The sequence below is a fragment of the Pelecanus crispus genome, chromosome 9 (genome assembly GCF_030463565.1).
Source record: "Pelecanus crispus isolate bPelCri1 chromosome 9, bPelCri1.pri, whole genome shotgun sequence".
Classification (NCBI taxonomy): domain Eukaryota; kingdom Metazoa; phylum Chordata; class Aves; order Pelecaniformes; family Pelecanidae; genus Pelecanus; species Pelecanus crispus.
Genome location: NC_134651.1, coordinates 38,159,201 through 38,293,504, shown reverse-complemented (window position 1 = coordinate 38,293,504; position 134,304 = coordinate 38,159,201). Strand labels below are relative to the sequence as shown.

General features: G+C 42.2%; 2 protein-coding genes across 11 annotated transcripts; one reads left to right on the top strand and one right to left on the bottom strand.

Annotated features, from left to right (window-relative positions):
- The first annotated feature begins 36,752 nt into the window (after nt 1-36,752).
- Nucleotides 36,753-105,038, top strand: FNBP1 (formin binding protein 1). 9 transcript variants are annotated; one of them, XM_075716067.1, is made up of 16 exons: nt 36,753-36,862; nt 41,985-42,041; nt 44,637-44,784; nt 57,291-57,353; nt 58,188-58,292; nt 72,822-72,950; nt 74,703-74,849; nt 80,722-80,919; nt 82,302-82,484; nt 91,515-91,529; nt 95,433-95,542; nt 98,398-98,530; nt 99,524-99,645; nt 100,116-100,252; nt 100,712-100,870; nt 103,597-105,038. In XM_075716067.1, the coding sequence occupies exons 3-16, from the start codon at nt 44,677-44,679 to the stop codon at nt 103,629-103,631; spliced, it is 1,644 nt and encodes a 547-aa protein (XP_075572182.1). In that variant the 5' UTR covers nt 36,753-36,862; nt 41,985-42,041; nt 44,637-44,676; the 3' UTR covers nt 103,632-105,038. The 9 variants fall into 9 exon arrangements, with proteins under 9 accessions (XP_075572182.1, XP_075572186.1, XP_075572184.1 ...); XM_075716071.1 differs by lacking the exon at nt 103,597-105,038 and having other exon boundaries at nt 82,389-82,484; nt 100,712-103,513; XM_075716069.1 differs by lacking the exon at nt 103,597-105,038 and having other exon boundaries at nt 82,332-82,484; nt 100,712-103,513.
- Nucleotides 105,039-110,962: 5,924 nt separating this feature from the next.
- USP20 (ubiquitin specific peptidase 20) lies at nt 110,963-129,908 on the bottom strand. 2 transcript variants are annotated; one of them, XM_075715990.1, is made up of 24 exons: nt 129,800-129,908; nt 129,355-129,408; nt 128,589-128,651; nt 128,309-128,440; nt 127,624-127,720; nt 127,365-127,434; nt 126,655-126,768; nt 125,437-125,515; nt 123,655-124,096; nt 122,589-122,726; nt 121,214-121,326; nt 120,592-120,764; nt 120,021-120,115; nt 119,422-119,455; nt 118,915-118,960; nt 118,466-118,646; nt 117,861-117,987; nt 117,582-117,751; nt 116,868-116,949; nt 116,379-116,487; nt 115,885-115,987; nt 115,550-115,621; nt 114,362-114,546; nt 110,963-111,109 (listed from the first exon to the last, which is right to left on the bottom strand). In XM_075715990.1, exons 1-23 carry the CDS (start codon nt 129,878-129,880, stop codon nt 114,386-114,388), a joined length of 2,736 nt encoding a protein of 911 aa, XP_075572105.1. In that variant the 5' UTR covers nt 129,881-129,908; the 3' UTR covers nt 110,963-111,109; nt 114,362-114,385. The 2 variants fall into 2 exon arrangements, with proteins under 2 accessions (XP_075572105.1, XP_009487050.1); XM_009488775.2 differs by lacking the exon at nt 110,963-111,109 and having other exon boundaries at nt 112,379-114,546.
- Between the last annotated feature and the right edge of the window lie 4,396 nt (nt 129,909-134,304).

Here is a 134,304-nt window from a genome sequence, read left to right as displayed (position 1 = left end):
GAAGATCTTTATTTTTTTTCATGTAACTCCCCACCAACTATTAGGATATTCTAGTAAATGTAAGTTTCCCACTTACCTAGACTAAATAATCTCAAAGTTAGAATTTACAACATGTTTATTTTGGCTATGTATTTTGCTAAGAATTTGTATGTTAAAAGATGTCTATACTTAAATTCACATCCCTATCAATATGCAAACTGGCTGCTGTCTGTAATGAATATGCTATGACAGCAACTCTTATCATTACATTGATATGTTTTACTGTAGCTTCCAGACAAGATTCGCCTTGTTCCAAATGTGCTGTTCCTAGCAAGTACAGTTATTCTCAGCTGTGGTTAAATATATTCAGCCTGGATATCTTTTTCCTTCTTCATTGTATTTTCACATGTACCCAAATATCTAATGAGAACATTTCGCAGATTATTTTTTTTTTTTTTAAAGTGTATCATGGGCAACTATTGAGATTGGGTGGAAGGCATCAGCAGTGTCAGGGAAATCTTAGCATGGGGATAGCCTACAGGTACACCTCAGGCCAGAGTGAAATAGATTTAAGTGTCAATTTAAGCAGGGGTAAAGACATGTTGTGGGGTAGCAAGGGCTGGCTGTTCGCCGAGGGACATGGAGTTGGGAGATGAGCACGATAACACAGCCAGCAGGGCAGGAGCCTCACCATGCCAAGTCCAGTCCCACAGTCCCCAAGCAAGGTGAGCAGGGCAGGCCCAGGGATGGCAAGCTGGGAGCAGCCAAGAGTCCAGGTCATCAGGCAGGCTTATAGCAATGAGACAGCGGCAAGATGGAGTTGAGAAGTCAATCCACAGTTGAGGTGATGGTAACCAAAGTCAGACACAATCTAGTGATGGCTAGACAGGTCCACAGGGATCAGGCATGTCTGAGTTCAGCCAGATATGAGCCAGGCTCCATATCAACAGGGTCTGGAGCCAGGCATAGCTATAGCTGTGGTAGAGCTGGAGACCTCTACAACAGAGCTCAGAGACTGAACCCTCAGGCCAAATCTTAAATGGGGCTCCCGAGTCCATGGGCAGAGGGTGTGGGTGGGAGGCCACAGGTGAGACTGGTCAGGGCCATTAAGGTTTATCCGGTCTTAATCAGGCCTTAATTAGGCCCCTCTGGGCACTGATAGGGCATTTAAAGAGAACCCGGGTCCCCTGCTGTGTGTCTGAATGATCTGTAGTGTTGTAAGAGCAGGAAGGAAACAGCTGTGATGGGGATGGCCTTAGGGAAAGGTGTGTCCTCTTCCTTTCCTGGTGCTGTTTCAGTCCTAGTGTATGAGAGGTTACAAGCAATATCTAGGTTCCTTGTCTTGGACGTGGATGATCTGGGTAGAATTATAAAACTAAAAGGGAAGCAGCTGCGAGGGTGATAACTCCAGGGGGGAAAGGTGGGTCCTCTTCCTCTTACATCGTGGAAGCTGGAAATGCTTCTGAAATGTGTTCTGAAAGTTGTCGTTTTTCTTGCTTTGCATGAGTAAACAAACCCAGAGAAAAGGGTTTAGATTGAACTGTAATTTAGGGATTTATTTTATCATCTTCAAATATCTTCTGAATCATTTAGCAGCTAATCTGGCTGTTTTCAAGTGGGATTGGGGTTTCCTAAACAAAATCCTGGCCTTCTAAAAAGAGAATTGCTTCTACTTGGGTTTAGGATCTGCCTCTGGGAATGTTCTGAATCATAACAACAGGAGAGGTGAACACAGAGAATTTACAGGAATAGGCCCATATCTAGATAACAGATCTGCATGGTCTTGTTCTCAGTGCTGCTGAAGGAAAACTCCCACCAGCTGCTGTGTTGCTCAGGTTTGGATTGTGTGAATTAAGTAATAGGTATAATTTCTAAGTGTCATTTTGAAATATTCTTTTGAGGCTGGGACCTACTGCGCTTTTCAGCCTCGTACTTCAGCATAAAGGGCTCTTAATGCTCCCATCATTGTTAATTACACTAGTAATTAGGGACCAACCAAGCTGCAGGCCCTGCTGTTTTGGGCACTGTATGACTGAAAGTAATAACATAAGTGGCAGTCCCTGTCTTGGAGAGTTTGGGGTAAATAATAAAGACAAGCAAAGACAGGGAAAAGTCCCCTTCCAGAAATATCTGGAATTAATTTCATTGTCTGTTTGTCTTGAATCTCTCTCCACACAAATTTTAATAACTTTTCATAGGTTTTGGCATGGTTGTTTCTAATGTACCATCATAACACAAAACTTGCATTTCTCGCCTTTATCTTTCTCTAACTGGTTAAGCATTTTATCTTTCAGTGTGGACAGGTTTCCCTGCCTGTGCTGGTGTAACAGGTTTGCCTTGTTCCCCTCCCAGCTCTTTGTGCAAAAGGAAATTCCACAGCAAATTTACCTCAGATGATACTAGCACTGCTTTCTGTTTGGTCCCCCTACATTCTTTTTGCTCAAATATTTATGGCTTAAGCTCTCAAAAAGTCGCGATGCAACTGTGTTGTCTGGTTTTGCAATGCATTCTGGATGGATGTAGGTCTAAAGGAGAGCAGGCTTTGGTGCCCCTTCCCTGAGGGCCCGTGGAAGTACAAACCATTGGAAGATTGTGGTTGTGCTTTAGGCAGCATGGCAGGCTCAGATATTAAATATGTTGGCAGTAGCAGGAAGAAGTACTCTGTAAAATGAGTTGAACAGCGTGTCTCTTAGCTGTTACGAAGTCAGCCCTTAAAAGTAGCAACTTTTTAATGATGAACAAAAGTGTTGCCTGTGCTCTGCCTCCCTTCAAAGACAGCTGTGTGAGGAGCAGCATTCTACTTTCATGTTCAAATCAATTGAACTAGGATAAAAATAAATGCAGTTCAGTTATTGACACTTGTCTTCATTGTTGTTCTAAATGTTGGAATTGGTTAATAAGTGACTCTTTTCTTGTCCTTTCAGGTGTAGGGTAATAGCCAAGCATCAGTGGAAGAAGCGCATTAATCTAAAGGAGATAATGCTTGTAGCACCTGGTCAATTTTTATCTTCTGACATCAGAAGGATCCCCACCCTCTATTAGCAGACACCTTTCTCCTCAGGTGAATAAATGTGCTTCCCTTTTTTTCCCCCCCATGTAAGTCTTTCATGAACAGATGCAGCGATATAAATACCAGTCTAAAGCTCTTTTTACATTTCTTGTAGATGAAAACCAGAAATGTAGAATCAGATTAAGTGACACAGCTCAAATAAATGCTGTTACAAAGGAAGATGAGCACAAAATAAATCTTATTTCTCTGGCAAGGAAATGGGCCATTTTCTGCAAGGCCTGCAATTATGCTAGAATAAGCCGCATTTCTGCGAAAGCAGATAATTTGGTTATTTTTCTGCTTGCTCGTTGAGTGTGTTGGTGACAGATGGTGGACTTAATATTCCCGGATTTGGGTTATTTTGGGGGTGTGTGTATAACATATATATGCGGGTAGCTGAGTTTGAGTAAGTCAGCCCTCGCAGTCGGTTTTAAGGTTGTGGGTTTCCTTCTTCTCTGGGGCGGTTGCCCCCCTTCCAAATGGTCAAAACAGGAACATTTGCTTAAAAAAAAAAAAAAAAAGCCCCACCTCGCTCGGGGGGAAGGCGGTAAGAACCGGGGAACCGACACCTGAGGGCGGGCGGGGATCACCGCCGGGGCTGCCCTCCGGGCGGGGAGCGCCCACTCCGCCCCGCCGGGCGCTGCCGCCGGCCCGCGCAGCGGCCCGCCCCTCACCTCAAAGCGGGGCGGGCTGAGCGCTGCCCGCCGGGGCCCCCTCCCGCGCCGGGACCCCGGGGGGCGGCGGGCACCGCGGCCGCGCTGACCGGAGGCCGCGCCTGCGCAGTGGCAGCCTCCCCCGCCTTCCCCCCCCGCCCCGCGCCGCCGCGCCTGCGCAGTGCGCCGGAGCTGTCAAGCGCCCCCCCCGCCCCGCTCCGCCACCGCCTCCCGCGCGGCGCCGCTCGGGCCATTTTGCGGCGCGATGAGGCGAGAGCGGCGGTGAGCAGCGCCCGGCCCCGTCCCGCTCCGCTTCTCTCCGCACCCCGGCCTCGCCCAGCCGGGGCCCGACCCACCGTGTGCGGCGAGCGAAGGGGAAGGAAGCTCCAGCCCAGGGGACAGAGAGACCCCGAGCGGCCCCTCAGCGCCGGCCCTCGGCGGCGCGGCGGAGCCATGAGCTGGGGCACGGAGCTGTGGGTGAGTGAGCGAGGGAGGGAGGGAAGGAGGGAGGCAGGCTGCGAGGGAGGGAGCGGGCTCGCCGGTGCGGCGGTAACCGCGGAGCGCCGCGCCCGCCCGTGCCATAACGGTCCGTGCGGAGGGGCCGGCGCCGGCCCCGCTGCGGCGCGGTGCGGGGGGCCGGGGCCGGGCTCCGCCGTGCGGGAGCTCCGCCCGGGGCTGCTCTCTCCGGGGGGGGGTGTGTGTGTGTGTGTCTCCCTCTTTTAGAACTTCTACGTGTTGCCTCCGCAGGGAATTCTCAGCGGAGACTTAGTAGTTTCATTTATTTTCTTCAGTAAAATCTAAAGAAAAATGCTGGGCAGCAGAAAAAGCCAGCGCGGTTGTCGAGCGGAGGGAGGCTTTCAGGCAAAGGCTGGGGTGGGTTTTGTGTGTGGCTTCTGCAAGAGGCTGGAGGAGAGGCTCCGAGGTGGATTTCTGTACGAGGGGGTCCAATTTCAGGAGAGGGAGCTGCAGGGAAGAAAAGCCAGATGATAAAATTTCCTTTCGCTGTTGTTAAGGGTTTTTCTCTCCGCGCTTGTTTTGAAGGACGGAGGTTTTGATTAGAAGAGTTGTCTGTTGTGTGTAAATAAGTACGTTTTAATGGTGGGAGGGTTTCAATGTATAAAGCTCCTTGATTGTTTTTGAAGTGAACCTGGAAAGTGTAAATGCATTGGGTTGACGACGGCACGTTACTGCAAAATATCAAACTGTTAAAAGGAATGAAAAGCGGAGAAGAGCATGTGAAATGGTCCCTTGCTAATCTGAGAAAATATAAGGGTGGGCAGGTAAAAGAAGTCTGGAAAGGCAGAAGAGATACACATATTCAGTCACAAAGAGGACGTGATGCAGCCATGTTTGGCAGCGTGATGGTGGAGCGTGGAGCAAAACCTGTTATCCAGGGCTTGTGCTAGTGGACAGGAGACTCTGCAAGCGGTTGTGGGACATGGAAAATCTTAGGACAAATCTGCACTCGGGAGGGGGGGGAAGAGGAGAACGGAAATAGTGTTTTGGATGTAGAAGTCAAGAATGAGTGGCAGAGGGTCATCTGGATTGCAAAGCACTGCAGGATTTCGCTCCTGTATTTGTGGCTAAGTAACCAGTGTGAGTTAAGATGTAAAGCTGTCTGAGCTTTGAAACTGTCTCTGTATAGAAATGGTTATTTTAGATGTGCTAATTGCTGTCCTTTCTGGATGCCTTACTGGCCTGTTCTGGCAGACAGTTAAGCATCCCGTTTTGCTGTGACATTGTAGTCACGTTATAGCTAGATCTGGTTAGAACTAGATAGTAAATTAGGGAGCAAATGCTTACTGAGAGGTTATTGTGGTATGTTTGTATATTCCAGAGAAAGAAAGGTGATCCATACCGATGAAATATTTTAGTGATGCTATATTGATTCATCACTATATAAACAGCTCTGCTGCATGGGAGTGTTTATGGGGAAATCTGCAGTTGCCTTCTTTTTCTGCATCTTGGATGCTTTGGGGGGAGATGAACTAGTTTGAGTGGAATTAAAGTAAAAGTCAGTATAACAATTTTGAGGCAGGAAAATACATCCTGAATTCTCAAGATGGACTTAGTTATTTTTGCCTTCTTAAAAGTGTGCAAGTGATACTGAGATGTTTCTGCACAAGAACAGTAGTAGTAGAGTAGTGCTTATAAATAGTTGTTTCTGTTTTATGTAATCTTTGCAGGTGTGTATGTAGTCATGTATTTGTCTTCTGTAACAGTTATAAAGTGCTTTTGTAACGTACTTCTTTTTTTCCCCAAAAAATTTTGTTGGTGAAATGATTGTCTTCAGCAGCATCAGTTATTTTCATGTCTTCAATGTAGTACTTTGAGAAGCATAGCAGGGTACTGAGGAAAAGGGTTGGACCAACAGATTAAATGATTCTAGATACAAAATTGGCAGGAGTTGCTTTATTTTAAATTGGGCAGAGTTTTGAAAACACATCGGTTTCCAGTGCTCTGGGTATTTAGGCCAAAACACTGGTTCCTCTCTCTGTGTTCTCCCTTTCACTGGGAAAGGAAACCACACAACCAACCTGTATTTAATATATGCTACCTCCTTTTGTTGATCGTGGCATGCTTTTTTTTTTTTTTTTAACACAATTAAATTTCCATTTAACTTAGAACTCAGTATTTCTTTTAAGTAGTCAGGGAATGGGTATTTAGGAACAGGCGTTGTAAGCAACAAATGCCTATTTTAGGATGTGACTGGTATATGATTTGGTGCAACCATTTGATGGACTGAAAGTTGAGGCAGTAACAAGTGTTTCCAACTGTAGAAGTTTGAAATTTGCTAGAAAGATTAGTTAGCATTGTTTGATCAGGCTTGACTTGAACTCCTATCTCCGATGTGCTGATCTGTCAGACTGGATGCGTGTTCATGATTCACCCCTTTAAATGTAGCAAAGGAGAAGTAAAAGCAAGCACACTCTTTAAAACACGTAGTATGTTAATGTGTATGGATTTATGTAGACTTTCTGTTCATTTCTGGAAAAAAAAAACTGGTTGCAGAAAGCCTCACACTTTAGTAGCAATAAAATTCCTTTGGCAACATGTAAGTTATTCCCAAGACAGACTTTTAGCCTTGTGCTGTGAGTGTATTCTGTGCCTCTGGCTTGCAAATCCTGTTGCAAAGTTCCTATTGATGTTTCACTTGAATCTAGACTTCTAAGTTTCATTTTAGGATTGGCCCTGTGAGTGTAAATGGACCCATAACCAGCAGAATTATTAGAGGTACTAACGCAGCTTTTATATCCCGTTATGGGGCTAAATGCTCGGGATTAATGAGATCATCTGGGGCCTCCAAGCAATCCAGCATTACAGAGCAAAAAACCTGAAGGTCTCATGTCACTGTCTGGGAGTTTCTTGTGCGTAAGCACGCTGTACAGGGTGGCAGCGCTGTGCAGTTTGTCAGTCTACCCAACCCCTGCAAAAGTCTTTTTGCCTGTTATATTTGAAACATAGAGGAGCTGGAGGCAGAAGTGGTGGGTGAAGGACACAGTCATAGGACCGAACCATTTTGTTTTTCACCCCAGTTCATGAGTAGCATTAAGGGCTAACAGGTAGGAGGAGGTAGTAGATACTTCATGTCTGATTCTTGACATTGGCTATGTTTTCCAAGTACTTAGCTAATCTAAGTGGCAAGTAAAGATTATGTGTGACGACCCAACTTGTACCTTCAGTCAACTATGCTTTGGGACAATAGGCTGTAAAAGCATAGTTGGATCTCTTTCACCCTTTTTCTTTCTTGGGTAATGGGGAAGAACATAGAGCATAGCACATACAGCTATGCTGAAGAGTGCTTTAGTTAGTAAAAAGTTAGTGTGCTACACTTCCCACCAGTGTCCTTTTGTGTACTGTGAAGCCCTTGAAGCAAGTGGTAGGAATTACATAGCAAACTAAGCTAAAACTAACCTCAGCACTTCGGTCCTTGTCTTTTGAGTGGAAAAAGCTCTGGCTGCATGGTTGGTGTATTGAAGGGAATGAACTTTCTTGATTATGAGTTTTGGTACAGTATGTAGTTTGGGGGGAGCTACGTGGAAATTTGTGGTTAAGTGGTGGAGGAAAAACTCTTGTCTCTTCAGAACGCTGTCATACCACATGGCAAGTGCGAGCGGTAAAGTGATTAAATGTGAGAAGATGAATCTTTTTGTTATGAATGTTTCAGAGGTGCGCACACTGTGGGTTTGTTGTTGGGTTTTTTCCACATTCAGTGTAAAGCTTAAAAAAAAGCCTGGAGCGGAAGGTGATTTAATCCAATTTTTCTTCGACCTTTGAAAAGCTGAGTGTCTGCTAACAGCTGTCACTGTCCTTTTAACCTGTGAGAAGGTGAATATTCTGTGTTTGCAAAGGACTTAATTTGCCATCCTTATGCGAGGGGCTCTGTTGGCCAACTCCTCATGTGACTGATACTTTGGGGACTACGCCTTTTGTTTGTAGAGTGTTCCAGTATGCTTTAGTATGAAAAAATACAATTTGTGGATATGGTTATTTTTGCCTTATAAAGTTCATTCCACTTGTAAATGTGAATTGTCTTTAAACTTTTTATGGTTTAGAAAATTACTATTTTCAGTAATAGTAATTTCTTAATTCACAGTATTAAAACAAGTGGGATTCTCGTAGACCATGTTCTGTTAGCTACGTCCTCATTGTCAGACGATGAAACATGGGTGCAACTCTGAGTCGAATGTGAAGGCCCCTCTTGCTGTCTGTAACTGATAAATTGTTTCCTCTTTCAGTACTTGTGTCTCTATTTCACCAGCACAACTTCTGTTTAAACAGCTGTAATCTTGCATTTCTTAAATGTACTTGAATGGGGTATTGTTCTTCAATAGTATTTATAATATATGGATGTTGCATATAGTGGTGACTCGCATTCGGAAACTGTCTGGAGTGCCTAGGTGATTTTGACCTTGGTGCCATTACATAGTGGTGTTATCTGGGCACAGTAGTCAAAGGTGATCTTAAATGAAGGCTCTGTTCTTGTCAGCTTGTTCTCTATAAGAGGATCTGCAGAGCTGGATATAGGTTTGGTGTATTGATTCTTTTCTTAAGCCAACATCTAGTTTTATTGTATGCACCACTGCAGTTGATTGCAGAATTCTGTTGTAACAGAAATCTCTGTGTGTGTCATCCCACCCATCCCATTCTCACCCCCACCCACCCCTGCCCGTTCTTTGGTTTTGGGTGTTAACTGTTCTCTCCAAGATTGAAAGGAAAAGGAGTTGGTTTCTGATGGGACAAGGACACAGATTGGAAGTATTTAGTCTTGTGTGCTAAATCACAAGTTAACTGATTATGAGTTGAGAGTTTCCATTATATAAGGTAATGGGCCTAACCTTGGAAGGTGGGTGGGTGAATTGTTTGCAGCTTAGAAAATCTGTGTAGTGATGGCAAATGCTCTTCTGAAAAGTGTGTTTTATTGTAAATTGGCTGTGAATTGTTGCATCTTATTTAGCATCATTCAGAAAACTCCTAGAGGCAGAGCTGTGCATCCCTGATGCCTTTCTTTTTGTGTTTAGTAGAATCCTGGTTTCTATTTAGGAACATGTTAAAACTTCTGTAGAGGCTGGAATTTCACCCATAAAAATATACTCCCAGAGTAAGGCACCCTAAAAGTAAATACAGTGAGAGGTTTAAAAGAAAAAAAAATGAGGTCAGGAATAAATGCATCATATTTATTGGCTTGGTTATTCTAAGGCTCTTAGTAAAAGTTGTTAACAGAGTGCTGGAGATGGGCACTTCAAAGCAAAATACACTTTTCATTAGCTAAGTATTCTGTGTAGTTATTTGGACAGTTTTGAGGTAGCAAAATTGTCTGACATTAATATCTCCTTATTTCATGGCAGAACACTCACTGTTTTAAGTGGTCAGCCTGGATATGCAGATTACTGAGTGAGAAATTGTTTATAGAAGTTGAATCATTACACAGTATCTTAATTCTGCAGCGTACACCTTTGTGCATTTGCCCAGCACAGGATGGTAGTTCAGGCTACTGCAGCCTGTAAGTATGTGCATTTTAAAAGTAGTGCTATCGTAGTCCTTTTCATTAGTTTAAAAATAGCTGATTTTTTAACTTTTAAGATGTGCTGTGTGGGAACTCCCCTGCTGGTCACAGGAGCTGGTGGGTAGGAGAATGGGGTTACGTGTGAGGTCCCTGTGTACAAACCCTTGGTACTTCCAGGCACTAGGAGTAGAAAGACTCCATTCTGGTTTCTGAAGGAGTTGCTGGGTCTTCAATGTATGAATGTCTGAGTAATTTCGTTTACAGTTCTGCTTTGCTTTAAGAAAGAGGTTTTCAGTAATATTGTCACAGACCTATTCTTGTATTTCCTACCTATTCATTACAGAATGGGGGGTTTACGATCTTTCAGCATCATTCAAGACTGCAGAATATCTTTTTTTTCCTTTTAGTCATAGACTCTTCCCATTTGTATTGTGGCTGCTCAAGATCCCCCGCTTTCTTGAACCATATGGGAAGGCAGTCAAACATGAGACGATGTTTTTCTGGACTCTTTGCAGCTCATTAGTGTTACTCATGTTGTGAAACATTCTTTTAAAGCAGAATTTCAAAAGCCATACTCCACATGAAGAGTAGGAGCCACTGCTGCACTGTAACTTAATAACATGCTTTACATTATTGTCTTTGTTGATTGCTGGAAAGGTAACCTGCTAATGAATTTTTGAAATTCACTTTCATCCTGTTTGAAATAATGCTTATGAGATTGGTTATACATTGAATCCAATCCAGCAGTCAAAATCCAATGCTCTGTTGAGTTTCCTTAGTGTTCATATAAATATTTTAAAATAACTTCCCCCTTCAATATAATTGTGTGCTTTTCAGGTGAAACTTGTCTTCCTTCTTCCACCCCTAGAAACTCTGCTTTTCTAGTTCACTCTTTTTTTTTTTTTTTTTTTTTTTTTTAAACAATGAGCTGGTTAAATTGGTGAGAGGAAAAACACTGTTGTCTCTTGGCATATTTAAGTCTTTGTCCTTTTTAAACAATGGCTTTGGCTCTAAAATACAAAACGGGAAAAAGTAGTATATATGTTGTGTGTATGTGCATATGTATGTACAGGATATGATGGTTTTGCTCTTTCTTCTCAAGCAGGTGTGGTAAGGGTGATTTCAATTCCTTTGGAATTTTTATGTGATTGCTTTGTCTCTGTGTTGTCAGGATAACCTTATTAACCTGGTCAATAATGTCTTCTGGCTCAGCTTAAGAATGGTGTGTTGGCATTATTAAATAAAATGTTTCTGTTTGCATCTAAAAATGGAAAAAATGTAGATGGGGTTTCTAGATTACTTACAGCACAGAGCAGTGAAAGTGCAAGAATGAAATGTTGATTGCCCAGTGTTCATTGCTGATCCCTGAAGTAGACATGCATGTTATAAAGCACGTAAAGAAGCAGTTCTGTTGCAATGTTGTCCTTAATTTATTTGGGGAAAGAGTCAGCCTAATTGGGAAAACAACTAAAAGAACAACAGCAATCCTCCCAGACACCCTTAGAAACCCAGTAAAACAATAAAACTTGAAACGGAGTCTCTCAGGAATTAATGCCTGGTTTAGAAGAATGGTCCCCAGTGAGCTACCAAGTCATCCAGATAGTTTTTAATCCGAGGAAATGCCATAGTGGATTATTGTTCTTGTTGTAGCTGAAATAACATAGGTTTCTTACGTTAAATATGCATCACTTGGCTGTCTCTTGTCAGTATTTTTCAAGTGCTTCTGCTTGGTACGTAAAAAGGTTTTAAAGCAAATCCTTGATTTCCACCATTTTAGTGAGGCTGGTACCAGTGCCGCTAGTAGCATTTATATATCTGAAGGGGAAGGGTAGTTTGTAGTGTTTTACTCCTTTGTGAACAGCAGGTACAATTTATCCCATAAACTACTCATTTTATAGGTCAAAAATTTTACTTTCATTGAACTGAGTCTGTGGATATGCAGATAAAGGAGTATTACCTATGTGACAGGAGAATGATCATCTTGCATTGCCAGTGAGAATACTGCTTTTTACTAACTGGACTCCTGGAGTCAGTTCAGCTTAGCTCTGATTAACTCTGAGAAATTGCTTACTGGGTGCATTGGACAGTTTTCTCTGTCTCAGCCTGATTGTAGACTGAGCTGGTAGCTCTTCTTCTTATAAAGGTTATTTAACACTTTCTGTTGAAGTCATCTATTTTCTGCTGCTTAAATTTTTTTCCAAGTTAGTGTGCTCAGACTGCAGTTTTCTTTTTTCCCCTGCGCCTGCCTCACATTTTTTGTATTTCAGAGTGGTCAGGACTATTCATTTGTTACCAGGGCTCGTGTCTTGCACATACTAAACACGATGCCTCTTCAGTTTTGGAAAGCTGTAGTGTTCCCATTCATTGGAGCAAGGTTTTGAAATTTGGCAGACAATAGTTGTTGAACAGGCATATGCCTTGTGCTGTTCTTGAGAAAATCTGCCCAAATTAGGCAAACTTGTAAGTGTTTGGAAAAACACCACTTTGAAAGTACTCAGTGAAGATATTAGTGCTGAAGTCTTCAGAAGTTCCAATGTGTGCTGAGTGCGTTTTGGCCTTGGAGGGGTTTTTGTGGGAGAAGATGATGCAGTCACCCACAGAATAGTTGAACATGCTTCAGTCTGGTCCTTGCAAGAGTGCAGCCAGACTTTCCATGCCACGGCTGCTCAAGGCCAGGGTGGAGTCAGGCAGCCTCTTCTGCTCTCGGACTCCTTTATTGGCACCCAGCGGTGCAGAGGAGGAAGCTGGCTGGAACACAGTCCTGCACGAGTGGGGTCTGGGCTGTATTAAGGGAGGATAATGTGGGTCAGTGAGTTGGGAGGAAGTTGGACTACAGCTCAGAGGGAAAGGGGATGGAAGGCATGGCTGCACCGAGTCACGCTAAAGGTCCACCTGACCACCTATGCTTCCTTGGTGGTAGCATACTGGTTCTTCTCTTGTTATGGACTGGTTCTTGTTGTGTTCACCCGAGGGTGAGGAATGGGGAAAGAGATGCTGCGGTTGGAGAGGAACCTGGCTGATTCAAGAGACCAAATGTGGTGGGGAAGAACTAGAGCTCAGACTAGGATCTAGCTACAGAAACTTGGAGCTGCTTGTCTAGGAATGGTTCCTGTGATTGGAGTGCCAAGAATGATGGGAGTGGGGTCGTTTGAGGAGAGACAATTTGAATTGGCAGTTCTGATAGTGAACTCGGGGAGGATGAGAGAACTGGGGCTAACTAGGCAAAGGAAACAGCAGAAAGGAGCTCAGGAGGAAAAAGAGAATTTAAACAAAAAGCCAAGGAGCAAGGAAACGGCTTGGATAAAGAGTATGTGGGGAGAGCAGGGCTGGGCTCTGGGTAGGACCGGTGGGATTGTGACTTGCTGTCAGACAGGATGTGCAATGGGATTAGTGCATTAGGAACGGCAAGTCAAGAGGTTGATGGGATCAGGAGAAAGTGTAGTGGGTGCAAAAGGGGAAGGAAGGAAGAAGCATGGGGCAAAGGTTGAAGATTAGATAATAAATAAAACAGAAAAATTGTGAAGGGACTTACTGCCAGTCTTCTTTTGCCTGCCTGGTTTTGTAGCATTGCTACTTTTATGTGGCTTTTTCCATGTAATATTTAAGTAGAGTTGACTTACTGGTTTGAATGTATGTACATTGATTTCTGTGGTTGCATTTTGCATCTTTACTTACTGTGAAAGAATATTTGACCACATCTCTAAATGAGAGCTTTATCCAGAAGTGTGTGCACTGTTGCTTTTCATCCACTCATTCTGTGCAGAAAGCTTTGAGGAATTGTTTAGCAAATAGGTTTAGAATGCATTTAGATAATATTTTTCACTCTGCATTATGCTTTCTCTTATGCAGAGATAAATGCTTTAACATGTTTATCTTATATTTACAAAAGCAAAAAAATGATTGGTATGCAGCAGTGAGTGAATGGAAGTGTGTTTTCTCAAACAAAAGTTGAATGGGGAAGGGAAATATTTCTTGCCCTCTTGAGGGCTGTTGATCTGTCAAACTCTTAACAGGAGTGGCATTCATTAAGAATGTGTAACTAAGGTTTTGCTGTAGTAGAAGAAAAACTGGCGCTGGATGAACCGGGAGAGCTGTGATAGAGCACTACACAAATACTTTCTTCACCTATCCTGCCTCTCTCTCCCAAGCATAACAGTCTGAGATACTTCTGCTTGTGTGTTGTCACTGGAAAAGCCAAAACATAAAGGATGAGAGGAGAGGGTTGTGTATGCTGGTCAAGAGCCTTTATTTCCTTACAACTCTTTGGAGTTGTGAAACATCTGTGTTTCACAGAGCATGCTTTTTGGCATATGTTCATAACTTAACATGTAAAAGCTGAAAAACTGCCTAGCACAGCTTCACTTCGGTTTTTGGTGTGCAAAAAAACCTCTGAGCAAACATTTCAGTAGTGTATATATTGGTTAGTAGCTTCCTTGCTAATTTGCTTGAAGACACTGTCATCAGCTGATCAGAAAGGCTACCTTCTGCTGAGGGACAGACTATACCCATGGTGATCAAAGCATTCAATGCTTAAAGATTATTGTTGCACGCTTAACCCTCAAACCAGAATTGTCAGCTGAGCAAATGCACCAGCCTATCCTTTAGGTAATGAGAATGCGTATCACATGACATGTGTGACTTGGTTCCTATTTAAATCAGTGCCCTGGGGATTTACAGCCTTATTTTTGGAATGGGGGGGATAGCTAGGTTCCAACTCTATTTAAAGACAAAATAATGTTTCTCTGGCTGTGTGGCTGCATGCAGTCTTCTGAGATGCAATGAAGTAGCCCTGGAAACAAGCCTGGAAGGGTAGAAGCGTGCATCTGTTCCTGGTAAAGCACGATATGAACTGTGAGCACCTCTACACCACCTCTTCTGGATAACTGTGTGCTGTTTTTTCTTTTTGCGTTGTGTGTTTTGCTCTGATTCTTGTCTGTGTCATCTTTATACTTTTATTTTGTATAAAATTGTTGAAGGCTCCTTTCCAGAGGTTCAGTATGATTGACATGAAACTATCTTGAAATAGGAAAGCTGTAATTTTTGGAAGAAGACAATTTTTGCAAGAAATGTGCTGTTGTGAAACATGCACCTAATTTAGGCATCTTTGGAGACTGAGATCTGCGTAGTTGTTGATGCTTTTTGAACATACTTAGTCTTGAATGGAAAGCCTGTGTATCATACTGCCAACGTTTAATGTTTGTGGGAGTGTGTTGAATTGTTCCAGCTGACAAAAGCCTTCGTTGAGCTAAACAATATAAATATAAATGTTTCCTTGGTTATTAGCAGTTGAGTTGAAGTACTTGATGGTTAGGAACAGCATGACAAAGTAGCGCGCTCCATTCACACAAAGGTCAGAAGATCTTTTCTTTTATATGATATGTATGGTTTTCATGCATATGATTACAGCAATTTCTGTTGACTTCAATGTTGAACCTGTTGTTGGCTTGGTGTAGTTATCTTTTGTGGTTTGCTTGTGGGTTAATCTCTGGGAACAAAAAAAAAATTTGGAATATTGACAGAGTAGTAAAAAGCTAGAATCCATGCTTCTTGAAGAGTTGAACAAGTAAAAAACTGTCAAAATAGCCGAAATTAAGAACCTATTTTATCATCAGAATGCAAGAATTAAGTGTTTTTTTCTTTCTTCGCGATACATTGGTGCATGTGTTGTTTGGAAGTTGCTGGTCAGTGTAGCAATACTGATTTCCCTCTGGGGGGCGAGGCATTCATCTAACCTTCTCGGCAGGGGGTGAGATTGATTCCTTAATCAGAATAGCAACAATCCATCCTGAAGCTTCCTCAAGGTATTAGGGCTAAATTAAACAGTCTGGGACTAATATGTATGCCCTAATGCACTTCAAGAGGCTTTCTTGGATAAAGAGAATTTTGAAAATAATCAGAAGATGAACCCAAAACTAAAAAAAAAAAAAAAAAAAAAAAAGCCACAGGCTCAAATCACCCTTAGAGAAGGGGACTGTAATACATTTTCTTTGTGTGGTGCAGTGCTTAATGCTCAGATTCTCTTAGGGAACAAAAGAAAAAATGCATGAACTATATAGCTCTATTCATGGCACTGCATTTATAACTTGTTTTCTCTCCTTTGTGTATGTGTTCCATAGCAGTTCCAAAAATAGACATTGTCACAAATATTCAATTAGTAGAATTAAGCACCTTAAAGGCAGGAAATGCACCATTTTTTAACAACAGTCACTACTGAGGAAATGTGGGTTCCTATGCATACTGTATTATGTCTTAATTTTGCAAAATTTTAAGTTTGTGTTTACTTGTGTGCATTTACAAAGACTACAATTATGCATGAATTTCTTGAGGATAAAAATGTCATGGTTGCATTCAGCTTTTCTGGAAATCCTTTCATTAACTTGAATGAGGAATGAAACAGTATGGCTGAGCTTTAGTTTGTGTATTAAGCACTCATAAGCAAGAATTAACTATAATAGGTCAGTTACCTTGTTGGATATGCTTACTGATCATTACGAATCTCATTCATATACAGGAGTACTAAAAAAAAAAGTGGGGTAGACCACATGATGTTTCTTCAGTCTTGCTCTTAGTTCTTAGCCACTTTGTCCATCTCAGTCTGCACACCAAGTCAGGTAAGCAGTAATTTTCTTTTTACAGAATATTGGAATCTTTTACAAATATATTCAGAAGGCCCGAGGGCTTTATAAAAGCTGGAATGTTTTAGGGTGACTCTCTTTGTTAATAATGTCTGTGAATACATACTGAATGTCCCTGGTAGAAGTTGGCAGATGCTCTCATCTTAAAGACCTCTGACTTCAGAGATGCTCTACCAAAGTATTCTACCATAACATAAACTTCCTTAGTCCTACCAGTTCATGGCCCACCAGTTTGTGTTAGCAGCCAAAACTCCATTATTTGGGGAGATGGGTTTAAAATGTAGGGTTTGTGAAAAAATAAGCTCTTACTTTCCCTATCTTGGCTGAGAGCAATAGCAGTTTCAGTCAACCTTTGGACCAGGGTTGTAGCTTCCAAAGATTATTTTAAGTGGAAGGTATTGTCATTATGACAAATGAAGAGCACCAAATGACCTTGTTGTCCTTGCTGTGGGAGGGGATATTCTTGTCAAATTGTGAGAAATTCCTTCACCCTCTGTGTACATAGGTAGGGATGTGTTTGTTTTCCTCTTTCCCCCTCCTCTGTATCAGTCTGGTTCAGAGGCCAAGCTTGCTTTCCCTGCTTGGCAGATAGAACACCTAGTAGATTCAAGTAAATATCCTCTTTCATATTTCTGTAGATTATTCAGCTGCTCATCAAGCAAATGGTCTATCCCTGTGCTATAAAATAGTTGGGGAGTCATGGGACGTTCAGGGAACTGTGCCCAGAAGCTCCAGTTGCTGTATGAAGATCAGTAGCTCCGATCCATCCAAGTCAAAGATTGGACAAGAGGTTCCTGTTTTTTGTTCTTCAAACAAAGGCATTTCTTCTGTGTTCGAGCATTCTTTAATCCAACAGGCAAAGCTGCAGCAATGTAATGGATAAAAGCTGAAGTAAGCAAAGCATAGATATGAGGAAGAATGAAAGGGGAAGAGGAGAAGGGCTGGCACATTGTAATTTTTAATAGCCAGTTTATACAGATTGCTAAGGAACTGGTAGACTTTCTGTCAGAAGGAGCAGCTGTATATTGAGATTAGAGTCTCTAGGCCCACCGTAAGCTTTGGGGATCCTTGGTCCTGTTGTGCCAGCGGTCGCGTGGGATCGCTGCAGCAGTCGCCCTTCAGCTGTGGGCTCTTCCCCTCACAAAGTTTACGAACCTCCGAGCTCCCGTTTGTCAGTCCTGCAGAGCCGTTTTAATCTGTGTGACTGCTCTGGATTGCTTATGATGATATTGCTGGATGCTTACAATAGTGACTCGTTCATTTGGGATATGATAGATGCTTATATTGCTTTCTCAGCATGAACGTTCGGAAGATTTATTTTGGGGGTTTTTGTCTTTTTTCCCTAAGGCAGTTCAGTTTACCTAAGAATTGTATTTAAGTCCAGATTTGGAAGATGATAATGATCCTATATTTCAAATTCCCATTAAAAAGAAAATAGAACAAGGAATGTATTTTTGATCTTCCTGTCCCAAGATAAAATGTTAGTTACTGTTGGATAAATGAGACAATGTATGTTAACTTAACATCTGTGTTTTGAAATATTTGATTTAAAGTTTGTAAACCATGTGATTTTCTTCAGTCTAGACGGAAAAGTGCAATGGAATAGGAATTATAAAGGTGTCAAGAAAGCAAAGATACGAAAAGTTTATATAACTTTGAGGATTTTATCTGTGGTGAAATGTATTTTTGCCTAAATTACAGCCTTATAATTTTAGAGAGGATAAACTAATGAGATTTATTTTTACCTTGCCACCACTATCACTTCTAATACAAAGCCCTTATGATGAGCTTTGTCTTGCAAAGCACTTGCAGAGGTGTAAAATGTTGCTTAGACTATTTATCTTTATTAGTGTATTTGTTATTTTAGAAATTGCTTGTATTTTGTACCATTATTCAACTAAAACACATTTTATAAAAGACTGAACCTTACTCTTCGGCCCTTAACCTTATGAGTAATTTCAATTATTTCAGTGCAGTTAAGAGCTGAAGCCCTGGGCTTTTTGTTTACGCACCCATTGTGTATGTCTGCATTATGAGTCTTCAGCTTTTTTCCAAGGTTAATAAGAAATTTAGATCATCGTGCTTAATTTAGTAATGCTGACTCTGCTCTCAGAACATCTGTCACTGTTTGCATCAATGTCTGTGCAAGGCAGGGCAATGTTCAGAACCTTTGGTCTCATTTCAGGCACGTGTTTTTCTAAAACATTTGTGTCTCTAGTATTGTGCCTAAGAAATTTTTCTCCAATACATGCAGATGCCTTGCACTTTAGTCAAGCTCTGGTAAATTTTCTCTTTTCGGATGTTCTGCAGCAGGACCAGTTGTTTTGTTAATATCCCATTATCTTCCGCTGTCCCCCCATGCGTCTTACTTTCCATGAGTTAGATTATTTATTCTCAAAGACACTGTTCTTTTTTGTCTGTCTCTCTCTTGCATTACTCATAAGATTAACTCATCTCATCCTGTACTTTAGATTTTGCAGTGTATATTTCAAAAAATGTCAACTAGAGCGCAGTTTGATAACCTCTTGCAGGCTTGAGTCCCAACTCAAGAAGTGTCATGTTTAATGAAGGAAGGTGTCTTATAGATCAATTTAATATACATTGAATTTACCAGGTGTCATAGAAGCAGCAAATAACTTACTCTAATTATAAGACTCCAGAGCACTGGAAGGAGGCTTGCTGATAGTAACTTGGTATTTTAATATAATGGCAAGACTCTCCCCCCCCCCCCCCCAAAAAAAAAAAGTGTTTTGAGGTGGGGAGTTTTCCCAGGTTACAGTTCCTCTGATGAACTGTAATATCCAAAGCCAACATCTCTTACACCAAAAATAAGAACTTTGTCTTTAATATCTTCTGCTTTGAAACTAAATACTCTAATACCGCCTCATTGCAGTAATAAATGAGTTAGAAGTGCATCTAGCAAGACTTTTGAGGAGTGTGTCTCAGTGTAATTTACAGGATGTCAACCCTTGTGGCACATAAACATCTGCTGTTTTAATAAGTGCATTACTTAGTGTTGTGCTGTTCCAGAAGTCCCACTTAGCTTTTTTTTTTTTTTTTCCTCCTTTATTTTATGAACCTGGGAGGAGTCGTCATAGCAGTTGTTGCTGGAGATCCCATCCACATCGTGCTAGGTAGACATTGTGCAGTTCAGGCATTGATGGGCCCTGTCTTGCAAATTCTGTAGTGCCATTTAAAGACAAGCAAGATTGGAAGGATGGAGCGCATGTCACTCAAGGACGTGGAAATCTACACAGGTCTTACACCTCTCCCATCTCATGACTCTTCTGGTCTGGGGAAAAATATAGTAATTTCTCTTGCACCCACGTTTTTTATGAAAGTCCATATGTGTTGTGAAATTTTAAACTACTGAGTAGTTACTGTACTCTGAGACTAACTTAAGAACAATAAAATAGATACCCTCTATTTTACTATCTTCTTAGACTGAAAATCAATATAGTATGCTGATAGGTACCCAAAAGTCAATTCTCTGTACTAGAACACATTTCAAAGAATTATTCTTCCAATATACTAACTAATTCCTTTCAAATAGTCAGGAAAAAAAAAAAAAACAAACCATCATCATCAATATTTAACTGCATCTGCTTAAAACCCTCCTGGTCTATACTTTTGAAGTTGCGCGGGGGTGATATTCACACATCCCTGATAGAGAGGATGGAACGTGTGTGTGTCTGTGTTTTCTTTTCATGTAAGGAGTCAATTAAGATGTAATTGTGAGGTGCCCTACATGGCCCTGCTGAAAAATAATGGGTTGTAGGAGATGGCCTCATCTCTTTGTAGGCTGTTGCACTGTGAATACACATTTGGATGTCACAAGAAAGAGTTTCTGTTTCCTGGATGGGATGAGCTGGGCTCTGCCTTTCAGCAGGCAGGCTCTTCCAGTTGAAGCAAGTGTGCAGAAGTGATACTGAAAGCGGGCTGTAATTTTTCCTCTTGCTTCAGGAGAGAGTGAGCCCAAGTGACCGACATCTTATTCTGCACATCACATTGTTTCCTGTTCTGCTGAGCAGCGCAACTACAAGCTGACCTAAATTTATGGTTTTCTTGCGAGATGCCAGTCTACTCTTGTTTGCAGTATTTTTGTAAGCAAACTGGCTGTATTCATTGTTACTGCTGTTATCAGCTGCTTATTTTGAATGGCAGGCTTATGGAGAAGTGAATTTTTAACAGATTTTCATATAATTTGTGGGCACTGTTTATTCCAAATAGACCTGCAGAGTTGGGGAACCCATTACTTTCTGGAAATGAAGTGAACATTTGTTAGATTTCCTCCCACAATAGCAGTAGAAAAGAGCAGCACTGTGCTTGCCATCCTCTTTTGATACTTCATGGTTTGTTATTGCTGTGGTAGGGAAGCACAAGTAGCACATTATAATGTAAGCATTCCCTCTGTTTATTTTTTTTTTTGTTGCGGTAGCCTTCTACTTGATCTTCCAAGAACGTGAGAAGCCTGGAAATCGGGATCCTGTAGCTGTGTAGTTTTATTCACAAAATTTCACTGCATATGCTCTGTGCGCAGCACGTTTTTCGATGACATAGTCTTAGTAAAGCAATTAATTAAGAAATACTCCTGTAAAACATGCCGTGCTAGAATACTGACTCAAAACTTGACCAGCATCTCTCCATTACTTCTATTACGAAGATTTTAATAACATTGAACCATAGTTTGGGTTAGTCCTTTAATTAATAACATCATGATTTATGTGGTGTGGTGGTCTTGGTTTTGTTTGTCTTCAAGACAGAATGCTTTTTGTCACTGTCCCAGTAATCAGTCCAAAGTACAGCAAGCGGCTTTACGCTTTGAAAAGCTGTAGCACCCTTTCAGAAAATATCTTTGGTGCCTCAGATTTTTTCAGCTTGCTAACACATTCAGAACACAGGACAAGCAGCTTAAGATCTGAATGAGATTGTTCACCAAACGAGTTGGTGCAGCATATTAATTTGCTAGCACTTCTAAATGCCTGCAGTGTTACAAGAGCCTGCGATGTCACTAAAATACCAGCAGCTTTGTTGGTTCTAAACTCCTTAAAAGAGAGTTTTAAATTCTTGTCTGATTGCCGTAGCCTTACCAGCTTTATAAAGAATTTCAAGATCTGTATTTGAAAAATGTTGTGCATCCTAGGCTTAGCAAAGTTAATAAGAATCTTTTCCTGGTACTATTAATGGCCTTGGAGTTTAATTGTGCTCTAGGTTTTACTGTATATCTCACCATTATATGTGGCTCCTATTAGAGCTTTTATCTAAGTGCCAGTGGATGCATTTATTGCATGTTTTGATATGCTTTTAATCTCAATGGACAGTCTAGGATTTATGTTGGGAAAAAATAAGTTGCTTTTACAGTTAGGTAAATTAACATAATGTGATTTTAATGAGGCTGGATGCAGTCAACCTGACTTTTTCAGGTGTACTTTCCATTCCATCTTAAGCCCATAAGTTGGTATTTAAATGCCAGGGTAGAACTGATATGACACTAAATCATTTTTCCTTTTTCCTCTTTGTGTGGGAAACCAACCCATCCCTCCCCCCAATACAGTACTCTGTCTGGGAGTTCTTGGAGAAGAGGGATATGAATGGGGTTTTAAAACTACAAAAAGTTCCAAAATTTTTAGAAGCCCATTTTTAAAATGGGTGCTTTTATTCAGAGATTGAACCCAAACATTTTAGTAAAAGCTGCATAGGAGGCTAAAGAATAAGTTTATTACCTGCTGCAGCACAAATTCTATCTGAGGTTTATGAACCCGTACTGATTGACTATTCAGAACTGGGAACTGAATATAAAGCTGCATGCTTAGGAATGGAATTAAAAAAAGAAACACCCCCCCCCCCCCCCCAAAAAAAAAAAAAAAACCAACCCCAAAACCCAAACCAACCAAAGTGTTTTGTGCTGTCCCCTGTTTCACTGATACTGGATTTAGGCAAATACGTAGCACTAGAAGATGGGATGGGCGGAAGGAAGTGGTCAGACTGGTGTGACATATGTGTGGCTTTTAATCTTAGCTCCAATAAGTACTGTTTTAAATCGGGTAGTGCTTTTCCTCGTGTGTATGTCTAAAAACTAGATTAATAGAAAAAGACTGTTTACTGATGTAATTCTCATTAGGGTTGTGAAGATGCATGCTTATTCGAGCATTGTGAAGGCTTGAAATCTGTATCATGGTACCATCATTGCTGTTATAGCATGGGTTATAAAATACTCACATGGGTTTTTTTGGAACCCAAGGACATGAGATTGTTGTCGCAAGAAAACTAAATTACCCCTTTTGCTCAGCTAGACTTGCCTATCCAGCTTATGAGCAGAACATCCTTGCTGAGGAAAGCAGTCCTTCCTTAAAGGATCAAAGGATGTTGCTTTTCTTGCTCAGGATGTTGAAACATTATTTATTCCTGCTGCTTAAGTTTCCAAGTCATATTGGTCAAAAGAGAATGTAATTGTTGATTAGTTTCCATAAAATGTTCTGACTGTTTTACTTTGAGAGGCCAGAGGCTTTGTAGGGAGCTGGGCTAGGTGGTTTTGTACAGTCAGGCAGTCAGTAGATGCTCTACATTCTAGAAACTGTAATTTTAGGTTATCTTGGTCAGCACAGTATGGTTAGCACACTGAACTTGAGCTTTGTCTGTTGGGGCTCAGAGTGTGGCCTTGTACAGCATCTTTGTGGGATAGTCAGCAAACCACTGTGTCTTGCTTGTGCTGTGATTCCCTGCTTGTCTCAGATTTTATATTTTTTTTTTTTTCTCCTGTGAACTGGTCACTGTTTCAGATCTGCTAGGTGTATAGGCAGCACTTAGCACAACAGGGCTGCTGTTAGAGCTGGAGGATCTTTGCTGCAGCTACAACTTGCTTCAAATGCTCTCTCATCAGGTGTTTGGGCACTTAAAATTTATGGATGGTAGAGGTATTTGTGTTATAAAACTCTTAATTCTGTTTGTTTCATGAATGTCACGTTTATAGAGTAGGAAACACTAATTTCTTCCCACTTTACAAAGCTTGGTGACACATGATCTCTATTCTTCTTGTACGAATATTTGTTTAGTGTGATGGAGTTAAATTTACCTCTTTCTCTTTAGAGGCTTGTAATTGTCTCATGTCCTGTGGGGAATCCCAAATATCCTCGAGTGAGTAATGCGGGTGGCTCCATCACAATCCACAGGGCATTGTGCTTGGCTGTGTGCGTGCTGCTCTATTGACTCTGCGAACCTGAAATGTGTGTGGGAGAACTTTCTCTTGTATTCTAGCATGTAATTTAATTGATGTTTGTTTGGTAATTTGCCTCAGATTAAATTATTCCTTGTCACTACTGAACAAATGCTTTGTGTGCTTTTGGTGGGTCAGCATTTTGCATGATATTTCCCCTTCTTTATTCCACCTACTTCGATGCATTCATTTATTTTTGCTGCGATCTTATTACTGAGAAGTGAGAGAGGCTTCTGTTGGGAGGAGGGGGAGACCCAGTGGAGTTTCAGAGAGGCTTTATACAGTGATTATTTGGTTAAGGGAAATGCGATTACTTTTCCTCAGATTTAAACTTTGATTCAACACGAGTTCACGCTGTAATTAATGGGAGTTGTTACCTGAGGATAAACTTTATAGAAGTGGGATAGAACTGAGCGTGTGAGAATATAAGTACAAGTTCTCTCCCTCCAAAGGAAAAGAAACTTAAGTTATCTGAGAATCCTTGTTTATTGATAGCAGTATATGCTTTGATGCACAGGTGGATGTTTTTCTGATCCCTAGCAAGACATGTCAGCGGTACAGCTGCCACCTTAGTCTTGGTTTGACCATATTTCAGTTTGTTAATCATAGATTAATTCTGTGGCCATATAGGTGATCGCCTCTGTTGTAGAGGGGACGTGGCAAGATTCAGCTTAAAGTTTGAGTATTTTCTGCAAGTGGGATCAGTCTGAAACAATGTTGTCAAAATCAAGACAAATGGCCTGACTGAGGTACTGCAGAGCATGTGCAAATGCGGCAGGGTTGGTCCCTTTTCTGAAGCGTTCATCAGCTGAACAGCTGAGATGAGAAAGGTAATAGGAAAATATTTGACAGGATATTAGCTGAATGTCTTTGTTGCCATTTTCATAGTGTCAGGAAGAATTGTGTCTTATTGTAATAAAAAAAGCTGTGTGACAAACCCCAATAGATGGATTTAAGGAATAGTGTCTCCAGCTCTTTGCTTATTTTCTATTTCTGGCCTAGTTGCAGAATTATTCTATCTTTTTGCCAGTGTTGCTTGACTCCACAGAGTGGAGTGTATGAGTGGATAATACTGAATTATGAAATGCACTTTGAACAGAGTTTGTTAACAAATTTTCAAGTGATCAACTTTTGTGTTTAAAATTTAAGTTGAATTTATGCCTAGGTTTGCAGACATTTACAATGCTATGTACTCAGAAAGCCAGTTTCATTCTATCTATTGTATTAGATTTCCTGAAGCATATATATCTCTCTAAGAAGTCTCCTGTTTTGTAAACTTAACTGTTTTCTTGGGTCAGAACAGAAGCACCAAATTTAACTTCTGGGTTAAAAATGGAATGCAATGGCAGATAGAAATACTTAAGGCATAGCAGTAATCTTGTTTGGTCCTGAGTGTGAAGTGGCTCTTGAAAAATCTAGGACTGTATTTGTAATGTCATGGTATTTAAGATATTAAATGCTATTTGAACCCCATCTACAAAGGAGTACTTTTGTCTTTTTCAGCTGTTAGTTCCATTTAATTTGGAAGAGAGAGGAGGGAACAGTCAGTTTACAGATTTTCACTTTTCATTTGAACTTCAGGGATGGGCTTTGGACACGCTTGGGGTGGGGCTTATATTTTGACCCTAGGTATTGCCATTGCTCCAATGATTCTAGGAGGCAGCCTCCATCTAAGTAGAATTACAGTGACTTTGGCAACATTTTGCTTTTCCAGGCATCTGCATAAACATCCCATAAGGACACGATGCCTGCAGTGGAATTTGGTAGTCAATTCTCAGAATGCTTCACAGCCAGAGGAGGTGGCGAAAATGAGTCAGAGGAGTAAAGGCTGTTCTCTTCCGTTTGATAAATAAATACATCTTTGCATTAGCATCTGTGTAGAAAAGCAATTCACACACATGCTCCATTCTATGCCTGACAGGTGATTTATTTAATGGAGATTAGATGATCAGAAGTTTTGCTATTGACAATACCAGGCATACCTGGTGAGGCCTTTAATATTTTCTTTTTTTCCATCTTTTTTTTTTTTTTTTCCCCCTTAACATAGCCCATATGGGCTATATTTAGATAGAGGGAGATCAAGGACTCTTTATTTTGCAAAGTTTAACAATGTCACGGCTTTTGTTTTTTAAAGTGGTTATATAAAAATAAGTTAAATCCCCCCCAAAGCCAAAGGAGAAAAACCCTCAGCCAAATATTAGTCCTCCAAAGAATTCAACAGAATGGGATTGAAATTCAGGAGTTCCTAAACTCCAGCTGTGTGCTTAGAGCAGTATCGTATTTGAAAAGGTTTGATGTTGACGACAAAGTTGTGCACTTTGAGGATGCATAGAACAGCTTGGATATTCTATGTGATTAATCCAGTATGGCGTTGGCTTACGAAGAAGTTGGGCAAAAAGCTAGTTTCCCCAAAATACATTCCCACAGACGACTACAGTTTGAAGTATTGTTTTTGTGGATAAGATTCTACTATTGTAGTTCAGTATGGTTTTGGATAAGAGGGCAGAATTGTCTTTTGTGTGTGTCTTCTTTTAAATGGATCATCAGGCTTGTTTGTTTTTCTATTGTAGTTATCCGTGCAATAAGCAGAAACACTGTATGGTTCATTTTTAATAATTAGTACACAGCTGCCCAAAGGGGAAGCTGTATGGGCAAGAGATCTTGTTGATCTTTGTTTTAACAGCTGGTATTATTAAGGGAGAGCATTGCAGAATGGAAAAAAAAAAAGAGGATGAAAATCAGTCAACAGTTAATCCGAAGATGTAGCCAGGCACCAAAAGATTTACTGGGAATTAGTTTTAAAATTGCATTTGTCCAAATTATTTCAGAATAAAAGAATGGGTGTGTATTGAATCAGGGAAGTGGGATGGTGCTGGGGAACAGTGAAAAGTTGCAACATTGTCAACTGAAAAATCGTACTGGAACAACAACAACATATATTTAGCATTGTTACCATGCTGCAACTCCTGAGGGGAGGCAGCTCGGATCTGCAGCTCTTCTGTGGCTTGTGATTTATACCATCCCAGCAGCAGAGCGATACACACCAGAATCTGCTCATTTTCAAAGCTCTTGTTTATAGCACAGAACAGAACAGTGAATCCCTGTGGGTCCTTGCAGCTTTCAGTCTGCAGCTCTGGATACTGTCAGCAAAAACCAAATCTTTGTCCCGTTCCTATTCCCATAGGATGAGCGGAAGGAAGAGGTTAGGATTGCTTTGTTTTGTTTCTTTGTTTTTTAAATGAGTTTTGTGGGTATCATTAATGCTAATGGTAGAGATGCATCATCTCTCTGGGCCCCAGTAGATTTTAGTAGTTATGAGCCTTTGTTTAGTTTTTGCTTAGCTAACGAGTCTGGATTTTAAGGTCTAGATTCTGCTGCTTATCCCCATACTTAATAGGAATAAATTCACTTAAATCAGTTGAATTGTACTAGTATCACCAAAAGGAGAAGCAGCATGTGCGTGTTTGTATAAATAACTGAACATGTACAGAAAAAGGCTGAAATGCACTCAGTCCTTCAATAAAAATAGTTGGTATTCCTGACCGCACATCTGGCATTAGTTGAGGTTTCTCTCTTATTATCTTGCTCTTTAAGAGCTTTCTTATATTCTGGGTTGTAATTTGCACATTATCATGTATTTTGAAGCAAAACTGTGTCCCATTCTGGGTTTTCTTGCATGTATTTTATAAGCAGAATTGTATGCTTGAAAAGAAGTGTTCATTTCTGAATGGTCTGCTTATGACAGATGGTTCTCATTGTGGCGAAGTCATGCAGTGCCTCAAACCTCAAAACGTATAAACTTATTTGAAGGAAATGAATTGCTGCTGCAGCATAGCCATCTATGAAGAGTATCCTTGGACATTGCAAACAATGGGTTTTTTTTAAACCTTGCCTTCTCCTTATTTGAAGAAAACGATAATATTGATTTTTCAAGAGCAGGAAATTTAGATACCTCTAAGATGCACATTTCCTCTATAATACTCATTTTCAAGAGCATGAAATTTTGACAGCTCTAAGATGCACATTTCCTCTTTCAAGAAATGTAACACAACTTTCTTAGAAGTGTCTCCCACTGGTAACAGCAGATGACTTGTGTCAAGTCTCTAAACACCTCTGCATGACCTTTTCAGGTATATGGCCTTGTTTGAATAAAAATGGAACAGCACCTGTATAATGCTCTATACTAGATGGACTTATGTTTTTCCATGTGTACCATCGAGGGCATGTAACCTACATAATTTCACATCAATTTCACATCTCCCTTGTTCCAGGCTTCCCGTTAGCCGTTTGCCTGCAAAAGGACCATCTTATTGTCCCTAACCATGCAGTATCCTTTGATTCACTTGCTGTTTCTTTTAATAACCTATTGCTCATCAGCTCTGTCCTGTTCCAGTTGAGCTGTTCACATCTTCCTGCCTTCCCACTCCCCAGAATTAATCATTCCTCTCTGTCGTCTTACCTCTCGCAGCATCTTTTTAAGCTGCTGCAGTGCCAGCAACCACATCCTCCCTCACATGGCACATTCTCTCTCACCTTCCTTCCTGGCTGCTGTGTTAGCACTGTTACTTGCCCTGTTGCTATAGAGGGACCACAAGTTCTGCTTTACCACATCCTTTGTAGGATACAACAGGCTAAGGGGGAGGAGAAGGCTTGGTTTGACACCAGGATGGCGGAGGTGGAGGGTTTGGGGGTCTGACAGGTTTGGGCTCCAGTGAGGAAGGCTGTTTGCTGTAGTGGTGAGAGCAGCCCATGGAGCCAAGAGCAGGAGGTTTCTTGCAGGAGCACCTGCTCCTCCCGGAGCTCCGCTGCTCCGGCACCTGCGGTCGGGCAGCAGCGGTGACTCAGAGGCTTCTGGCTGCTGCAGGAAGGAGCAGTTTCAGTTCGTGGTTTAAGCTCTGAGAGGAGAGAGCGCTAGACATTGAGAGCGTGTGTGTGTGGTGTCTTGGCAGTTGATGATGCTGGTTGTACTCACACAGGGAAGTGTCCTCCTGTGAACCACATGTCTGGTTTTGCAAGGCTTTCATAATAGGTGCGAAAGGGGATCACCAGCGCGAGTGCTGCGGCTGTGCTCCTGCTGACCTGTGGGGCAGGTGGAGGTGTCTCATTGCTGACCTGATGCTCTGTGCTGCTGCTGGGGGAGTCGCTCTCCCCCCCCTGTCCCTGCTTTCAAAGCTCGCTAGTTGGCTTTGCGCTGCAGTTTGTCATGCTCTCTGTAACCTCCTGCTGTGTTTTAGAGTCTGGGGTTGTGCATCATCTTCTCTACAGTGAGGTCGTAGGCTACGCTAGCGTAAAGACAAGCTCGGCAGTTTCATTAGTGGGGGATGTACCTCTGCAGCTTTACTGTAGGTGGGTCTTTTTGTTAGATGTTGCAATTTAATTTGTTCCCTGTCAACCCTGACGGTCTGGTTGTACTCCCAGAACTGGCCTTGCCTCAGTATGGCTGTAATAGTCATTTTGCTCTCCAGGTGCTGGCCTCTGTGCCATGTGCTCAGGTGGCGTTTTTCAGAAGTGCTTCTTGTTTGACTTCAGTCAGGTTTCCATCAAGGTAGGGTTAAGGTATGGCCGAAACCTGCCTGTGAGACAGCACTTCTGCTTAATTAGCAGGAGGGGTCACTCTTGTGTTTGTGGAAGGTGGTTTTATGGGTGGGGATGAGTGTAGTTGGTCTCAGGAGCAATTAAGAGGGTTACTCCCTGTTGCTACCCTTTGCTGTTATACTGGGGCAACATTATTTTAAATCCAAATTAAAATTGGCATACATATTAGAACTTTGCTTTACAGTTTCAGCAAAATGCTGAAGAGAGTAAGCATTTCAAGGCTGAAATATAGACCAGAAATGGCCTAATTCATAATGTTTATCGGAACAGGTAGGACAATTAGAGGTGAATTTAGCAACATAAAAGATATTTCAACATAAAACAGTCTGTTTCCACTCTTGATTTCGGGGGTTCCCCCCACCCCCCAGTTTTGAAATGCACTCAGTTGCCTAATGATGCGGCAAAGAATCTTATTTTTGTTTCTATTTTCTCCTAACTAGATCAAGTTCTGAGGTGAATCAGAAGAGATAAAAGAATAGTTAAAAGCCTTTGGGCTTTATGGAAGAATGAGTTTAAGGGATGGTGATGAAGGAAAGACAGAGGTGGGAAAGTAAGATGGATTTTTTTTTCTGGGGTATTAGTCAGCTCGAGTGGAAATATGCCTGTTTAAGGTGAAAGGTCAGGAAGAATTTATTTAATACGTAAAGGGTAAAATGAAATGAAACACGTGGATGAATAGGAGATCCGCATGAAAAGCGCATGCTATCATAAATAGTTTTGTGAATGAGAACCAGATATACAGGGGTAATAGAAGGGTAGATTCATAAAACAACCAGTAGAGCCACAGCATTGTTTGAATGTAAACCAAGAAGAGATGGTCTCCCTGTCCCATCGGTATGTGTTCCATGGTGCTATTAGTCCTCCTTGTCTGTACTGTGTGAAGGAAAAGGTTAGTGTCCTGTACTCCATTTCATAGTTAACATACTTTACACATAAACACAGATGTTTGTTTAGTTGTCATTAACTGAGGATTTCACTGACTGTAGCTGACAAATTTTGTGTGGGAAGTTGCCTCTCATCAGTAGTGGCTGAGTCAACAGATGCTGAAGTGCTTTCGTATTTTTTGCTCATCTCTTGTTTTCTGGAAGGCTCTTGCAGTGGTAGCCTGTACTTTATGCATTTTCTTTCATTATTAATTTGCCTGAAGACTGTTAACATTTGCATGTAGCTTTATTGTAGGTCTCTGAGGATCTGTGATCTGAATTCTGCTATGTTCTGCTGGCACTATAGTGCCATATGGGACTTAACCGAGCCTATGAAGGTCTCGTCATATTGTTAATTATTTTTATAATTTGAAGTTGTTAAACCATGGAATCTAAAGTAATTTAAAATTGCAGCACTGTAATGTGTTTTTGATCTTCACTTTAATTCCTTTTTGCCTATGGAAATGGGTGAGAGCGTTTAAAAATAGAGGTATGTGGGAGGAGAAGGTATGAATTGGAGGTGAAAATTAGTGTTTAATTCCCCTATTCCTACTTATGTTTTAAGGCCAGTGGATAAACAAGTAATTTTGGGAGGAAACAGAATTGAAATCCCCAGAGAATGAGGCAGTAGAAAGTCTTCAAATATTCTTAATGTTTAAGAATCATGGGTCTTTTATTACATTGCCAGATGAGAATTATAGGACAAATATGCTAAATAGAAAGGCTTTGTTTTTCTGTTATTAGCATCTGAATTTTCAGCATACTCTTTCTTCACTACTTAATCTATGTATTAGCATTCTTCTTAAATTTGTACTCTGCACCACTACCTGTGAAAGCAGCAAAGAGAGTGACAGAGGGACAGCTCAGCCTGGTTACTGGTATAGGAAACACTGCCACCTAAGTCTCATCTGAGCAGGTTTGACACAATGATTAGAATTGCAGAATGAATTGGTAAAGTCTCCCAGAATCTAATGTTTTGTTCACACTTGAAACCAAATAGAAATCCCAAGACTTCTGGCCTAGTTGTGTGGTGCAGCTGATTCCATGTCATCAGCCTTTCTGTTTGTGAAAAGCGCTTACCGGACACAGGGAGTCCAGCGACCTGAGTGAGTGCTGTCTGGCTGCAGAGAGACTGAGACCATAACTCAAGGGAAGAGTGAGGACACCCCCTTTATTTCAGTAGATGTCAATGCTGAAGCCCCTTGGTGGCAAATTAAGGTTCCATCCATCACTGGATCTGAACGAGCCTTGTGTTGAACTATTTCGCAATAGATGGAAGCAGTCTCGAAAGAGGAAGGAATATCTTACTGAGCTGATCTTCAAAGACCACATGAATAACACTTTCTTTATTGCACAATAATTGGTTGTACTCCATGTTATGTGGCTTAGAAATGGGAAGAAAGCTTTTCTTTCTTTTGTTTTTTTTAATGGCTAAGTTTCTTCTTTCCAAAATACTTTGCATAGCTGAGGAATGTAACTTCAGGATAACAGTTGAGAAGTGATGGGATTTGACAGCTCAAAGTAGCAGTTTAAAATGAGGAAAAGCACATAGGCAGCACTATTTCCATTTTAAGCATTTTCAGTGTAACAAGCATGCAGCTGAGTTTCAGCAAGAATGCATGAATACGAGGTTATTTGGGCAGCGGTAAAAATACCAGGAGAGAATTAATGGAAACAGAAATGAAGTTAGAAACACGCTTTGCCTTAGGGATAAAATTTTCAAAACACTCTGGGTACTTGCTTGTCGAATTCCCATTCAAGTTAATGACCAAAGTTATTCTTTCCTCTTTTGAGCTTTAACTTTTGAGTGCATGCTCAAGAATGTGTTAAGCTCTGAACAAATATGAAGATGCTGTTTGTTTCAAACAGCTTGCAGCAGAGTCTCTGCTTTCCCACCCACGTAAAGTCAGGTGGGTCAGCTCGTATATTCAAACTCCCCCATCACTTGGGGAAGGCATGAAGTGTTTGTACTGGCATGTGTTGCTGTCATTGGGAAGCTGGTGGAATCTGATGAAGAGGAATAAGTTACAGCTGTATGAGTAGTTCAATTATGTGCACATCTTGATTGTCAATTAAAAGTCTGTTCTTTTTAATAAGCTGTTGATATCACACTGAGTAAATATATGGACCTGAAAATAGGAGAACGTGAGATTTGGCAGGTTGGAAGGCCAAAGGACATGGACAATAACATGAAGGCTATGGCAGGAGCCTGCTGAGATACATGACTCATTGTCAGTGTGGTATTTTGCTCAAGAGTGTTCTTGCATGTAAACCAGTCTCTGAGTCAGAGGAAAGTAGTGAATGCTTCTACAAAATGTTTTGGTGTTTTTTCAGAGAAAACAGGTGCAAAGTGACCTTTTGTTTCCCCCCTCACTGTGGTCTGGTGGGAGCATTCTCACTCAACATTGTGTCATGCTTCTTGTCTTGTTTTCTTGCTTTTCTTGAAGAATGCTAAAGCCTTGTGGAATTCATTGTTTTCTAATGTCATCCCTAACTGGAAGGGTGAGGAGGCTGCAAAAGCAAGCAGAGGAGATGTACGTAGAAATCAAAAGCTGAAGCAGCAGCTCAGGGAGGTACCTAAGCCAGCTTCCAGCTGATGACTGAACCTGCACAGCTGTCATGGCACACTTTATCTACTAAAGGTGGATCCAGCAGGGATGGTGGGCTTTGTGCTGAAACCATGTGCTGCTCTGATTAGACTTCTCCTGGTTGTAAAGCCAAGTTCCTTCAGGGCAGAGACAGATAAATCCTCACAAGCTGCACTCTTGCTTCCTTTTGTAAGGTAGATGTTTCCCCAGCCACTAGCTTCTTGCTGGCTTTCAGTGTAACACTGCTACCTTGATCTTTGTGTTTGAAAACCACCTTCAAGTTTTACTGTTTGAATATGAGAAGCTTCTTATGCCTGGTGCTACAAGTGCTTAAGTTAACCAAAATACTAGCTAATTTACTGATGGCATTGTCCTCATCATGAGATCTTTTTTGCTGGGATTAATTACTATGAAGAGCTTGTTTTAAGCTATAAAATTATTCTGGAGCTCATTGAAAACTGAAATGAAACATGGTACTGAAGTTTGGGAGTATTTTGAAGAACGTTTCTAGCCATCTGCTTCTGGGAAATCTTTTAGGGGAAGCACTCTATTATGGAGAATGATGAAAATCTCATTGTTAGGATTACTAAAACTAGTCCAAATTTGCTACCAAATAGTTGAGGGGTGGTGGTTTTTTTGGCTTTTCAGATTCCATGTGATAATGCATTTTTGTAATAAGCTTTGGAAACAATAAAGTTTAAAAAAATAATCTTTTAAATGTTGATTGATTGAAGGGATGACATTGTTGATAACTACTCTCAGAAATCTCCTTTTTACAAGTTCTGGTTTTGCATTGGTGGCACATATCCCTGGACTTTGGGATTCCATGAATTAAAGGTTATGCTTTACAATCAAAGCATTCTGTGTACTCTGTCATCCATATGATTCATTAGCTTTAACACAGAGCCTTTGCCTACCCTGAGCTTGCCGAGTAGATCCATGGAACAAGGAGGACACATCTGTGTTGGGTCCCTCTGGCTGCGCTGCCTTTCCTTTGGAATCTCATGCTCAGCAAGTGATGGTGTTGCCAATTTTACTGACTTTTTCATCCTTAAGGAACACAGAAAAGAGAACAGATAATGGAATACATGATCCCGGTGTAACACACTGTTCTGGGGGGTGGCTGCTTAGTGAAATGGCACTCGGGCCAAAACTGTTCTATGCCCTGAAAATAACAGAGACTCTTCTCTTTAGCAAAGTCTGCAGAAAGCTAAACTTTACGCTGCCTTGCTTTTTGATAGCGGAGGTCTGGTCTGTGCTTGTAGTTTATCTGGTTGAGGTTCTTCTGGTTACTGCTCAGCACAGGACAAGTGTCTCTGCTCACTTTATAAATAGAAAGTTAGCATCTTCCACACGGTTGGTCTGACAGCTGCACCGTGGTGTATTCATTCGCCTTTGCGCTGCACATCATGGAGTTTTCTCTTGCCAAACTTGGTGTAGTGAGGCCGCTGAAACAGTCCAGCAGACTCATCTATGGAATAACAGACCAAACTGAGGCAGCTACCTGGAGCCATTTTCAGGTTTTTATTCATCTTCTTAACTAAATGATACTTTGAGAATTGAATCAGGGTGATGGTGGAGGAAGAGGTTTGGACAAGCCACCACCAGGATTGCCTTTCCAGGGTGAACCTGCTTCATCTTTCTGTGCAGTCAGCAGTCTGAATTCTCTGCAAGGGTAGGATCTCCTTGAAAAGCACTGTTTCCTATGGGAAACTGTGACCTTTCCTCTTTGAATGGAGATACGGTAGGATGCTAAGTTAGTTTATTGCTGCGAGTATGGTATATCTGATAAGGGTGGTTTAATTTGCTTGCAGAGATTAGGGAGTGGATTTCCCTCCCCGAGATTTCCCTTCTCAAAGTTGGGAGTGTGTGTGAATGCATGTAAACTTGTGAGTAATGGACTGCCTCCTGGGGTATTTAATTTCTATGCGTTTGTTAAATAATGTAAATTGTGGAAGAGCAGGGTGTGGGGTAGGTGCAAGACCTCTTTATCAGAAACCTTCAAAAGGCCATGTTTGCACTACTTTCTTGATGCCAGCATAATCTGAGAGATGCAGAGGTTGTATATTTGAAGCAGAGCAGAAGGTGCCTCGTCTGGGCCCTCTGGGAGGAGGAGAGGTTCGTGATGTTACCCATGTCATTTTTGTATTCTCCCCAGCTGTGAAATTGTCAGAAATAAGGATTTGTCTATATGCAAATACGTACTGATTTAGTACACGTCTTCCCTTTCTACAGACTATGTACATCCTCTTTTTGAGTGAATTGTGTTATATTGGTTTAAGGGTCACTTATGTTGCTGGAAGTCAGGGTTTTATTGTGTGTACTTTGAATATTTTTTTTTTGGTCGCCCTTAACAACTTTTTCTTAGTTCCTGGAGCACGGGGCTTAGAAGTTCTCTACTATTTTTGTAACTTTATACTATTGCCCTTTTGCTGTTCTCCCCCCAGTGCCTCTTTAATTGACTAATACTGACATAATTTAAACTGAAGCCTAGTCTGGTTTGGCTGAATTGGTTTAAAACAGAACCTTATGCTAAGCCAGAGCAAATATGCAGATATACAAACCTTGTGTGTCCTATTCCATGCGTATTACCTGCTGTTTTAACTTGCTTCTTGCTAGGGTTTTGCAAATTCCTCCTCTAATTTGGTTTCTGTTTCTCCCCTTCAAAATACAGTTAAAGCAGTTTTGTTAGCAAATAGCAGCTTCTGTGTACATGACTCTCTTGTTCAGTGCTGGAAGAATCTTTCCTGATATGGATCTAACTTACTGTCAGAGATGGATAAGCTACAAAGCAGAAAGTGGTATTTGTTTAAAAGCAACATATTCATAAACTAGGCTTTGCAGTAGTTTTCTATTATTTTTCTACTCTGTGCATCTAAGGAAGTGGGCTTCTATTGCTTTGATACCATTTGATGATAGCTCTACAGGCTGAAACTCACAAGACCAAATCTTGAGCAGACAGAAAGAAGCATAGCTTCTGTCAGAAGCTTTAATTGTGTAGCTAAGCATCTGACCCAGATCTGTTGCTGTGTACAATATTTTGGAAAATGTGGTAAATCTAACCTTTGTACTGCAGATGTACGAACTTATTCTCTATTTTCCATGTGAAACACAATGGAACCTGATGCCAAATAAGTCAGGCTGATATTAAAGACCTTGTTTACGCTGTGTTTCTGTCAGGATAAGAGTGCAGTGTATCATGGGTTAAAAAATATTTTTCAAGTCTTGTAGAAAAGTTAACTTCTGAAATCCTGTATGGAATGGATGATTATGGAATTTGAGTGTTGTTGAAGTAACCGAAATTTAAAAATAAGGTAATTTTAGGTTAAATCTGCAGCTAGTAATAAGCTGGCTTGGATAATTAATTTGGATTTGGAGTTGCTTAATTTCTCTTGGCATTTGCAAATCCCAAACTGACTCGTGGAATGTTCTTGATTGAAAAAGATTTTATTGAAAACATGTGTGACTGTGGTTTTTGAGGGCAACAATATTTGAAGAACAAAGTAGCATCTGTACATAAATGGAGGTAGACAAGAAAACTTACTGTAAACATAGCTAATGTCAATTTTTGTGGCATCATTTGTTAGCATGTCTTCTGGTTTACAACAGAAGAGGCTACAGGGGAAGTAAATTCTGTTCTGCCCAAAGATCGTTAGCTGTTCTAAATGACACTTTAAATTCGTAACACTGACAAAGCTTGAGTATAAATCTGTATTTTTCAGACTAAAATAAGAATTACTAATTAGGAATAGACCTCAAATTCATGGAACTTCTATTAACTCTTCAGAGTAAAATAGTGGCAAGAGTATCCATTTCTTATCCTTTGTCTAAGTATGTCTTTATATTAGAAAACTGTATTTAGTAGAATTGCCAAGACTTCTGAAATGAAACTGATTCAGAAGTAAGGAATGAAGAATGGTACTGAACTGTGTCCTGTTAAAAGACAGATTTTTGTTGATTTAAAAACCTGTGTCACTACAAAAATGTCTAACTGTGGTAATGGAAAATATTAATAACACTTTCTTTATGGTGATACACGCTTTGGAAGTTATTTTTAGTGATCTCTGTTCAACAAGATGAAACTATTTTTTTGATTCATTGCAGGACCAGTTTGACAACTTAGAAAAACACACGCAGTGGGGTATTGATGTTCTGGAAAAATACATCAAGTTTGTAAAAGAAAGAACAGAGATTGAACTCAGCTATGCAAAGCAGCTTAGGTAAGTTGATATGTAAAGTTCTGGACTTCTGAGTTGCATCTGTTCAGAGCCTGTAATCATCTCTAAGTTTACTGTTGCAGTGGTGGTAATTTGTTTGGTTTATAATAATGGCTTTTAGAGAATAGCTTTAATTTAGAGAATTGAAAGCTACAGTTAATTTAAGATACTGTTTTATTATCTCTGCTGAAAATCATATGCTTTGTAAAAAAGAAGGTTATTTAGGTGACTGAGTAGCATACTAGGGCTTACTCACAATTTATGCATGATTAATGGCTCAGGCTTTGAGGATAGCATTGTAATGTTTTCCATGAAATTAGGACTGCTGCGCATAAATGCTGAAGGGTTTAAGAATTCAGCAGAATAATGATCATTTGTGTAAGGCAAAGTTTAGGGTTTCTTTTCGTAAGACAGGCTCTTTATGAACGCGTGTTGGAGAAACTGCAGGTCAGAAAGTCAGTCTCAGCTCTTGGAAATTTCGGCTCTGTAGTTAGCTGGGTTGCAGCTGAAATTTGAATTTTGACAGTTTTATAATCTTGCCAGTGTTCTTGTGATGTGTCTCCTGAACAGAGCAGAGATCCTGTGAATTTATCTCAGGTAGCTGCATTACCGGAAATGCCTGCTGTGTATGGTCTACGTGTCTGGTTCGACCATCAGGTTATAGGTAGAGATGGGTGTATGTGAACCAGGCTCCAGAAAACATATTCCTTGAGATCAGATACACTGTAAATGGGGAAGGGGGACAGGAAAGGGTGCTAATAACCCTCCCACCATGAGTAGCTCCTACCCTGCTTTTCCCAGTGTAGGGTAGAAAAAAAATGAGAGGTGAACAGGGGTTAAAGGGAGTACAACACACAGGCAGTCCTGCTGCGGGGAGAGGCTGTGGTGCAATACTGTTGGCAGCCGCTAGTGTCCAGGGTGACAAACTGGAGGTGGTGGAGCTAAATGGGGCAGGAGTGCAGGACTAATCCTTCCTAACCCTTCCAGTAAAGCCATAACTTTTTTTTTTGCATTACTATAATACACATTACAACTCCTTGCATCTTCTCAGTATTTATAGGTATTGAGATCTGAAGTTCTAGTTGATCTGTATATATCTAAAGCACAATGTCTATTGAAAAAAAAAAAATATCACCCAGAATTTTTGATCCTTGTGTTAGAATGGATTTGAGATGCACAATAGCCTGTTATTTATGAGGAACCGGTAGTTGATAAAACCCTGCCTTTATGGTTATGTGCCCTCTCAGGGGAATGCCACAAGGATTCCCCAGGGTTTCTGCTATAGACAGGCAGGAAATAGAAAATTACTTGTGCAGGAACAAATTGCTCACATCCTAAATGGAGATGAGAAGAGATTGAATTACAGAGGCAAAATGAGCTGTAAGAAAGAGAGTATGACTGGACTGGGAAATCCCGGCAGAGTATCTGTGTGAGCAGGCCTGTCTTACAAAGAATCACACACTAGACTCAGTGAATTTCTTAGGATGACAAATTTCAGGTGTAAGGAGCATAATTATGAAAATAAACACACAAACAAAATGTTTAAGGAAAGTGGGATAGTTTTACCTTGAATATGTAGAACCTCTGAACTCATGAGTTTTATTTCTTATTCTGTCCTAGACTGCCAAAACAAACTTGGTCAATTTGTTTCTTCTCTCTGTATTTTAATTCCCCATGCATAGCTGCATTTGTCTCCCCCACCCACGGGTATGATTTGAGGACAAATACATTCATCCCTGAGGAGCTCTTAAACACAACACTGTTTGGGGTCATCTAAGATGTTAGAGGTATAAAAGAAAAAACAAAAATGTAGACTTGTCAAATGTTGAGATAAAACAGTGCTGGACATTAAAAAAAAAAAAATCATCTGCTTTTAATAAGTCTCCTCAAGCCTGGTGCAAACCTTTCTTGTATGACATCCATTTGGTCTAACAGAGCTGCAGCATATCACTGCATGTCATAACATGCAGACATACTATTAAAAAGGGACAAGTTAACACAAGACACTCCTGTGGATTTAACTCAAAAGTTTTATTTATAGTGTAAGTAAAGCTGCTGGACTTTATTTTCTTTTGTGGAACTTGTGTTTCTGCTTGGTCTCTGGGCTCCCTGGCTAGCTATTCGTCCTGTCTGACTATCTACATCTCAGCCTCGTGATCTGTTGAAGTTTAATTGGCCTCTATTTAAAAATGTTTTTTTCCTTCCCCTTTATAATTCTGCAGATATATATGTAATATTTTGTTTTAAAAGTGTTAATTTAGATTTACGTACTCGCAGGATGCATAAAATTTATCTCATTACACCACTGGGAGAAACTCTGCAATGTCACATACCTTCTACATTGTGCCTGCACTATTAAGTCCTGCTTGTACCATTTACAGTCGGCTCTGGTTTGAGAGTCCAGTTCAGATTTGACATGATTGTTTTCTTTATAATTGTTGAGTCATTAAATTAGGCTGGGGAGGAAGGGATGCAGAAACTATGGTAGGGTGCTCACTTGTTGCTGTGTTTTCTTTTGAACTTCTGTTGGATGTGACGTGCTGGATGCTATGCTCTGAGTGCTGAAGTGGTGTTTCATTGTCTTCCTTCCCTAGTCACTGCTTAACTTACAGCGCACACTGAGCACCAAAAGGTGTGTCAAAAGCCTTGTCTAATGTGACGATGGATAGATGGCATTGAAGAAGACATACTGGAAAAAAATGCTTAAGATATCAGGATAATCTGAGAATCGGGAGCCTCTGATGATAATGTGAGAGAAAGAGTAAGATGTCAAAGAAGTGGAAATAAGGGAGCAGAGAAACAAGCTGGAAAGGCAGAAGAAATGATGCAGTGTGAAAGTCAAATAGTGAATTGGAACAGGTGCACAGGCTGGCATAGAATCTTTCCAGAATTGCTGTTTTGACTGCTGATCTTTGTTCTTACGTGTTAGTGCCCTCTTTAATCACTATTAGCTCTGAAGGTGTCATTGCAGGGAAGTGCTGGCGTCCTGGTCATGACACTGCATGATTGCATGCTGAACTTCAACGTGAGAGAGTCATATTGACTCCTACTGGATTCAGTATCACTTCTAGATTCAGTATCACTTCTGGGTTGGTGGGGTTTTTTTGTGTGTATCCTGGTTTAAAACCCTACGTATGTTTTTGATTGAAAAAAGGCGGGGGGGGGGGGGGAGATAAAAAAACTCAAATATATAGATTGTGTATTTTATGTGTTTTATAAAGCACATAGAAAAAAATGTTTAACCCCGATGCTAATCCTTGTTACATGCTTTCAGAATCTTTTTTTTTTTTCATGTGAAAGCATACTGTCTGCATTTTCTTTCCCTAGCTCTGTAGCATTTCTACACCTTTAAAGGTTCATAAGAAGGCAATAGCTCTGTATGTCAGAATTAACTGGGCAGCATGACAGTGCAGGGACATGTGTTTAGAGTGTGTGTGAAAATGCCTTATTAGTGTAGTCTTCTGCGCATGTTTTCTTGTGGTTTTTCCTTTCTTCTTTAAGCAGGTGTGTGGAGGGAGGCATTCCCATGGCATACGAAGAGTGCTGTAAGACTTAGTGTAATCATGCAGAGCAGTTTGCAGAATTCTTGCCATGCTGGTATTCTTTGGTTGAAACTGCTGTACGCAGAACTAGAGAAAAGTGCATTGTTTCAGAGCATCCTCTTTTCAGAGAAGGCAGAGACTGGAAAGGAGATGCTCATTTGGATCCCTTCCCATAGGGTTACTTACATTTTGAGAAACACATGTTTGTCTGTGCAAATCTGCCACGGTTCTGGCTACTACTCTGTTTGGGCAGATGCTTCTTAATTCCTTAAGGAGAACAAAAGGAATAAGAAATGTGCGACAAGAGGCCCTGCTGTCTCCTAGTTAGCAGTAAACCCAGCATGCAACAGGGAGTGGGTTACACCTCTGAAAAAGCAGTTTCTTTTCAGCTGGATGTGTCCTGGGAGTCCTCCAAAAAGTTTGGCACAGATAGGTCAATGAAACTTGGTAGTCCTTTGGATGATTCCATCAATACCACTTGTATGTTATTCTTAATCGCTGAAGCAACTTTGTAAAGCTAAAACAAATGGCTTCCACTTCACAGTACGGTAACAGAGACTGCAGGAAGCCATGCAGTAATAGGGCTGAGTTTAGAATAGAGGAGATCCCAGTGCTGCAGCACTGAAAAGGTCTTAAAATTGCTAAGTCAGATTTGTCAGGTTTGCATTGTTGAAAAGATGCGTGGTGGTGTATTGTGCTACAGTGCAATACGCATCGTAATGTTGAGGTTTAAGTATCAGCAAGGTATGGACAGCACACATTCATTAAACCCCTGATGTGCTGCTGGCCAGGGACTTGCAGTCAGTACTTCCAGGACCATGGAAGCTATATGCTAGCTGTCAAATGTGCTAACAGAGTTATCTTCACATTTCTTATTCAAGATATGATCACTTGAAGAGCATATCAATATTTTAAAATTAAATCATTAGTTGGATGTGGGGTAATGAGAGATGCAAACAGCTGTGCTAATTGGGATAATCAAATTTCATGTCTCCCAGCATCAGCTGATAATCATAAAATGATCCCCCTTTTGTCATCTCAGTGCAGCTTCCCACAGCTTTATGAAGCTTTTTCTCTTCCTTGGAAGCATCCCGCTAAAGGCAGGCAAATTTGCCTGGCCATGAGTGTTATCTGCTGCAGCAAATGATACTTTAATGAGCTGGCTGACCTTTGGATATGGAGTAGCACGTTCTACTGGGTGGATTTTGTAAAGCATGTCTGTGTGTGTAAGCACCAGTATTTTTACTGTAAAAGCGTCTCTCCTTTAGATCAGGTGAAGGAGGCTTGTGCATCAGCAGAACCAGAACTCGGGTGTATTGAATTCATGACCTTAATTTATTAACTTCTCAGGTTCAGAATCTGCTACTTATTGCAGTTATAGAGACTGAAGCACTGTGCAGCCCATCCTTTGAGTGCTACTACAACGCAATCAAAGCCTAATTGCAGTCATGCTTCTGAAAAGGTGTCTAGTCGCTGCAAATAAAAACTGAAGCCCCACAGAATGTGTGTGCATGCAAAGATTATCCAGTTAATGTAAAGGACATTTTAAATTTAATTTTATGTATATGTATTTTTAATTTTAGGAATCTTTCAAAGAAATACCAACCCAAAAAGAACTCCAAAGAAGAGGAAGAATACAGGTATGTTCATGATCCACTGCTGACTCGAGCATGCATTGGTGGAGGAAGGGGAGAAGTTTGGGTTACCAACTAGGATTTGGCTTGTAAACCAAGGATTTTGAAGTCATGTACAAGAGTATAGAAATTAGAGATGCAGAAACAGATTTATATGGTAGATGCTAAGGAGTGGATTTTCAAAGTTTGGATTTGGTCTGTAACTACTCAATTCCCTTTATGTGTTATGGTTTCTGGATGCCTGGTTTGGGGTTTTATGTTTTGGTTTGTTTTTTTTCATGTACTTTAAAAACTTTAAGCCAGACTGTATGATCCTGGCTCTTTGACGTGAATGAGCAAACTCTTAACTACTTTCAGCAGGAACAGAAACAGTTGTTAATTTTAGCATGAAACTTGAGCAGTCTGCGTAAGTATTAAATTACTCAAATGGACTGACAACACAGATTAGTAACTTACTAAACTTTAGTAACTAAAGTTACTAAAATAAAAATTATAACAGCACAGAGAAAACAGTGGTTCTTGAAGAGTAAGGTGAGGGATGTAGTTTTTACTCCCAGTATCCTGGGGTGGATTGACGCATGACTTGCTGCTGTTGAAGGATGCTGCATAGCCTTAGCTGTCTGCTGTGGATTCACGTATTCAGGCTGTATCTTGCTGGTGGCAGGGGACTGATGCAGTGCTCACAGACAGCAACTGCAGTGTCAGAGCACAGCTCCTTCACTGAATGATGCTGAGGACGTGGATACAGGTGATGATAGACCACATGCTGTTAAGGACCACATTCCTGCCCTTGATGAGATTAAAGATACTCTTTGAAGAGAACTTTCTAGAGGAGGAGCTTTCCAACAGACAGGCTATAAGCCAGAGCGAGAACTTTTCCTTAGAGCACTCTGAAGTTTCTCAACGTCAGTGTTTTGTAATGCATCAGCTTTGAATGAAAGCATCGCAGAGTCTGACCCTGCAGCCTCACATTGCAGGAGGCTGCTCTGCCTCTGGAGAGCCCAGCAGCAGACTCAAACCCTTGACCTTGAAATTTGAAACATTTAAAATAAGTTTGGATACAGGTCCAACTGTATTATTGTATTGATTCAGATTTTTGGGTCACGCCCCCAAGATGCTGTATACAGCTACTCTAGTGGCTTGTATTAACAGAGATAACAGCCTTTTCATTTTCTTTTTAATTTATTTTTAGTAACATTGTTTGGAAATCTGTTATTTATGCCATTGTTCCCTGAGATAGTGATATTTACACAAGGAAGCTTATGTTTCCAGCACATCAGCTGTTTTGGTCTGTACCCGGGATTAGGAATAAATCTGCCTTTGGGTAGCTATACCATAAATGGGTATTTTGAGTTTACTGCAACCTTTTTTGACACATCTTTCATTGCTGGAAAAGGATATTGGAGTTAGATGATTCATGTAATGTGGCACAGAAGATCCTGTGTATCCTTTGCCCTTTTAAATGTAGTGTTCACCTCAGTATAGTTTCCTCATGTCTCTAAACAATGTCTGGGGATTTGTGATGTGACCTTTGGGTGCCTCGGACACTGCTTTGAGACAGCCCGTCTAAAAATTACCTGTTTGCAAGCTTATTGTCAGTCTGTAGTCCTGCAGCTTTTATCCCCTGTCTTTCGCAACGGGGATTTCTCTTGAGGCACCACAGCTTGACTGTGAATGTGGCTGCTTGCACTGGACTACGTTTTTAGTCTCTTTTTGAGTTTTGTGTTTTTTTTCTGATGCCTTTTTCATCCCTACTTGTACCAATCCCCTCTTCTTTCCTCTAAGTCTCTTCCTCTTTGCTTTGCTTTTTCACCTTTAGGTGATGTTATCAGTGCAGACTGCTACCATTTAATATTAATAGTTTTTCTAGTATGTACAAATGCAGTGCTTCAAAGCTGCTGTCGTCCAGTTGACCAGAACAGCCAGCTGGGGTATTTAAATGCAGCTCTGTTGGCTCTGTGTTGAATATGCTAGCGACATAATCTGCTGTTTTGAAATTGTGTGCACAGATGTTTGTTTCTTCCTTTTAATAATACATGGAATGCTGTATAGGAGATTATTTTATATGAAAAATAAACCTTGCGATGGAAGGTACTAAAAAATACGGGTTGACAATGAACACCTGGTAGTAAACTCACTACCTTTTGAAAACTGTATAAAGTATAGCTGATTTAAATCCAATTTACACTATGAAAAGTTTTCTTTTCTGCACTGTGCTAGCCAAAATGTTGGTTGCTTAGGATTTTGCCAGGCAGATTACACTGATGACTGTGCGCTGACTTGTAGGACTTGAAAGAGTATAACTAGAAATGTTTGGTGAATATAGATTAGAATAGTGCTGATAAAAAAACCTGGCACTCTAAAACTGTGATATTTTAAGAGCCAATGTCAGACTGTCTAAATCGAGATTAATTTGTCAGGTAACTGTCAGTGTGGGGGATAGGCTTCCTTTTGAGAAATTCCTTCAAGTGAATCTGTGCTAATCCATATTCAGTCTCATGTAGCAATACTAAATGCTTAATAAGGATACAGCCTCCCTTTGCAGCGTGTCTTTCTGAAAAGAAAGGGACTAAAAGCAGAATGCGTTTTTGTTCTCTGCAGGTACACATCAACTAGAGCCTTCCTAGCCACTTTAAATGAAATGAATGACTATGCCGGACAGCATGAGGTCATTTCAGAGAACATGACCTCTCTTATCACTGGAGAGTTAACACGCTATGTGCAGGAGCTGAAACAAGAGAGGAAATCGGTAATTGATCATTTTTTATTATTCACAATTAATTGCCATTTAAGACAGATAATTAGTGGTAGGGGAGTTCAATGTTAAGCAAAGTTTATTTGTAGTTAATAAACATGAGCTTTGTTAATGAACCAAGCATTAAAAAAGTGGGTTATGTGCCCCGGCCAAGTCACTGAACCATTTGAATCAAATGTTATAAAATCAGACAGCAATGCCTTCAGGAGGATCCCTGCTAAATAAGGCCAGAGACCCATCTGTGCTTAAGGCTCTGTTAGCCAAAAGCTTGTTTGGGGAAGAGTCCAGCAGCACTGTGTAAAGCCTGAAAGAAACAGAGAAACTGTATTACTGAGACTGATTGAAAGAGTTATGAGGATCTTGGTTCACATTTTCCTGCTTCTCGGCCACATCTGGTCAACAGAACTTTCTGAAAAATTACTCTAATGAGAAGTATGGGGTCTGTCTTGTTTTGTGATGGTGGGGAATCTGCTTTTCAACCTGTTACCCTTCAAGACTGGTAGAATTAGGAGCTTTATTATGTTAGTACTCTATTTTAGCTAGCAGTTTAGGAAGCTGTGTGCCTGCTACAGTAAATGTTCAAAGCTGATTAATTTGCATGTCACCAGCTCTGAAAAGCATATAGTTGAGATGTGGTTTTTCTTCCTTGCCTTGAACCCTTTTATCCCTGGGATGAGTGGGCATAAAATAGTGATTTTAAGCATTATTGTTACAAATACTCATAATACAGGTATAAAATGACTGAGCAAAGTGCCACAAGGCAGGGGAGCAGCAGGGCACTTTATTTCATTTCCAAACTGCTGGTCCATTATGGAAAGTGCAAAAGTACTCTTGCTCAGTCCAGCAAAATTTATGCATTTATAAATAGTCCCACTAAACATTAAGCTTGTGTTGAAGTGCTGTGCAGGATCAGAGTCCTTGAAATTACCATCTTTTCCTAAGTATAGTATTAGGATGGTAAGTCTGTCAATAGGCATACCTTTAATTTGCAGAATGATTTGTAATCTTTCAGGGACGTAGTATTTTGGCAGCAACATGGAAGGATGTTTTACATATAGCTGTGATGAGAATGTTTTCTCAGCCACTTCTGTGACCTTTTATTCAGCATGGACTCTGTACAGTAAGCAAAGGGGGGAAAAGACATTCTAGTATGGCGATTTTCTGTCACTCCTAATGTTTTTACCTAGTTTTTCAATTATATGGGTGTATAAGGTGATTTTGGAATATCTATTAGACATTTTAAGTATGATGAAAGAGGACTTGCTGTCTTTCTTGTAAAGAATGTGAGCAGTAACTTTTGCTTTTTTTGTTTGTAGAGTTTTGAGGTAAGTATGGCTTGTATAAGTAATGGGTGCATGACAGGAAAATTATTTTAATATTGGTTGAGTGATAACAGCAAAAAAACCAACTGGTAGTGTATTTAAACGCTGTTGTGGATAATTCTTAGCCTTTACCAGAAAAGCTGTCAGTCATGGGTGGTTGTTTTGCTCTTGTAACATGAATATAAACCATATGAATTATGAATCCTTGTCTGAGTCCTGTAGATTTCTCATAAATGAACAAATGGTGTTGAAAAGGAAACTACTTCTGCCTTCAGGCATTTTTCATACATAGCTTCTTTCACTTCATACCATAAACCACAAATGCATCAGTCATGCTGGGATCTGCAGGAGGGGCAGGTGGTTGTTGGGTAAATATTACAGAGGGTCGATGCTTTGGCAAAACCTCTTATGATACAAATTGATGAATGGCTTGGTATTTTCAGAAATTTAGCTGGCAGAGTTCTCATGCTTGCTGCTTGATACGTCATCAGCTGTTATGCTACAAGTTCATAGAATCATTTATGTTGGAAAAGACCACTAAGATCATAGAGTCCTATCGTTAACCTAATACTACCAAGTCCACCAAGTTGCTATAAGAAAAGATGATCACTTCTGGGGCTAGGGCCACAGAATTGGGAAGAGGAGGAATTGGAAGACCCACATTCTTGTCCACAGAGTCTTGTATTATTTGGATTAAGTCATTCAGGTGTCGAAATACCTGTGAAATGGTACACATTTCCAGTGATTTCACTATGACTGGGATAGATAAGCACCCTTGCCCTTTTTGTTGTAATTTCTCACCTGGAAGATGGAAATTATACACAGAGGTGTCATAAGGATAAATGTGTGAAAGATGAACTTGGGTGCAGCAGAAAGTGGTCAGGCAAATATCAGACAAGAGCTTCTGTTTCTAAAGGAAACCCCTTTGATATGCAATAGGAATTGTGCATTTAATAGTCATAGGGGAGGAGGGTGGTGATCTTTAAACATGTGGGGTCTGATGCATGCCTGCATTACCCTGTTTTCATGCTCATTTAGCTCTATTGTTTAAAGTGGAATTACACCAACAGATGATTGGGATCACATGCACTTCTTTGGTTTTCCTTGACAAGTACAAGCCCATAGCCTCTGCGTAGCGCAGAACCTGGTAGTGTATAAAGCCTTACATTGATTTTATGCTGCATAAAATTCATTTGGCATGCAATTTTTACGTACATTGGATTTGTTAGGCTACTGTGAAAGGTGTATTTGATGGCTGCCTATGTCATGTTTTTTCATATAGGTAGTTGCTAATGGTGAAAAAAGGGAAGAAGCATCTAATCAAAAACAGGCAGGACAGTCTGGAGGCTGGACAAGTGGGATGACTGGCAAATTCACAGTGGTTTGGCGCTATTCAAAAGACAGATATTTCCTCTGGCCTGGTGGAGCTTGGGAGAGTTCTGGGTTACCTTTATGTTTTTACAGATAATGTGCTTTGCATGATGGTTTTTGATCATCAGAAAGTGGGAAGAAAAATCAGGCAAAGACTCTTTTTGTGAAACTTGAATATCTTCAGCAACAAAGGTCAATCGGTGCATTAAACTTTATCGTATTACGCATTCTTCTTCCATAGGATAGCCCTCGCTGATGTACCAGATGAGGTTTTTTGCCCTGACAGTCACTGAAGTTACACGTACACCTCGCCTGCTTTTCACACACAGACTGCGTGCATGTGAGAGGGAGAACTCCTTGCGCTGTTTCAGTTCTTCCCAGCTGTCTAGTGAAGTGAAACTCTTTGTAGTATGGTTCCTCACTTCAACTTCTTCTTGTATTCTCTTGATCTTAGTGCATCCGTGCTCTCACGTGAGTAATTGTCATCTTGAGCCAGGATCTTGCTGGCTGCTTCAAAGCTGAAATTTCATTTCTATGCTACGTGTGAAAGTCATGCCCCATCCACCTTCCTTCTGAGGTTATTGAGGTGGGATGCATGTGACTGAATTCCCTTTCACTGCACAAAGGCCTCCATCACCAAGCCTCACAAATGAGTTGGGGGTCACCTCTCAGAGTGGTTCAGGGAAAGAATGCGGTTCTCTGGTCATTCTTTGTGCCACACTAATGTCACCAAAGCCTTACTTTGGGGTAGCTGTAGAAGGTGTCAAATTTGAGCTGGGGGCCCTGCAGTATTAGAAAATGGGGTCTTAATCTTGCTTGTCTGTGACAGAAGAAAAGGAGATTATCCCAGTAATGTCAAGAGGGATGTTCTGACTCTACTTCATGAGCGCTAACAGGTAGTACATTTCCAGGTTGGAGATGTACTCAAGAGTTGTACTCCCACCCATTGTGACTGTTGCTGGTTGTGATAGTAGCTCCTAAGCAGACCAGTTACTCTCTGTATGAGAGAAAGATCACCAGCATTTTGATTGCTTGGGTGAGGGAATCTGCTTCTCCACATTGCTTTACCTGCCAAGTTACTCAGCATGCTTTTTTCTTTTTTTTTCTTTTTTTTTCCTTTCTTTTTCTTTTTTTTTGTTTCAAATCTAGACACTGGGGTTTTTTTGCTACCCTCTTTTTGGGTGACACCTAAGAGGACTTCTAAGCAAACATGTAGCCAGTGCAGCCCAAGAATTGAGAATTTCTTTTTTTTTTTTTCTTCTTCTTGAAGCTTCACAGGAGATAGCTTCGTTTAGGTATTTGCTCAACTATGGCTGAGGAAAACCCTGAATACCATAGCTTGTCTGGATAGAAATTTCTTCCTGGGACAATTCTGATTTAGATCTGTGGTCACAAAGTAGGTCTGACTCGTGGTCTCCTCTGGCAGCAGCTGCTCTGTGTAGCTGTTGCTCATGTCAGCTTTGCTAAAAATGTCTTTGGGAGTCATGAACTATCCCTCTTATTACTGCTGCTGCTTTCACCTCTACCTCCACCTCCCCTCGGGGGTAGGCTGGCTCCATACAATCAAGCGTGAAAGTCAAGTACAAGCCAAGAGCTGAGCTTTGCAGACTGAACTTGTGTAGCACTGGGATTCTGTGGTTGGGAGAGAATTTACCTGATGTCAATATGTTCCATTTTGTGTCGAGATAGAAGGGGAAGGGGGAATGAATGCATCCTTATGGGTACCGTGAGGGCAAAAATGGTCTGGTTCTTTATGGTGGAGTGTGTGCGCCCTCCCTGTGTGTATTCATCCAGGGGGTGTACATGTCAGAGAACTTTCTGGTTTTTGTAGGCTCTCAGGTGTTGATGAAAAATAAATAATTGGAGGAATTCTGCCACGTTCATTCATTCTGAATAGTGCCCTGTTCTGCAAATAGTCCTGTGGTTTTCAGCAGGATTTCTCACGGTGTAACACACTGTGCAAGCATGAGGCAGGGTGGCAGAATATGACCATGTCAAGTGCACAATGGATTTTTCCCTGTTGCATTTTGGATGTGCCGCAGGGTCTCCGTGTGTTTGGAGCACAGCTGTGCTTTGTGCTGCAGAGGTACAAAGAGACATTGCTGCCTTCCAGAAATTACAAACTAATGTCAAGGTGGGTAGGAGGAAAAGAGAGACAGTGAAAGGAAATGATTTGCCAAACTTCAGGTTGATGAGATTTAAACTGAGCTTTCCCTAGCTCTTGTTCTGTGACTAACCCACTTCTAGCTTACTGCCCTATGAATGGAATTAGAAATATTTAGTTTTAATCTAAGTATAAGGGTATAAAAATTAAACATCAGTAAATAGTTATATTGCCAGGTAGAAGCTTTGCAGGAGCTATTTATGAACAGAAAGAAAACTCTGGGCATTTGTGGGAGATTTTGTTGTGCTTGATCAATACACTGCACAACCACCCAACTCTGCATATTCATAATTTCTTTCTTACAAGATATTTCAGCTGTATTTCGTTAAGTTAAATTGTACCAGTAGAGTGTTAACTAGTAGCTATAAGAAATGAAAGAATGTGGAAAATTGTTTAGGAAAGATGATAATAAATACTGTATATTTTAATTGAGTGTGTGTTGGTTTTCCCCAAACTATGGCACAAATTTAATGAAACTGTATTAAATATTTGTACATATCATCTAATTGTTCTGTGAAAGGCTGTTCTGGAGTGGGAAAAGCAAGTGCTTATTACAAAAGTTTCCAAAAACATTTTTGTGGGGGAAACTAAAATAATCTAATGTGAACTTTGGATTTAGCAGGGTTAAAGTTGAGACCACTGGACTTAATATCCTGTTCTTCCCAGTTTTGAACGGGTACATTGAACTATGAAATAATAGTTAAATAAATAAATCAGCTTCTATTTACTACATGAAGGATTCTGATTGGGAAACAAAATATGATTACAAACAAATGTAGTTACGTTTTCTGTGAATTAGCCTGAATATTGCACTGCAGAGCAACAGCCTGTTAGAGGGATGAGAGATGTCTTCTATCAACAGTAACATTTCCTGCTCAGTGCATGACTCTGAAACGCCTGAGGGTGAGAGAGGTTGAGCATCAGCAATGTACATTTTTTTTCCCTTTGTGCTCTATCCAGAAAGCCGCAGAGATGGGCCTAAAATGAAAGAGCAACAATAAAGCCATAGTAGTAGAGCATGCCTTAACTGTGTGTGAATGCTGTTTATCTGAGGCCTGAGGTACGTGATACACGTGGGCATGTTTAGCTGGCATTTTAGTTACCATTCAATATTTTGTATATCTGATGCAGGTCTTAACCCTTGTGTGTGAGTATACGCGTACATGAAGGCTATATGGAAACAGCTAAAAGGTTGCAGCTATTTAAAGAAATAAGAAGTATTTCTTTGCCTGTTGAGGCATTAACTTATGCATTTTCTAGGTTTCTTATCACTGCAAGAGTTGTACAGGACTGTCGCAGACCATTTCTATGGAGGGAGGAGACATTTTGTTGAGATGGCATCTCTTGGTTGTGAATCAGTGGAAGAGAAACTTTGTGACAAGACTGGAAACTAGACGAGATGGAAGCTAGAGTAGTATGCTCCTTTATTCTCATTGAAGGATTTAAAAACACAAATATCTTTTCTTCATACCTTAGTTTTTGGTAGTAATGTTGGATCTCCCTTTGAAAAGCCCATAGGTTTGCTCTTGTGGAGCACTCTGGTACAGCTGAGTTTTTAAGGACATGATTAGCTCCCAAGGATGGATTTGAGAGCAGGGTACATGATCTCCAAAAAAACCTGTCATACCTGTGTTTGTGCTCACTGAATCCAGGGCCTTCTGGCCTGCTGCTGCTGTGAGGCCAGATGGTTCAGCAGGACCACTCAGAGTTTTGGCCAGTGTAGCAGAGTGCTCTTGAGGATCCCTGTAGCTTTGCTCCCATGGAGTTGTCCTGCTAAGCCATAGGAGTGCAGTGCTGCTCGGCTCAGAGGGGAGCACAATGCATGGTTGTCTCTGTGCCTGAGAAGTTACTCTGTTCTGAGTTACGATTCCCACATAAGGACTTAATCTGTCATACGTAGCATGAAATGGAAAGTTACCGTAAATATTCCTGCCACAGTGTCTTTTTGGTTATGCTGATCACCGTCATTCTGTTGTCACATCTCCCAGTAGGCATGAGCAGCTAGTTCTGGTTGTCTTGTGCAGCTGATCTGGTCTTCGTCTGAAGCCTGAGAAACTTTGGTCTTAGTGGTCTGTAACTGGAATTCCTTGGGAATGCACCGCTTCAGGAAGAGACAATTCAAGCTGAATCAACCTTGAACAGATACTTTTATAACCTGCTTCAGGTTTGACCTAGCTGATAGGTACATATTAAAAATAATGTTCACATGGAAGGTTGCAAAGGAGAACAGGGTTATGCTACAATATTAAGTAGTAGCACTGATGAACATGTGTGACGATAGTCATGTGTTTCATGTCAACATTCACAGGACTGTCTTATGCTACTCTTATTACAAATGAGAGCGATAAGACCTCAAGAGCATGTTGCTATTCTTGGAAACAAAGATTGCTTCTGAGGAGACTGTTTCCTGTCTTTGCAGCTAGGGAAAGAAAAACATTTGACAAGGCTTTTTGCAAACTGAGCCGAGAAAATTGAGGAAAAAATAATGTTCCATCTCTGGTATGCTTTAATCACTGGCCATTATTTTAGGAATCACTTGTAGCTAAAATGGAGATAGAGTTTGAACTGGAGGAGGAAGTACTACATTGCTAGGACTGTGTTTGTATTAACTAACAATATTAGCTGAGAGTGCCAGTTACAGAAGTCAAAGGTAACTTTTTTCACTGTTATCTAGTTTGAAAACAGAAAAGAGAATGAAGCAGCCTTGTCATACATCTCTTTTTTGAAAATTCTTAAATAGGTTGTTGTGAAATGAACCATATGCTATGCATATAAACTAAGATTATTTTTCTGACCATTTCTAATATAAACAGACTGTACATGTGCAAATCTTAAGTTTTAACTATGCAATCAATTGCTGTTTACTTCCTTAAGAAAGACAAGGCTGGCTTGTTACAGCCTTTTTTAAAATGTTTCACATGGTCAGTTTTTGATACAGCATAAGCAGCCCTATTGTCATAAGATGCTTTTAACTACATCTTGCTTTTCTACTACTCCTCTCAAAAGGTCAGAGGGAAGATAAGAGGCTTCTTCTAACAAGCTTTTGTTGTCTGCTCTGTGAGCTGTGTGGCTGTGTAAACCCTCTTGCATACCAAGAAAGTTTTGCAAAAATATCCCACTGCCACTAATTGTAATAGTGTTGGCAGTAACAGGCACTGTATTGTAGGTAGTTCGCTCGCTGCTCCCAAGCGTTTTGATCAACATGGGTGAAATCTGAGCCTAGCAAAAGTCAATGAGAGTTTTGTCTCTGATTGCGCAGCAGCCAGGATTTCTCTCCAGCTGTTACAAACACAGTCAGCATGGTAATGAGGAGAGCACACCGATTGGTATGACTTGATGTAAAAAGGAAAAAACTCACGCATACAGTGTGTCTGTATGTGGATTTCCTGCTCTCCCTAAAACTCTTCCTTTACTGTAGCTGAGTATTCCTTGAGCTGGGAGTTTTTAGAATATAGTGAATGCTTTTTAAAAAGTTGACCTAATCCACAGTCTTCATATAAGCAACTTAATACTGTGCTGAAAATCTCTCAAGTCTTTACAACTCTCGTGAGATCACCTAAAACCTAGATTATTGGGTCTTATCCTGTGAGCATAGAATGGATGGAGACATCCAGTCAAAACAGGGCCAATTATGGATTGTTCCGAGCACCCTGCGACATCCTAACTGCATTGTGCTTTAACACACAGGAAAAAGGACAGTTGTGGTCATGCAGGCAGTATGGTTGGAGTTTGGGTAATGCTGCTATGTTTTAAGCTATTTAGTAGGTCTAATGCTTGTATAAAATACTTTTCACGGAAATCTTAAAGTTGGCATGGTGGTTGCTACCCTAAGATTCCAAAGTATAGATTAAAAGGTGATTTAGGGAGATGGAGTGATGAACACTCCTAAAAACAGAACTTTCTCGTTACCATGGTTTTAATGTGTGCTTCAAATGCTGTAGATATGGCTAGAAAGTCTAGAGGAAATCATGGCATGTGAACAACCAACACCGCTGCTGCAAGTGTCTTACTGGCACGCTTGAAATGTGATTCATTAACTCGGTATCTTGCTCGTAATCTGAGGGGTTTTTTAAATAGAAAACCTGATTAGGGTGCACTAGTTGGGGGGGAAAACAAAGGTGATATTCTATATTGTATCAACTACTCTAAATTCATCACTGGGTGCTGCTGAAATGTGTGTGACTAATTAAGAATGGTAGTTTTCCATATGGTTTGCTAAATCATTTGTCATGTTCCCATTTGCTGAACCATCAGATGTAGAATAACCAATTATTTCATTTGATTAAAAAAAATCTTTTAATTAGAACTTGTATCTTGAAATCTTATAAAGGAAGAGTTGATCTTAAAGTTATTTTTTCTTAATTTTTTTTTTTGCGGGAGGGAGGAAGCTAAAGATACTTGGTATTTAAGAAGATTGTAAAGGAAAGGAAATGAGTTTGCGGAAGTTGAAGATAGTAGAGGGTTTGAGGAAACTGGAGGCTTCCTGTATGACTTTGAGCAGATCACTTAGCCATACAGTCTCGATTTGCCCCATAAAATGGGGGCAATGAAGAAATATAGGTAGTTGGAAGGTCCCACTTAGTTGCTTTATATAAAAATGAATGTTTGGAAGGCAGAAATCATCCTTTGAGGGGGGAAAAAAGATTTGCAAAAGCAGAAGTGCTCTCAATGCATATCATATCTGTTATCACGTGTAGCTTTACCTCTCATAACAAGGACATATATGGGATAACACAACAAGAATTGGGGGTTATGAATATATTTAGAAAATGGTTGAGCTAAAAAAAGGCAATATTGCACTGAAATCTCCAAAATGTGATGCACCTGTATTTATCAGACTGTCACTTGACATGGGTTCCTCAGTTTCACTATTTCATAATCCTCAGTAATGCCTATTTTACATCTCAGTGCTCCATTTCTGTAAAAGAGCTTCTCAAAAAAAAAAAAAAAAAAAAGAAGAAACCAAAGGAAAAGAACAAACAAACAAAAAAACCAACCCCAAAATGTGGCAAAACCTGAACAAGATGCAGCCATACTGCTCAGGCTTACTGCTTCTTTCATATGTACTTCCAGCAGCTTGTAGAGCTTACTTTACAGAGAAGGCAAATTTGGAAATAATACGGATGGCTTGTGCAAAATGAAAAATTACATTGATTAACTACAAAGTGGTTTAAAAATACGAGCTCAGGTAGTCCTGTTATCTGATAGCTTTTGATTCCAAGTTCATCCTTCAGCCCCTATATACAATTGTGTTCTGTTAAATTAACCCGGCATGTTGTTTTCCTAAGGTTTATGGGTCATTGACAGTATTAGGTTTCATGCAGGCCAGCTGCTCCCAAATCCAGTCCTGTCCTACACTCCAGCAAAGTCGGAGCCAGCGAAGAGGGGAGCACACGCACAAAGGCTGGTGGAGGCAGGAAACGCAGTATGAAGACAGCCAAGTAGTTTGACTTGCAGCTTTGCTGTTAAAAGATTTTCACAAATTCCACGCTCATTAGCAAAATGTTTTTCAAAATGTAGTGTTAAATTACAGTTGTTCCTTCGGACTGTTTTTGTTGCTCCTTGGGACTGTTTTCCTAAATTCTAATTACAAAGGCAAGCCTGAAATGAGGAGCGTTTCAAAGCCCCCTGGCAAGGAAGATGCAGTATCTGTCACACACAGAGTTGAAAGGAAATGGGGATCTACAAAAGGAACCGAAATCGACTTGGAGCCTTTCCCCACCACCCCAGCAGTTTTACAGTTATGTCTGGGTTTTTTTAATGTCATAATGCGGTGACTGAGTTTTTGGAGAAGCCTAGGATGGTAGGCGGGGGTCTGAACCGCACAAGCACCATCAGGGTTCATGGCAGAAGGTGTCTGTGCCCAGCCGCGGCAGTGCCAGGCTGTCAGCTCTGCTCCTTTCGGCCTGGCTGCTGCACGCTCTCCCTTCTCGGCAGGCAGGAGCTGAGCACAGCACACGCCTGGGATTAAAAGCGTTACTGACATTGGGCCTCTCCGCTCTGCTTGGAGAATTTTTGTGCAGAGGTAAACACTATCCAGAAAGTTAAATCCATAGAGTGCCCCTATGTTCAACTACAGGCGAGCATCCGTCCTTAACAGCCGGTGTTTGGGACTACAGGTAATAGTAGCCAGAGCACTCGGGACAGCGTGGTGTCCCTTCTGTTCTCGCGGACAAGTTGAAGGTTGTCATGGTTTTTAAGGCACTGCAAAGCCTATCGGACATGGCGTGACAGAGAATTGCAGTTCTGGGGCTTTTTAACTGGCGTGTCTGGTGGAGCTAGGAAATGCCTCTAGCACGTTTGCTCCAGAAACCTGCCTCTCTGACAGGAAAATACCGGTTGCTTTAGTGGAAGATGCAGGAAACCTAGTAGCTGCCAATTATAAAGTGCTTGCAGGCACATTTTTCTAACTTTGGCAATTCGTGGCAGGCTACTGTTCTCCAGTTGGAGCTTTTCTACCTTAACAGACTGTTGATATCATGTTGCTTAAGATATATCTAATGTCTGATTATGTGCAGGCCTGGGAATGCATGAATTCTAGTGAGTTGCAGTGGGATTATCTGGCAGTATCAGACTTTTATTTTTCAAGTTAACTGTGTGAAACCGTTTCTGTGTTTCAGTAAAGCATCCTAATTGCCAGTAAATAATACAGCAGAAAGGCAACTCTCTTCCTATGTGTAGTTTGCTGTATTATTTCTTTACAAGGTGGTTCGTAAGGGGGTAACCCATTCTAGCGGTCAGTTGGCAGCCGTGTTAACATTCCTATTTAGAGCTGGGTCATTGACTTATGCAATGATCTTGAACGAATTGCTTCTCTTGATGAAAAGTGAGGCATATGGAAGATAGAGGGGGTAATATCAAAGCATATTAGATCCTCTGAAGAGCATCGTGTAAGGGCCAAGAGCAGTTATTTAAACCAACTGCAATTAAGAGTCTTGCTCCAAAAGGCATTTTGGGAGAAGTTGCTTGTCATTTAGTACATAGCTGACATCTCATATTTAAAACTTCTGTAACACCTTAGTGTGTGCACGCATGCACGCACCCAGTGCGTGGGAGAAGAGCATTTCTGGAGGGACCCAAAGAATTGAATCTCTCTCGAGAAATGAACAGCTGGCCTCGCACACGCAGCCAGTAACTAGGAAGAAGAGGGTTTTATATTGAGTCTGAATGAAAATCAGGACAAACATCAGTTGTTAGAATGTGCCAATCAAGGGCATCTTGGTGAATTCCATGTAGAGAGAAATTTTAATTTAGAGCTAGTGTTCAGTCCGTAACCAAAGAAATACTCTTCAGATAAAAGTGCTTCAGATTTCATGGTATGGGAAACCAATAATTATGAGATCCAGTGAACAATACAAGGTAGAATTGCTAAAGGGATTAATTAGCCTTAGTCTAACTAACCACTATAATTGATGCAAATATACATCTGCAGCCTGCTGAGACATTAGATAGTCACCATACACCTGCTCAATTTACCAGTGTTGCAGAACACAGCTGTCAGAATCATTTTTGGTTGTTGGTTTGTTGGGGTTTTTTGGGTTTGGTTTTTTTCTTCCCCCCCCCGGAACTCCTTGAGCATAATTGACTGTTTGTTCTTTTGTTGTTCAAAATGCTTTCTTTTTATCTTTTCTTTTTCTAAACAGCACTTCCATGATGGCAGAAAGGCACAACAACATCTTGAAACTTGCTGGAAACAACTTGAAGCAGTAAGCGGAAACTTCCTCAGATGTGACATTTAAGTCACTTGTATACTGTTTTTGTAGAGATGGTTCCAAACATTATATTTGAAAAAAGAAGGGTGTATGGATATAAGCTGTAGAAATGGGATTTTTAAAACTCTCCTGTCTTAAATACACTGGTAGACATGAAAAAGTCTGCTTTAATAGTACATTTGGCTTTCGGTGGGATCTGTGTCTATCATGAGTAGCATTTAATTTGATATGACTTGAAAAGTGTGCTAAGCGTTGCTGGAAATGCAGAGTCCCTAAGGGTCCTGTTCAGATACTCTACTCTAAGCTGAATAGCTTCATACTGCGTGAATAAATTGAATGGGGCCATCTCTTGAGTAAGGTGCTGTTTCTCAAAAGTAAATACATTGGAACTGTTGTTCACGTGATGAGTGAGACTGTAACTAGAGGAGAGGATAAAGAAAGCGGACATCAGTAACCGAAAGTCCTATTTGCAATTGTATGAATCTTAGTAACTCCCTTGTTGTGCATTGTAAAAATGGGGGAGTTCAGTGCTGGAAGGGAGTGATTTTTGTCTACAAGAGCAGAAGAGATGCTAACGGGGAAAAATGTTGAAATGCTAGTCATGTTGGCAGAATCAGGCAGCCTGAAGAAGGTAACAAAAAAAATGTGGTTTTGGTAACTTTGGTTTTTGAAGTTCTTTAATATGGAAATGTATTCCAATGTAAACAAGCAAGTCCTAAAATCTGAGAGTTGTTATAGCAGATCAGTTTAGGGGCTGGTATTGATTTTAGGTAGATTTTGATATCATGTTTCTTTCCCACAATGAAGGCTTCTATTTTTCCTTTTCAGAGTAAAAGGCGGTTTGAACGTGATTGCAAAGAAGCTGATCGAGCACAGCAGTATTTTGAGAAAATGGATGCTGACATCAATGTTACAAAAGCAGATGTTGAAAAGGTAAGCCAGAGGGTAGAGAGACTGTTTGTAAACATGGAGGTTTAGTTCCTCAATCCTGCTGGCAGGATAAACCCTCTGAGGCTTAATACCTCACTTAAATTAAGTCAGTCCATAGGTTAATTAAAAATAGGGAGATCTCTGCAGAGACCTATATTTGCATAAAAATACTAAACAGATACAGTCGGTTTTCTTCAGTAAGGTGATATCTGAGTTTAACATAGCTGACGTGGCTCTAAATGAGCTTGTGCAAAATCAGTTTTAACTAACACCCCAGATCCTGTGACAGTCAAGCTTGTGAGGGCTCCTTGGGGGCTGCTTGCAGCTACCACACGTTGTTGGTCAGTCTGTGATCCATTTAGAACTAAACATCCTGCCTTTTGAGGAACTCTTCGAAGGTGTCGCAATGCCATTGGTTGCAATGAGGTATTATCTGGATTGTTGTTCATGGTCCTAGGTTTACAGCAGAACAGCATTTCATGTTATGCAGAATCCTGGAGTCCGTGCTTGTCACAGATGGCACATAGCTCTTATTTTTATTTCCCAGTTTTTGTCTGGTTGCAGAGTCATTTGTGGCTTTTATACATTGATCCCCATTCAGCAAAGCTGTTGAACTGATGCTTAATTTTAAACATACATTTCTCTTTCGGCATGTCCGTCTTGAAGTATTTTTTTCTTTTTAGTTTCATTCAGAATTTGATGTGCAGAAGGATGCTTGAAGTTTAAATGTCCAAGTCCAGTGATGTACCTGTAACTTAAGGAAGCAATGGAGAGGGAGAAAGCGTATTTAAATTGCTTCTCTTTTTGATGTTACACATCTGCTCAGAAGATGCAGTAATGTAGATCAGAAACACCATATTACAATGTGTAAAGGCAGTTTGTTTTCCCTGAGTTTGATTCATATAGGTAGAAGATAGCCAGAACCTTTGAAAAGGTTTGTTTCTTTAAAAAAAGAAGGGGTAACAAAAAAGCAAGAGGAAAAAAAAAAGCTGAAGCTTAAAATACACCAAACATTTTGTTGCAGGGACAGGAAAAGAAACTGAATTATAGGTAAGGAACTTTTTCTAGTCCAAGATAACCCTTGTAAAATGTAGGTTTTGCTCCTCAAGAGATCTGCTGCATTTTGTTCTCAGTTAATTCAGTCCTGGGAAGCTATCAAATACAAATGTTTCTTTACGTTTGTGGGATCTTAAGATGTTTCTAGTATGCTGAGCATCATGGAGGTTGCGTAGCAGATAGCATCAAGGATGCTATTAGAAATGAGAACAGTAAATGAAGAAGCAGCTCAGAAAATTTCCCCAAAGTGCTATTGCATATCAAAGGAAAAAAAAAAAGCTTCTGTGGTCTTATAATTTGCTTGGCTATTAGATGTAAATTCACCATGCAGATTTGATCCTTTGTTACCTTCTGGATTTGCCAGGGCACTTTATAGATGAATGCTTGTACAGGATTGTTAAAGACTTAACACCACATGTGGGTTTTTCTGACAGAGGAGGATCATCTCTGCTTTATCTGTATAAAGTGATTTTTAGAATACATTTGTTTTTTTCATAGATAAAATTAGGACTTGCCCTAGATTCCTCCTCCCCCCCCCCCCCCCCCCCCCCCCCCCCCCCCCAGCTGAGGCCATGTCAAAGGGATACAGAGACAGGACTTACTGTTTGAAATACAGGGCTGAAACTCCTTACTTCTACATCCCTGTCTAAGGCTGCCCTTTTCCATTCAGAGTGAAAGGCTGTGTATTGGTGGTATATAAATCTGATAGCATTAGGTAAATTCTGGGAAGCAATCCCTACCCTGGTGTTCTTTGCCTATAAAGTGAAGCAGAGGGGAATCTCAGGAGAAGGCAGTAGTCAAGTCAGTCAGCGGAGTAGATGGAGAAGGAAAAGGTTATCAAAACGAGTGGAATGTGAAATAATATTACTGAACAGAGAGAACAGTGTTTTCCGAGTGCATGTGTTAAACTGGGTTCATCCATGTCAGGCTGTGAATAATGCCCTTTCTTTGCTTCCCTCTGCCCGTGTGACTGGGACCCGCTCTTACATAACTCCCAAGTGCAAAATAGGATATTGTTTAACCAAGCGCTGCTGTTGGGGCCAGCTCTTGCCGACTCGCTCCAGGGAGATGCAGAAACGGCTCAGCTTCAAATGAAGCAATATGATGACTTTTACCTCCTCCTTTTATTGCAGTGGTTCTGATTTCTCTTGCCCCTTATGGCTTGGCAGCTGCACTCTTACTCCCAAAAGCTCCCAAAAATCGGTCTGGCCAGGAAAGCAGACAATTTGGCTGTGTTCAGAGCCAACGCTATTCACTTTGGCGGAGCAAGGTGCTCTTCAAGCAGTGGGATTGGTTGCCCTCATTTCTTCAGCTTGAGAATGACACCTTGGCTTCTTTAGCTTGTACCTGCAAATGTGAGCAGACCCTAAAGCTATTTTTTGCATCATGCATTATAGAGTAATGAAATTAAAATTCTGCAGTGATCACAATGACACATACCATCAGAAGAATATATAGCTGCAATTCCGTAATGCACCTAATACTAAGCTGTGTAAGGCTCTGAAATGCTTTCATCTCTCGATCTTTCAGTCCTTGCGGCCTTTGACAACTGCAGCAGGAAATTCTATGACAGAGCTGCCAGCTACCAGTGTTTAACATGGCCTTGCCTAAGGGATAACTCTTGGTATTACAGTTTGCTAGGATTAAGTAATGAGAATAGTGGCAGGGAAGCAGATTAAGAGTTGCTTTCTTCCTTATTTCTCCAGGATTGTTTTGCAAAGGGCCTCCGGTGTGCGCTTAGAGGCAGGGCTGGATGTGCAGTATGGGTGTCTTGCACCTAGCCCAAGCTCCTTCTGTAGGATCAGCTCAGGTTCAATATGTAGAGGGCCCAGGCTTTCTGTGCCACTTCTATGGCCAGTGTGGGCTCGATTATCTTTGCAGTTGGCCAGTCTGGTAGCTGATCTGAGAGAGAGCAGGGTGTTTAGCTTTGTTTGCTCCCATTTCCTTTTTTGGTGGTAGGAACCTGGAGCAAAGGCTGTGTTCAGTCTATGCAATGGTCATGGTCTTTATGCAGAAATCAAAGGAGAGTGGATTAGGGCCCCTGAGCTCCCTTCCTGTGTTTGCACGGAGCCTCTAAATTACCAGCAGCCGACACTTGCAGAGAGATGTTTAAGTGTCAACGCAAAGTGCGGTTTGGCACAAAGGTTTTGTCAGTTCAGTTTAGCAAAGTCAGGGTAGGAAGCTTACTGTGTTGCAGAAAGCTGTACTGTGAAAATATCCTTATAAACTAAGAAACTGGTGCAACATGCTGACGCTAATACCGGGAGGCCTTGTAGGTATCGCTGTAAGCTTTAGCTTCATTTGGATCGCAGTGGGGCGTGTGTTTTGAAGCAGTTCTCTTTCAAAAACCACAGTGGAGCTGTTTCAATTTTTTGACCATTTTGGGGAAATGGTCTCTGTCACCAGCGCAGAGCTGGTGTACATATAAGGAAGCGCTCTATTGTTTGTTCCTTCTCTCTAGAGCTGCAATCACTAAAAAGCTGACATCTTTATGGGATAATGTGGTACCCAGTGGTGCCTTTGCAGACTTCTTGCAATTTAAAAAAAAAAAAAAAAAAAAAAAAAAAAATCAGCTTGCTTTTCTAAAGGTTTATTTTCAAAGTAGACTTTGCAGAATATCTTTTTAAAGAGGAAGTGGCTGAGGTCAACCATAGGAAGGGGTGAATGCTTTGCCTCTTGATTTGCACAGCAGTTGAGGGGGAGAAGGGTGGTTTGAGATACTCTGTGTCAGGCAGGATCTGTCCCTTTGCTGAAGAGTAGCATAGTTGTATGTTGATGTCCTAGGTAATAATTTAGCCAGAAAACAACTTCAGCTTTGAGCAGTAAAAAATGAGCTGTGTGTGAGTCCCAGAACTGCTGTCCTGAAGTCAGGGCTCATCACCTTGTTCTGGTTTTTTTTTGTTCCTGTTACGTTAGGAGGGTTCCACCTTGAGTGGTTTTGAGATTAATGTAAAAGTGTTGTGGATTTAGAAGGTAGGTTAGAAGTAGTAGATTTAGGAAGACGTGAAGTGCAAATTTGACCTCAACTCTCATAATTCAAGAAGCTTCTGACACTGCTAAAAACATGGGGTGGGTATTTTGTTTTGCTGTGAGTTTTTGACTGACTCATCTTTAGTAAGTCTTCAACCTGCACTCAGAAAGGATGAGCTTGTATTAAGATTTTATTTGTATCCTGTGGCATTCGGACATCTTTTCTGGGTCAGTGGGGTTTTCCTACTGAATTTACTTTCTTACGTGCTTACAGCTGCTTGAGCTCATTGCAAGTCAGCTGTCAGTTTGAAATCAACGTTACTCCAAAATTATCCAAACTTACATCCAAAATTATTACAGAATTATCAGTCCATTCCTTCCTCTCTTCTCTGCCCAGTCCTGTGTCATATCTAAAAACAAAGGAAATTAAAAAGTTGATGGTTCTATTCCTGTGCTGACTCTGAGATGCTTGTGAGTTTTGGGTGTACTGGCCTTTTTTTGTTTGGTTGGTTGGTTTGTTTTTGAAGTGGAGAAACTGAGGGAAATAGAAGTAATCTCAAGTTTATTGAAGTCTCTAGGAGCTTTCCCCAATGCTTTGTGACTTTCAGATGAGGTTATGTCTGCCGTATCCAAGATTTTTTGAGTCCCAGAATAGCTTAAGATTTGCATAAAGGCATAAAACCTCATAATATATTATCACCATGACATTTTTTTTTTAGTCTGTAAATATAACTGCAGAGAGATACTGACATTTCACACTTGAAGTTTCATTTTTCTTTTCTCTTTTCTTATGCCACGTTCCCTGGGTGCTCACCATCAGTTTCAATGCAATGTAAAAAGTCTGTATCTTCCTTCTTACCCATAGAAGACACGTCCACTTACATTGCCTTGGGTAGTCATGAGCTGAATCACTGGCAAAGTGATTCACTAGCATTACTGAACATGGATGTAGAAATACTGCTACTTAGAAGGATTCTTGGAATAAGCTTATCTTCCTGCCTGTGCAAACGCAGCTGTGCTGTCAAGTAGTAAACTGCTTTTCCAGCCTGTAGGCTGCTGCGCTGCGGGATGCGAATCTCTTCATTAAGAATTTACACATCCTTACAGCGAAGGGTGCACTAAGCTATTTTTACTTGGCCTTTGGAGGAATCTCTGATCTGTGTGTCAGCACTACCCTGCATATGCAATTTACAGCATGCTTTGTCAGAAGAGCAGTCAAGTCACAACAGAGCCGGACGCAGCACGTATCGCTGAAACCCCACAGACAAACCATAGAGGAACATCTCCAGCTCAGTGCTCTGTTGTTGCATCATGTGTCACTGAGGGTTTAGTCAGTTAAGACTGTCAGCAGTAAACTCTGCAGCATAACGCGAGATTGTGGGTGCCTGCCTTCTGCAGACCATAACTACTTAATGGGCCTAATTTTTCAGGAAATGCTGAGTCATCTGCCCTGTGACAGTGGGGCTTGTTCTATCTCCTCCTTATCCTGCCCACCTGCTGGCATAATGAACTTCTCAGCAGTTTGGAAAATGTAGCGCCATGCAAAGGTAATGCTAGAAGGTGGACAAGCTCTGCAGTGTTTGTGTCATAAACATGGTGAATACTTACTGCAGTGAATAGTTCCGGAGGCTTTGCTTTTCCTGTACTCTGCCGTGAATTTATAAAAGTGCAGCAGCAGTGTCTCCGTGAAATATGCAGGCAAGGCACGTAAGGCTGAGTCCTGAACATAGTGCAAGAGCGCCTGGCCTGTGCATTTCTTATTTGAGAGTTAGATATTGCGTAAGATTTGCCCACGTTCTCTGCGTGGTGGTGAGTTTTACATACTTGGATTAGGCAGCTGCTTTTCTTTTGCTCCACAGATGGAGCTGGCTAAACCCTTCTGTGCCTTTGCTTGTGACGTGGGTCAAATTTCTCATCGATTCAAGTGCACTCTGTTCTTGGTAATGGGATTTAAGGCCATTAGATTCACACTAACGTTATTTCTCTGGGTTATGCAGACCCCAATCTCCTTCCTGAACTACTTCCTTCCTAATGGATGATGTAGTGCATGAATATAGGGAGTACCTCAGGACAGTCATTTGCATTTCTGGAAGAGTAAGCCTTGTTTACAACCTGCCATCTGTGACATGGTATATAGCAGCTGTTTCCCTTTTGGAATTATGACTAATTTAGGAATTTTGATTACTAGTCAATAAAGAGTTAATGACTGCAGCAGGAGTGGCTGGAAAACTTAATAAATATCTGTATGTATCCCACGTGTACACTGTGTTTGCTGTTAAGAGATCAATGAACAGAAGCAGCAGTCAGTTTTAGTGTAAGATAAGGAAATCCGTCTGAAGTTATATTTCCTCTTAGCAGTACTCCTCTGCAGTAATGCTCTACATAGCAATTTGACTGAGTTTTGTAACAATACAACTCTACTGGGAGGTAGATTGCTCAAGGAGCAAACAAGTTAGCGGGGAAAGGGGGTGTGAAGGGGAGGCTTAAGAGCAACTTCTGAATTAAGGATCAACAGCAGTTTGAATCAGAAGTGTAATATAACCTGAATGCAAAGCAATTAGTTTATTCTATACAGTTGGAAAGCTTGTTTATAGTCATTCTGTCAAAATATTAGAACAGGTATCTTCACCTGTTTAAGAACTAAGGGAAAATAAAGCAGACACTTCAGAATTTAGCTTAATGTTTGTAAGTTGTTCCGTTTAAGTGAATGTATTGTACCCATAAAGTTGGGTTTTAAGGCTAGCAAATTCATACTGGTAACTTTCTTCAACCCTGACTCTCCATTTGCATTGGCTGTGTTTGTAAATTCTTTCTTGGAGAGAGATGACTAGAACTGTGCCCAGTATTCAAAGTATGAGCTAAGCAATCTATTATACAGTCCTGAAATAATTTCCATTATTTATATTCAATACTTCCATTTATACACTGCAGAATTTAATTGCTTATATTAGTACATCTAAACAGATGTCCAGAAATCATTTAAACATCGTTGGCCACTGCTCCAAATACATCTTTTCTTGTTACCTCCTCCCTCAAGTCCCCATAGCCTTCCACCCACTGTGAACACCTCATTCTTTTGTAATAAACTTCTGTTAGGTATCCTTGTGGAACTGTGTTTCTTCAAACTGTGTGGCAAGCTACTGGATGTTGGCAAGGATTTGCAGTTTGGTCACCCAGAGATTTTGGATATTTGGTATTTGTGACATGAGAATGGCAGTGCAAGGAGGCAAACGTTTGGATTCCAGGCACAGTTACTTCACTAGGGCCTTGGAGCAGTGTGCCAAGAGGCACTTCTCCGGCGCATGGCATGGTGGTGCTTGCTGCCGTTCTTAATTCTTATGTAACAGTCCTTCTCTTACACAATGTTTAGACTGCTCTGAATGCTCTTCAGGCCGAATTGAGGCAATTGGATGTGGTAGAAAAGAAAAAGCGATACACTTGTTTTATAACTGGGAAATACAGCACTCAAATTTGTGCAAGAGAGTCTGCAGCAGAACTGAAGTCTAAAGCCAGGCAACCAAAGTCTTGGCCTCATTCACTTAAGTAAAATTTCAAGTAACCTCTAGCTGTCGGACTCCATTAATCAGCAAGCAACTGTGCCTTTAGTCATGCTGCAGGACTGCTCATATGAGTATAGCATTGTTGGGTGAGTGCTTGTTGCAGTATGATTTTTTTTTTTTTTTTTTTTTTTTAAATAGTGACCAGAGCAATTCAAGAGCTGTGCTAGGGCCTTGTGCACTGTGCTTACTGTGTTACTGTCCCAGCTCCGTTAATTTGGTCTGTCTGTCTTGTTAGAGCTTCAGTGGTGGTTTGTTGCTTTGCTATATCTCTTGTTAGTGTGCGCTTCTATAGTCTGGCAGAATTATGTGGAATGCAACTGCACTAGATAACAGTTCCTGAGATCTGGTGATGAAGATTTTCCATCCCCTGTCAGTGGTTTGCTCATTTGTGTATTGTATTCAGCCAAAGGATTTGAGGGATCTACAGATTCTCAGATTTTTCTTCCCACTTCTTCTAATGTTAAAAGTAAGGCTTTTTCTCTTTGTGTTTTTTTCCTGTATGTTATTTTGCACCCCCCATTCTACCTTCTTGCTTTCAGGAAAGCAAATTTCAAAAACCTTTTTCTGCTTGATGATTCAGAGAGACCAAACTGGTTATTGTAAAACAGTAAACAATGGAGCTTGATTTGGAGGCTATGTAAATCAAAGCCTGAAATCCTGGCCCTGTTTTGAAGTCCATGGCAGAATTCCCACTGTTATTAATGATTCTGCAAACGCTGCCAGTGTTGCTGCTACCAAGAGGCGCCCCGCTGCTGTTGGTGATGGTGCCCGCTTGTAACAGAGAGCGGCTATGTGAGGTTGTCTGTGGAGGGAGGACCAGAGCCTGCAGCTAAAAAATCTGTGAGCAATTGAAAGCATTCCTGAGATTGGTGAAGTGTTTCTGAGTCTGCCTTTATCATTAAGTTATTTTGAAGGGATTGGGTAGTTGAGGGGGGGCAGGGGTGATTTTTTTGTGTGTGTGTGTGTGTGTTTGCATTTTAGTCTGATCTTGGATTTACCAAAGATGGATCTATTTTGGCAGGCAGTGGCCTGGCAGTGATGCATCTCACATGCTGTCTGGGTTTAAAAAAAACAAGGGGGGGGAATGGGAGAAAAGAAAGAAGAAAGAAAACTACACCAAAGTTTTGACTGGAAACTCTGCCATTCTGGACAAGAGTGACTGCTGAGAAGTTGAACTGTTCCACTTAGTGTGGATCAGCTGAACAGCAGCCAAAGCTTTTTTCTGCCCTTTTCAGTTATTCATATCACTCCCACCATAACAGCCTTGAGGAGCTGCATTTTTTGTCTGTGTAAACCCAGAAGACAGTGTGTCTATTGACCCTCTTGCTGTTTCTGGAATGTGTCTTAGAAAATTGTTCTCAGCAAAATATCCTTCATTCTTTTCTGTATTGGAGACCGAAATGGCAGAAAGTGTACTTGTTTTTTAAAAATTTCTCCTACACTTAATCACTAGTTGCCTTTCATATCAAACTGGATTTTGGGAGGGTGAAAAGGTGTATGCAACTAACACTATACAAGGATTTATTTTTTTAATTCTCTAAAAGGCAGCATGTGATGCATAGCAGCTTACTAACATTTTCTCACACCTTCAGGATTGACAGTGCTCATCATAGAGATGTCCATATCCCCTTTCTCTGTTAAATTTTTGTTTTCTGACTGCTGGTCAAAGGCATAAAGTACTAGGATTGACTTCAGATCAGTATATAAAGCTTTACTAGTACTGCATGTTTGCAAGGACTATGGAGAACTTTTCTTGTCTGTAATTCTTTTGTCTCATTCTGATATGCAGTGATTACTTAAGTTGCATCATATTGCTAAACTGCAGGATTTTTCAAGCAGGTGATGAGTAGGTTCAGACTAAATATATCTCCCTAACATGGGTTACTTCAGAGTAAAAGCGTTGCAGGGTTAACTTTCTTCTAATTTCTTATTTTAAAGGAGAAAGAAATGCTTCTGTAAGCACTTCAGTCACGAAAGATTTTAGACCATCCATGTCCCACCCTGGCATCTGTCATTTAGCTTGAATCTGCCATCTCTGGACTCCTGGTGGAGTCATTTAAACATTTGGAACTAACTTTTGATGCTATTTGAAAGTCTGTTTTTTGCAACACAGTGGTTAGGTAGAAAATCTGTAGGAAATGTGGTTAAAATAACCTTGAGAGAATGTTTGGGTGTTTTCCTGCTGCCTTGTAGAAGAGCTAGAAGCTATAGTATATGTTACCAGTTCAGATGGCTATTGAGTTTAGTGTTGTTTTTCACATAAGGTAAGTGCTGTTGAGGCCTGATTTCTTTTTTTTTTTTTTTTTTAATTTTTTTAAAAGCACTGAAGACAGCCACAGTTCTACTGACTTTTAAAAATCAACACTTTGAAAGTTATTACTGCCCTGCAGTTAGCTACTGCCCTGCATTCTCCCCCTTCAACTAGGAAGCCTGTCTAAAGAAAGGAAAAAAGATTGGTTTTGATTAGGTTTAATGGCAATTCTGTATAGGTTCTGTGAGAGAAGAGGTAGTACATAAACAAGCCTTACCTGCTGCTAGTGTGCTTTTAAGTAGTTCAGTATATCAGAGCTATGCTTCCTTTACCTAGAGTTTTCTGTCATAGTTATGGAAAACACTCCTTTGGTGTGATTGTGTTTAAATCTGATTGCTGTGGCAGTGGAAACCTGAAGTTTACCTATGTGCTCATTGCAAGGTTAATGGTGCTGCAGGTACTGGGCTGTCATTCACTCTTGGGAGTGCTTTTCTTGATGAGATATGCATTGGCATATGTGACCTTTTGGTTTTGTTGCTGCCATATGAGTTCAGGGAAGAACTGCCTTAACAAAACCAGACTTTGGAAAGGAGGCAATATGTATATACACTGTGCACATTTATTAGGGGACAAAAAGATGTTTGTCGTGGTTTAGTCCCAGCCAGCAACTCAGTACCACGCAGCCGCTCGCTCACTCCCCCTACCCTGATGGGATGGGGGAGAGAATCGGAGGAGTAAGAGTGAGAAACACTCCTGGGTTGAGATAAGAACAGTTTAATAATTGAAATAAAATAAAGTAAAATAATAATAATAACAATATAATAATAATAGTAATAATAATATACAAAGCAAGTGATGCACAATGCAATTGCTCACCACCCGACGACCGATACCCAGACAGTTCCCGAGCAGCGGTCGCTGCTCCCCGGCCAACCCCCCCCAGTTTATATACTGAGCATGACATCATATGGTATGGAATAGCCCTTTGGTCAGTTTGGATCAACTATTCTGGCTGTGCCCCCTCCCAGTTTCTTGTGCGCCTGGCAGAGCATGGGAAGCTGAAAAAGTCCTTGACTAGCATAAGCAGTACTCAGCAACAACTAAAAACATCAGTGTGTTATCAACATTCTTCTCCTACTAAATCCAAAACACAGCACTATGCCTGCTGCTAGGAAGAAAATTAACTCTATCCCAGCCGAAACCAGGACAATGTTACAAAGGTATGTTCTGGGGGGGAGCGTGCAAAATCTGTGTATCTTTTGCAAATGTGTGCAGAAGCACGCATCTGAAAGCAAACTGCTTTTCTGCTTCTCCCCACAAATCCCTCAAATATATATACTCTTTTCTGCTCTTTCATGATGCCGAAAGGTGACCTCATGCTTTCTTCCTTTCAAGAGGGGACAGGATTTTTTGTTGTATTACGAGTACCTAGCCTTGACATCTCTTAACAACTGAGTAATCTGGCAGTCCGTAGGAGATCTCGATCATGGTTTCGCATGTGGTGCTGGAAGCGTGAGCTCTTGCTCGGTCATCCCTGCCCAGTTAAAGGAGAGAATATGTTGACTGAAAGCTGCATCACATTATCATCCTCTTATATTTGAAGTCATGGTCTGGTTTTCCAGAGACCAATTATTCCAAAGCCTGTTCTCCTGAAAATACTGTTCAGGGGAAATATTTTAACATTAATGCTAAGAAGCCCCCCAAAATACATTCTCTGAAGCTGTTTGCATGCACAAATGAGAAATAAACAAGGCAAAAATTTATTTTCTGTAAAGCTCAACTATAAATTACTCCTGAAATAGCTCCTGTGACTCTGTGCAGCTCCAGGCCACTGCATCCATTACTTTGAATGTAAAACTTAATGTCATCAGCTTGTTTTTATCATTCTGTGCTTCAGCAGAGTGCAGGAACCTCGCTATAAAATACAATTCTGTTAATATGAGAAGTGATGATGTTGGAGTAAGTGACATACTCAAATGAAGTAATAAAAAAATTCTAGACTTTTTTGTATTTTTATTTTAAGATCCAAATACCTCATTGGAAAAATATTTAAACTGTTTGAAGCTTGCCAAATGCATTAAATGGCCAGGAGAAACAAAACATCACTGGGACTCTCATACAAAAATTCTGGGTTTTGGAATGTACCCAATTTTACTTGCTCATCTGCTGCCTCCTCTTATTTGGGGCCAGTTAAGATAGTTTTGGAAACTGAGCATCTACTCGTGTATACATTTAGCTCAGAGTTACTTTGCCCATATCTGACCAATGAGCTCACTCATGAAAATGAACTCTCATGGCTTAATGTTTGCTGGATCTGCCTGGAAATGTGTAATAATGGATTTCTTGTTTTTCTGCTTCAACAATAGAGTCAAGGGACAAATTCCTGAGTTGCACTATTTAAAAAAAAAAAAAAAGTAAAAAAGAAGAGACAGCTGTATGAGTGGGACTGGGGCTGTTGTAAGGCAGCTCAAACAATGGGTTGCTCTTAGGTAGATGAAGAGAATGGGCCTCACAAATGGATATTGATCTGTAGCAGCTGGGACTTGAGGAAGGGGTTGGGGGACAAGCGTACATTACTCTTACAGCTGTCAGCCTTTCCATGGCTGACTTTGTTTTGCTGGTAAATTTGTGTTTGTAGTACAAAGCTATATTGTTTTCCATTCATATTTAATGTAGCTATATTTGTGTGTGTGAGGATGATAAAGTTTAATAACCTCTATAGCAGTTGGGCAGAAAAAAATGATTGATACGGCTTCTTGGAATTTCACTGCAGCAAGTAAATTTTCTGAAGTTATGTATGCATCCTTTACAGAGTTAGTGGACAGTTAAAACTCCTGGGGAAGAAGCAAAGCTGTAAGCCTGTCTCTCTTTTAATTGGATTTATTTATTTGATTATAGTTGTAGTCTTTTCCATTTGATGCTACTGTTTCATCTCCTATTATGCACTCGGTGCCCAGCATTTTCTCATAGTGCTTGAATTGTTTTTGTAGAAGGAATGTCAAGGGGATCTAGGAAATTCCTACAATTGACTGTGCTTGCAAAAGAAATAGCTGAATTGAGGTGAAATAAATTATTAGGTGAGATGTGAGCTGGACAAATGGGAGGGAAGCCTATTTCTTTGCAAATTGAGATTTGAAACCTTCTGGCAGGATTTGTTACCTTCCAGTTATGATTACTAAAATGTTCCATGATTTGGTATTTCATGGATTTATTGTCGGGAAACTATTGTCTGCTTGGAACGGTTCAAAGAATAACCCCATTCTGAACTGTTTTTAATGGGAGCCCACTTAGAATATGCTAAAGTTAATTACTGTGCTGTTTTCCCTGAAACACCCAAAAAACCTTTAAATAATTTTTAAAGCGGTCTGTCTGTCTTTCTCCTTTCTTAAACGGATTATTCTGAAATTGAGGGAGTGATTGGAACATAATCCTTTCTGGACACTCACAGCACTGTTCCAGGGCTAGGAAGGCAGCGGAGGGTGAGGAGGCTCCATGAGTGCCTGAAAAATGAGTGCAAACTCAGGATCGCTTAGATTTACAAAGCCAAATCCTGGGCTCACTCTCGTCAATGGCAAAGCTCTCACTGGAGCAAGCATTTGGTCCACAGCCGTGGAGCAGGCTCTGCTGGGGCGGGTGGGAGTGGGCAAGGAGGAGTGGGGCTGCATGGAAGCAGGGTGAACAGCAGAGCTCCAGCTGGGTGAATGCAAGGTGGGAGAGAGGGGAGCTTCAATAAGCAGATGCAGGCAAGGGAGTGAAGGCATTTGGGTGTAGGGAGCTGGGTAGGAAGGGAAGAGAAGGAAGAGCTGCTGTATGAAGGCCAACAGCAAGGAAGGAAAAGGCAACTAAAATAAACAGATGGGATAGACAGTAAGGGGATAATATTGAGCAGTGAAACAGATAACAGAAGGCCTTGGGAAGCACAATTGTAAGGGGAGGAATTGGAAAATATAAAAGGGTCACTCGGGGACAGGCTGTTGAGGGAAACAAGTGAGGTCAATTGCCCAGTGCTCTGCTATGCTGGGTTGCAAAGCAAATCATCTGCGTGGGTAAAAATAGGAAGGGAGTCGTGTCTCAGCTGCTGCTCAGGTTCCCCTTTCCTTGTGCACTTCATGCCAGCGCTATTCAAGGAGGTGTCGATAAAGGACTCTGCAGAGAGCACAGTGGGAGCACGAATTAAGGTGTTTTGGCATGATTGTGTTGGCTAAGGCATGTGAAATGAGACAAAACCATTTTGGTTTTTTTGTCGCTTCCCTTTCCCCAAAAAGGCCAACAGGTAGGTAGTTCATTAGAGAAAAGCAGGTGCCATCCAATGGGGCATACAGTGGAGCAAGAAGAGTGTCCACACGCATACAGAAAACGCGCGTGCCCCTTAAGTGGGCTAGTAAAGGGGCAAACTTGTTTTGGTGTTTTGCATGCAGTACGAACAGAGGTTGTTCATGGAATTCAAAATGGTTCATGGAAATAGCATGTTGTAACACAAGAACAGAACAGCAGCGGTGTGCGCACTGCAGGCTTACGCTTGACGTAGATGAACTGTGTCACAAAACAGGACTAAACCAACAGCCAAAGTGTTCAGACACCCACGTGCTAATGTTCCTGTGCTGCCTACTGGTAAGGACGGCAAGATGCGGAGCAATGCAATGCAATTTCTTTCCATGTAATACAAATTATAAACTTCTTTTGGCATTTTTTTAGGCAAGACAGCAAGCCCAGCTGCGACATCAAATGGCAGAAGACAGCAAAGCGGAATATTCTTCCATTCTGCAGAAGTTCAACAGTGAGCAGCATGATCATTACTACACACACATACCAAACATCTTCCAGGTAAGGGTCACTGGCACTGATCTAGAGTAGCTCATAATGTTGTGACAAGAACAGAGGGGCCTACTGCACGCCACCTCAATTCTGTGACCCTGCCTTTTACTTTTTGGTGATTTTTGTCACTGTTAGCAAATTTTATATACAGTCTGCCAACACAAGAGATGGAGAGCTTGGTAGGATAAGTTGTCCCTTTCTCTTAGACTAGATATCAAGTGATCAGTAATATATGAGGAAGGTGACATTGAGTTGTCATGACAGATTACAATAGTCTTTGGAATCCTCGCGGTCTTGCTCTGTTAAACTCCTGTGTCCATGCAGCTGGGGAATGAGAGCATTATTTGCATTGTTGGGGCAGGAGTCAGCTGGGCATCATTACATCTGTAAAGCCTCACAGCCCTTTATAACTTGTCTTCAAATCAGACTTCACAGATGTTTAAATTTAAACCACAGTAATTCTGCAGTAGTGAATGTCAAAGGGTTTAAACAAGCTTGCTGATTATGTCTTAGGGTGCCTAAAGAAAGACTAGGGAAAGTACAAAAAAGCCATCAGATTTATACTGACTGAAGATCTGAGTTTGTGCTTGACTGAACAAAGAGAGATTAATGTAGTAGAGGAGAAGTTCTAAGTGACTGTTCCATTGTAACGGGTCATAAGCATCAGAAGTGGAAAATACCTCTTTAAGTGAGAAACTGTCACATGCTTATCATCCTGATGAGAAAGAACTGATATTTGAGTAGCAAATAGGCATTTTCTTATCCGTAGCTGGAACTTCTTAGCTAAATGGACACCTCCTTTTTTGCTTCGTGGTATTTCAAACCAATGTCTTGAGGTAATTATCCCTGGCATCGGATATAAAATTCTTGCAATATATTTGTATTTGCCAGATCTAGCATTAAGTGCTCTGATTTGTAGGTGAGCATGCTTAAAGTACTGCAGAAGTATCCTTTTCACTACCAGTGCACCAGTAAGCTCTGGTGCTTTCTTTTAGATGTTGAAACCACAAGTTGTTTTGTAAATAATTTATGTTGCTTGTGGATTAGTGAAGGCAATGAGGATTTTTAAGTTGACAATGCTCCATAAGATTCCTGCAGTCTAATGTGAAACAGGCAGTTCTTGTTCATGCCCTTCTGTATGCTGTTATAATCTGCCATAAGAGCATTATGCCACATCCAGTTTCCCTCTGTTGTAAACAAGAGGTCTATGGAACAGATGCTGGAGATCATGGCACTGAATCCATTGAGCAATAGGGAGCATATGTCGAGAAGCCCTGGTGTGAAGAATATATGATGTACAGGACTGCCTGTAAACCAAAAATTACCTTCTAGGGAAAAGGAGAAGGGGGGACATAAAGATTTCTGTTTGCTCGGATTCTGCAATGGAATGAAAATAAGATCTTTCAGAACATGCATAGAAAATGAAGGAATTTATTGTTGCAGAAATTCTCTTAACAGCCGTAGGAGCTATCCTTACAAAAATCTAAAGCTGGGGTTTTGACAAATGAGCATTTTTTAACATAAAAAATTAATTGAAAAAATTCCAGTAATAGTAACAGAGATTACTTTTAGAATGTAATTTTGATGTTTGAGGGAACAATATCACTTGGTGCCTTCATGAGAACAGCTGTCCTAGTTTGTTCTTAAAAAAAATATTTAAACCATAAATCTTAAAGCAGCTGATGTATGCTGAGGAGAAAAATGTGCTGAAACTGTGAGGTTAATCTTGATATTTGATCTGAACGAAATCTAATGTTTTAGAAAATACAAGAGATGGAGGAAAGAAGAATCTTAAGGATAGGTGAATCCATGAAAACTTTTGCAGAGGTCGACCGCCAAGTGATCCCTATCATTGGAAAGTGTCTGGATGAAATAACAAAGGCTGCAGAATCAATTGATCACAAGAACGTAAGTGTTGCATTGTTTCGATTGTTGATTGTCATCTTTAGTATTGATCAGTTTTATATATGGAGACTTAAATCCTAGGTCCAGGCTGCAGCACGAGGGCTTTATAGTCATAGAACTAAACCAAAGAATAGCTTCTTGTCCCAAGCTACTTTGTCTGAAGCAAGATGTGCTCAGATTATTTCCCAAATCTACTTAACACACAGAAATGCCTCTACTGCCGCACTTTTTTTTTTCTTTTAGAAATATTCTCTCCTTTTACTAGGATAATTACTTTTTGAAATACTGTAATTGAAAAAAGCTTCTGTGTAGATTAAGGAAGATGATGGGCATAATTCCAGATGCCTAATGATCACCAATTCGTATTTGGATGGGTTCTATGTCTAATAGAAAACTGAATGTTGCCAGAAATGTCTTCATTCCAGTTAGTTTTATAATAATGGAAGTATTTAAAGTTTTGGCTACCTAAATGATTGCAAACAACACTGGCAAAATTTCTACTTTACTGTAAAATCCTTCTTTGCAGATTTGAGGTTTGCTAGCAATCTATAAATGAGGTCTTGCAAGTCTTGATTTCTGAACATCATTGTAGGAGTAAAAAGAAGCCTTCCTGATAAAAAGGCTGATAGAGAGTTCAGTTGAGCTTCCTGATGTACTGCTAGCACAAGGGCAAATGTGGTTTTTATTTTGTTTTCAGAATTATCTGCTCCCTTCGTAAATGAAGTCTCTGCTTGCTCTTTTAGACTTTCTCATGGATCACATCAGTGCTTCAAATACAAACAGCATGTGTCTTGCTGGCTGTTTGAATTTCTCATACGTCTTTTTCACTGGAATCTTTTCTGAGCTATTCAGTGCCCAGAACCTGGAGACTGCCATTAATTGGCAGCATAAGCCTGGGGCTGAAGTTTTGAAATGAATGCGCTAGTTTCTGCTCAGCAATTGCTCTCTCAGAGAGCAGCATAGGAGACCAAGGAATCTTGAAAATTACTCTTTCAGGGTGGGAGAAGGGGGAGTTGGGGCACAGATTCCCGTGTTAGAACAATGTATCCTTCTTGAGGTACAGCTTTTGGTGCTGCATGGTGAAATCATGTTGGGGAGATTCATATCTAAGCCTATACTCTGCCTGAATCTTCAGGTGAGGTCTTAGCAAAACACACATGAGGCTTGGGCTAGGTGTTTGAATCACCGTGAATTTTATATTCAAGGTAGTCTCTCTTGCACACAGACAAGTCGGATTGATGGCTCGTGTGCACAAGTATGACATTAGACAATGGTGGCTTTGAGCATTGATAAGTAAGGGGTCTCCTGTAAATACCATGCTAACAAAAATGTATTTAACCAAATTTGTTATATCTGAACAATTACAAAGGGCTTAGCGTGTTGTGTCTGGAAAACAGTTATGTCCATAAAGGGTTGGGGTTTTTTTCTTAAATATCATCAAGGAATTTTTTTCGTCTCTGGAACAGAGGTTTCTAGCTTTCTTGATTCTGATGAAGGTGATATGCTTGTTCCTGCCCTTCTGCAGGATGCAGGTTCTGATACTTTATAAGGGTGGCCATAGGTGAGCACAGTAGCAATTTAGAAGTTGTATCTTCTCTGTGTCCAGATCATGTACTGCTTTTACCACTAATGCAGCGTGTTATAGCAGACCTTTCCCATCTGACCCCTTCATGTTCTAAGAAGCAAGTTTGGGCTCACTTCGGCCACCATCAGGAGAGTTTCTCCTTTTCCTCAAAAGTTTCAGAGTGAGGGTTGTCTCCTTTACTCATCTTTTTCAAGCTTGAAAAACTTTGGATAAAAAAAGTCAACTAGATCTGAGCTGTAGTCAACTTTGAAAATGAGGTCAGATTCCAGGAAAGTTGAATGCAAGGACAGCTGGTGATAATACAGCTAGTACAATGGTGAGCAAAACCAAGAGCCTGCTGAGCAGGAAAAGCTTTGTGTGAAACTCTGGGCCCACACAGACATGAGTTTTCCCAGCTGGGAGGAGATCTCCAGGATCTGGTAATCATAAACAAACATACAGTATTGCCAAATTTGAAATGTATAATGTCAGACACTGTGACACTGACAAAAGGCAGTGATACATTTGGAGTTCTTATTTAGCTCTTGGTATCCTTTAGCTTTATTTTCACTTTTTCTACCCAGCTATCACATCCAGAGTTACTGAAGAAGGGGAGAGGGTAAATGAAAGCTGTGCTCTTTGTGCAGTAACTTCAATTCAGAAACCAGAGCTTTAAATAGAACAACCACAACTAATATAGAAGATGTATTGGTCAGAAAGGGGGGTGGGGGGGAGTATTACAGAGAGAGCACCAATTCTTAGTAACTTAGCCTGAGTATCAAACTGTGTGTCAACTCTAGATGAAAGGATGTAAGAATCTGCAAGTTTTGCAGGTGTGGTGGTAGGGTTTTTTGGGGTTGGGGGTTTTTTTTGTTTTGTTTTGTTTTCTGTCAGTAAAACATTACCATCTGATGGTAAGGAATTGCTGTTTAAAAAGGAAAATCAAAATAAAAGCAGCAGAACTTTGCACTTCATGTAGGTGTCTCGGAGCTTTTTGATAAACTTACCTGAAGCTGAAAATTGATTATTACAAACATTGTTCTATGTAGGGGCGGTTCCTATGGCATCTACGGACCACCATGATTTCTAGCATGAGAATTGTGTAGTACAATAGGAAGGAAGGTTGTAGTTCCATAGTGACTTTGAAACTGTGGAAGTGCAGACTGCTAACAACAGGCTTCCTTTCCATGGCCAGCTCTGTGTTCCCTCCCTCTGGGGGTGTTAGTAAGTATTATGGAAGACCACTTTTCTTCCAGGGCCCTTATTTCATTGGATAATATTAAGAACCAGAATGACATATCGTAGAATTATAGAATCATTTAGGTTGGAAAAGACCTTTAAGATCATCAAGTCCAACCGTTAACCTAGTACTGCCAAGTCCACCACTAAACCAAAGGTCAGTCCCAAGAGATTATTTTAAAACACAGTACTGCACATCTGCTGAGGAGTAGAACAGCTTTAATTGTAAGATGGATTTTTACATAGCTTCTGACCTTTCTTCTAATTGAGGCCTAAGAAGAAAAAAAAAAGAGGAAAAGCTATATGTCATTTCATGGGACAGATTTAATGCTTTCTATATTCTCTGCAGCTTAAATATTACAAAGTTCTGCTTCATGCCCACTTGCAAAATAGCCAGTTTTTCGGGCTTAGTTACTAGATTTGTAACTGTGTAAATAGGATTGCTTGATGTCCTTGCTGAAGTGTATAGAATTCCCGCTAATAGCAGTAGAAACTGGGAATACTGGTTAGCCCTGCGTTTCTAATGCAGTTGTAAATACGCTTCTTTTTCATCTCTTCTTTCTAACAGCTTGGACAATGCAGAGGTCATGTTGCAAGGATAAGCTGTAGTGACTGCTGGGTGAACCTATGCAGAATTTGCTTCGGAAGGCTCTAGCAGCAGATAAAATTAATTTGTTATAGACTTTGGAGTTCCTGTTATGACACTATCTCTGTGATATATGGAGCATGCTGGTTATTTTTAGCTCCATTGTAGTGGAAGGATGTTTTGACTAAATGGAAGGAACACTGTAAAATTACGAGGAAAAAAATGAAAAGCTCCGTGCATAGGATAAAATACCAGTAGAGTATTTAATGTAACCTTGTGTATATTTATAGTCTCTTTTCCTTCTTCATCTTGCTTTCATGACTATTATAAAAAATATCTTCTAAATGTTTAGATCTCAGGAAGTTTTAATGTCAAACTAGGATGAGATAATGGAAAGTGTCGTTCTAGCTCCCTAAAAGTTGTGTAGGACTTGCACAGTGTACCTGATAAATTGAGGATCTTAAACCTTGTAGAATAGAATCACAGAATGCTTTGGGTTGGAAGGGACCTTTAGAGCTCACCCAGCCCAACCCCTGCAGTGAGCAGGGACAGCTTTAACCAGCCCAGGGTGCTCAGAGCCCCGTCCAACCTGGCCTGGGATGTTTCCAGGGATGGGGCCTCCACTGCTTCTCTGGGCAACCTGTGCCAGTGCTTCACCACCCTCAGTGTAAAAAATTTCTTCCTTATATCCAGTTTAAATCTATAGGCCTTAATTTTCTTCACAATTCCATGAAGGCTTTTGCAAAACTCTTCCCATATCTGTATTTTGCTCAGTTGAGCCTGGCCTCTGCATATGTTTATATCCCACTAGATTTCTCGTTAATAGTGTTTTACCTACAGACATGAGCAGAATCTGTGAAATGCAACAAGTTCATCTTTTTAATCTGAGCAGGATGGTGATGCTCTTCTCTAGAGACTAGTAAGATACTTGTGTGCTGTGGTGCAGTTTCTTTAATGATCTTAGAAGAAAACTGTTGGAAAAGTATAACATAAAAAGCTCTCTTCCCAAGAATTCAAGTAGATGAGAAGTGTATTAACATACTTTTTTTTCCTGAGTCCATTAGATTTAAATGTATTTGGCAAGCTGAAGTCTGAATTGGAGCCTATATATAACTAATTGTGTTTGTAGACCTGACTCGGAAAAATGCTATGTATTGTTCTTGCTTTAATTTATTTTTTTTTTCTTTTCCCTCTCTCAAAAAAAGAGAGCAAAACCATCGTACACAGTATACAGCCAGTGTGTGGCTGACTTGCATCTAGCACAGCTAGCAGTGCCAAAAGGGAATGTGGCTTTAATGAGAGCGTGTGGAGTTCCCAGCCACCGCCTGCACCAAGGTGTCGGGCTGCTTGCATGACCTTGGGCTGCTCAGTTGTTTGGTAAAGCTCACAAGATAAACTCCTGTCATTTAGTGTGCCTGAGTTCACAGGCACCAACTTGTCAACTTGTGGCAGTGTGATCACTTGAACTCCTTTATATAGGAGTATTTATTGGGATTTTCCACTAGTTTGCTTACAGCTGCATGCCAGCAATTCTCTACCTTAAATCTTTGTTACGAGTCACTTATCTGTTCAGTTACTGAAGTATGATTGCTTTTCTAGTCAGTAAAGTTAATAATAAGCTCTTAGTCATTTTTACCAGTAGATGTGAAAAAGCCTTTAAAAGGTGTTTGTTTCAGAATTTTGATCTTTGCATTGGAAACAAACCAAAGGAAATGAAAACATTGCTAGGTTGTGGTCAGACTCGGGGGTTGTGCAGCTCAGTGGAAGGTTGGAGTGAGGAGATTTGAGTTTACTCTTCCTAAGTATCGTCTTTAGTTAACTACAATGACTTATGCTTTAATGATAGTTACGTATTTTTTTTATTTTCCAAAATAGACCATAGTCCTCTCCTTTTTATCTCTTGGTATTTTGAGTACTGACTGGTCTCAGTGATACCTTTTCAAAACAGGCTAGAGTTTCATGACGGGAATAATGGACTAAAGCTCACCTGCTTTCTTTCCATAGAGTGATTGTTTATTTAGAGAGTTGTTATGAAACTGAGATTGTAGCCACTTATGTTCCCAGTTGTAATATGTTCTGACTGATATAGGCTGGAAACTTCTGTTCTCTGTGGGGTGGGGTGGTGGTTATGTTCTTAACTGCATTTATCACTGTAGTATCTGGGAGTATTACATTTTACACATTAGAGTGCCTTTATTTGGTAGGATACTATACTGTGCCTAGGTGGCTTTTTTTTTTTAAAGCACATCATGGTAGTGAAAATAGGTCCAAGAAAAGTCTCCTGATCTTGGAGAAGAAGGTGGAGAGACTTGTCTTGATCTTGGCTCTGGAAGGGGTTTTGTTCCCAAGAATGAGAGTGGTCCCTGTAAAGGTTGGTTCCCACACAGGCGAACTTTCTTGTCCTTGTACTGTTTTTCTATGCCAGCAATTTGATGACAGCCCTCATCCGAGATGTTTATACTTGTGCTGGATCTGTCCCATTTCAGGATTCACAGCTGGTAATAGAAGCCTTTAAATCAGGGTTCGAGCCTCCGGGAGATATCGACTTTGAGGACTTCACGCAGCCAATGAAGCGGACTGTCTCAGAATCCAGCCTTTCCAACTCCAGAGGGGATGGGAAGTCTGAGCCAAAGTTTGGTGGCAAATCCAAGGGCAAATTATGGCCATTCATCAAGAAAAATAAGGTACTGACTTGCAAACTTGAGCTTGGTGCTAGTATGTGTATAGTCAATAAACTCTGTCTTGTCTAGTAATCCTGGCAATGACAATTTTTTAAAGAGAATTTTAGATTCAGAAAGTTAATAACTGATGTCTTAATATGGTGTTTTGTTGTAGTCTTTGGTTACTTAAGTTTCCTTATATCTTTAAATTTTTTTTCTTGGTAATTTCTTTAATTATGTTGCAGTTTTTATGTTTATTTAACTTTAGTTGTCACGTCTCTGCCATGGTCCATTTCTGTTCCTAACTCGGAGAAGGAATTGTATACCACTTACCTAGTGCCATGTCTGCTAACTAACATTATTACTTTTGGGAAGCTTGAATGTGGCATTACTGTTTTGACACTTCTAAAACTCTCCTTGGCTTTTTCATTTGCGTTGTCTTTTCAGTCTGTGCACTGGGTTCAGCAGTTGGGTGGCTGGGAACAAGGAATTGCTGCGATTCATTCTTCTTGAGCACAACTAATGGAGCATAACTAACTGAGCAGTTGACTTTTTTAAAAAGACCATATTAACTTATGTATCCATTAAACCTTTTTCATTTCACTGTCATATTTTACACCATAATGCATGGCAGCATTTATCTGGGGTTACCAGAATGTGTCAGGGTGACTGGACTAAATTGGTTTGCAGTAACACTGATGGAAGCCCAGAGTAGCTTCATTGTTTTGATCTCACCCTTGCTCTGACCAATACCAAACCACTTCTACTAATTGCAGGGTCAAAAAAAAATCTACCTGTTCAAAATGGATCATTCCTGTTGTGCTGGTATATGAGAGAACACGGCTGTCTGGTGCTTACATCAGTGTAGCCAGGAAAGAAACCCAGGACTAACTCCTGAGCAAATTCATAGAATAATTTGTAAAAGTGAAGTGTGATGCACATTACTGAGGTATGATTTGAAAGCAGGAAGGAATGTGGTTTGTTGTTTTCCAGATAATAGAAACGCTACTGGGCACTAAGGTACCTTCCTTATCTGATCCATTTAAATTCAGGTATTTGAAAGCTCTATCCATATGCATTATTCTGAGCTGTCCACAGAGCGAGAACAGGGCAATTTATGGGGATAGCACTGCATGGAAGAGTCTGCATGAGCCTCCTGTCAAAATACTTTGTGTTACTCTTCTGTTGCATCACTTACTAAAACTTCCATTTATCACATTCTTCATTTAACACAACTCTTAAATACTGCTTTCCCCCCCTCTTTTGAACCATGGCCTTTAATATTTAATTATTTAATTGTTTTTTTTTCTCTGGATTTCAAATATTGGTTTTGATGCTTATTTTCGTTTTGTGTTTTATCTTTTTATTTTGGTTTATTCTGTCACTTCTCCATCTCTTATACGTAGCTTATGTCCCTTTTAACATCCCCCCATCAGCCCCCTCCTCCTCCCCCTGCCTCTGCCTCACCCTCTGCTGTTCCCAACGGCCCCCAGTCTCCCAAGCAGCAAAAGGAACCCCTCTCCCATCGCTTCAACGAGTTCATGACCTCCAAACCCAAAATCCACTGCTTCAGGAGCCTAAAGCGCGGGGTAAGTTCTCCTCTGGATACCTCTCTCTTTCTTTCTCTTTTCTTTTCTTTCTTGCGCTTTTATTGCACGTTCTGTTATGTAAAAACTTGTTTTGTTTTGTGAATGAATCCATTGTGTTTTATCATAACATGCAGACAAATCCAAGGAATCCCAGCCTATAAAGCCATAAAACCCCACAATGAAACCACAAAAAGTACAGTTGCTGATGGAAATTGCTCATTCAGGTTTTTCTGGGGAGGAGGGATTGTCCAAACTATGGAAGGAAGAGCTGAACATTAAGTAATACTCTGTAGAAGTCAAAGTCATTAATTTAGTAGCCCTGTGTATGTCTGTGGCAGAGTAGGTTTGGAGGAGCACCGTTCAGAGGTTTACTCTGATCCTGATGCTGTACGTTGTCTACCTTTTAATGTGAAAAGTTTTCCTCTCTGCAGGATGCATTCAGCTCAATATCCGTTTCAGGAGGAGGAGAGTAAATTAGGAGGGATTCTAGAAAATAATTCTTCTGACCTCAGTTGGTGCAATTTCAGGCATTTCCCCGAAAAGATCCGACACCTCTTGCTGTAGTAGTGGGAAGATGACTTCCCCATATTTTATGGCCAAGTACGCCTCTCTGTGTGGCTTCTGTTCCAGAGATGCGGCCTCAGCTTGTGCTTCCAGTACTGCAATGTTAGCTTGCTTAGTAAGTCTGAGTCTTAAGATAAAGAAAAGAAAAAAGGTGAGATGTGAAAGATGAACTGATTCTAGGTGGTAATAAAGTTGTTTCTATGGTACACCTGTTTTAAATCAGGGCTACCATGTTGGTGGAGACTGAGGGGGACACACACTGAATTTAATGTTCCCTGTAGTTACCTACATGCATTGATTACAGCTGGCTCCAAGTATTTGGGGCTGACACTTCTCAAGCATCTTAACTGTGTCCTGTAGCATGAAGTTTCAATAAGATAGGAAGGTTTGCTTTGATTCCTGTAGAGAGCCTAAGAAATCCTGCTTCCCAACACGTTTGTTTCTCATGTCTGCATTTGGGCCTACGTGAGCAGATGATGCAGCTTAAACAGCTTTTAAAGTGTCCATAGAAGAATTTAAAATCCTGCCATGCTCTTTAACTTTTTTTTCCTACTTAGTTTTAAATGCTTTTTGCACAGTTTTTATTCTTGACACTTTAAATGTCAATGAAATATCTTTGCAAAAAAACCAAATTGAAAAACTATTTGTAACAGCCACTGATAGCTGCCATTCTTGCAAACTATGGAGGAAAGACATTAACTAGGAGTTTGATAAACAGTATATGATGAACCATTGCAAAACTAGGAAAAAAACCTTCAAGTTCCATGTTTGACTTGTCCTTGCAGCCTTCCCTACACACATTAGCATTAGCACACATTATGTTTTGAGGGATTAGGGTTTGGGGTTTTCCCCTGCCAGCAGCTGAAGTGCAGTGTGTCAGATGCTGGTGTTTGCATTGTACAGCGCAGAGAAGCTGAAAGCCTCCGAGGCTGTCCTTGGGCGTTCAGCTGGGGCTAGATCAAACTGGATCAACGTTTTGTGACACATCACCACTGTTGTAAGTGCAGTGTCCCTGTCTCCTTTGCTGCTGACTGAGAAGGAAGCACAGCCTGAGTTTTCCCAGGTCAACTGCTCAGTTCCTGTCCTTGATTGACATCAGCCATGGCTATATTGGTAAACTGATGTGGAAGTCTTTGTGTTGAATTAAATGCTCTCATTGGTGGTCTTCATAAGCAGTAAGTAAAATGACAGTTCACTGAGATACAATTTTCCATTTTTCAAACAAAAATACTATCTTCCCGGAAGCTTGCACGTGGCCCAGTTGTGCTGAGAAGCTGCTGGCATAGCACAGCTTTGGCTCCTAGGTCAAGGTCCTTAGAATTATTTCCTCCTATAAAAGTTACAGGAAGGAGACACAAGTGTTCAGTATTTTAAAAAGTTTTTTAGAGCAGGCTGTAACAGCAAGGAAGTGACTACTTTAAAAAGCCCAAATTCTGCTCCAGGGACTGCACTGACATTTAGGGCTGAGGGCTGGAGTTGTATAAAAGTAGAGATGATTTCAGTGGTTAGCTACAGAGAATTGAGAACGGTGCTGTAAACAATATTTTGTCTCATCTCGTTGCAGATGTTTTATACAGAGTGGTTTTCAGTTCTTTGCTAAGGAATTGCCATTTAATGGGACATTCAGAACTGCCCCCCCCCCAAAAAAAAAAAAAAAAAAATTCTGGTGTTTTTCATTGGGGAAGCGGGAAGTTTCAAAGTTGTCCAAAGGCAGGTTCTGTAAATGTACCTCCTTCCCTCAGTTGCAGTTTGGCACAGAGCATCTTTTCTCAGTGGCTTTTATAGGGGGGGGAAACAGTCTTTCAGTTCTGCTTCTGCAGCAGCAAACCTGGGGGCTGTGCTAGGTAGTGGCTGTCTTGGTGGTACCCGCTACGGCGGGTGGGCATCTGGCAGTCGTCTTCACACGGGGTAGCAGTGAGATGCTTTGGAGACTAAGGCACTGCTGAAGGTGAGGGTTTGTGTTGATCTAGTGCTCCAATAGTGCCATTCACGGAATGGAATATTGAAAATAGTGCTGAATATTTCTAACTTGATTTAAAAATACTAGTTTGTAGTTCCATGGGCACTTCACAAGTTTGTATTTCAAATGTACAAATTCTTATTTAGTAAGTATTTGGCCATATAAGCAATTGTGACTAATTGCTTTCAATAGTTCCTGAAGAAATGCCATTATTTTATGTATTAACTATCAGAGAAGTCCAAGCGAGTCTTACGGATCCTGTGTACTGTATTGGTTTTAAGTGCTTTGTGTGAAAGGTCAAATAATGAGAACAATTTCCTATAGTCTTCTCTGAAATCCCTCAAATTTCTGCTGACATGTTCATTAAAAATGTGCAAGGAAAGGCTATTGCTAAATATTCATTTAAACCTTTTGCTGTGTTCTCTTTATTTAATTTCCTTCCCCTGTTAGCTACCAGGATGTTTGTATGTAAATACTTTTCCTGCCTGACTCATCCTGCAGAGTTGGAGGCCAGTGTTCGGATCATCGTCTCTTTCTCCAGAGGGGCAAATTCAGGCCACTTGGTTCATCTAGAAATACGGAGTAGGAGAGGCTCCAAAGCTCTGGCAGCCTGCTCCGTCTGATTTGAAAACTTGTCAAGTTCCCATTTCGTAGGTCCTCGGTGATTTGCTGTAGAAATGGTCAGACTAAAAGATCATGAAAATGCCATATGACCTTCAAAAATAAAATAATTCTAACCAGGCAAAAAATAAATAAGAACCACCCCCCAAATCCTATTAATTTATCAGGTGAAAAATGAGTGGTTGGTATTTGTTTCAGCTGATGTGGTTGATATGACCCACTTTATATTCAGTACAGCCAGATAATACTGTTAATTCTGCTTTTACCATATTAAGTTTTATAAGATTTCCTCTTCTCAATTCCTCTCTATCCTCCTGCCAAATGCATATGAATTTTGTTCAGGAGCATGAGCAGTAATGTTATGAATACTGGATTGTGATGTTACCAAAGAAATTAGGAGGATGTAGAGTGAAACTGTCCTCTACGCAGAAGAACATTTGCTCTGTACAGAAATACATCAGTGAAGCAACTTTTGGAAAGGTCATGCAGGGAGCCAGCAGGACAGTACAATGTAATGGGTGTTTGGCTTTGGACACTTAATAATTTCATTTGCTCTGAATATTGTCTCTGCACTGCTGGTTTTGTTCAGAGACAAAAGTCTGCTCCAGCCAGACACCTTGCAGTAAAAGTGGCCACAAGGCATTTTAAGGATTATTTTAGTGTATTCAACCAAATTGTCAAGCAGGTCCTTCCTGGCTTTGTTGGTAAACTGAGCTGTTAACTCCTACAAAAGCCAGGGTAACAATTTGTTTATTTCAGAGGTCATACTCCTTTTATGCACTGGCTTAAGGAAGTAGTACATGAAAAGGAACTAATTAATAGGAACAAGTCCAGTAGATACTAAGACTGTAACAGGATAAATACCACCAGCAGAACTGCACATTGTAGTTGATCCTTGAAACATGAGTGGGTGAATGGATTCATACAATTTCTCCATGAAATCTTTGCTATCAGAATGTGTCTGGAGAGGCAGTATGTTTTAGTAATTTCCCCTATAAAGTTTTGGTTTAGCATCTTATGTTGCATTTGGAAAGAGAAAATAAGAAACTAAAGCAGAAAAATCACTGCTGACTGTTAAAATTAATTATATAATTAGTAATGATATGTCCTGTGCCCAATCTGGTTTTAATTTTGCTTCCAAACAAAAACTGCAATGAATCTTGTTTTCATGGAAGGAAGCAGATGCCTGAACAATTTACAACAGATGCAAGGTTAATGTAGAGGTGCCAGTGGTCATGGCCAATATGAAATCCTTATCTGTTTAAAAAAAAAAAAAAAAAAATTAGGTGCTGACTCTTGTCAGTGTCTATAGTATTCTAATCACATTTTTGTATTTTCCTCAAAGCTTCTTTCTTCTAACCCCAACAGCAGAAATGTCCGTGGTAGAAAATACTGTAAAACCGTTACAGCACTTGTCATAGACCAGAACTAGAAGAGGAGGGGAAAAAGTCTTTTACACAGTTTTTGTGAGTGCTGTTTCTAATAACCCTTTAAAAAGGCAGTATAAAAGTAGCATAACACTTAAAATCGACTCTGTCTCTTTAGGGAAGTTAAAGCCAGAAGAGTACAAAAAATGAGGAACCACTTACATAAGTCATAATTTCATTTATGCTTGCTCTGCTTTTTCTAATTCCATTTTGAGGACAAAGAAGACTCGGTATTCTGCTAGTTGATATTAATTTTGTGTTCTTTTGTTTTATTGCTATAGCGGCAATAACATCAGCACCTTTATTTAAAGAGCAGTACTTCTGAACTAACAAAATCCAGGGGTAGAACTTACGCCTTTGAATTACCGTGGTGTGCAGACTCGCCTTTCCTCTCTTACCTCGGAGACTGGCTTGTGATTAAGCAGAGAGGATGGGTCTGGGAGCTGGGACGCAGATATTACTGTCATTACCCAAGTTGCAGCCTCCAGGCGGTTCCATAAGGCACACGGAGGGACTTTTGTGGTTTCCTTTTTAGTGGAAGTTGTTGACTTCGTTACAATGTGATTTTATTTCCATTGCTCCAGTTAATGTTTTCCCTTACCATCCCGTCTCGCCTCTGTGACATACTGTGCAGTCTACTCCCTCACACTTAGCTGTTGGTCTGCCCGGGTGATCAGTACGTTGCTGTTCTGCGAGCGTGCAGAAACAGCAAACAAAACAACCCCCCCTCTTGTACCTGCTCGGTTCCATGCCCTGGGAATACTTGTTATTCTAAATGTAAGTGTATGAAATCTGTGCCAAGACCAGGATTTTTTGGCGGGTGGGGTCATTAAAGCCATGGTTTATTCTAGCACAGAGAGATATGTTTTCTGACCTTGTGTGTTTAAGCTAGCATTTAAAAATATGGTATTTTCTGATTTTTGTGAGAATGCTAAACTCTTAATATTTGCCTAGTTTCTAGGAAGCTTCCACTTTGCACTTAAAGGCTAGTTAAACGCCAAGCTGTCTTTTGCTGTAGAAGCAGTAAACACAGAGGTGCCGTGCTCGTCTCCAGTGTAACGGATGTGTGTTTTCTCTTGCTGACTCACCAGCAGACACAGTCTTTGTATATTCACAAAGAACTCATGAAGAGGACTTTAGGGACACCCACGTGTGCCGTTGAGGCTAGGGAATATGTTGTAAGTCCGCGTATGGTGTGATCCGCCCATACCGTTGCTACACAGTCGCTAACCCCACTTACAACGCCATTAGAGTGTGCTGTGGAAATGTGCTTTGTAAAAGATAACAGGCAAATTTGGTGGGAGGGAAGTTGCAGCTTACTGTGTTATGTGCAGGAAAGATACGTCTGCTAGTTCTGGAAATGCTGAAATTGGCACAATTAAAGTAGCTGGACCTGTGAAATTCAGAGTAAGTACTACAAGCAGGTTCCATGCATTTACTCTAAATTATTTTATGAATGTAGTCTCGAGCATCATGAGCCAACCCCTGATTTACAGCAGTGCAGTGACATGTTCTGTGTCTTGGTCGTGGAGCACTCCATGGAGCTTTCTGAAGCTTCCCTGAACATCATTGCAGAGTGTAATGATGATAGTTCATGGAATCAAGACATGTGACCTCTAAATCTGATACCTGGATAAAGCGGAGTATGGGGAGATTGTTACAGGACCACTAAGAAAGAAAATTGCCTCTTGATTGTATGGAAGTCCAGTGATTTACTTCAACCGTGTTTTCTGTAAGTGAGGTTAGTGTCCGTGACTGTCCAATAACACATGGACTTGCTGGCTTTCATGCTCTCTCATGTGTTATTGAAGCTTGTGGCTCTTAGGCTCTTCACTTTTTCCCTGTAAGACTAAGCTAGACTTGTTCTAAATTGACAGCTTGAAACAGATTTGCTCATTTTGAAGAAATGCAATTTATTTGATCATGTGGGGGGAAAATGCCCCTGTTCTCCCAGGAGCTGTGAGCAAGTTTCTAGCTGTGAAAACCCAATAGAATTGGCAAAAGTAGTTATTTAGTGTTTAATGCAGATTTATTTTCAGTCTGCTTATATTTGTTTCTAGAAACTGAATTGCTCTCGTGTAAAATTATGAATACATTTCAGAAATGGAAAACTGTGAATGTGACTTATTTCAGCATTTCATTGTTTCCAGTCTATGACCTGCTTTGTTATTTGTACTGGTTATAACAATCCCTGATGTACTATTTGGAAATGCTATTAGTAAGTTTTCTATTTTTGTCATACTTAACAGCATAAGAATTCGGCATACAGTGTCTATAATCCTTTTCAAACTTGCTGAATTTACAGCAAAAGAATAGTCTTGATGCAGATGATTCTTCGCAGTAGTATAGTGCCTTTAGAGTGAGTAGTGTTTAGAAACTAGCGCATGTAGCATACATTTGTGCCTTTTATAGAGTGCTTCATAGGTAAATATTTATTCTGCACCATGAGTCTTGTCTGTATATATGTACAAGGATCTCAATTTGTGCTGATCATGTCTATGCTAAAGTTCACAGGAGTGCTAAAGCAATTATGCAAACAAAAGCTGCCTATGCTGAATTTCTTCAGCAGTGTATTTTAGCTCATCCTTTCTCCTTCCTGTATGATTATTTTCTCAAATGGATTGGTTTTATTTGCTTTTTTTAATGGCCTCGTAGCTGAGAGAGTGAATCTGTTCATTGCACTGTGATTATCATCATGCGTTTACTTCCTAACGGACTGAACTTCAGAGGGAAATTTAACTGCTGCGTTGTCACTAAATTTGTCAGTTCAAGTGGAGTATTTCACTGTTTATTGCAAGGCCATACGTTTTCCTTGAATGGTTGACATGTATTACTGTACAAATTCTGGTAACTAATGGTAATTGTTACGTTTGAAAGATGTGTATTTCTTAAATCATGCTGTCAAAAACATCGTAGGGATGGAGCCACCTTTATGTATTTTAAATCCAAAACTAAAGAACTGTGCTTTTGCTAAAAATGGAGCGTCTGAGAGCATCATATTCAGGAGCTGTTGGTGGTAAAATAACGGAGAACTCTTGAATGGAAGGAGGTTCAGAAGTCTCACAGTACAGATCATTGCCTGGAGTGAGAGGCGTTTTCCAACTTTCACGTTTCAACTGTCTTTAACACCGAGCACGTGCGTTTATGCACTTACAAGTTTGTTGCGTAGTTCGAGTGTTTTCACAACTGCCCACAAAGAGCTGGTAGGACAGGCACAGTGCAGATTGCTGGAGGAGGAGGCTGGGTGTAGTTTTGATTCTCCCTTTAAAATCTGGCTTTATGTCTTGAACAGCAGCCGACTTGTGCTCCTTGGCACAGAACAGAAAAGCACTGTAGTGCTGTTAGTCTCCCTATCTCTTGGAAAACCTTCTGAATTGGGGCTGTCATAACGGCTTGCAACGCTAGAAGAGGCTTTGGTAATTTTGGTGGTCGGCTACCCAGGCACATTTGGCCACCTGGCAGTTTTTGAGGCCCGCCGGTGCTGTTGAGAGCCGTACGTGCAAGTGCTGTAGGGCAAAGACAAACCGTGCTGCTCCGTAGGCCTTGAAGCATACACTTCACTTTAGTCTCTTACTTTCCCAGAGTAACTAAAAGATAATGTTTTGGCTCTGTACCAGGAAATGCCGTAACCTTTGAAGAATTAGATCATGTATAGCATTTAAGGAGCTTGAATAATGTCTTACTGTGCTGTCATAGAATCAATTTGGTGTAAAGAGAAGAGGAGTTTTTTTCCTTCTTGGTCCTGACCTTGTCTGACTGTATGGCCAAAGTATGTTTGAGACTGAGTATTTGTTTTTGAATTGTTCAAGAACATGAAATGACTTTATGTGACTGCCCGGACAGCACTGTACGCAGTCAACAGGGATATTTCAGGGACGTTGTCCTTTGGACATAGGCCTGAGAGATGGGAAATCGCTGGAGATCGCTGGATCCCATCATGCTTCTGGCAGCTGGAGGCCAAGTGCAGTACCTCACCTCTTCGCTGAGTTTTGGCTAGGTGTTATCCCCCCTTCTCTTAAGCCCTTGCACGAAGGGGCTGATGCTCGTGACTGCATTTCAGCACATTTTTGATCTAAAGTGACTTGCATACATTTGTAAGTTCCGAGGGGTTTTTTTCTACTTCAGAGGTGTTACTATGTGAAAAATCTCTTTTGTAGCTGCTGTAAATAAGGCAATCCAGGCCAGACTTTCACCTGCAGTGCTAAAGCACATGTGTAGAGGTACAACACTCTTCCATTTCTGTTTCTGACAAGGAAATGGCAGCTGACTGATAACGCTGGCCCATCTTGTGAACTTTTGCACAGATCTGTTAGTGTTACCCATTTTGCCTTCCAACAGCAAGGGGATTATGTGTCATTTTATTGTAACATCAGTCTGAAAAAGTTCCTCTTCTACTGATGCACTGTTGTTTTTTCTCTTTCTCCCCCCACCCTGTATCTCTCCAATTTTTACATGAAGCTTTCTCTCAAGCTGGTAAGCACATTTACAGCATGCCTGTCCTGTGTTCTAATCACAATTTTCTGTGTGTGTTTTAATGTGCACTGTGCCACATATGACATGACACTGAAATTAACTGTTAAATTTGTTTCTTCTTTGTGTTTGCCTTTTTTTGATATTTATCAGATAACTCTGAATACACAGGTCTGGAGTCTAATAGAGGTGATCAGAATTCAGTCTTTCTAATAAGCTGCTAAAAAATTAACTCTAATACATAGTTTAGTTTTCACTTTTATAATCTAGGGCTATGAAAATGTAGAAAAACAGTATCAAGTAATTCTGCAACTGTATAAGTATACTTTAAAACATTTAAAGAAAAAAATAATAAAGGTCTCTGTGCTTGCTGGACCTTTTCCAGAGAGAAATGCATGTCTTTTGTGTAACGTAGCTGCAAAGTTTGCTTTCCATGTCCAGGTATTACTGGAAATCTGCATCATTATTGCCTACATTTTACAGCCCTATGTAGTCCTTCAGAATAACTAATAATGTTATTAATTAAAGTTCTGTAAACCTTAACCAACAAGGTTAACTCAGTCTGATTTGAATTTGCAAATGGAGAGAGATATATATATATGAATCCTAAATTCTATCTTGGATGCAGCTGGGAAGGTTTCTTGAACTACGGTAAGATAATATGTTACTGAGTTGGAAAGGGAAGGGGTGAGCATATTTGGGCAAGTAAATTATGTGCTGAACTTCATACACAAGGTACCGTACTACTTTGAGATACTCCACACCTTGATATGTTCCTGACAGCTTGTCTATATCCCTCTGCCCTTCATGAGCCTAGTTACAAAGAGAATGCAGCTGGTTTGCTGACCCACTTCATGCCAGCATGCAAGAGCCGCAAACGATGCATTGCAGTTTCAGAGAGCTTCAGAGGATCTGCGCTAGCGCCTTAACTGCATTTGCTTGAAAGTTTTCTTATTCCTCACCAGTCAGTGCCTTTAGGTGCTCTCTGCCCCCTACACATACATTGTTCTTGGATACGTCACTGTGGACCGGTTCTGTTCGTAGCAGTGTATTTGGAGGAAATGCATGGGCCAGGAAAGCTACCTGCTGTAGCCCTGGAGGTTTCAGGTCCTGCTGCTGCTCCGTCAACACAGTGTCTTGCTTGGGCTCTATTAGCAGTATTGCTTCTCACTGGACACCTGTGGTGGGCCTGAGGAATGATGGAAATCTGTAGCTTACTTGCAAACCTTGTTCTTTTGGCTGGTAGTCCAATGCATTTATACCAGGGATTTCCATTCATCGTTTTCCTAGTCACGGTGCTAGTATGTTGTGTAGCTCAGCTAAGCCTTTGTATGTAGGAATAAATCCTTCCAAAATAAATGGCTGACCTGGCCTTTCCCCAAGAATTGCACAAATGAAAAGGATGTGCAGAGAGGGCTGAGACCCATGCACGCCTCGGGCAGAAGAGATCGGCTTGTTTGTAATTTCCTCTAGGATCCTAGCTGTACAAGAGCAGAATCTGGGGCTGATAAACCTTGTGCTCTCCCTATATGTAGCTTCAGCCCAGAAACTGGTCCTAACACAGCCTTGTTTTTCACAGTCCTTCATCTTAGGACAATTTGCATCCTAAATCCCAGTATCTCTATGCAAGGAAGTCTAGTGAGCACTGGCTCTGCTGGTCCTATGATAACATGTCAAAAAGAGCACAGATCTCCCCCCCACCTCACTGTTGAAGCATTTCTAAAAATGTAGGCAATGTTCTCTACTTGAGAGATAGCCCCAGGTGTGTTTTAGTTTGAGAGCATGAAATAAATGTGCCCAGCGTGTGCAAAAATTGCTCCTTGAGTCTCCCTTTTGGAAGAGGAACTGTAGCTTCTGTTATGATAGGAAACTATCAAGCATGGAATAAAGTCTGAGTGAGATCACCTCCTAGTCTCAGGCATGCATTTCTATGCAACACTAATGCTTTGGTCTGAAGCATTGTGAACAAAGCTACTGGATTTAGTCCAGCCTAGAGCTTTTGAATGAAGTTGAAGAATCAAAAAGATGATGCTTTTTCAAATTTGTTTGACTACACCTATTGCATTCTCCTAATGTATAACTGGGGATATTTTCAAGCGTATCTGTCTCCTCTTAGAATTGAGAAGTATGTTACATAGTCTTTCCTGTAACTGCTTGTTTATTTATAAACCTACGTCCAGATGCTTTGCCCTAAAAAGATATGTATGGCTTTAGCATGTAGATTATCCGTAAAATGTATTGAATCACACTCATGTCTAAGTGATGTGGGAGTTACTATCAAGCAAAATATTATTATCATTAAAGAATGAATTAAAATAGATCTCTCCTGTACCATGCACAGCAGGTGATGGAAGCGCTGCGAAGACTTCATGTGGTGAAAGTTTCAGAATGAGTGTAACTTAGTTGTTTCCTTAATTTGTCTTAAATTTGTCTTCTTGTCTTGTGAAATGGAATTTTTAAGTGTATTATTACACAGATGATCAGGGCTTAACTAGACGCGTATGCTGTCTTTTACTGAAAATCAATGTGGCAGCAATTTCATTAGGTTGCCTGTTCTGTTATTTTTGAAATGGCTAGACCAGAGAAGATGACCTGCTTGTGGTTGTCCTCCATCCCTCTGACACCCACACACTTTCTTTCTAAACAGCTTGTTCTGCAAATGCAGAAGAAAGACCACACTGTCTCGGAGCACATTCAGTGCAGAGTTGAAAGGGTCTAATGGGCAGCTTTTGTGGCAGTTTCTACTAAATCACGCTCCTTGGAGAGAGATTTAGCATTTTAATAAGACTAATGTTGCAACTCTGCTCACAAGCTTTCAGTAAGCTGCTGGGCCACTGAATTTGCTTACTCAGCTCTGTGTTTTTACCCTTCTTTCTCCCATAGGCTGGTATTCCACCTTATAAATGAGACATGGAATGAGTAGAAACCAGAACAACAAAAAAAAAAACCCTGTACAAATTCAAGAAAATGTACAAGAACCTCATTCCTTATGGTGCAACTAATTAGTATTGATGTGTGTTCAGTACAGCCCACCCAAACTGTCCCCCTTGCCCTCTTGCAAGACAAAAATAGGTAGTAGTTTGAAGAAAATAGTATGCGTGTATTTTGTGTCATCTATCTGCTATATTAAATTGAGGCAATCAAGAAGAAGCATAGCAGTTTGAAGGCAGAAAAGGGGTTTTCAAGCAGAATCACGCAAAGGTAACCACTGCGGTCTTCAAATGTTTTTTTTCAGTTATGATTTCAAATTGATTGATTCTATGGCTTGGATAGAACTCATGATTTTTATGCTAGAACAAGTGAGAGAGGAAAAACTGAGAGACTTTGACATGGAATGTGGATCCTGGAAAGTATGCAGCACGGTTTTAAATTGCAGAACACCAGAGGAAGCACTTCTGTTAACTTAGTGCATTCAGGAGAGCCCTAACATAAATTAACTGTATTGGGCCAACACTCAGACTACGCAGACCAAGCCAGCAATTAATAGCGTACATGAGAAGCGTGGCTGCGATGCAGGAGTAAAAGCTAGCAACTGCTTTTATGGGGATGCTGTTTGTAGCACGGTAAGGGAAGGCAGGAAAGATCAGCATGAGAATGGAACTCTGTTAAATAAAATCTGATTTATAACTATGGATACAAATAGATTCTTGACTTTGCTGTTGAATTCTGGCATTCTTTAGTTGGTGATCTCCCATTAGCCATTTCCTATGAAAGTGGGATGTGGTCCTGAGATTATTTCTAGGACATCCAGATTGCTAAGAGATAACTCTCAGTACAAATAATAACAATGCTTCAGACCACTGTAATTTTGCACAGACTTTTGTGAGCTGTTTTCAAAATGCAATCCTGAAGGATTCTTCAGGCTCTGATTTTTTCTTCTTTTTTCTTCCATTCCACTCTGTGCAGGGAGCAGGGCCAGAGGACTTCAGCAATCTCCCACCTGAGCAAAGAAGAAAGAAACTTCAGCAAAAAGTTGATGAACTAAACAAAGACATTCAGAAGGAGATGGATCAAAGGTATGTCAACCCCCTTCAATGAAAAATGAAACAGGTGGTCTTATATAGGAGAACAGAAACAAGTAATATATAAGAAAGAGCAAATAAGGACAAGGTTCTAGGTTTGCTTAAGGTACTGTTCCAAGAAAAAAAAGAACCAGAGGTTACATACGACTAAAAACACCCAAGAGATGCAAGGCTCTGCACAACTCAGAATCTGAAATTGGTTATTTAATTTTGGCTGATGTAGGTCCGAGCTGGGGCAAAAGCTGGCTTTCTCTTTGTTCCATTCTCCCACCTCAGTGTAATGCATATCCTGTCTTGGGGATCATGAGAAGATCCTAGTATAAGGATGGGAATGATACAAATGAAGCAACTAGAGACAATTTTTCCTTCTTTCTTGGGCTTTCACAGAAGAGCAGCAGTTTGTCAGCCAGACAAAGATTGCTGTTTGATACACTAAGTTTGTTTCTTGATGTGAGCCGTTCCTGAGGGTGTGTTTTAGGAAAGTACAGGATGTAAATACAGCCTCAGTCAAAGGTATGCTCACAGACCTTTCAGCACTAAGCAGAGCACCTGTTACTGTATGATGGGCATGGGTAGATCCCAAGAAGAGAGGCTATTATGAGCATGATAACATTGTCAAAAGTGCTGATTGATTGGTGTGCATCTTAAGACTCTCTGATCTCTAGCTTACATTTCCTGGAAGCAGAAAAATGACTCCTGTGCTTTTGTGGATGCCTTTTCTACAAGGCTTCATTTATCATTCTGGTCAAGAATACAGCTATTTTAGTTACGTATCTTTTATTGATTCTGGCAGCCTGTATTTGTTGCTTTGTGTGTGTTCACATTCTGTAGTTGCATTAAAGATTCAGCATGTTATGTTTGCAAGAGACAGAACTTTTCTTCCCTGAATGATTTCAAGACTTAGCCTCTCCAGCACTAGTCTATCTCTAAATATTGCTTTGCATTTTTACAGATGTGCCTACATTTTCTGCTAACTTGCTTTGAAGAACCCATTTATTTGGTCTAGTAACCCAAACTTTCTTCTTTATGTTTTATATCATGAATGAGAAGGGAAAACTGCACATGATTATATGATTTCTCACTGCATTGGGTTTTTTTCCTCTGTGGTAACTTTTGTCTCTGTACAGATTTTGCTTTCTGCTCTGTATTGGTTCTGAGGTAACTCAACGTTAAAATCGGATAAGAAATCAGAGCAGAATGAGGTTATTTTAAATAAAGATAGTCTATGGTTGAGGAGGTAGCACCAGCAGTTAAATAAGAGTTAAAAAAATACTAATAATCATGACTCATATGTTTGCAATATTGTCCCTTAGGGCTTCGACCACAGAGGCGTCCCATTTCCTTGCCACCCACGCTTTTTCCCATTTTCGATACGCACAAAGCAAAGGCAGGCACAGGATTGCAATTGTCAAGAGTTTGGTGGGAAACTCTAAAATATAGGGAGTGTTAACTTGAGTCGTGGGACTTGCATTAACCTTTCTCACCCCAGCTAATGCCTAGAGAAAAGCTGAATAGCCGTGCCAGTAATACAGGAAATCAGCTCGTAAGTCCACCCTTCTCTAAGCTCTGAAATGTTCATCATCATGCAGATAACTTTTTTTCTTTAAGTTCAGCCTCAACTTGACTCAGGTCAAAGGCAGCACATTGCTGCCAGTGAGAGCTCCACAGGCTTTCCTAAGGGAGCTCATGAAGGCATGTACTATGTTAATCTTCACCTTACAGTGCCACATTCATCATAGCAGGCCTTAAAATTAACATCTCTGAAACCCCAGGCGTTTGGCATCTGGGCTGATACGAAACACAGCCCCCAGAAAGAGTCTGGTAAAAACGCTGGATAACTTAACAGGATGCAGGGTCGCATTATGTGGCCTGAGGTCTATCTGTCGCTGCGCCGTGACAAATGCAAACCATCTGGATTTAGCTTCGTTTTAAGCAGTGTGAAATAAATACCTTACAAATGATTTGGGTTGCAAAAGACAAACTGCAATAGGCAGGGTGAGAATTTCTGGTTAGCACTCCATTTATATTATTAGTAAGTCCATGTCCAGCTCTTTGTCCCAGTTTCTCAACTGGATTTCAGCCCATGATGGAGAATAATGATGCAACTATTTGTCTGTGCCCCAAAAACTGGGATGATATTCATCTAGAAAGCTGAAGCTGTCATTCATTGCAATGGTTGCAAGATTTCCCGCCCCCGCCCCCCCCCCCCCCCCCCCCCCCGCCCCATCCCGGGTTAGCAAGTAGAAATCATAGTACTAAATAAAAGAACATGTCAGGCTAAAAGTCAATACCAAATTCCTCCTTTTGCCTTGCAAAAGGCCACTGTCCAAGAATTCAGTCTTTTTTTGCTAAGATTCTTCAAGCGGAGCACATGGAGCTTGAATAATTCAGTCTAAATGTGTTGTGTCGAGACAAGCACACGTCTCCTGTGCCTCACGATCCACTGGTGAGGCTCCTCCTGCCAGCCTTGCTCACATGAAGAACGCTCAGCTGCCTGTAGAGCGAGGAGCTCCTTTTAATGCAGGGGCTTGAAGAGTTTGGCTTGTGTACAAGGTCTCTGTTGTGTCACAGTGTAGGTAAAGGCATCGCTTGCTTTTTTTATCTCTGACAGTGTAAATTTTCTTCTCGCAAGTGATTTTACTGTTAGTTTTTTAATGGCTGTTCTATACAGGGCAAAAGCCGCTGTCTGGATGTTCTCAGTTACCTTTGTAACCAATTAGGCTTGAACCACAGAGTAAAGAAGAGACAGTTTATTATTCTTTTCTTTGCCCTTATTTAGAGAAAGACATTTGACCCCATTTGTTAGCTGCACCAACACTTACATGTTTTATTTTTCTTCTGTCTCTCAGAGATGCCTTAACAAAAATGAAAGATGTGTATATCAAGAACCCACAGATGGGAGATGCAGCGAGTGTGGACCACAGATTAGCAGAACTTGGACAGAACATCGAGAAGTTACGATTAGAAGCTCAGAAATTTGAGGTATGGAAAGAGACATTTCAGTAAAATGTGATCAGCATATGCTCAGTTCTAAGCAGATGCTTCATTGCTTTTCCAGATGTATTGCATTTTCTTACCACGTATAGGTAAGAGCTACTTAAGCACTTGCATTAATTGAGATCTTTGAGCCTGTTTGTGTAAGAGAAATATGCACCATCTCTTGTGACAGTCAGGCGGCAATCCTGCTGTTTAATTTGCCACAGAGAAGAAATTGTGCTAAGTGGTGGTTGAGAGAAAATGTAGTGCTCTCTGGACTGCCCAGAGGGGTTCAGATGCTTATTTAATTAATAAAATAATTTGAAGCATCATGTTACAGATGTCTGTGGAAAATCAGAGGAACGTAAATGTAAAGCACTGTTTGTAGTCTAACAGCAAGACAGAAGCCTTCAGATAAAATGTGTTTTAAGGAATAGTCTGCCATTAACAGGAAGCTTCTTAGAGATACAAAATCTCAAGAGCATAAGGAGTATTTGGAACATATGAAGCCATTATAATTACACAAGAAGGATTGTAGGGCTGAGAAAAGACTTCACTCTAAGTTACACTATGTACATAAATAGATACAGTCTGTCAATTTTAGATGTTTCTTACAGTTGTTGGCTTTACTATCCATTGCTTGCTTATCCATTTGACTATTATAAGCTGCCACACATCTTTTTACTTTATTGTGACTAGAGCAGCAGCATCTCCCAACAGCTGTTGTTAACTGCTTCTCTTGGGTCACAGTGTTTTCAGCACCCAGTGTCAAAAAAGAATCGAGTTTTCAGTAAGTGTGGTTTTTGGCAAGACTGAGATTAAATATACACTTAAAGTACAGAATCTATTCCCCCTGACAGCTGCAGCCCAAAGGAAAATTTAAATATGTTTACAATCTGGTTTTAGTTCCATAGTCTGAATGCCAAATATGACGCAGCAAAGTAAGAGCAGCATATATCCCCTTGCAAACTGATGCATGAAACTGCTTTCGCCTTGCAGGGCTGGCTAGCTGACGTGGAGGGCAGGTTACCCATGCGGACTGAACAGGCCCGGCGGCAGAGCGGACTGTATGAAGCCCAGAACACTTCAGCAGTGAACAGCTGTGCGCAGGACCGGGAGAGGTACAGTATCTGTACAGAGCTGTCCTGTTCAGACTGGTAATTGAACCTACTTTCCTTAGCTTGTTAATCAGGAAAACTGTAGCTCTGCAGCATTCAGAAACTCATTCTGTAACCAGACTAAAGGTCTCCACAAAGTGTTTCACATACTGATTTTAGCATATGTAAGATCCCAACTTAAGGAGCTACTTTTCTGAATATGATGAAATGTGTAATAACCCCCTACACTCACTGCTGTGAAGGTGAGTGAGATAGGTGTGGTTTTTACAGCTTTTGATGGGAAAAATGACTGGTCTTGCCCATCGCTTTGTGACAGCTGCTAGTGTAACAGCCAGTTCTGAGCATGCTTTGGAATTGCTGAGCTGCTCCAGCTACCGTTGCTCACCTTGCCTTACGTGTCTGGTAACCAGGCCATTCTCTTAGCTCCTGAGACTGGTCGCTATAGTTGCTGTGTATTTTCCTCTCTTGAGCAGCCCAGATGGCAGTTACACAGAAGAGCAAAGTCAGGAGACTGAGATGAAAGTACCAGCAACGGATTTCGATGATGAATTTGATGATGAAGAACCACTACCCACCATAGGAACATGTAAAGCGCTCTATACATTTGAAGGTATCACTCAACCTTTACTCTCATTTCACTTACTGCTTTGTTTAGTTCATATGCCAAGGACAAGTGGAAAACCTTGATGTAACCCCTGCAGTGCTTAAATAGACAAAGAAGGGTCTAGTGAGGCTCTGGCATCATTCTGTTTCTTAGAGAGGCACTAAGACAGTGATTTGTCTCCTATTATGCATGGACTCTGCAAGAGGGAAAAAAAACCCCAAAACACCGAAAACGAAAAGCCTCCCAAAAACCCCCAAACAAACCCTCTGATGTCAGGATCAGAGTCATTTGGTTCTTCATGTACACACTGTTGTCTTCAGAGTCACGTGTTCTTGTTCACGCTGGTAGTGATGCAACGAAGGTTGCATCAGCACATTGTCCAAGTGTGCCCTGAGCACCTCCCCACTGCGTCTGTGGTTCCCGTTGCACAGGACAGCCTAAACTCTCTGTTACTGTGTCTTTCAGGTCAGAATGAAGGAACAATTTCTGTAGCAGAAGGAGAAATGCTCTATGTAATAGAAGAAGACAAAGGTGATGGGTGGACACGAATCCGAAGGAACGAAGATGAGGAGGGCTATGTCCCTACGTCATATGTTGAAGTTTATTTGGACAAAAATGCCAAAGGTGCTATGACTTATATTTAATACTATTATTATTACTACTTTATTTGCTTTCACAGAGATATCCAACCCTGAAACTGCTCTGTGTTGCAGATGGAGCCTTTTTAAAGTCTGTATAATGCCACAAGGTGCATTGTTCCATACATGGACTAATATGGCTTGCTGTACTGCAAAACGTGCTTTTTATTGATCAGAGAAGGATAGTGTGGTAGACTGTAAAACTGGAGGGGAAATGCAGTCTTTCCTAGACAGTGTTTGTTCAACTGTCGCTGCCATTGTACGCCCAACTTAGCGCAGGAAACACAAAGCCATTTGGAATAACATGGGCTCTCCTCAGATATCCAGGTGGCATCTCAGACACATTTACAAGTCAGGTGTTTGTCCCAGACTGATTCAGTGGAATGTTATATAGGAAATATTTAGACTGCTGCTTTGTGTCTCAGTGTGGTAGCTTTTCCAGAGCCTAATGTGTTCTGTGGACCTTTTGGGTTGAAACCTGGTCGTCATTTACTTAGTGTGTTTGGAAGGGAAAGGAGAGATCTTGCCAAAACCTGTCTACACAGCACTCTGTGGTCCTCGATAAATCGGTAAAACATTAAGACAGGTCCTCTATTATTTCCCACCTCGATACATTTCAGAAGATGTATTTGCTGTTTCAGATGATCATAACCAATGGTTTAATCTTTTTAACACAAGATCAGTAGAGACGTTCAGAGCTTAGACTCGGCAATCTTCTGTTCCGTTATTGCTTTTAACTCACAAATAGGTGTGTTGTGTAAGTAAGCAGTGCTACAGGGGAATCCCGGATAGAATATATGCTGGCACCATGAACACCTGGTAACGTAATACACTGAGAAATCAAAAGATTTTAGTCCCATTTCAAATCAGGATATGTTTGAAGTCCATTGTTAAATTATTTATGTGTGTTTTCAGTCACTTAATCCTTCAGATTATTGTTGTGTTTCCTAGACTTCAGAGTTCTTGGTGTGAAACAAGCTGCCTCATCCAATTTAAAAGAAAACTGAACCATTCTCGTTGGGATTTATGGACAGTAGGAAGAGAGGAGTGGGACTGTCTATGTAAACAAACCCTATAGCTTGATCAGTTCAGTGTCTTGGATTCACTATTAAACACTGCAGTGCCTTGTCTGCTGCAGATGAAAGTCTGGGGTCTTGTTTTATTTTGCCACAGTACAGTAGTTTTGTGTTTATGTTGGCAAATACAGGGTCAGTTGAGATGCAGAAGAGTGCGAAGAGCTCAGCCCCTCTGTCGGCTTTTATTAACCTTTGACAGAGGAACATGGATTGTACATTCTTCTTACTTCATATCCATAACAAGGCAGAAAGCACAGAATGGGAGATCTCTTATCCTTGTGTTCTCTCCTGTGGAGACTGACTGCTTTGTGTGTGGCAATAGTTGAAAGCAGCGTTATTATTCTGCTGGAAAATTTGTTGTTCAGCAGCGTAGGCTGCTTGAAACAGCTAAGCTAGTGTGGCATCTAAATCTGTCTTAAGTAACAAGCATGGCACTCCTGCCCTCAGATACGCAGCGTGGTTCACATCGGTGGAACGTTACAGCAGATCACCTATTTACGAGCAGAGAGCAGGTTGGATGGGAAGTGAAGCAAAGCGTGTCTCTGGGTGGGGTCAGAAATCCTGACACAGTCCTGCTAACTGAACTAGCAAAAGCTTGTCTTTAATTTACCCTTCTGGACAGAATATTGCAGGAGTACTGCAGTACCAGCCAGAAAATCATATTAGTATGTTAATGGTATTATGTAAGTTATAGGATGATGCTGAATGATCGTAAAAATGCAGTCTGTGCTGGGAGCGAAGGCTGATGCAGTTGCAGCCACTTCTATAGCAATGATGGAGGTTTTTCAGATCCTTTTAAGTTTTTCCATTAATTTTGTTGGACTTCAGGAACAGAATCAAATGTATCTGTGAATATCTAATATAAAGGAACTAGAATATTTACCACTTTTATTTCTCAATTCTCTGGTTAAAAAGAAAAGCTAAAAGAGAACTTCCCGTAAAATGTTACAGTAGCAGTATAAAGATTTGGGGGAAGTGCTACCATGCTTAAAAGACAAACTTTGTTGCAAGCTGCAAAATTCTCATCTGATTTTTAATCAATTAGTAGAAGTGACTCTATTCAATCCTTGAAACAGAAACTACGACATTCCTGAAAATGACACTGTAAATACTAAAGCATTTACAGACTTCAAGAGTTCTTTCCTCTTTCTGGAAAGACGCTTGAACAGCTGGTACCTCGGAATGTTAGTTGCATGAAGGGTTGGGAGCAGTCACACCAGCTCTGAGTCCATCTGTGACCCTTCTAGCCAGCAGAAGCAATTCTGGCTCGGGGGTACGGGCCTGACTGTGCCAGTGCCGTGAGCCGGAGGCAGCTCTGCCTGAGCAATGCAACTGCAAAGTGCTTCGTGAAAAGTCACGTGGCAGCGGGTGAGCTTTTTCAGTCAGCTGAAGCCTGTGTTGTCAGGGCTCTGCTGCCGAATCAGAGATGAATAGGACAGGTAAGTCGTGTGCTGCAGTCGCCCTCCCAATTGTAGTCTTCGTGGGAGCCAAGCTAGGTCTGTGTACTCCTGCAAATACCTGTGTGAGGGCTGTTTGTAAAGTTTACGATGGTACCTCTGGTCAGAGGGTGTTAGCAAACCCTATCACAAAAAAGAACAGTAATGTCTATCTTGTTTTGCCTTTTTTTTTTTTCCAGATGTGTACAAATCACTTCAGAAAATCTCTGAGTAGGTTTGCATAGGCCTGTCACCTTTTATTCTACTGGTTTGCTGCTACGGTTGTTTTAAGAGCTCTATTTCAGAAGGTTTTCTTTAGAAGAGATGAATGCACATGTCATATCTCCAGCAATGAAAGACTCTGTTAGGTACCGTTCACTCAGCATCAGCATGTATAAGTTCAACTCTTGAAATTTAACTGTGCATCGCTAGCAATGAAAGTACCGGCCTGACTGTATGAATTTAGTTGCAAATAGCATTATTGTCCTTCTTAATAAAATGAGAGCCAACACGATTCCTTCTCTTCATGATGCGTGCAGGCGATTATTACAAATGCTAAAAAACATTCAGACTAAGAATTGGATCTATTGGATGTAAACTCATATTTTGGGGCTACACCAACCTCTGACTGCTAGGGGATGAGGAAGAAAACTCTGTGCACGTATGGGTGTAGCTTCTTGCAGGGCTTTTCTGCACCTGTCGGGTATCTGGTGCTGACAACTTGTCAAATGCAGGAACTAGTTGGGCCTTTTTGCTCAAGACTGACCATCCTGTGTTATTGAATATGGTACCTCATAATCTTCTTGGGAATAAAACGCTCTTTCCCTGAGGGATGTTGTGAAATAGGCTGATACACGAAAGAATTTGCATGAAATAACCAGCTTCGTATAAACTCTCTGTTGCACCCGACAAAAATGCCCTGTTCGCTTCCACCAGAAAGACTGGCTGTTTGGGTGACGTGCAAGTAATAGGGGCTGTTTTGTGAAATGAAACTTCCTGATAAAAAAATTTTGGAGCCACGGGCTGATATTAGCATTTCAGCTCCTCTGCCGCTGTGGGTCTGTTTCTCCTCACCTCCAATTATATAAATAAATCCTTATAGACAGCTCTGTGATTCTCAGTGTTGCAGCTCTGCTGTTTGTTTGCTGTAACCATTATGCAGAGCCTCGACTTACATAAATAAATAGGTAAAAGTTAACCATGCTGATGCACTTTTTATCTAGGATATATCTGATTATTTAATGCTTGCCAAATTATTTAGGAAACAGTAATTATAAACTGGACTGTGGCTTTTTTAAATCCTTTTGTTAAATACTTGCCCTTAGTTCTCCCAGTATATAAAAAAATGTATATAACATAACTTAAAAACTAAAGTTACTTGAATTGTTTTTATCCTTTTATATATGTATAAATATAAATGGTTTTATAGTCTGTTCTGCTTAACCAAGCTGTTGTTTTGATAACTACTCAGTTCGTCTTATGTTGATAAGTGTTTTTTGGTTACTCAATTGCCTGCATCTGGTTGGACTTGCATAGAAACTTTTGGGTTGTGTTAAGGTTTGTTAAATCTGGCCAGTGTGGTTGTTTCGTTTCTATTCTTATTTTTTAAAGAATCATCATCTGTCAGGAATCTCTCTATAGCTTGATGTACCATGGTGTCTTCTTCTAATAAACATTATATTTTCTCATTCCTGTGAGGTTTTTTTTTTTCCTTAATGGCAATTCATTTTAGTTTAACTTTACTAAGCAAATGGCCCAGAGCTGCTTTTCACCTGCTTCCCACGCTAAGTACAAATGCAATTCCTTTTCAGGAAAAATATTTTGTTCTGGCTCTGTGAAAACTTTTTCATGCTGTCGTTTGGAGTTTTTTTTTCTTTTATGGAAGTGGGTGCAAAGGAGATGGGAAGGTTCCCCTGCTCTCTCGAATGTGAGGGACATTTGGACTCATCCTGCATTCCCTTGGATACCGCAGCCTCTTTGGCCAAATCACACTTCTGGATTGTAGCTTCACTTGGCCACAGAGGAAACCTACCCTTGGCCAGAAGTCTGTGGGTGCAGGAATGTGACAAAGGATAGGTTTAGTGGCCAAGACTGCTTGCACTTACCTGTTTATTTCTGCGCTTCCCTTAAGAATGAAAGGTCTTTGCAGCCTGTTGTGGAAAGGATAGCTAGTCTGGATTCGTCTGCAAAATTCTTTGTGTTTTTAGTTTCCTGTTGTTGTTCTTCAGTATCATTCATGGTGTCTGGAGCTGTCACTTGAACAGATACAGTACTCCTTTGCAGATTGAAAAATAAAAAGCTGTTTGTTTTCTCTGTTGCACTAGAAGTGCTGGCAGGGTTCCGCTCCTGAGTTTTACGTCCTCCTCCCAGAGGAGAGCGGTGTCCCAGTGATGCTCATCCCCAGGCTGAAGGAAGGGGCTGAGGCTGAACTGTTACTGTTTGAGTGCTGGCAGTGTATGCCTGAGTTCAGGAGCCTTCCTTAACCCCTTGTAACCTGGTAGATGCTTGGATGCTGTATTTCCTTTAACCTCCTGCAGGCAGTACTACTCTTAAGGGATCCCATTTTCCCCAGCCTCTTTCTAATCCAGTCTCTTTTTGTCTTTCTTATGTTTTAGATTCCTAAAGGTGTTTGTGCTGGTGCAAGAACCTCGGGGCGAGCTTGTCACAGAAGGAGAAACAAAATGGTCTGTTTACCCTGCAGGCAGTTAAAACACACCCATGGAAAGCCAGACTCCCAGTCTTGTCTGGAGTTCCCAGTTGAAAAATTCAGACCTAAATTCCATCCCAGTACCATTCAGACGCTTGCTCTTTTTCATGGCATGCTACTTGTGGCTCAGATTAACTTACCGGCCTTTCCCACTCTTCCGCCAGCTTGGCACAGCCCCTCTGTAAAACATAACCCACACTTGTCCCCCATCCGATTCCTCCCAACACCGGTCAAAGAACTGCTGGCTGCCCTTTGATGCAAGGGGTAACCAGAGAGTCCCAAGCATGTACTGGTCTGTCTTCTGTCCTCCCTTGTCCTTCAGTCCATCTGAATGTATGCACTGGTCCATCGGCGTTTCACATGGTGCCTTCAGTGCTAATCCTGCAGGTAGTCTCACCACATGGCTTGGAAAGGAGGTGCGTGCACGGGGAAAGCCTCCCCTGGGAACAGTGTTACAGCAGCTGGACTGGGCTCTGAATTTGCAGATATTAAATCTGATCCATATGCATTATTCAATATTCTGCTTTCCCCAAAAGGTCACTAATACTTGTCAGCCTTTATTTTTTTTTTTAAATCTAGGCTGATGCTCATTCCAAGTATTAAATCCCTATGACCTTGCTGTTTCCTGAAAGCCTTCAAGCTCACGTATGTACGCTTGTTTTCCTGCTCGTTCTCTCTGCCCCCTCCTCTTTATTCCCCCGCTCCTCTCTCCCTCCTCTTTCTCACACACACACAGACACACACACACAGAGACACTGGCATTTTGGTTTGAAGCCCCATTTTGCTTGTCACAAAGACCTCCGTTTTGCTCTCGTTTCAGTCTGCATGCTCGCCCTGTTGCCTTGCCTGCGCCCACCTTCCTGAGGGTCACGTTATTTTGTGGCTCGTTGTTGTTAATCTCTTTGCAGTTTTCTTTTGTTGGTTTGTTTTTCAGCATTTCAGACCTGCCTTCTCCTTTTGCATGACCTCTCGTGCGTTCTCATCAGTTAATGTTTGAATAACAGAATTTTTTTAGAAAAATCAGAGAGAAAAGAAAAAAGAAACCGCACTCTATTTCCTTCTCCCACCTTTCATGGACTGGACCTCGACCCAGAAGCCAGACAGGAATTGTGACCATCCTGTTCTCACATGGTTTTATTTGAAGCAGAAGTAGCATGATAAGTGATGCTGCGCTTTATCATGTCATGCAGTGGAGAGCGAGCTATGGTATCTCCAAATATCACGTGATCTGGACCGCAACTGCCTAAGAAAGGGTCCATTGCTTTCTAAATTTCTATATTTTAACTGTTGGTTTCCCCTGAATCTTTACCATTGCTAGGATTTTACAGTCATCTTGTACACATTTGAGCCCTGTAGGAGTCAGTTGCTATTTAATAGCTCCTGAGGGCCTAATTTATTCATAGATCAACACATCATTTGTGTTGATCCCTCAAATTCTGGAGATTTTACAAAAGACAAAGTTCCCTAAGAGCAAGTAGAATTTAGAAAATTGATACGGAAGCCACTGTGTGCAGTGACCCTAAAATGAAACCTCTCAGGTTTAGTTTGCAGACAAACGTGCGTGGTGTTTTGCTGCCTGCTGCGCTTATACGCAGGGTCAGCATATAGAAACGTGGCCAAGAATCAAGTACTCTCCATGCTGGGGGTTGCCTAGGTCATCCCCACTCAGGACGAAGTCATTTTTGAGTTAGGCGATGTGTTGTGTTCATAACTCTGTCCCTTTCTCTCCATTCAAGATACCAACTTTTTTTTTTTTAATAGCACAAAGTCCCTCAGTCCTACAGTTCGTACTGTAGCTGTTGTATTACGGTGCTTAAGATCTGCAAGCATCAACCAGCAATGGGTTAAGGGTTTTTAATGTAATTCAAGTGGCTCAGGAGCCTGCATGGAGAAGCAGGCGATACCACCACTGAGGCCGTTCAGCGTTAGCAGTGTCAGGAAGGGTCATAATTAACTTGCCATCCTTAGCATTGCTGCTACTGTGGTCGCTTAACTGTTTAGATCCACGAGCCTCCGATAGCAGAATGTGATCCACGCGGCTGGCGCCTGTGGCTTTGTGCAAAGGCTGTGCGGCATCCATCTATCGGGGGATGTAAAATGGTTAAGCAGTTAACAGGTGTGCAAAAATATCGTAAATATTTTTAGCTGCAGTATTTTTATTCTCATGTCCAATGCACTGTTGAATCAGCAGCTAGAAGAATTCGTTTTCACCTATTGTTGTGCCATCTATGTAAAAATTAGATAAAAGTTTGCTTTTATATATTTAATCTAGGTGGACAGTATATTATTGTCAGCCTCTGTGGAACATTTGAACGATTGCAATGTCTGTGTTGCTAAATAGCGCTTTAGAAGGAGCATTAGCTTTAGCTGACTGGTTTTCTTCAAAAGTTTTATTAAAAGACCATGTATGGAGTTTTTATAAACTTGGCAACTAGTTCCCGAGAGCCCGGATCTTAAAACTTACTGCAAGAAAAAAACGGAAACAGTCATGCACTGTAGCCTACACATCTTTATTCTGCTGCCTTTATTCAGGGTAACGAATGAGTAATTTTTGTAGACTATTCCTTTCACAAAATTTGAAGGACTAAATATGTGACTGGTTTATGAAAACTCTGCTTGAATTTACTAATCTCGCCCAGAAGTGTGGACTGTACATCCTACAAAATCTCATTATCCCCGGCAAAAGTCTCTAATGCCCTTTCTTAACACCTGTAAATACAGAAGAAACATATTTACTGAAAGTTGTGTTTAATGCTAAGTATTTTTCAGAAGCTCATTTAGTTTGCGTATTGTTCTTTGTTTTCCTGCCTGAAGAAAAGACCTAAAAGAAGCCAAATTCTATTTTAACATGATGATGTCAAGCACTTTTTTATTTGTATATGTGTGTGTATGTGTGTTTGAGCACTGATCTCTAGATTTTGGTGGCATCTCAGTCTTGTGATTTCATTGCCAATGTATAAGGTTCTGGTGTTGCCCATTCATTTCTGGAAACAGAATTCAACCAAATAAAGTGCTTCCATTTGAAAGCGAATATTGACCTTCTAACAGTGAAAGGAAAGTCATCCACATTTAAATAAACATTTAATTCCAGAAACACAGTTTCAGTGGACCCTTTTGATCATCCAGAGAAGAAGAAGAAAAAAAAAAAAAAAAAATGTTTTGTTGCTTCTCTTTCCCAATAAAAAAGGTGATGCCCCTTTGCTGGGGCTTCTCTGATGTGCTGCGGTATTGTAGCCATTGCTCTCCACTGACCTTTTCTGCCTTACCACAAACATTCCCACTTGAGAATGGGAATTTAGCTGTGGCTGTTTTGACCAGATATAAATTTTATAGCCCAAAACTCCCCTAAGCTGCTCTCGTACTCCTAGAGCTCTCATACTCCTCCTTGGGCTCCTCTCATTCTCCTGGAGCATGGCATGGATTTGGGTTTCATGTCCAGCTGTAAAATTTACAATGATCAAGCAGGACCAGCCTGTTCCCGTGGGGTGCTTGTACCTAGCTGCTGTATTCGGCAGAATGATGACACATTCTTATTCCTGGTACTTGATTTCTGGTTTTTCTTTCATAGTACTTCATACTGGAATTTTCAGGTATTTGGAGAATTAATTTGGCTCTGCCTGTACCTCTGAGTGAGTGTCCCACATAGCTACTTCCCATCAGGTCACTTTGAGATGCAGCTTTATCAAACTTCTACCTTTCCAGGCGGCACCGAAGAGAGACTGCAGTGGTTAGGGGTTGGGTTTCTCTTTTTAATTTGGTCATCTGAGGGGAAAGAAGAATGCACTGTTCTGGTTGGGGTGGTTGGTGTACTTGGGCAAGACAGGCGGCTCTTGCTTCTTCCCACTTGGGTAGGAGGCTGTGAGAACTGGAAGCTTGGGGAAAATACTTCCTCTGACGGAGCGCTGTACCTTGTAATGCCCGTAGTGAGGGCTTCGGTTTAACTGGAAGCCTTGGCAGATGTTTTTGATACTGATTGTTTATACTTTAAAAAGAAACCTGTTGCAAGCCTAGCAAGTAATGCATTTGTGCATGCGTGAACATGCAGGTATGTGAACACAGCAATGTTTCCCTTCACTGAATAATCTGCAAACCAGGTGCATTTCTGTAAGGCTGGGTGAGGATATTTACAATTCCGTTTCAATACGCAGGGTTGGTGAATGGGGGGATGTGTGTGTGTGTGTCACCGAGACAAAAACCCTGGCTGGCTTCTGGACAGCTTCTCCATCGCCTGTGAGCCCAGGGCACTGGAAATTGCCTCATCTGGGAGCCACGAGGACTTGTGGTTGCACAGCTCATAGTAGGTGACACCTGGCCGATAATTTCATTTGAAGCAGCTACATAGAGAGGGGTTTTTTCCCTAAGGTCAGATTGCCTTTTTTTTTTTTTTTTTTTAAACGGAATTTCAGTTGTTCTTTGCCAGCACTAATTAACATCCCTGTCACTTCAGGACAAATCAGTACTGTTTATGAAACAGTCTCCTAGTCTTTGCATTTTTGGGAAATGGCAAATAGGAGGAGGTGTCTGTCTGGCTCTAACTTTGATTTATCTTGAGCAGTATTAGCATTGCTGACTTTAAATAGAAACAGCTCAACCAAATGAGTGATTGAGGGCTGGGAGCTGAAGCCAAGCTGAGCAGTAACTGGGAAGAAAATAAAACGAGCTTTACATACGCTGGCTGCGTCACTGCACACATCGGGCTGTACGGGGTGCTGTGTACTTTGGCCGTTCGCGGGGGTGGAGGTGTGCCACCGGCACCGGTGGGCTGCGGAGCAAGGCTGTGGCCGCGTGAGCGGGCGAAGGGAAAGCTGTGGGGCGCGGGTGCCAGGCGCGGGCCCTGCATCGCCGAGGGCAGAGCCAGTTCCCTCTCCGTGGGCTGAGACGCGACGCGTGCGTCGTAAGGTGAGAGCGTGGGGCGGACAGCGCAGAGAACTTGTCGCCTGTGTATCACGGCTCAGCTGCATCCAGATGATCTGTTGGTGAGGCCATCGTCTGGGCGTGAGAGGAATCTGGGGACGAAGAGCGGCTCATGGAAACTGAACGCCCCAGAACTCCCAGAAGACTGGGGGGAGGGAGCAGATACTGAATACCGAGGCTAGCTCCAACGCATGAATAGTTCTTTCATCTCCCCTCTTCCACAATCAGCAAGGGACCCGATAAGGGAAAAATGAAGTGATTTGCAAAAAGAACCGATAGAGTTCAGCCATGAAACGTAGCTTACGGTGGCAACGGATCCCGCAGCTAGCTGCGTTTGAGACGCGTGCCCAGAGACACCGCAGCTGCCTGCTGCGGGAGTCGGAGAAAAGCAAGGCTGCAGTCAGATTTCAAATGAAAGAGAGATGCAGAACTAAGCTTTGAGTGTTTTAACGGACAGAGGGTAACAAAAAGTACAATTATGGGTTTGCCAGAGCAGCACTAGAGCTGCTTGTCTAGACACTGAATAATCCCCTCCCTAGGGGAGGGCATTCGTTAACGTCTCCTGGAACGTTCCGAGCTGTTCTGCAGTTGCTGAGGTGACGAGGCTTGTTTGCAAGATGCAAGTTTTGGCGGTTGACTTCAAGAACTTGACCAAAGAACGAGCTGTGCGTTCTTATTAACCCATCTCGAGCTCTGTTTCTTCAGCTATTTTGGGCTTTAGCTAACGCGGTGTCTGTCATTCACTGCTCCGGCGGAGAACCGCTCCTGTCCTCCAGCCCCGCGGCCTCGGGCAGCGCTCGCATCACCTGCCGGGTTTAGCAGCTCGATGAATTCACAGTGGCAGAAGGTGCTGGCAAGAGCACGGTGTCTCCTGGGGGCCTGGGTACAAAGCTGCTCTCACGTAAGTGTTACCAGGGAAGTGGAGTGCATCAGCAGTGGCGCCTTTAGCCACAAAACAGCCCGACCGAACACTGCACGGGCTGCCTTCTAGAAACCTAGAACAGCTCAATGAAATGTCAAGTACTTCCCTTGCAAGTTAGTTTCATAGCAGTGAGAGTCACAAATAGCACGAGGCAAACTCAGCTGAAATTGGGTAAATGAAACATGAAGAGGAACTCTTTGTCAGCAGAGACCGAAAGGAGCAGGCGCCCTCCTCTGAACGAGCGCAGTATGATTTATTGGACTTGGGCTACTTGGGCTCGCTGCTGCTCCGAAGGATTTATTACTGGAAAGCCCCTTAGCAGCAGGAAGTTTGGAATTTTTTTTATTTTTAAAAATCTTTCCTAAGCTGTCAGACCCTCTGGCCACGCACGGCAGGCAGCAAGTCATGCAACTTGTTGAATGCACATGTATTTATTGTAACACATTTTCAGCACGGTCTAACACATAAGCACAGGAGCGTTACTACAATCTGTACAGCATCCTCAGAACGGCACGGACAACACAGACATGCAGCCCCACAGGCTCTGCAGCGGATTCGAAGGCGGCTGCAGTAGCTAACAAAGACAGCTTGAAACAATGAGAAATCCCAACAGCGGCTCATTCTCTGACCTCCCCTCGGGCCTGGCTGGGTCTATACAAGCATCCAGTAAACAGGATAGTAAAATTAACATGCTGAACCATTTACAGACACTTTTTTAAAGAAGTTGCCATTTGCAGCAAACATTTGGTCTAAAAAAAAAAAGAAATCTGAAGGCCACATTTTTTCTTTCCAAATTCTCTCCTACTCCCTTTCCCACTTTCTAAGTTAAAAAGAGCAGCCTTTGCCTCCCCCCTCCCTCCTCTTTTACATGAGGCGCTCAGGAGGTCCCAGCCCCGGGCTGAGCCTGGCACCACCAAGGCCCGGCGTGATGCTGTGGAATCCTTCAGCTTCCGGCACCACGAACACACAGTTCGGTTCCTCAGCCCATCAGCGGCCACCTCTGCCTTGCTCTGCTTCCATTAAACTGCACTCAAACACTTGCAAGGATTTCACTATTGCCTTTCTGGCTTACGAGATGAACGAAGAACTTTTAAGAACAGCCCTGCTGAGAAAAGCAGCGTTTAGCCTTTTTTGTCTTCGTTCCTCTGTCCGCTGCCTGCTATCCGATGCTCCATGGCTGCGTTAGCGGCAGTAGATTGGGGAGCAAGTTATTTTTGTTCGCTAAATGAGCCACTGTGCACACAAATGACATCTGTGCTGAGAAGCTGGCATGACCTCAGCACACAGGTGGGGGTTTGTTTGCAGAAAGCAGCTCCTTCCTAACAAGCTGCTTCAACAGCCTGGGGCCTGCGCAGCCAGGCCCCCTCCCCAGCACTGAATTACTGCCCTGTCCAAGGGTGACCCATCCGGACAGGCTCTGTGCGAACAAACGGGCTCCTCCTCATCCTTCGCGCACCCTTTGCTTCTCGTGCCAGGCGTGGGGACAGAGCTAGGCTTACAGCAGGGCCAGGCTGAGAACGGGGCTCCGAACCGGGAGTCCTAAAGCCTGCATCAGAGCTGTCCTGCGTCCCGCCCCAACGAAGCCTGCCCGTGAACAGCTCTGAGTTTAAGCTGCTCGTGTGCCACCCCCGCGAGCTAACACCTGGAAGGCCGCATCCCATAGCTACAAAGCTGCCAGGAGCTTTAGCAGAAAGAGTACAGTGGGAAGCCATTTGGGAAGGAGGACTCGTCTTCCAGCTTTGTTCTCTGAAAACGTGCTGACCGCATGAAATCAGATACAAGGAGAAAAAAAAATTCTGCAGGACCATGAAGGTGTGGCTTTAAGGGCCGGGGAGAAAGAAACAGCCTCTTTCAAAATTCCTTAGTCGATTGCAACTGAATTTACAAGAATTGGATAAAAAGCAAAACTAGGAAGTTGTGACAGCTGTGCACCACCAGCACAAAACTACCGAGAGACCTTGTGGCTTTAGTCAGCTTCAAATAACAAGTTTCTCTAGTTGCAACACCGCCCACTGGAAACATAAATAATGTTTCATTGTCTTTATACATTGGAGTTTTTAAAAAAAAAAGTGCCAAAAGCAAAACCTGCAAAGGAACAGAGACTCAGTTCAGTGGGGGCAAGCTGAGGGTGCTGGTTTCTTGTAAGCAAACAAAAGGGAGAGGGCTCGGGTCAAAACAGATCCTAGTGTCGTACCACAGCTCTAGCCAGAGATGAATTACAGAGAAGCTGATTTTTCTCCCAGTCTTGCCCAGCACCACCCCATGTTCAAAGCCACATGAAAGGACGGCGGAGGAAACCTGCCTTCCCCAGAAGTGGTGGTGGGAGCTGCACACACACCTGCAAGTATCAGACAACGGAAGAGGTTTGACTCCTCAGGATGCCCCAGCCTTCCATCCCCACACGGACGTATCTGTGCCATACCTTCCCTGCCCCATCCCGCACAGATCACACAGCCCGTGTCTCTGCTTCAATCTTCTGCTCCGCGTGTAGGTTTTCCAGTTCTTGGACCTGGGCCACGTTCTGTCTGATCGCAATCTCTGGGCCCCCTCCGTACAGCGTGCTTAAATAAATCCACGTCTCCTCGGAAATCTGCCCGTAGTCAGCACCTGAAAGGGACAACGGCAGTAATCGGAGGTGCAGCCAGCAGGCCCTCGGGCTGTGCAGCCCTCGGAGGGAAAGGTTGTGGGTGTCCTCTCCAGCCACCCAGGCCTGCACAGGCCCACCCCAGGAAAAGCAAGGCACGAGTGGTTCCTGCAGCTGCACGGCCCGGACCCACGGAAGCCCGGGCTGGGCTGGCAGCTCTGCGCCGCAGGGCTGTGGCCACAGCCATCCCCCCAGCCCTCCGCAGTGCCACCTGCTGCTGGGAGCCACCGGGGCCCCACGGCAGCGTAGCCAACCGCTGTGGGGTCACTTCTGCCTTTCCCCGAGAGGAACCGAGCAGCGACAGCCCAGGGTACCAGGGCCTGCCTGACCCCCTCCCAAGCAGGGCAGTGAACGAGCTCTCAGAGCCCAGGGGTCTGCAAACGCGCGCTCAGACACACCAGGCCCTGGCAGCTGGGGTTGCACTGCCTGGGAGAGACTGAAAATGCTCCTCCGAGCTGTCCTAGGAGGGACGCCTTAAGGTGGTCAAAGCACAAAGCAGGGAACGCAGAGTCCTTTGCCATAAAGGTTACGGAGGAGGAAAGCAAAAAGGGTTGCTCTGAGAGGTAACCAAGATACAAATGCAATCTTTGAGGCCAGCACGAGCAATGCTATTTCACAAGCTGGTCACCACAGCAGGTGCTGAGTAAAGAAAAGATCAAGGAGCAAGACAAGATCAAAGCTACAACGCGGGGCAAAGGCAAGTGGTGGAAGGGGCCCAGGGAACAGCAACAGCAGGGGATGGGGGGCTGCAGGCTTTGCTGTAGTCACATCAGCAAGCTGGTCGTGCAGGAGCTGCCGACGGAGACCCGAGACGGCTCACTCAGGGCAGTCAGCACAGGGGTGTGCAGGGAACTGTCATCCTCTGCAACACCATCTTGCTGTGACCGCTCCACCAGGGACAGCTAGATCCAGTGGAACGTCCTTCACCTTCTAGAAACACCGCAACACAGCAAGCACAAGCCTTACCCTGCTTAACTTGCACGTGGCCACCTGCTTTTGTGAGCGCAATCTTGCTGTTGTCAATTGGTCCGGGAGGCTCTGTAAGGGGAGAACAAACATGTCAAAACCCATTCTGCTTTCCACATTGCCACCAGATTCAGCTTCCTTCCCGAGCTAGCGCTCTTGTTATTTCTGCCCTCCCCTTGGGGACCTGCAGGCAGTCTCACTGGTGTGTGAACTCCGTTCAGCCTCAGGTCATACCAGCCAGGTGCCGTGCTCGCCGAGGAGGTGCACCTCGCAAATAGACTTGTTTCCATCCTACCTCTCACCCCAACAGACTCCAGCAGTCCCTGGCTTCTTACCATTATCCTTCCCCTTGACAAAGGCTTCCCACTCACGGAACCACTGCATGCTGATACAGTAGATGACGCTTGGAGACTCCTCTGCCTGGAAAGCCTTGTTCAGCTGGGAGAGCAGAGGAGAACAGAGACATGCAGGGAGGATTTAGTCACTCCTGAGATCTGGAGGAGCCCCTTCTTTTAACCGTAAGGCAGCTTTGCCATTCTTCAGAAGAACCCCTGTAATTCTACCACCTTCCTCACAACCTACTCACTAGAGCAGGCAAGAGATTAGGATAGTTTCAAACTTTGTGTCTGCATGCAGCCGCGCACAGCACGACCGTGTTCCAGCTGTGCCTCCCCGTGCTGTTAGCACTGGGGAACCCCAAGGTCAATCCCCTGGCCGTGCTGTAGATCATGTTCTGGAAAACAGGGGCAGGAGTTTTCCACTAACTGACAGGTCTCCCATTTCCCACCTCTGCCCTTTGCCATTGCTTCCAGATGCTTCCCATACGAACCTTGATGAAGGTGTCAATTTCAATTCTCCTGCGTTTGGCCAGAGCTTCAATCTCCACTTGGCAAATCGAGCACACGTACAGATGGTTCACAGCAGGGCCGCCCCCGAACCTGAGCACAGGAAGAGAGGGAGGGGAATGGAGAACTGCAGGAGAATGGGAGTGCTTCCCAGCCCTGAATCCTACAGAGATGGAATTTTATACTACTACAGACGCTGGTGAAGGAGGTGCAAGTGCAGCCGTTTTCTGAATGGAGAGTACTGCCTTTGCTCAACACAGCGAAGGTCACAATATTGCTCTGGGACAATGCATTGATAGAGCTCGTTTTGGTTTAGATGGGGAGGCTCTACCAGATACAAGTCTTTGCCAGTCCACACCAAGTACCGCACGCCTTTAAGGTGCCCCGGGAAGGGATTACGTCTTTGTCACTGCCCAAGGTGTGAAACAAAAACAAAAACTCATTGGGAGGAGGAATGAAGTGGCCATATTCACCTGTTGTAGAGATATTCCCACACGTTCTGGGGCAGAATCACAACCAGGTCATCGATGTAGTGGTACTTATTAGGAGGGATCCCTGTGGAGGAAAGGCAAGGGGGAGAGTTAACCAGGGAACTCATTATTGCTGGGTAAAAACATGAATAAAAAAAGGCAGATCTTCCTTGCTGAAAACTCCTCAATTCCAGAATCTGCTTCCTCTGCTAATGGCAGACAGTCAAGAGTTCATTAATTGTGGAGGTTTCTCAATCCATGGCCTCAATTTCTAATCAAGTGCTTCATTTCCAATTGGTGATTTATAAACATGAGGGCTCCCCAGCATGACAGATGAAGAAGCAGAACAGTAAAACGTGGTATCAGCTCTCTTCAGCAGCACGTGCTCCATTCTCCAAACAAACACCAAAGGCCAACCTTGCTAATAGGGTAACAGAGATAAACACTGCCTTATCTGCTTTCTACAGGTTTGTTTTTAAAAACAAATGGAGAACTGAAAACTTTTGTTTCCCAGCACTAGACATCCCTCCGGGCCTCTGATCAGCAGGACAATGGGGTGATTGTCTCATCTCTCCCTGAGCGGGCTGGAGTTTCTGCCAAAGAAGCGGATCCTACTGCAGCGTACACCATATCAGGACTACAGCTGGAGCTTTTTTTGCTGAAGCGTAAAGGTATGGCTGAGAGTTGCTATGCCTGGGTCCAGCAGCACTGCCTTACCTCCATGAGAGCACAGAAAGGTGTGATTGGTGATGGGACCAGGCTCAGCAAAGGTGTTGAATTTATTGAGCCACTCTCGAGAGATGTAGAACTGCAGTAAACTGTGCTCCTTCATGCTGGCAAGGGACACAACTTTCTGACGCTCTCGCACAGCCTCTTCGCTGCTTTTCCTTAAGTAGGGAAGAGAAAATAAGCAATTCCTGAAAACTTAGTTTTCCAAGTACATCTCTAGGTGTTCTGCAGCCAGTAAGGGACTGCTGCATCCAGGGCACTGCTCACCTGTAGAACAAGACATAGGCTTCTGCGTTCTGTACCACGGTCTCGTGGACTTCAGTGACGTACTGGTCATCAAACTCGTACCACTGGCCATTGATCACGTTCTGGCAGTAGGCTATGTAATGCCCACCTGTAACAGAGAAAACACCACACTGCCGGGATTCGGAGTGCAGACAGAAGTCAGGCGTGGGATAATGTCAGCAGCACAAACAGGATTAGCTGCTGGCAGAGAATGGAGAGAGCGCAAAAAAAAAAAAAAAAAAAAAGGCGTAATTCCTGTTCAGGCAAGCTTTGCAGGAGCGGTGGAGCCTGGCACTGTCACCCTGATTTGCCTTCCTTGGAAAGGGCCTCTCAGTGAGACTGAGCATCGGGAAAGGGTTTGAGCCAAGCCAGTGGTGAGGCTGAAAGAGCTGCAGGGGATCTGTCAGAAAGCTGCTCAGTTCACTTTTCAAAGGGTAGAGGCTGAGCAAGCCTAGGAATGAAGGGGACAGGTCTTACAGCGCACTTCACCCCAGACGTGTTGGCTAGTCTTGGAACATGCTTCTGCTTTGCTCATGCTCATCTCGTTCCTGTTCACCTCTGCCTGTACTCACAGAAAAAGGACTTACTGCCTGCTGTGCCATGGTGACAGATGACTGACAGGAGATCGTAGGTGGTGATCTGGGAGACACACTCCTTGGCTAGGAAAGGTCGCAGATCCAGCCCTTCCAAGGGGAAGGAGACATGACTGTTGATCTTGAAGGAATACATCACCTCATGCCGGAACCGTTTCAAGTGGATGCAAAGAATCTAAAAGACCAAAGACAGGGAACACCAAAGCACAGTTTTGCCGTGGGTATTCTGATCCGACAGCACATCTCTGTGCATCTGATCTTTGCAAGAGTTCTTTGCCTGTTAGCCATGAATCCTGCTGGCTCAGCAGCTTAGAATGGGGAAGTCTCTTCTGGTCTAGATAAAGGACTTTGCCGCCAAAACAGACTGCTGTTTCTGTTCTACCTCTAGCCAGCTCCTCAGTGGCTGCTGAAAGAAAACCAGGACACAAGGTGCTTTTACTCACCTCTGGTAGACGGAGGACTTTGCAGTACTTTACTCCATTCCGCAGTCTGAGGGAGAAAAAGAGACAAGCCGTGAGAAATCTCTGAAGCAAAGGGATGCCAAAAGGCAAGACTGGCTCTTGCTCTGGCTGGGTCTTGCTCGCTTTGAAATCCAAGACAAATCCTCAATTCCAGCAACAACAAATTCAGGCTCTTTGCAGCATCCTTCCCAAATGAAGCATGGCACGAGCAGCGTGTCATGCCTCTTCTTTCTAGTACAATAGTCCCATTACTGCCAAGCCACATCCCTGTTCATATCCTTCCTTCTTTCTTTTCCCCACAAAGCCAGCACTCTTCCTATCTGCGATCAGTGACCTCTCAAGACCAGATCTCTAATTTAAAGCAAGGCAGATTTTACATGCCACTCAGCAGAAGAAATGTCCAGGCAGCGGGCATAGCAAAATGTTTGACAGGAGTACAGAGAAACGACGTTCCAAAAATGCAACACAATACAGATAATGCAAACTTACTTTTTACACCTTTCACAACTGTACATGTTGTCTCCTGTAGACAAAGAGAAAAAAGTCATTATGCAGTTACTCAGAGCACACAACGCTGATATGGCTACATTTCCATCCAGTGTAGAGAAACCAAGTTAAGTGACCTCTTGGGAAGCCAGGGTGAGAAGACATCAAAACCAGCACTTCTCTCAATAAGTGCAGGCAAAAAGAGAATGCAGTCAACTAGCAGAAAAGTATACAGTTGCCCACTGACACAAGTGAATACAACAAATTGTTTAAGTCCTCTAGAGCTTATGGAGTTGATGCAGAAAGCAAAGAAACTAAGGCAGCTAAGGAGCCACAGCACTCACAACCAACAGCCACGTCTGCTCCTTGCTGAAGACACCCTCACGCAGATTCAGAATGAACAAGCCCCACCTGCTCAGGGTGCTTAAACTCGCTTCTGCTCAGAGATGCTGCACTGCCAACTTTTGGTACTGCCAGTCTCTAAGTGAAATACTGAGGCAGGATTTCCAGGAGGTTTAATCCGCCTCCAAAATGCATGTGAAATACTCTTCCATGCGGTTTTCCTTGTTTTGTGCTGTCAGACCCCACTAAAGAAAACTCACCCTTCAACTCATCTGCTGCAAAAAAGGCAGCAAGGCAATCCTCCAGCGTCACAACAGGACCCCAAAACCAGCTAGGGATACAGGACACCACAAATCTGCAGAAGAGAGGGGATCAAGAGAAAGTTATACATAAAATAGCGGGACACTTTGGCGTACAAACCCCCAAACGGATGATGGGTTTCCTTCTAGCTGTAGGTCCTAAGCTCATCACACATCCCAGAGCAGGGAAAACATGATTTCTCTCAGCTGATGTTCCTACTGTGATTGCTTAAACTGGAAATGATCTGGAAAACTACACCAGGAATTAATTTGCTCTGGAGGGCAAGACTGAGCTAAATGCAGAAATGAGGGATTCCCAGCTGCACAAGAGATCTCAAGGTGTATGACAGAACTAGAGGAACAGTAGCAACTGGTTTACATTAAAAGACTCAAAGACCTGTGAGGTACCACATACTGTCGGCCAAGGAACCATTACAATTGTCATTCTGTAAACACCACTGGTTAGGGGTAGCTGCCTCCCAGCTCTGCAGGGAAAACCCCAGAAGAAAGAGGTCCTGCACAGGGAACATACCTCCGGATATACTCCATGATGAAAGCAATCCAGCCTTGTGAGGCATAGTTGTCCCCACATGCCCCTGTCTTAGCTGGCACGTTTTGGTAGATGGCAGAGTGCAGCTTGGCCAAGTCCTCCTTCCCTGGGATTGGGAGCGACAGGTCCTGGAATGTCTCCACTGTCGTAGAAACCTGGAAATAATCAAGAGGAAGAGGTCTGAGTTTCCTGTGTGTGTAATGGAGCTGGGACCTGACCTTCATCACCTTTTATCACTGCTTGGATTTTGTCTAGGCTAGAAACCTGAGCTGGTGGTAAGAACAACTCGCTCTGGCTAATTATTCTTCACTGCTGTCAGCAGGATGAATTTTGCCATGGTTTTTGTAGCACTGGAATCAGTTTTCTAATATGAATGTGATATTGCTAGGCCAACTCAGTAACACAGATAAGCAAACAGACCCCTACAGAGAAATACGACTTCTTGGCATGGCAGGTTCCTCACACCTCCCCCATCATCCAGCTTTATCATTTTCACAGGCCTACTGCATCCCACAGTGTTTGGAAATAGGAGCACCATTTCCTAAGAAGAGATCTACAAGCTACAAGACTCTGCTCTTTGACTGACAGCCACCAGACGACTCACTCTGTCACAGGTGAGGCACTGCACCAGGCTGAGAATGGAGCCATCGAAGATGTCAGAAATCACACTGCGATAACGAAGTTCTTTCTTCTTTTTCCCAGAAGCCTGCATCTGGGCTGAAAAACAAGGAAGCCCCATCATGTAGCAACTCCTTCCCAGTCTCCTGTCTCAGTAGAGTCATGCAGCTGCACAAGAACACAGGGCAAGCGCTGTCCTGCGTGTTCAGATGCCACTTGCATGCCAGTAAGACAGTGGAGCCCGTTGTAGACTGACATGAAGAACACAGATCCTTCGGGTGGTACAAGAAAGGGGGAGGTAGCCAATGGAACCACACAAACGTTCCAGCTCTCAGCAGGCAGAAATTGTCTCACTGGAAATGCCATTTCCATCCTATTACTACATGTTTAGAAGCCTGGCACTGCCACAGAAAGTCCCTGCTTTTCTGAGGTCTTGCAACATTTTGCTCTAAGCTTTACACTTTACTTCCTCTTCTTCTCCCACACCTGCCTCTGTACTTTGTCCTTTTTTTTTCCCCCTCTGACATTTACCATGTGCTCCCCAGGCATCTTGCACTGGAGAGGACTCTCTACAGCAGGGACTGGCCAAACACACAGTTTTGTTTAATAACCCTTTAATAACACGTGCAAGGAGACAGAGTGCTTTTTATCCGGCTAGAACATCTGTGGCTGTGGTGACCTCAGCCAAGGGGCTGGGACACAGTTGAGAAAAGAATGCCATTACTGAACAGCTGTAGCGACAGTGGTATGAGCACACGCCGTTGTGTCTGCAGACTACGCGATGCTGAGGGATTTCGATTTGCAGTTTGCTTGGGATGAGGAGACCAGTTTGATAACAACAAAAGCCAGGCTCCACTCTGAAGCCTAACAATGCTCCCAGCACTGGATTGACATCTGCAGCATTAATTCTTTCATTGTGAGCCCAAGATGTCTGAGGCAGGAAGCTCTCTCGGTAACATCATCTTACCGTTCTTTGGCCCACATGCTATGAAATTCAAGTCTGGCAGACAAATGTTTACACATCTCCACACTCCCCTAAAGGGACAGAGTTTGTGCCTGGGCCTTCATAGCCATTTTGTTAATAACAAATACAGCATGCAGATGCAGATATGGAAATCGTTTCAGGCTCCAATATAAGAGCATACTAGACCATCTGTTGTGCCCAGAGCTTGACTTTACCAGCAGGTTTACTGTAGTCTTTGCCTAGTACTATTTTAGAAAGCACTGATGTCCAGGGGAATCAGCACTTTGTACAACTGTTAATCAAGAATCATGACGGATTCCTTCTCTCTCCTGTAAATTAACCCCTCCTCCTCTACCTGCTCCCCCCTTTGCCTCCCAGCATACACGCTTTGCACTACCTTTCTTGAGTACATAGGAATGTCCAAGCCTGGCAGGACTGGAGCGAGGAGGACTGCTAGAGAGCTTGGAGTGCATTTCATGATGGACTGGACTGCATGGGCGTGAGGAGCAGCGCACGTAGGCATCATTGTCGGGTTCTGTTTGGGAAAAATGGGGAGGGAGAAGAGCACTGGTGAAAACCCCAGTTATGAAAGACAACCCGACTGCAGTCAGCATGAGCCCAGCTCTGCATTCCAGCACAGAATCTTTCCCAATATACACAGCTCAGTGTCTATTAACTGTCCTGCTTGCACAGGTTGGCAGATAGAGATTCCTCAGTGCATGGATAAGAGTGCAGAGATATACTGAACGGCTAATAATTACATTTAAAAAAAAAAAACCCCACCATTTTTTCACACTTATGACTAATTAGGTTTTACAGCTTGCTCCTGTATCCCTAATGTACATAAACAGCATTGCTGCCTCCAGTGCCAGTTGGCAGAGTGAGACTCTTACATAAAGAAGTGTTGAAAGATCGGATATGTTCAGTTTGAGGTGACTCCACACCTACGTCTTAACTGCTGCTCTTTTCTTCTCCCTAAGACACAGAAATGCACAAACTGTGCATCTCCCTTTTCTCTCCACAAAGCCCACAGTCCAAGATGAACAAATACCTTCTTCCACACCTTTTCCACAGCTAGTATTTCCCCAGGCCAGCCTATCAGATAAAGCAATGTACATATATAAAACCTTTTTCCTAAATTAGGAAAAGGCATAAATACAGTGTTTGTAGGTTTGGCAGAGGCAGCTATCACTGCCTGCAGGATGTAGTTTTTACTCAGTTCCGTAGCACTGCAGCCCAGCTAAGCACCTCTCTGGCTCACACATTACGTTTTCTTAGAGAACAATTGTGCACGAAGACAGAACTACTCCCAGGGACACTGAAGAAAGTCTTGGATACAAAATCTTTTGAAAACCGTAGGAGGAGCAGTCACATTATATGTTTGCCACTGCACTACCGCACTGTCCCTGCATAGGATGATAACATGTCTTTTCACACATAACACGACTGGAAGAGGCGTATACCTGGTGTCCTACATGGGCTGGCAGGACGGGGAGCTGGCAGCATCTCAGGTGAGGCTCTACCATCAACTGGCATCATAGTAGTATCAACATCTGCATCCTCATCCACCTGCTCCGAGTTGCTGCGCCGATGGCCACAGGAGAACTTTCTGTCCTTCATCCTCTCTTTCTCAGAGATCCCTCTCCCTGCTTCATCCTGGATCAGCAGCTCTGTCTCTGCCAGAGAGCTGCTGCCCATGCCCCCTGTGGTCCGACTTTGACCATCTCCTTCACCCCTGTCACTGCTCGAGTCACAGGAGAGGAACTCGTCCTCTGAAGGACTTCGGTCACCCTCTCGCTTGTCGTCCTGGTCACTGGTATCCAAATCCCTCGTCTCTGCAATAATTGGTTCCTTCAGTTCTTCATGAAGCTGATCCATCAGGCACCGCAGGAACTCCTGAGTGTCCTGAAAACCAGGAGTAATTCCATATTAGTATCCATCCAGAAATGGAGCAAATGACAGGGGCAAAAGTGGAGTGGAGATGGCTCCACTCACAGCCTCTTTCGGTGCTACCCACAAAGGTTAGCCACCTCTGCAACACAAGGAGACCCTGCTAAAGCAGAGAGAGTACCATGGCCACGTACCAAGAAGCCTGTCTGCTACGTATTTTTTTTTAACTCCTAAATGATAAAAGGGCCAATTTTTATCTAAACATCTCCAGCTGAAAGACACAAGACACTGAAAAGCCAGAGAGCAGCTGTAGCATGTAAACCATGAGCTTATTTATCAGGGATTTACTACTGATAAGAGGCGAGAGACAAGGAGAATGAAGACAGCAGGCCATAGAGAACAGACTGTTACCCACAAAACAAATTTCATGAACACTGACTTCTGCTCATGGCAATCCCTCTCTTAGAGAGGGCAGATTAAAATCTTTAATAAATAGGGAATGGAACCAGAAACCAAAGACCATACAGTCTAGGTGCAAGCTCCTACATTCGTAACACATGGTAAAAGAGCTGATACATTGGCTTCAAAGGACCTGCTGGAAAGCAACTTGGTATTTTGACAACTCCAGAAAGTTAATTATGCTGTTTCTGTTATTTTATGGAAGTCTGGCTTTTAGCCTGCCCTGTCTCCCTTTCAACTTTATCTCTTTACAGCTGAGAGTTTTCCAATCCAACATACTTCACATCAAAGATAAATATAAAAGTTCTTTCATTAATCATTATTTTTATCCTCTGTTTTGATTTCCTGTCAGTATCACAGTTTAGATGTACTGTCACATCTCTTGTAAATTTTCTAACCATAGTTTGATGTTTACATTTTATTCTAAAGAAGATAAAAACTTCAAAGAAAAAAAAAGGACACTATCTTTAAATAGGATTCACTTTGCTGTAATTGCCCAGAAAAAGAATAGAGAACAGTCATATCTTTAACTTTTTAGTGTAGATTTATCCAGGTTTCTCAGCTCTGACATGAATAAATAATACCTAACTCTCATACAGCAGGTATCAATAGATCTCAAAGCCCTTTATAAAGGACGTGACCATCATAATTTCAGAGGTGAGAAAGCTGACACAGCAAAATGCACTGATTTGGTACCAGCAAGCCAGAGGCAGAGCCTGGAAGAGAACCCAGCTCTCCTAAATCCCACCCAAGTGCTCTATCAGATCACTAATACTGACACAAAATGGGCATGACCCCTGAGCTCAAGCTCTTCCTTCTGAACACAAGCACCACCGTTGCAGGAAGAAGAATCCCACCATCTTTGGAATAATGGCATGTTTTTGTTGAGGCCCCACCTGCTGTGCATAGCCTCGGAACATGGGGTTGACGAGTTTAATTCCATGGGATAGGCTGCTTGGAACAACGTAACTCGGGCTGTTTAGATATGGGGGGAGAGAAAAAAAAAAAAAGTTAGTTTGCTTATCAGGCCTGGAGCCAGTTTGTCTAATAAGCCATGTAACAGGGTGTGGTAACTAGTTAAAGAGGACAAAAGATAATTATGCACCTGCAAAGCCTAGGCATGTATGTCTCTATTAGCTGGATGACATACAAATTGAGAGACAGAAAACATCTCGCAGTCATTTCAGCCTATCCTTCCAGAGAGACTCTTCCCTAGAGCACATTTGACTTAATGCTCTGTCCGCATTTTGAATTGTCCCAAGTGATTCTTTCCAGAGCAGGGTTTTGCAATTAGTTACTTGGTTTGATTTTGCAGCACCGTGTCTGTCTCAAAATCTGGGTGGGCTGGCCACCCACTGAATGATGTAAATCAAAACCAATATTAAAATGACATTATATTGCTTCAAAGTCTACAGCCTTTTCTTCCAGAAAGACACAGTTCACTTTTGCTCTGTATCTTACTTATCCCTTGTTAACAACTAACATGAAACAAACATGCAATGCCATTTAAATTCCTAGTTTGATTTTTTTCAATTGATTGCACAGAGCTGACCTCTTCAGATTTAAACAGAACTGCATTATTTTACGCTGTCCTTTGAACTGGTCTAGAATCTGAACCAATAGCAAACATTTCCGAAAACATCACCTGCATTTTCCACTCTCTTTGGTTAAAATCTCTGTATCACTTTTTCCATCCAAATCATCAATCCCTCTGCTAATCAAGAGCAGTACAATTAAGTGCTGGTCAGTCCATGCAAAATACTCAGAAATGGCCAAGAGCATTCCCTTACTCCATCATTTTTTCCTTATTGCCAAAAGGGGAAGCTATATTTAAAAAAAAAACAAACAACCCAAACAACTCTTCCTTTTTAAAATTTTAACATTAAGCATGTATTCTTTTCACTGACATCCATATGCCCATTTTATCACCGGTAGCAGGATATGGGATCTCCTAGATAGGTGGGAATCCTCACATACCCATCTGTGTAGGGTTTGAACTACCTTAGACAATGCACTTATCCCTGAAGATCAAATTTCCTCTTTGCTGATGCCAGACTTCAGGACTAACATAACTACAAAACCTGCCCAGGTTAGATTAGGGAGTGACCACTCACCGTTTCTTATGCCAAACCTCAGACACCAACTTCTGGTAACTTTTGCACAGTGCTGGTTTCTTATCTGTACGGACCAGTCCACCACATTCCAGAAAAAATTGTGTGAGAGGTGGGCTACAAGAAAAAAAAAGAAGAGAAGAATTCAGCGCACAGAAATTTCTCCTCTGCTTCTATTTAAGGGTTTATCAAAACTTAAATGCATGCCTTTTTCAAAAGCATGCTTAAGATACTGGTTTTTTTAGATCGAGGGAAGAAGTGATTCCAGATGCAGACTTGTCTCCGAACTTGAAATAAATGAAAAAGGCTGATCTTAATCTGTTCCCAGTATAGAGAAGAGATCCTGGAATTAGGTCTCAGCAGTATGGCTAGAGAGTATTTTAGGATCTGGGTGGTTAGAATGATATCACTGGGGAGAATAAAGAGATGTGACATGCTTCCCCATGCAATAAATACATTTCTGTTGCAATGGAAATGATGAAGTTTTACTTCCAGCGCTCACCTAAACACAAGTCTTGTATGTAGCCACAAGCTGGCTATTCACTAGTTTCCTACTTGAAAACTTCTATAGCCCTAAAAAACCAGTAAATTTTTCTGCACCTAGCCTGGCTTATTTCTCTTTGCGAGACTCATGAAAGTCTCAGATCAGAGGTGCCACTTTTGATGTTTAGTGACATCTAGTAAAGACTCTACTGAAAGGCCCTAATGCCTACCAGTTAGAGAGAGCCTGAAGTGCTGCATTCATGTAGCAGGAGTTCCCAAGATTTTTCATTCCAGTAAGGCCTAAAGCACAAACAAGAGAGGCATGAAACACTTTCCAGACGTGCTGCTTTCTACATTCCCCGCCAAAGAAGAAGGAATTCAGCCCTTTCTGCCAGTCTCCACACTCTGCTCCTAGGACCCTCTCAGTGCAGGTCCTACAGATTGCACAGTTACCCTCACAGCCCTTTCATCCACTCAATGCAGAGTTACCTCTTGGTTTCAAATCGTCATCCTCCGATTCAGATTCACCTTCATCAGCCACTGCAATTGGAACAGCTTTCAAAGGGTGAGCAGGCAATGGAGAATCCTAGATTAAAGACAGAGAAATAAGCATCAGTGAGAGGCCTGTTTTGAAAGATGAATTGTGAGAGATATTATCTTACACATAAGTTGAGCCAGCCTTTAAAAAGAAGCACACTGGAGAGAGAAGAACCAGTTGCACTGTCTACCCTTCTCACTAACGCAAGGAGGGAGTGGAAATAGTACCATTACTGCTTCCAGTGCACATGATGAGAGAGGCATCAGGAATATGCAGCAGTGTCACAAGTACATGTGTTTCTGGTCTGACAGCTAAAACTGCCATGGGCCATGCACTGAAAATGAAGATGTGACAGCTGTTGTGGTTCCTCCTAGAAACAGATGCCCCATAGAAGAGGCTAGGAAAGGTTAAAAATAAAGTCAGAATGGATATTCCAGTCATCTGGAAGTCTTCTTGCTGGGAGATCCTATAAGACAAGGGTATTGGTCTTCTAGCTACAGGTAGCCACTTTCAGTGAAAGAGTTCCTGTCACAACAAAAGCTGGGACAATAGCAGAAACCTCGTGGCTAGTTTTGCAACAGGTAAACAAAAACCCTGCCAAGCATTCGACCCTGCCACATTGTGACACAGACCCACCGGTTCAGTGAACTTTACTGGCGGTGACTGCGTGTGCGTTGCCAGCCGCTGGTCCAGGAACACCTCCTTTTCACAAGCGTAACACCACACACGGAAAGTGGTCAGATTCACCGTCAGGTTGTGCTTTTTGGCCTAAAAATTAAAAGGTGAAATAATGAATCTGATTTGACAGCTGGCTCAAGTTGAAACACTGGACTACCAGAACAGGGTAGAGGAGGATTAGGTAATGGGAAAAATCCAACTCTGTCTGTCTTAAGACGGACAACAGAGAAAAGTTCACCTGTGCATGAAGTGTGCTGTGGTCAGCAAAGGACTCCCCACAACCAACATAAGGACAACCAATCTAGCAAGAGAAAAGAGCAAAAGTACAATGGGCACAACAAATTAGACCCTTCACAAAATAGTCTGCAACTCCAGTCCCACCAGCAGCTGTGACTTCAGAATTGATCTTGCCAGTTTTCTAACCTGATTTTTATTCAGGGCCCAGAATAAGACAGAAAATTGGAATTGTTTGATTTAAGAAAGAAAACCTGGAACCAAGTTTGCACCCACATAAAGGCTCCATTCCAAGGCAATTGGTCCAATGGGCAGCTCATTTGAGCAGTCTCAAAACGTCTGGGCATTCCAGTGTAAAAATAAACTGCCCCTGCCCGCCTGCATGGCCCTTGTCATTCCTTTCCGCCTCGCTGCCCTGAGCAATGTCTTCTGAGGTCTCGCACTTGCAGCCTCCCTTCCCAGCTGCCAGCAGAGGCAGAAGCCAGCCAACAGTCAATGCCGGGCATTTTATTCATTCCTATCGGGACTACCAGGGGGCAATCACCTATGAGGAGTGAACCATTACACCCTGGCGTATCCTGACAGCGTTAGCCTTTAATCTAGGGAGTCTTTTCCTTAGAATCCATCAAAAAATGGAGGCTAGTTCTACTGTGAACCCCCTTTTTGCTTCCCACTCTTTTTTCTTCCCCAGTACAATACTTTCTTTTTTTTTTTAAATGATATTAAGAAGTCCCACCACATCATGCACACAAACAGCAAGCCGTTTTTACCTGAAGACAAGCCCAGAGATTTGGTCCCACAGCTCCACAAGACTGGCAAGTTCCCTGCATATTCATGATAAAAGAAGGTTTGTTTGCTTGTTTGGTTTAAGTAACCTAGCCCTTCAAGAGTGGGAAACTTCTCTGTAAGACAGGCCTTGCCAACCTGCAGCTCACAGTATTTCATTTCTTAATATCACGTTTCCAATTAAATACATGCTTTGCAGCGCTTTAGCTAAGTGACACATTTGAGCAGGATAAAATGACAGTGAGAAACAGATCAGATGGGGTCGACAAAGGCTTACTTTATGGACCCTGTGCAGGGTACATCAGCACTGGAAGCAGAGTTTCTGCCTCTCCACTATGGAGATAGGCAGCATTTTCTTCGAAAAGCAAACATGCAAACCCATGCACAATCGCTAAAAGGGAAAGGACTGACAACCAGAATACCCTGTACCTTGGATTTGAGGAGCAGATCATCCCTGGTCACCTCTCCTATGGAATCCAGGTGAGGACAGATGTCTCTTGTGTCCCCCATTTTCACCAACGCTCACCTGCGGGGGGGGTGTTCTCCTAGGACAAGAAAGGATAGTTCCTTTCAGCTACGTCAGATTTGCTCTCACAGATTGTAAGAAGATAAATGAGCATGTTTTGTATATTAGAGATTACGATACCCGTCTTTAAGGTTCAGAGATCAAAACAAATCTAAATCTGGAGCCAGCACAGTTCTGACCCATTGTTGAGTGGATGCATTGTGGTATTGTAAGTAAGCAAGCAAGGCAACAGGGAGGAGAAGGAAACACATAGATAAAGCTAATAATCTGTACAACGAGGAATGCGCGTTCAGAAATGTAGGGAGGTGCTCAGTACGCAGGCGTAGCTTCAGCAGCACAGCTGCCGACTCGGTTTCAGGTATGGGGATGGATTTGCTGCAGCCTCAAAATGACAACAGCGGTACAGTGACCCACTGACCACCCTCTTCTTAATCTTAAACTCCCAGACTGTCCAGATCACGTAGCATCTCTGAATGATGCAGAGTCCTACAGCAATAAATAACAACTCCCATTAACTCATATATGCTTTACATACGTAACTTAACTGGTCTTGTATACCACGAATACTCCGTACCTCATGAACCTGACTAGACCGATAAGCTACGCTTTCCCCCCTAGAAACCGCGAGTTACATGCTAGCTCAGCAGGTAGGGTGGGAAAACAAGTGTGGTGATCTGCACCGACTTCCTCTTGCCAAACACAAACACACAGCCATGAAAAGATACAAATCTAATTAGCTTGTTTGCATGAAACTTAGATTAAAAGTGAAAGGGCGCCGCAGCCCAAGACCCGAGTATTTAGCCTATGGTGTCTAGGGGCTTCATGCTACCCACACCGTGCTGATCTGAATCTAACATTTAGTTATACTACTTTATCAAACATTAAAAATATAATTACTGTTGTAAATGAAGCTGGGCAAGAGGGAATTGGACTAAAATGATCTGCCACACAGACCAGCCTCAGTCTCTGAGGAATTTACCATTTCATAGATAGATTTTTAATAATGTGAGCCACAGAACTCTCAAAGACTCTACAAAATGTAACAACACACTGTTCCTCCCAGCTCGTACATGCAACTACAGAGGATTTCATAGCTGCACGCTTAAGAGTACAATAAACACTTTCATGGTGGTCCATGGTGGTGCAGTTAAAAGACTTTAAACATGTCTTGGTAACAAACAGCCATAAAAAAGGAGATTAAAAGAGTTTGTGTTTCTTAAGCATAGTTTAAGTAACCTCACTTGTGGCTGTTAAAAAGCAAAAAGAAGACAAGTGATATTAACAACACAGACCAGGATCCAAAATATTACTATTGGCTGGAAATGAAGCAGATATGAAAAGCCCACATCATTACAAAAAAGAAGTGGAAAAATCTGATGAACTTGAAGTTAATGACTCCAGCAGCATGGCTGCTACACTCTGGTTTTTTTCACGTTTTGAGGACATTTGAAAGAATTCCCAGTGTTACCCAGTCTGAATCACTGACAGTGGGGATAAAAGGATGGGGGAAAAAAAAAGATAAATAAGCCATATCAGCAATGCTTATCTTGGGAGCTGAAAAGCTTGCCTAGCACCTTGCCTTGACAGAAGACAAACCCAAGGATAATTTTCTAACAATGTTTTTCCAGCACTCTTTGGAACTGAGTAAACTGAACTGGAGGAGCAAAAAAAACTGGAGGGGGAAGAAATCATATTTGCATGCTAGAAAACGCAACAGTAGTTGTAACCAGGATCTCAGTAACCTGTCAAGAGATGCTTAACAAACAACTGAGCAATTTCATGCAGCTTCACAGAGAAGCAACGTAGTATCATGTAACATATGTTGATTTAAAAGACAAGTGACGAGAATGCAGTATCTTTGACTAACACAGAAAACTGGGACACTTTCAGGCTTTAAGCTCCTTCCTCCAAACCGACCCCTTTTCCCAAATACATCAGCTGGTCCAATTAAAAAAAAAAAAAGTATCAGTGCCATGTTTGCTATTTCACCGTCCTTGATTCCTCATCCGTTTCCCAGCAGAGGTTTCCCAGCAAACATAATAAACAAAATACTGTTTTAAAATTAACTCCAGACCCCTTCACCTTCACCAGCTTCAGCTAACCAGGAATGAATTTTGGAGCACACTATGTTAACACAAGTACAGTCTTGTGGATGTGGATGGTTTTAGCACATTCCGTAGGACCACCCCTCTACTCAAAATGAAAACCATGCCTTTAAACTTTCCAGCACTGGGATGCTGATCTTCCCACCTAGGGCTTCCCTTTTTGAACAAAACAGGGAAAACCTCATTTTTTTCACCTCTCAGCCCTGACTGAATGCATCAGAAAAGGTGTGAGGCGTAGCTGTTCAGAAGGAAGTATTCAATCCCTACCTTCCGACGACTCTGCCCTAAGAGCTTTAGCTGGCACACACACCTCCCTAACGCTGCTCAGAAAACTAGGAATTTAACAAAAGCACTGCCAGAAAGCTTAACTGTGCTTGTCGAAATGTACTGCGTACGATGGGAAAAGAAGTTACCTTAAAACAAGTCCTTCAGCCTGTCTTTCTCAAGCACCACTGTGAAAGAAGAGTACACGAACATGTCAGAACAATTCCACGGTAAGTGCAACCTACTTTCAGTTGCTTAAATTGCTGCCAAACCCAGTGTCTCTGCCTCCTACAGTAGCACATTTCTCGGGGTTTTCTTTGCTTAAAACAACTGTGTGGTTTTGTACCAAAGCTAGAGCCAGCTGTCAAGAATTTCAGATACATGCAGACTCACAGGCTGCGGAGTAACTGTTTGTACGAATAAAAGAAATCCTAGCACTGTTCAGCCGCAAAACAACTACCAGGTCTGCTCGTTCATCTTGCATAACCTACCAAGATAAAGGAGTTATCTGCAGCTGTTCTTAGCGACATTTTATACCCGTGATACCGAAAAAATAAATATTTCCTGAACTGCCCTACTGACAAGTAAGAACCAGAAACCAGGTGCTTCTGACTCTTCACTGAACATCTGCACCGCAACACGTATTGGAAAGCCAGGCATTTTATGCAGAACAGGCAAAGGAGACCAGGTTTTAACACAGATTTATTACCGGAGGTCACAACACTACGACGCACCTAGAGATTTAGCTTTTTAGAAAAAAAACACCTTCGGGAACTCCCCCCACACACACACCCCGCCCTGCTCCGTCGCTCCTGGAGCGCAGCAGACCCCCAAAATACCAGTCCTCTCCTATCGGGTGCTACAGCTGCTAAGCGTGGCTGGAGCTGAATATAAATAATCCCTGCACGCCGCTGGATTCGGGCAGGACGAGCCACGGCAGAGCCGCCGGCCGCCCCGCAGGCTCCCACCCCGGGGGTCGCGGGGGCCGCTGTCGCCCCGGGGAGGGCACCAGGCCCTGGGGGCTGCAGGGCTGCCCGGGCACCGCGGGGCCTCGGGGGCGGCCGGGCCGGAGCCCCCCGGCCGCTGCTGCTGCTGCATCATCCCCGGCGCGGCGCGGCGCGGCCGCCCTCCCCACAGCCCCGGCCCGAGGCGCAGCGGCCGTGACGGGCCCCGGCCCGGGGCCCAGCCGCCCGCCGGCCCCGCCGCCGCCGCCGCCCCCGGCCCGCGGCCCTCGCTCACCTGCGGGATGCTCGGGGCGCCGCCGCCCCCGCCCCGCCGCGGGGCTGCGCCTCAGGCCGGGCCGCCGGGTAGGCCGCGCCCTGCGGCCCGGCGCGGGGAAGGGCCGCGGCGCCCCGAGCAGCGCGGGGAGGCGGCGGCGGCGGAGCGGCGGGCGCCGCGCAGGCCGGGGGAGGGGCGGGGGCCGGGCCGCGGCGGGGCGGGGAGCGGAGGAGGCGGGCGGCGGCGGCGCTGGCCCTGCGGGCCCCGGGGAGGCCGCTCCCGAGAGCTCCCCAAGCGGGAGGGCCCCGCCGCGGCCCCGCGTTACCCGGGCGGTCGGAGCTCGGCCCCCGCCGGGCGTCGCCGCGGCAGGTGCTGGAGGGGCGAAGCCCGGCTCTCAGCCCGGGGACCCCCGCAGCGCGGCCCGGCGGCGGCGACGCGGCGCCTCGTCCTCCGGCCGCGCCGGGGGGCTGGCACCAGCTGGACGTGGGGCAGCCGGGCGCGGAGGGGCCGCGTCCCGCTTGAACGGACGGGGTTAAAAACCGGGAGTGCGCGACGGGCGCTTTTCTCCTTGCCCCCCCCCACCCCCCGGCGGACACCCGCGCACGGCGGAGGCCGCTCGGCCGGGGCTGCCATAAACAAAGCGACCCTTGTGACTTCCACGGGGTCTCGTCGGTAAAGATAATTAGTGGCTAATGCCCGTGTTTTTTTTCCAAGGAGCTCCCCGGGTGCCTCTCCCACCGTGCCCAGCGGAGGCTGGGACGCGGCAGAGCCCCCGCCGCTCCCGGCCAAGACTCCGGCATTTAACAACGCCCGCACTGCCC

Bases quoted from the DNA above. Each gene is read 5' to 3' on its own strand.
- FNBP1 (XM_075716065.1), top strand. From the start codon at position 44,677: ATGAATGACTATGCCGGACAGCATGAGGTCATTTCAGAGAACATGACC. The intron at 44,785-57,290 runs GTAATTGATCAT...TTTTCTAAACAG, and splicing joins TGAAACAAGAGAGGAAATCG to CACTTCCATGATGGCAGAAA. The intron at 88,235-95,432 runs GTAAGTCCGCGT...CACTCTGTGCAG, and splicing joins TTGAGGCTAGGGAATATGTT to GGAGCAGGGCCAGAGGACTT.
- USP20 (XM_075715990.1), bottom strand. From the start codon at position 129,880: ATGGGGGACACAAGAGACATCTGTCCTCACCTGGATTCCATAGGAGAG. The intron at 118,961-119,421 runs GTAAGTTTGCAT...TTTCTCCCTCAG, and splicing joins AGTTGTGAAAGGTGTAAAAA to ACTGCGGAATGGAGTAAAGT. The intron at 116,488-116,867 runs GTGAATATGGCC...TCCTGTGCTCAG, and splicing joins TGGGAATATCTCTACAACAG to GTTCGGGGGCGGCCCTGCTG.